This window comes from Phaethon aethereus, assembly GCF_964289735.1.
Source record: "Phaethon aethereus genome assembly, chromosome: 2".
NCBI lineage: Eukaryota > Metazoa > Chordata > Aves > Phaethontiformes > Phaethontidae > Phaethon > Phaethon aethereus.
In genome coordinates, this window is record NC_138582.1 from 84,460,042 (window position 1) to 84,581,937 (window position 121,896).

The window sequence follows — 121,896 nt, forward strand, 5'->3', positions numbered from 1 at the left end:
TTGTTCAGCATGATGTCATATGGTATGGAATATCCCTTCAGCCAGTTTGTGTCAGCTGTCCTGGCTGTGTCCTCTCCCAGCTTCTTGTGCCCCCCAGTCTTCTCACTAAAAGAGAAGCTGAAAAGTCCTTGATTTAGTGTAAGCGCTGCTCAGCAACAGCTAAAGCGTCAGTGTGTTATCAACATTATTCTCATCCTAAATCCAAAACACTGCACTGTACCAGCCACTAGGAAGAAAATTAACTCTACTCCAGCTGAAACCAGGACATTTGGCAACAGTGTGTTGGTCAAATAATTCTTTCAAGCTAAGGAATTTCTGAAGGTGTCCAGCTGGAGAGAAAGGTGTCCAAACCAATGAATTACAGGTGGTCTCAGCCTTCTTGACAGTCTTCAGCTAGATACTTCTACATTCACTGTCAAAACAGACTTTGTGAAGACTTCTTCATCTGTCCGAGGGAAAATAAATCTCAAATCCCACTTTCATTTCAATAATACCTTCAAGTTTTTAACAGGGACACTGACAGTGTCCAAAATTATGCTATCCTGAGAACTTGTAGAGTACAGCATAGTCAGCCTGCATTTCCTTTCCTGTCAAACCTCATAGCCAAATATCCATATGTATCTGCTCAGCTATCAGGAGGGGGCTCATAGTGAGAACTTCATGGAATAAAAGAATTGTCCTCCCATATCTAACAGCCCGTCTTGCTCAGTCAAAACAGTTCTCAGTCTCTTGCTTGTGCCTTCACAATTTATTATTACACAAAGAAATGGAGTCTTTGTAGTGTAACCTGTACAGCATGACCACACTAATATAGATTATAAAGTTACTAACGTCTCTTGCATTTGCATTTCATCCAGGAGAAACAGATGTAAGAAAGTGCAAGAAACTGACTGGAGATTTCAAAATAAAACTTCTATGCCCATTAGAGTTATCCTTTAAGGTGGTTTGGTTTTTCGGTTTTTTATTTAGCTGAAAGAGTTATAGGGTTTTTGCATATTTGTATGTTTTAATGTCTCCTCTGAGGAAGAACTGTCAACATTTCTTTGTTTATACAGGTATTTTGCGATCCACAATTCCAGCCATTCTACCTAGTGGTGCATCCAGAAACTGTAACTGAGATGAAAACACAAGACTGTTGGAAAGGTGCCGGAGAATGGCGCTGAATTAAGAAAGAATGAGATAAGAATGTAAAGAATGGGAGCTATGTTGGCTGTGGAGAGGGAGTGGGATATTCTTCACACCTACTAACAATGGTCCTAAATGAGTCCTGACACTCAGATGTCCCACAGTTCTGGATGTCAGCTTTGATGATGATCCCTATGCAAGCATGAGAGCCTTGTTACTACAAGCCTCTCTGCAAGTGTCTAGCTGAGACTAACACACGTTGTAGCTTGCTGCTTCCCCAAAGCCCAGCTCAGCTACCACGTGTGTAGCCTGGTCAAAGTCTGGACTACCTCTAGCTCTGTGAGAGAGACAACTCCACCAGCAACTGGTGGGCAGACATAGACCTTACCCACTGCACGGTTCCCACTCCACAGCAGGAGAAACAAGTATTAAATGAAAATGGGAAGGGAACTGCAACACTGATTTTTCTTGTCTTCTGTTTTTGGTATGTTTCACAAGTTGCATTTCATTAGGTAAAAAGCACAACTCATTACTATTTGCAGCTAGTTGATTTGTCTGCCTGGTTCTCTTCCTTTCCTTCCAGAAATTATCCAAGGCACACAAAACTATGATCGCCTTCCACCAACAATTATACAAAAAGTCCCCCCCAAATTATTAAATTGGCATTACCCTCTTCGGCAAATGTTGGAAAAGGGCAAATATTACAAGAGCTGATTTTGTGGCATGCTATGTATTCAAGCAAGCAAGCATGCAGACTAACATAATATATGAGATTTTTTTCAAGTAGAGATTAGCATTCTCATTGTCTGAGAAGTTCAGAAACACAACAGTGAGAATAAGATATCAAGAGTATCTTTTTCCCAGGCAAAGCACATACAATTATGGTGGATTATTCATTAAAACCATTGTACCTGGCACAGAAATGAACACATAGGACATTGCAGATTTCCCTTGCCCCACAGACCCTAGTGTAATGTTATTTATATGAGTACTATCTGGTTGTACAAATTAGTGTGTTGATTGCCAGAACCTTCACCATATGGAAAGGGTGACTTAAAACATTATAGATGTTGCACAGAGCACAGATGGCCACACACATAAAAATGCTCTTTGTAAGGTTTAAAACCCAGGTACTTTGGAAATGCCACCACCTTGGCTTTAACCTTCACTATATGCACTCTGCTACCACTGTGCAGCTACTAAGAGTGTAGTTAAATTTCTGTGTGTCTTACAGTGCTACAATAAGGTTTTGAAATCGGTGATAGCACAAAATAGGAACACAATACAACATTTTATTTCATAGCTTTTATCCCACATGATACTTACTTAGATCCTGTTGCCGTAAGGTGAGATGGAAAACATCACAGTTCATCCAAGCATGGATAAATATGCCTCATCTCTTCATCATCTTGGTGGCAGTCTCTTTACCAGTGAATCTCATGAGACCTGATGAACCTGCCCCTGCAACGTCTCAGCAGTATATTCTCAGTCCCATTCAAGAGCTCAGACAAAGGGCATGAATGTCCTGTCATGTTCCCAGCAGAGTCTGAAAACTCTGTTCTCTCAATGGCAGCATGTTTGATGTGCCCCAGTCTGCGAGTAAATGAACCTCATTGTAGCTCCAGGGACTTCCAAAATCATCAGACAGCTGATTGACTTACTACTGCTGATTAGATTTGTTAGCTGAGTGATCAGAGTCAAGGCAACTACAACACCTTTGTGTCCTAGGACACTTACCAAACTGGCTGATAAAATTTCAGCACTGTTAAAAATTGCCTTTGACAGTTTATGGACAATGGGCGGCATTTCAGATAATGGGAAGAGTAAATATGTTTCAAGCTTTAAAAAGAAAGGGAGATAATACGGCCAGTCAGTAAAGCTTCTGTTTCTGAAAACAGAAGTACTGGAACAAGTAACTAGACAGACTTCTTGGAGGATAACAAAGAGAGAGTAAAAAACAATGTCACTTTTTGGTGAGAATAGATTATATCAGAATAATCCACTTTCCTTCTATGATGGGTAACAGGCACTGCAGACAAAGTAAAAGCAATTGCTATTGTATTTCTCGACTTCAGAAAGTCTTTTGATGCTGTTGTTCATGACATTCCCCTTAGCAAATTAGAAAACATGATGACTCTAGAAGAGAACAGACACAATGTACATTGGAAAAGCCATTCTCAGAGACAGAGAGGCTACTAAGGGACACAGTCAACATGGAAGTTTATATTGAATGGTTTCCATGAGGGTCCAGTGATATTCAAGCAATATTCTGCAGCAAGGTACTGCAAATTAGTTCCTTGGGAAGTCTTTCCTGGTAACGGTAAGGATAAAGGTCCTAAATGACTCTCAAGACAGTGTCATTCTCATTAACAGAGCTTTTAAATGACAAACTAGAAAAAAAGTATGTTGAAAAAAACACGCATAGGAAGCTGAGTATCATAACCTCTCTTAACATCCTTTTTACTTGGTTGTTTTGGTACTGAGGGACCTGGGCAAATAGATCTCAGACCGTCTTAAAGGTTCATTTAGCTTAGTCCTCTGACTCTAACCATAAGAAACAAGGAAAACATAAACTAATGCATATTGTCTGTATATGTCTCTGTCGCAGGTTCCCAATTTCTGTTAGCTGTTTCAGGCCTGTTTAAGGGCTTCTCAGGCTGGAGGTTACATCTAGAGCTGATGATAGCTTTTAATGCATTAATGGATTGTCCAAAGCTGTCATCAACCTGCTTGTAGTTTTGACCTTACACAGTGCAGAATTATTGAAATCTACAGTACAGTCATGTGTGAAAAAGTATTTCCTTTAATTTTAAACCTGCTGCCTGATACTTTCACTGAAGTCTTTTAAACCTTGCCACACAGAGTAAGTAATAGAGGCATGACTTACCTCAGGCAGAGGTGCTGAAGTTACTGCTGCTTACCTCAGACCGGCAAGTCTTTGTGTTGTGTTTGTTCAACCTTTCAAGACATGTCAGTGCATACCTGACAGCAAATGTCATAGTATCAGCTAAAATTGTCCATAATTTTTCAAACTCATTCTTTGCATTTCTTACTCTTGTGTCTCACAAATTAAAGTCTCTCCCTATCTACAACATAGGTAGTTTACCTGTTGACTAGAGCAGCTCATCTAATGGAGTCATGAGTAGCAAGGAGGATCAATTGTTCATTGTCTTTTCCATGGTAGAAATTAGGAAATATCAGATGAAAGTAGTGGGTAACAGTTTCAGAGCAAACAAAAGGCAGCGGTTCTTCACACCAGGATTTACACTGTCTGTGGAGCTCCTTCCTGCAGGATTTTGCAGATGCTAAGGCTTTTACATTGGTTTAAATTTCATGGAAGAGAAAACCCTTGAGGATAACTAAACACACAGGAACCACATTTGGCTTTAGGAGTCCCTGACTCTCCAGTGGTTAGAGGCTGAAAGTAATACTAAGAAGTATCATATAAGCTTGTCCAGTTCTTATACCCTTTGCAAAGCATCTGCATTTGATTATTAGCAGAGAGGCTACTGGGCTAGATGGACCTTTGGTCTGACCCCTTATGGCTCTTTCTGTTCCTGCAAACTGATACAGAAGTAAAGTATCAAGTAGCATGAAAATAAATCTACTGTTGGATTTTTCTAAAGACAATGTCTAACAATGCATTACATATTATTTTCTATAATAGCCTTGCTGTTACAGTAATGAGACATTGATTCCTGCTCCTGTAAATCCTAGACACGACCACTGGTAGACACAGTGGTTGTTTCTGTGCCTGAGGGGGCAAATGCACGCCACAGTGTGCCTCACAGTCCTGGTCTAGTGTGCGTTCAGATCGAGGTGTTGGCTGCTCTGTGCTGCATCTGCCTTCCTGTGGGCACTCCTGGGTCTTTGCAAAGGAAACCAGACGTGCAGGAGGGGAAAGGTATCACCCACGGCTCATCCTGATGCGGAATCAGGCTACTCCTGAGAAGTTCACTTTATATATCCGCCCCACACTGTCAGGACCAGGCTTTGTGAGGTGATGTAACCACTGCTTGCCACATATGGCGATATAGTCTAGCTGCTTAGAAGCCTTCCATCAGCTAGAAAGTGCAAGCATTTTGCAGTGTAGATGTGTCCACAGTCTTTGCTTGCCACAAACAGGCTTGCCACACCTATGAGGCTGTTGATATTTCTCTTTGCATTTATTCTATCTCAGCTTCACTGTACATTTAGATTAAACTTAATCAGTGTGTCACTTAATTGCACAAATACTTCTATACATCCCCTAGAAATATACTGTCTTGCAACGCTAAGCTGGTGTACAAAAGAGTGACTATGCTGCTGCATAATAACGTTTCTTGCAAGTCATTTCAGCAGAGCTGTGCAATGGACTTTGGGTCAAGACTTAGTCCAGTGTTTTGCTGCTGTGCCAATCTATGTGAGGCAGCCATTCACATCAGTAATGCTCTGCCAGAGGCTGATATCAATCAATGTGCTTTCACAAACTTTGAATTATGTCTATGCATGGCAGGTGTAGGACTGGTCCTGTTTCTATTTGCCATAGCTTTTAGCTAAAGTACTAACAAACCACCATCATAATATCAAATTCTACATTCCAGAAATTCCTTCCTGCTTATAAGAATACAGTGTTATAATAATCGTAATGACATTCAATAATGCATAAATAATCTTTATTACTTTTTGAGAAGCCAAATTTTGCCACTGTTTCAGTGAGTGCCTCCTTCTCTATGAATGGTCCTCTTTGGTTTCATTTTCATGATTTTGTTTGGTAATACTGACAGAAAAAATACGACTCAACAGGCATAGGAATATCAGAACCCGGACTGTTATAATTGCTAAGAAATCTAAGCTCATCAGAAAAAAAAAATCAAGATTTGGTATCAAGATAGAATTTCTCTAAAATTAATATACACTGAAAATCTAAATGTGAGTGACACCATTAAGAAAAATTGCACCTTTCATTGTTCCCACACCCTTAGGCACTGTAATTCTGTGGAAGAGTCCCTTATAGGTAGAAGTGTTTTTCCTGCACGTGTGTAACATAGCTGCTTGGAGTGCTGTAGATCCCGGGTTGCTGGATGGACACCTAAATCTTAGGCATTACCCCACTGAGTTTCACAGCATCATGTATTTCAGCCTAGCGGCTTGAAGTCATTAAGACGACATTACATTTCTTTAATTGTGTTGGATTAGCTCTCCTTGTTAATCATCATCTGACTAAACCAGGACTACCCCTGTAAGAGTTTGCAGAATCTGCTTTACACAGCTCCTGCAGTACCTAACCCTTTGAAGACGGCTGTTGTCAAATGCTGTTCCCAGACAATATGGAATAATTCAGTGAGAAATGATGGATGAATGCCAGATGACATAACCATAAAGTATCAATGATTTTTTATTCCAGTCTTTGAACCATGTGTTAATTGCAAAAAGATGTGTAAGATTGGTGAAAATGTGGAAAATGCAGTCTGCTGGGCTATTCTGTGCACTGATAAAATCTATATAGAACTAAGACATGTGTCTTCATTTAATCTTATAATTGCCAAAGGCAGTTCATAGACTCTCTCCAATTCCCTTCACTTCTCTCCCAAAATTTGTGGGCTGCAGCCTGGCATGTTTTCTGTTCTGCCAATTAGAGAAAGACTTGCAGAACCTTCATGTTGTGACTAGCAATATCATCTTATGTTACACCAAAGGTACAACACTTATTAATGCTAGAAGAATGTTGTACTGTCAAATTACATCCTAACTGAAGTGTAGATCTTGGTATGCCAAAGTTCAAGGATGAGTTCTTCCCATTTGGCACATTTGTATCAAGAGAATTGGATATAAAAGCTACCATTCTGACCTAATGGTGTTTTACACAGGCAGCAAGGACTAAGGTAAGCTTGGTCTGTACTCTGCACTCATAACTCTTTCATCAGGGAAGTTTTCTCCCAGTTGTAGCAATACTGGAAACTGGAAAGTATGGAAATGAAAATCAAATGCTTTTACTAGACATCTAAGCCTAACCGGAGCAGAATAAGGTGCAAAGCAGTGAAAGTCTGTAGCAAAATTTCTTTTCATATTCCTGACAAAATTTAAAAAGGTCATTGCTCCCCTCTCATTTTACTCTTCTTAATCATCTCACTGAAACAGGTCTTCTCATGTGTTTGCAGAACCTTTTTTATGAAACTGTTGCGTTAAGAGGCAGAACAATTTGGCAGAAACTAAACCCCCTTGCTTTCTAGTCGATCCTCAGATATCAGAGGGACTGGGGGCGGCTGAGCTTAGGTTCTGAGTGATGCCCAAAGTCAGCGTTAGTAGTCCAGTCGCGCCCAACACCTTTGTTGGACTATCATGGGTCCGGATGCACTACTAACATCACACTACCTGCTCAGCCGGACACCTCCTGAACTAACACGGCCGCACTCAGAGGTACGGTCGCGTTCAGGGACCACACACGGCTGAGTCAATCAATAGTGCGATTTATTGAACACACGGCTGAGTCAATCAATAGTGCCATTTATTGAAGCAACAGATATACAGGTTCTTTGGATTGCCGGTGATAAATTCACTACCTATAAAGCACGTGCAAATGCTAAAACTACGAGGGACACTACTTGGCTATAAACGCGTTAAATGATGTAAAGTGACTCTATATAGAGATTTCTAAGTTTCCCGGGAAGGCACTTGGTATGACCAAGGGTTCGAATCTTACCCAACGGCGTCCCGATGGGGGGGGAAGAGAGGCTCAGCCCGTCGACTGATCCCAGAAGTTAGAGTGGTACATGACGATGGTATCTTCCCTAACATCCAGCTCTTAAAACATTATTTTATAGTGTTTTACTTCGCAGGTGGAGCTTGAGTGACTCTAGTCATACATACCTTTATCAGGATTGGTGCAGAATTCTCTCGCTTCGCGTTTAAAGGTACAGACTAGGAAAAATTCAGTGCGCACACTCATTGAGGAGGGGTCGCACCTTGGGGGGGTGGTAGCTTTTGAGAGGGGTGTGCGTTTTAGTATTATAATGATATTATAATTAGCAAAGTTCACTCCAAGTACAGCACTTCATCAAAGTTGACAGGTCCTTGGCCCAGGACATTGCAAGCGCAGTTTATCAATGTACATACTGTGCATCCCTAAACTCCTCTGTTCACAGAGCGTGGCCGCAAGGTCTCCACTCCGCTCCACCCTCCATGTAATCTCTCCCAGAGTCAGCACACCAGGCGCCCCTGATGTTGCCAACATCCAAGGCCGTTCAGGGAGTCTCCATGGCACAGACCCGTTGTACATGAGTGCTATGTTCCACCTGGTTTCAAGGCTGTTCTTAGAGGGTAAATTTCCAAAGTACCCCTCAGCAATTACTCCACAGAAACCCCTGTGTCACTGCCCCTTTGAAATCTGGTGGTGTTAAATATGGTTTCAGATCAGCATGAAGTGTCTGCCTGTGCAACACTGGGGTTTTTTTAATCAGAGGAAAATCTTGTATCTTCCTTATCATGTCTTCAAGGTCTAAGAACTGCTGTCACCTTCTCCTTCAAGTACTGCTTGTACAACTTGACCCACAAGTCCTTCCTTTCTCTGACACTTGCTGTTCCATTTATTATGCTCCCATAATCAATAGTGAAGAAATGGCAAGTGTTAAGGCAGTGAGCCCCAGGAGATCATTCAAGCATTAAGACAGTGCTGTTTGGGAAGGTGTAGAGAAGTGGTGTCTGATCTCACTGAACCACCCTCATGAGAGAACATGGTTTAGCAATAAGCCTTGTGGGCAGACTCTACCCAGTTCTTTTTATCTGCTCTTTAGAGCCGCTGGCAGTTATTGTGATCTCTCCCAGGTTCCTACTCTTTTCATTCTCACTCCAACAGCCAGGTCACTTAGTGTCTCAGACACATAGGCAGTCCTAGATCTCTTCTTCTTTCCCATTCTGCCTCCATCCATGGGCCCTCAAGTAGAAGTCACCTGCTCTAATGAGATGGTAACTAAGGGGCTGTTTTGGCATCCTAACTAGGTCAGTGTGGCCTGTGATCCTCACAGAATCACAGAATGGCTGAGGTTGGAAAGGACGTCTGGAGGTGATTTGGTCCAACACCCCCTGCTCAAGCAGGGCACCTAGCCAGGACAGTGTACAGACAGCTTTTGAGTATCTCCAAAGAGGGATATTCCATAACATCTCTGGGCAACCTAGGCCAGTGCTTGGTCACACTCACAGTGAAAAAGTGTTTCTTGATGTTCAGAAAGAACCTCCTGTATTTCAGTATGTGCCCATTGCCTCTGGTCCTGTCAGTGGGTACCACTGAAGAGAGAGCCTGGCTCCGTCCTCTTTGCGCTTTCCCTTCAGGTACTCATGTATGTTAATAAAATCCCCCTGAGTCTTCTGTTTTCCAGGCTGAACAGTCCCAGCTCTCTCAGCTTTTCCTCATAGGAGAGATGGTCCAGTTCCTTCATCATATTCATGGCCCTTCATTAGATTCTCTCCAGTAGTCTATGTACCTCTTGTACTGAGGAGCCCAGACCTGGACACAGTACTCTAGGTGTAACCTCATCAGTGCTGAGTAGAGGGGAAGGATCATCTCCCTTGACCTGCTGGCAATGCTTTGTCTAATGCAGCCCAGGGTACCATTAGCCACTTTTGTGACAAGGGCACATTGCCGGCTTGCGTTGAAGCTGGTGCCCAGCACCCCCAGGTCCTTTTCTGCAAAACTGCTTTCCAGCTGGGTGGCCCTCTGGATATATCGCTGCATGGGGTTGTTCCTCCCCGGGTGCAGGATTTTGCTGTTCTTCTTGAACTTCATGAGGTTCCTGTCAGCCCATTCCTCCAGCCTGTCCAGGTCCCCCTGGGTGGCAGCCTGACTCTCTGGTGTGTCAGCCACTCCTCCCAGTCAGTGTCATCAGCAAACTGGCTGTGGGCACACTCTGAGAGTATGCTCAGAGAAGAAGAAAAATATCAGAGCCCTTGAAACTGTGATTGCTGGCTTACATGCAGTTTTGCAGCTGCTTTGATCAGTAATTATCCTTCCCCGTATTACAGCTCAGTAGATCCTGACCACGTTCCCTCAAATGGAGAAAGAAATTGGGTCTTTTTTTACTGTACTCTTTTTTCATCCAGACTCTTTAAAATGCATAACAAGACTTTTAGTTACAAAAATACGGACAGGAACATGTCTATGTAACTCTGTAAATGTGCTCTGTGAGACTTGCAAGAGTAGCTTCTAAAATCTTAAAGGACGTTATTAGGGCCTCTGCTAAATCTCTGCAATTTCAGTGTAAGATTACAAAAATAACTGTAGTGATGGTGAAAATCAGTAAACTATGTAATTATTGCTATGTATTTTCTGTATGTCACCCAGCTTAATTCAGACAAATATTTCTGGTAAGCCCAGCTATAGGGACAGATGTCTAGTATTTTTCTTAGAAGAATGCTTTGGAGAGGGTCTGTGTGTTCCAGAAATGAAAATCAACATTATTAGTTCAAGCTCTGTAACTCCCTCTGCTACCTGGTATTAAATTGCCACAATTTACCGAGGAAATAAAGGCCTATGTGGCTTCCTTAGCTTTTCTTCCAGCTTTTCCTCATTCAAAGGGAGAAACACAGTCATCACAATCAGTTTATCCACATCCCCAGACGTGGCATCATCCTGCCAGGAAACAAATCATTTCACATGAATTATAACCGATCCCATAATTCAGATAATAAAATCTCAAGTACTTTAAGGCAACTACTCCAATAGCAATGGGAAGAAGGAAGCAGTGTGATGAATAACTCCATCTGAATGTGACTCTGATGGAGCCGGTCCCTCATAGCCATCCGGAAAGGCAGCTTTTTCGTTGTTAGCAATGGGACTGCTTCCAAAGTAAGGTGAAATACCACCGTAGGGAAACTAGTTGCTTTAAGGGGAATGAGGCTAAATTAATCTAGTTTGTAAGTTATTCATTATAAATAATTTTCTCAGCTCAAACCATGGTTTTTATTAGTGCCTCTTGTTAAATCTATTAGAATATTGAGATGATGAGTGCAGCACAGAGAGGAAGCAATATGTCTGGTTTTGTTTGTAAAATAAATGCTTTCCAAAGCTCAGTGTGTGAATCCTGGAAAAGAATGGTTTTGATTTTCCCTTGAGAAATGGACTGAAGCATTTTTGTCAATAGGCGCCCTTTTGAGATAGAAACCTAATTCATTCTGGCCCTGCCGAACGGTTTCAGAGCCATGCACCCTGGCAGCAATAACACTGTCAGCTTTACTCTCGTATTAAATTCACACCTGAGGAGCTGCAGATGATGAATTTCAGATTTCTCTAACCCTTGATGTCGTTTTCAGATTTTGAGTAAACTAAAGCAAAAGCTGCTTGCCGAAGGAAGTTGATAATGGATCTGTCGATAAGGGTCTGAGCCTTGGGGTCATATAGTAAAACATTTAAAAAGAAACCAACACATATACACACATATATATAGGCATTGTATCAATTAATCTATATGTAGCACAATGGCCTTCCTTTAGGCCAGCTTAAATCAGATATTTTAACCTTCTCTTTTTCTGTCCTTTGAGATATGTATATGTACTACGTTTTATATATATATAGTTCAGAAACCCTCAACTAAGACGTTGAAGTAAATTGCAGTTTTAATCCTAAACTTCAGAAAAACAGTATCTTTCCCCCATCTGGTATGCATTGATCTCAGCAGGGGGTGGGAGGGAGGCAATTTCTGTGCCTTGCATGTTTATACAATATCTTGAACATTTAAGCAAGAAGATGTGCCTATTCAAGATGCAAGCATGATTGACTGCTTTACACAGTGGCCTTGAGCTCTACGATTGCTTTTATGGAGAGAGCATCAGAATGAGAGCCCAATGGTCAAAGGCTTGTGATCTGAATAGGAACTGGCATGGGAAGCACAGGTCTGGTGAGGAGTCAGAAAAGCAAGGAAGGGGCAATTCTGGCAAAAAGGGCTCAAGCACAGTTCAGAAACAGAAATTTTCCAAAGAGGAATTTTCATCCTGTTTGATGCTTTTTTTCTTGTGCATATTGGCATGGCACTACTAGCCTGTGTACAGCATTCCTAGCTCAGTTGGCATAATTAGTCTCTCTTGAGCATAACTAGGTTATGAAAACAGAGGTGATGTTTTGGGTTTTCCCATTCACCAAGGAAAACAAAGAAAAGACACACTGAGAACATATGGTTACCTTAAGGTCCTGCTCAGCAACGTTTCTTTTCCCTTCTTGATACAAGCCACAAACTCTCCCAAACCTTTACAACATCTGTTCAGCTGATCCATCCACCTGAGATTTCTTTAGAACTGAACATTGCAATTATTACTGGGGAATGAACTGCCCAGCCTTGCCTCACCATAGGAACGTGGCTGGATCTCAAGCAGATTCTACCTAGAGATTTTACTTTCCTCCTTAGGCCTTTTTCTTTTCCTAGAGCTATACCCTGGTCCCGATTTACGGGACCCAGAATTTAGGCAGAGTACACCTTAAAGTCATCATGATTAATGGTCCAAAAAATGCTGATAGGTTTCAGATTGCCAATTAAGTCTAAATTAAATAACCTTACAGTACTCACTATTTAATATGGCTTGCTCAAGAGAAGATTAAAATAAATATGACAACATCATTGCAGCACGATCATGGAGAGAATTATATTATTTGTTTCAGTTTTGAGGAAATTAGACTCAGTGGGAGAAGAAAAAAAATTCCTCAGCCATAAGAACCAGCTGTAGCACTAAGACACTGACAATAAAATTTATTCCTGATTAAAAAAAAAATCACAAGTACTTGGGAGATGTTTTCTTGTAGTTTAGGGAGGGAGGGTTCTAGATCCATGAAGACTGGTCTTCGTTTGCACATCAGAAAGTCCTCTGAAAATATCCTCTTGGAACCTGAAATAAGCAGGGTGGATGCTTCACATCAGCTTCTTGGTATCAATCTTCATATCTTTCTTTTCACAGCACTCAGTCCAAGCTGTGATGTTACTTCACAAATCCAGCCACCGGAGGCACAAATCCTGTGTGTTTCTACACATTTTAGCCCTAACATCATAGAACCTGGCTCCTCACCAGGGTGTCAGAAATACCTGGAAGTACTGTTGGAAGATACAATGTTGAGTTGTATTACACATTAAAATGAAAACATTGCAATTCACTCAGTAGAAAGTAGAAAATACACAGCGAAGACTTTCCTCAAACCCCAAGCTAAGCCCAAGCACTGAAGATAGCTGAAGCATGCTCCATTGCCTAAACCTATGTCTTAAACATGGTAGCAGCCAGGTTCTCTATACACCACAGACATAAAAGTTCTGCAAGAGAGTAAATGTTTCCTGTTGTACTGCAGGCAACGGCGGGGGGAAGCTCAGAACCAGGCACACGTGCAAATGCTGCACTTGCCAATCCAACAGAACCCTTCCCTACGCCCAACAAGGAAAATGTTGCAAGGGAAAAGAAATCACAAAAGAATCAAACAGAAAAGGTCTGGGATGAGATGGCCTCAAGCAGCACCAAATGTAGGGAACCTTCAGATTAAGTTCCACACTTGAGTGCTCAGGTTTGTCACCAGTCTTTGTAGCAATTGGACATCAAAAAAATAAAAGGATTTCCTGTCATTGAAATAATTCTAATTTGTGGATGTTTGATGCACTCCTAAAAAGCTGTGAGGAATAGGTATCCTGGACTAAAATGGTGAAATGCAGCATTCCAGGATTAACCATCACTGCTGCACAGTAATAATGAGCACAAAACGGCTGCTTTGTAGTTCCTGCTGGGCATTTTACAAGACGATGGCTCATTCAGTCTCCTCAGCCTGGCTAGAAACAGAAATGGAGCAGCATCAGGACAATACTACCTCAACAGTTGCCTCTTGTTTTGTGGTTTTCTCCCTCTCCACATTTAGCAGTATGTGACTGTTTCTATTATTTCCGGATCTGAGTCCTCTCTGTGTGTAGAGATGTTGCTAATGGCTAATTGTATTCATGAAATTCTAGCAGGGAATGCATTCAGCATGAAATACACTGTATATCCTGCATTTATTCTTAATCAGGAAGCTCAGCTTCTAAGGAAATATGCTGATACATCTCCTTTATTTTTATGTCTGGCACCTTACAAAAAAAAAAAGGAAAGATTGGCCAGACTTCAGTCTTTACTAGACTGAGATTTTAACTCCTTCAGAGCCTTGTGTTAAGGAAAGATTAATCAGTTTGAATAAGAAACGCGTCCTCAGTCTGTACATATGGAGAAATCTGGTAGCTCTCTGAGGGTGGAATTTCAGAGCAATGTTACTCCTAATTTCAAATGCAAACAGGAATTTGAAAACGCAGATAGTGCCAACCTACTCAAAACTGAAAGACTGTAAGATTTCTTAATCTGCCAGTTAGACACCCTGATCATGAGAACTTCAGCTGCAACACTGAAGTTGATCCATATCTCTTGTGGTTTATGCATCCCTAGAGAGATGCACATGAACTGAGGAAATCTATTTAGCTCCCTTTTCAAGTCAAGCCTTGTGAACCTTTCAAAAAGTACTCAAAGCTCCCAGAAGTCAAAAAGCCATGGAATCTTAGCAGCTTCACTGGAGCTATGCTGTCATATACCAGCTTGGATGTAACTGCTGAGAGAAGCAGTTAACATCATTGGTTTTTTGGACCCTCTGTGGAATGCCACACAGTTACTGAGAGATTAGAAAAGTATTTTTCTTAATGAAGAGAATATCAGGGTAACTCAAATTGGGGGTCTAATACAGATTCTTCTGAGGTCATGGGAAAATCTGCTATTGATTTCTGGGAACTTCACATCAGACCCTCAGTTAGGAAAGAGTTAAAGAAAGCAAAAATGGAGGTTTTCCTTGGTGTGATGCAGTGGTAGATCTGCCACATGCTGCATGCACCCACTTTTTTTTTATTCCTCTTTTTCGATTGAAAGATTAAAATAACTTGTAATTTGCAGAGTTTATATCTTTGAGCATAATTTTTCCCACCATGATTCATGTAAGAGTCTGACAAATTTCCATCTGCAATATTTGCCTGAAGCTTGTTTTGGTTTTTTACGGGTACAAGTTGGCAAAATCATGATCATCAGGTTGTCATATTCTGACATGGGCACAAACTGGATTTGAGCAACCCGCAGAATGTGCCTTTTAATCCATTAAGTTAGTCCAGTTTGTTACTATTTATTCGCACAGAAATCTGAAAAGAAAGCTACTATTTAATGTGGCAGGCGTTTGGCAGGCAAGTTTTTATATAGCTACTCTTTGACATGAGAAGGTGGCATCTGATGGGAAAACATGTAGGTCTTCTACCTGGCAAACACTCATGAAAGGATGCCCTGCATTTCAGTGTTGGAAACCATGCGACCACGTTCCTGCTGTCCGTGTGAGTCTCGCCTGTTACGGTAGGGAACTGGAGGTGATGTGGAAGCCAGAGTTACTCTCTCTTCACAAAATAATTTCTTAAACAAGCTCAAACAACCATCAGAAGAGTGGAAACAAGCCTCTAATGACATGTCATGCCTTCAAGTTTTCATTTTTGGCCCTGACAACATGCGTGGCAATTTTTAGCTCTGAAGCTTTGGGTTTGGCTATTTTTCTGAGTGGGGGGTTCTTTATCCAGAGGCATTCATGAACAGATGGTGATATGTTTATTGTATCAGATGAGACCATACAGCAACTTAAAAAATCAGAGGACTGTTTCAATACCAATGGAGGTTGGTACGGACGATGACATCGTGTGCCATTGTTACCTAGTGAAGTACTTAAAAGCGAGGGAAAAATAGCTATGCATATACAAAAATGTACCCTGCATCCAGAGTAAAAATGAATATTTTATCCATACTGATCACGAAGAATGTTTCACAGAGTGAATTTCTTTAGGCTATTGTATGGTTTAATAGGTAACCAGTCTCCAAAGAATGTCCAAGAGGTAAAAATGTGCATTAGAATACAGGGTCAAAAGTATTATGCTGAAAAACCAGAGGAGTCATGTTTACGTTTCTCAAACAGAGAGGGAAACTCTTATTCCATGAAAGCATGTATAGTGGCAGCCAGAAGGGTTTCTAGGAAAAGATGCTAATTTTTTAAGACTGTCTTAAAAAAAAAAATAGAAAACAAAGCTTGTTTCTACTAAATTTAAATTCCAAGTAAAATGGCTTTGGGAACAGTAACTTTCTGCAGAATCATGCAGGCAGCTCAGGGAATGGGGAGGTTAGGGCTGGAGTTCAAACTGTAACTCAGATCTGTAGTGTATATGTGGATATATATGCAGCTCTACGTGTATACACAGCTGCATATATTATGCCCGTCAGTGCTGATCCAGAAATGCAAATCGATTGGAAAGCATCTGGGGACTGAGAAGGGGGGAGGTGGAACCCACAGTGTTACAGTGGTGCCACGTCAGCCACTCGCACCGCTGAGAAAATGTCGGAAGGGAACTCAAGACTCAAGCTGCCCCGAAAGACCCCACACAGCTTACCCTGAGGTCTTCCACCCTTTAGAAAAAAATAATGGGAGACGTAGGAAGTGACAGCTACTTCCTTTCTGCTTGCTTAAGGCGGCAGCAGATCTGAGCCGTTGCCTTTTGATTATCTAATAGTGCGATTTCCACTGGATAATTTGCCATGCTTCAGTAATGCAGCCACCTCAGATACACGCGGTGATGCACTGTCATGAGCTCTTAAGGCACAGATTGGGGGCGGGGGGGGAGCGTATAGACGGTGCAAGTGCTTGCACACAGCACACACCGTTATCCTCATAGCTGCTCCTCAAACAAAGCCACAGCTCTAGATAATCTATGTTTTGGCCGATAATCTTATTAGTATTTATGGGAATTGCTGTGTAAAGTTACACATGGTATTCCTTGCCAAAGGATCGATTTAATGTTCTGCCCTTAAGGTGCATCAACTGTCTGAACAGTTTCCTCCTTATAGATTTGGGCAATGTGAGACTGCATTTTCAGATATTCCTGGCTGGGATCCAGTCCAAGATTCAGAAACACATTGATTCAGAGAAGGAAATGAAGGAGATAGACTGGGAGGAACAGGGGGAAGTACAGACCTGACAGTCTGTGTCAGATAGATTGAATCAGTCGTCTGTTACCTGCATTGGAGGGATTATATCAATCAAAGATATATTTAAGAAATGGCTCTGAATGACTGAGCTCTGTTTCTAAGTAACCGGGAAGCTTACATTACTGTGATGTTTATCAACCTTTTAAAATTCTTCTTTAGAAATGTACTTATGGTTGTGTTTACTACTCACCAGATTGGCACCTGTCAAAATGAACCTAGCTCGGGCATTGAAGCAGGCTCCCTTCTCCTCCCCATCCCATCATCTTCAAGCATCAGTTTCATTCCCTAGTATTTCAGGTGGGTTAATCTACTTGGTGACTCTTCCTCAGGATCTGGAATGCCGTTTTTTACAGTTTCTCTACCTGAAGTGGAATCACATTCAGGAATGGTGTCCAGCTTGCGTGTCCCCACTGAAGCTAACTTACCATCTTCACTTTTCCCCTCTAAGTCTTCATCTCAGCTAAGGCTGGGAAAGTCCTGATATTCAGTCTGATTTCCCTCATTTGCGCAGTGCCCACAGAGCTAAAACAAGAACAATACAATTATCGACAAATTAATAAGAGGAGGAGATATGCTGATACATGCAAGATATTTGCAGGGAGGGGAGACTGTTAAGAGCTGCTAGACCATAAACCAGTTCAGCTAGGTCTGCTCAGAAACAGGTATGTTTTCACCAGACTTGCTGATTCTCTCAGATAGAGATAATTTCTGTAGATTGCATGGTTTCACTGGAATTTGTCAGGAATTCTGCTAGAAACCTGTCTTCTTTCCTGCTGTTCTTCTACCCAGCTTTGCGGTCGTCCTCCTTGTTAGTGGACATGGGGAGAATAGAAATGCCTGATTCTCAGCGTCCCAAGTTCTAGAGTGACTTTTGTGTCTGTGATTCCAGGGTTTTCTTTCCTTTCATGAAATGAGAGACATAATTTCCTGAAGAGATATTGTTGATGTTCATCTCTGCACAGGACCACCCCAGATTTCACCACAACCCAGCTCCCCATCAGATGCAGAAATTAATTCTTTCAGCTCAGTTCTCCACTGTGTCTAACGTTTAGCTCTTCAAAATGGGAAAAAAAGCAGAATTTGGTTCTTAACTGCTTAGAAAGATGTGAGTGCACAGCCAACCCACTCAAGAACTTTGTATTAGTAAGGGAGAAAAAAACACCAAACATGCCAGCTGTTGCTAAATGGTATGTGGAAAAATAAAACTTTTAAGATATGTTTGTGAGGTGCATCTGAGCTATCTGTAATATATATCACATGCTGCCTGATATGGTGCCAAGGTTTTAAAGATTCCTCTGAAAATTCAAGATGATGCTTTTTGTTTTTTCTAATCCTTCTCTTGCTTGTGTTTCATAGCAGATCAGATAAAAAGGGTTTTCTATCATCTTAATGTATGTTAGTGGTAAGGGAGTAGTATAATCTGTTGTCCAAACAACTGATGTATTTGGTATTTATACTTGTAAGGGTAAATTTAATGCCAGATACTTTCTTTCTCCACAGGTATTTGCTCCCTTACATCTGTGCTGATGTTGCCTAATTAAAAAAAGATATCTTGCAGATGAACACATGCGTATTTCTCCTCTGACTAATTGTTGTTTCCACTAGAGCTGCATATCCACCCTCTGCTGGAACCTGAATTGTTTCCACCTTCTGGAAACTGAACTATCATTAGATTTAATCTTGCGGCACTTTATCCACACTGTGGCTCCTGGCAGGAAAGAAATTGCTGTAGGATGGAAAGGGCAGGACAATGATAAATAAAAACATTTACAAGCTCAAGGTCTGTCTTCAGCCAGATGAGCTCAAAGCAGAAAGTAAGTGTTCTTCTTTCAGAAAACACATTACAACATCCTCTCCTGGGTCATGAAATGGCACGAGTGCTCTTGTTACATGTAGCTGCAGTCAACTGGAATTAGCAGAATGGGAAGAGCTACTTAAATTCTGTGTACTGATTGCACAGCACCCCAGAGCCACTGGAAAAGCTGTCATGTGGGGGGAGGGTGGGTGGGAATTTTGTGTGGGAGGTGTGGTAAAGGAGAAGGAGAACTAGGAAAGTTAATCTTTATTAAAGTGTTCCTATCCATTATTGGGGTTTACATTTCTGACCTGTTGTTGTTGACTTTCATGAATGTAAACGTGCACTTTCACATGTTGCTGGAAGAGTCTGCCCTGTCTGTCAGTCCGAAGGAACTTGCTCTCTTGGTGATGACAGGTGGAGAGTAGCCTCTCATGGAGACTGCAAATATATCTGTGCTAATTTCTCCATTAAGTAACAAGCTCAGCCCAAGACATTTGAAATCTATCTCTGAAATCGACAAAAATTTAGTACTTCACCAAATTGGCTACATTATTAATGACAGGTCCTTCCTCTAAAACATCTGAAAATGTTCTCCGGGTGAACAAACACTTTCAGGTTGCCTTCAATTAGCAGCACTGCTACATGCAGAAATGCTTTCTGGGCTGTTGTCCTAACCCCAGCCATCTGTTACAATGGCATCCAGGTAGCTCAGAAATCCTTGGGTTTGTTTCATTGATGTATATGTGCCAATATAATAATAGTAATAATAATAATAATAATAATAAATTGATTTCTTAATTTAATATTGTTATCATTATTATCATTATTATTATTATTATTTTAAAACAGGTTGACATGGGCAGGCTATCATAATCCTGCAAGGGCAACTCCTCCTATTGGAAGTCTCAAGGAAAAGACTGCCAACTGCCTGCCTTAATTCCCCATAAGGCACTTTGGTACCATGGTGATGAATGCAGAGAGAGAATCAAATATTGCTTTGCTACCATATGAGAAATCAGAATCCTTTCAAGCAAGGGGAAAAAAAAAATGTCCATATCATTAAAACTCTTGAAAAGTGCAAAAACATCTTTTCATTGCATAGTCTGACTGCGAAGCCCATTTACTGTTATTTCTTGTTTTATTTGCCAGGATAACTTCGATAAAATCTATAGTTGCATTTTAAAAAAAAAAAAAACAACCCTGAAAAGACTGCTCTGCAATGGCAGTATATCAAAACCAATGATCACAGGAAAAGCATTTAATAAAGATCAGGCAAATGGCACTTTGTATGTACTGTGTCAGCAAAAGACAGCCACCTCTGGGGTAGGTCACACGTGCTGCTGAGCAGTGCATGTCAGGAGCATTGAACACTGGAGGCAACCACCACCATGTCCCCATCTGAATAGAAAAGCCTATACAGAAGCCATTATTTGAAGAGAGTCAACTCTGTTGACCATGGGTCGTTTATAGTAGCTGGTTGTTAATTGTAGCATGGGTACAGATGCTCTCTCACTGGTCCCCTGTGCACCTTTGGTCTGGTCAGGCTTTTTAGCAATTTCTCCAGGAAGACAGACATCCTGGTGGCAGGAGCAATCTAATCTACTGTCTTTGATGAGAATTGCCTTCCAGCTTGTATTAGTGTCCTCTTGCACTGCATACAATCCACTGGGAAAGGGGACCTTCAAGGACAGGAAGAAGGTGGTGGTGGTAGTGGGTTTATTACTGGAAAAAAACAGCTGGGTTTGTGGCAGCTGAGGACAGCATGGCAACTTGCTTGCTAGGTACCAAGGCAGTGAAGCTTGATGCCCAGGGAGGGCACTTAAGGGTGCAAGCATAAGCCCACAGGTGTGTAAGTATGCTGGTACCAAATGGTAGGGAAGGGTAGGAAATAAGCTGTAGGATAAGGTCTGGCTGTTAAGAATGAGACTGAAGTCCAAGACCTCTATCCTGACTTTTTCTCAATACTTCTAGTTTCCTGGGAGAGACCCTGGGGGCAGGCAGAGGTCCTGAGTACCAGTGTGTGGATGGGTCTTGGGGTAGAAAGGAGGGATTTATGCCCGTTAAGACCAGGAGACAGACGTAACCTGTAAAGGATTGATGGGCTCTATCTTAACAGAAATAAATCCAGCTTACTGGTGCAGGAAACCAAGGCTGAGGGAGGTGATGGGCATGGAAAATTGTCTTTTTACAGCTGGCGCACTCCTCAGAAGGGATGTGGCTAATACTCATTGGGCCTCTGAAAAGGCCAGAGGGAAATAAATAGCACAATCACAATGAACAGGAAAAAACCAAACGGCCTACAATGCCAATGCTGAGTGACAGAGCAAGGGCAGTACTCGCAAGTGCATTTACCCCAAGACTAGAAAGACTAAAAATGGCACAAGGGAGCCCGAACACGTGGCATCAAATGGCAATCCTGATCAAACCAGCACCTTGGGGGTGCAGTGGGAGGAAGGTAATCACTGGTAGCTCTGCCATGCTACCCACTTCACAGGAATGATAGGGTGGGACGTACGGATGGGGGAGTGACACTGTACATGAAGGAATCTATGAACTGTAATAAAGGAAATATATCATAGGAAAGAGACTCATTGCAGAGTGCTTGTGGGTTGAAATACTGTGATGGTACTAACACCATGATCAGGCTGATGATATTATTTAGGAAATGCTATCTCAGATCAGAAAACCTGAGAATTTATGACTGGTGACTGTAGAAGTCTTAAGCTACCCCTACACAGAGTGAATAAATGCATCATCAGGATAAGACACAGAACAAATAGTTTCAGGAAGCACTTTAAGAACTTTTTCCTAAACTCCCCAAGGGGTGTGGGACCTAGTTCATGACATACTAGCTAAAGGGCTGCTCTGTAATTGTACCCATAATGCTACTAGGATGCTACTAGGTTTAACACTACAGTGGCAAAGAACAAGTCAAATAGAGTCAAGACGTAGCTATTCAATTGCAAATAAGAGAGCTATGTAGAAATGAGGGAATTGATCTAACATATAAAGACCAATTCAAATGCCTTCCAGGAGCCTGGAGACTGTTCAAAGATACTATATCAGAAACCCAAGTAAATGGTATAGCACAAGTGAAAAAGAGAACAATAAAAACCCTGGACAGAAATAGAAAATAGAATAAACTAGGAAATAGAAAATAGAAAAGACTCAATAGAAAAGTCAGGTAGGTTACCGTTGCGGAGGGAGTGGAAGTCAATACTTAAAAATGAAAATGCTCAAATGAGAACAAGAATGGCCATAAAGCAAGTCAGGTCATATATAAACAGGAAATTAAGAGGACTAAAAATGAACTTGAGGAGCACCTTGAAATGGGTGTTTATGCTGACAGCAAAGAAGTTATGTAAATACTCAAAGGCAGGAAGCACTAGGAATTGTGAAATGGTTGTATGATCAAGGTGTAACAAGGACACTCGGGAATGAAAAAGCCATGGCAGAGAAGCTCAGTTAATTCTTTCCTTTTCTTTTTGATGATGAAGATGGTGGAAACATGCCTGTTCCCAACACATTCTGTGTAGCAGATAGGTCAGAGAAGCTAGCTTGATATAAGCTAAACCAACAGAAAGCATTAGATGAAATGAGTCAGTTAATGTTAACAGGTCACCAGGACTAGTTCATGTTTACCTGGGAGTCCAGTGGGAATATGGCTGTGCAGCATATGCCATGCTTTGGCCAGCAATGCTGCAATGCTCCACTGGCACACAAGTGATCTGGCAGGGTAAGTCCCATCTACAAATACAGTCCAGAGATGGTTCTGGGAACTGCAGACCCATAAGCCTCCCTCCCACCCCTGGTAAGAGGGACTCTGTTTTAGAAAATAGGATCTCAGAGCATGGGATGAACGCAACCAGCTGGGGAAGAGCCAGCATGGCTTCTGCAATGGAAAACCTCTGCTCCAGCCTGCTGAACCTCTGTGGGGTGTCAGTAAGTATGCGGATAGAGGAGATCTAGTCAGCCTCATACACTGGATTTTCAAAATGTCTTTTACAAGGGTCTGTGTCGAAGCTGTTTAAAGATGCTGAGCTGCCTTGAAGGAAAGTTCCTTATGTGGATTTAAGGGATAGAAGGCAAAGGGTTAGCTAAATGGTGACTTCTTAGGATGGACTACTGAAAGGGTCACCTAAGAACCAGTGCTGAGATCAGTTTATTTCAATGTCTTCATCAGTTCCCTGCAAAAGGAACAGAGATCTCCAAAAGCATGGCGGTGATGAGAATCTTTCTAGTAGCAAAATGTCAGCCTGATGGCAAGGTCCTTATAAAACTGTGTGTCTGTGTGGTGGGAGTGGGGACAGATGTGCTTCAGGGTAGATAAATATATGTTATGCATCTAGGGGGAAAATAATCTAATCCACACGTACATGATGCTGAACTTGGAACTTGCAGTTTTAACTCAAAAGGGATCTTGGAGTCATCACTGACAGTTCTCTGAAACAGGCTTTTGCTGGCTGTTGTACTTTTAGCCAAGAAAACGTGGGGGATCATCATGAAGGAACAAGACTTTTGGCCCTAATAAAGACTTTGCGCAACCATCTTAAGTACTGTGTACAGTCCTGTTCACTGCATCTCAAGAAAGGGCATAGTAGGGTTGGGAAAGTTTTAGCAAAAGTCAAGGGAATAAGCACCTGCCTTTGTAAGAAGACACTAACAGAGGCTGGGGCTTCAGTTTGTAGATGGGGAAGGTTATTCACAGGTAACCTCTGAAACTTACCACAGGGAGCTGTTGGAGGCACACTGTATCAGTAGGTTCAAAGGCAAACTCAGAGACCATGAAGAGATGGTAAAAGCAATAAGCAGAAACGGTTGTTAAACACTGCTATTAAAGAAGTATGACTGCTGAGGAAAAATGAGGAGAATGGACCACTGAAAATGGCCAGGCTCGCAGACTCTTCTAAATAGTGTCTCCTATTGCCTTTGCTGGAGAGAGTATTGGCTGCATGGGCCATTGGTCTGAGTAGACCTTCCACAACATTATGGCTGCTACTGGAAACAGAGTACTAGACTAAGTGGACTTTTGATCTGGTCCAGTCAGATAACATACAACTTGGTATGTTGGGTACTCTTGGAAGAAGCTAAACTTAAGGCCCCACTAAATCAAAAGGGTACCCCCAGGATTTCACCTGCTCGCTCTGCAGTTACCAAATAGATGTGGAAGAAGAATTGCTGTGAATGAGAATTGTGCAGCTGTTGCAGAAAAGGAAATGGTCTTAAGCACAACTGCAGCAGTAGAGCATTTGTGTGAGTGCAGAGGCAGATGAGGAGCCTGTGTGAGACACTCATTTTGGAGTAGGGTAAAAACATGAGTAGGAGACCTAAGAGGAAAAAAGAATCAAGGTTATCTACAAAGATTGCATGCTGCTTATACAAACTCTTCCTCAGGCTTTTTGTGATACCCATGGAGCAGAGCTGCCAAAGTTTAAAGTCTTGAGGCTTTTAAAAGGTTTTCCATTAATTCTGTTCTCTCCTTCAATGTCTTGTGGAGTCTGGCCTTGCCTTAGAGATGATTGCCATGTCCAGTTATAAACTTGAGGACTGAGGAGGAAAGCTGGCAAAAACAATGTAGTCAACTGTTAGAGCTTTGGGGAGGTATGGCGGTAGGGAGGGAAAAAGTGGATGCTGCTCCTTAACTGCTCCTTAAAGCTGAAGATTCATGGACTGCTTCAGCTCCAAAAGAGTGCCAGTATCTTCACAGATTCATAGAATACCAGGTTGGAAGGGACCTCAAGGATCATCTGGTCCAACCTTTCTTGGCAAAAGCATGGTCTAGACAAGATGGCCCAGCACCCCGTCCAGCTGAATCTGAAAAGTGTCCAATGTGGGGGAATCCACCATTTTCCTGGGGAGATTATTCTAACGGCTGATTGTTCTCATTGTGAAAAATTTTCCACTTGTTTCCAACCGGAATCTCCCCAGGAGCAATTTGTACTGATTACCCATTGTCTTTTCCATACGACTTCTTGTAAAAAGGGAGCCTCCCTTTTCTTTGTAGCCACCCTTTACATACTGGAACATGGTGATAAGGTCTCCCCTAAGTCTTCTTTTCTCAAGGCTGAACAAACCCAGTTCTCTCAGCCTTTCCTCATATGGCAGGCTTCCCAGTCCTTTGATTATCTTTGTGGCCCTTCTCTGGACCCTCTCCAGCCTGTCCACATCTTTTTTTGCATAGTGGGAACGAAAACTGAACACAGTACTCCAGGTGTGGCCTGAGAAGCACTGAGTAACGTGGGATAATGACTTCTTTATCTCCACTGGTGATGCCCTTCTTGATGCAACCCAGCATCCCATCGGCTGTGAAGAGCATCCTGTACACTTGTATCAAGCTTGTTGTCCACTAGGACCCCCAGGTACCTTTCCATAGAGCTGCTCCCCAGCTGGGTAGATCCCAGCTTGTGCTGCATGCCTGGATTATGCCTTCCCAGGTGCAAGACCTTATACTTCTCCTTCTTGAATTTCACAAGTTTCTTGTTAGCTCACTCTTCCAACTTATCCAAGTCTTTTTGCAGGGTGGCTCTCTCTTCCAAAGTGTCCACTTCCCCACTCAGTTTGGTATCATCAGCAAACTTCATCAGGGTACACTTGATCCCACCATCCAGATCCCTTACGAAGATATTAAACAACGTTGGGCCCAATATCAATCCCTGGGAGACCCCACTTGGGAGGTTGCTGGTTTGGAAAGGAGCTATTTACCACCACCCTCTGGGTGCGGCCTGCCAGACAGCTCCCCACCCACCACACAGACCACTTGTCTAGACCGTAACGCATTGGTTTCTCTAGGAGGAGGCTGCGGGAAACCATATTGAAAGCTTTGGAGAAATCCAGGTAGACAATGTCCACCGCCCACCCCACATCAACCGAGCAGGTTACCTGGGTAACGTTGCAAGTGCAGTTCTGCGGTTTTGTATTTTAAAGAACATAAAGTTCAAGAGGACAGATTAGTCTATTAAGACAAGAGCATGGAATTCTTCCGATTAAAAAGGAAAACAATCAAAACCTGAAGTTTGGACTCACCGTTCAAGCTGCAGTACCAATGCACTTTAAAGTAGACTGTAGTAAGAAAATTAATATCTTTGGAGCAGCAGGGAGCGAGGGACAGTTAATAAAAGCTCTTGCTCCCTTCTTTGCAGAGAAGCTTAAAAATACAATCCATATGCATCCTAGATGTCCCTACTGGTGGAAGGAGATTTGCCTCCTTTTGCTGTAGGGGAGGGTTTGGCATTCCAGACAGAGGGGACTGAGATGAGACTCATGATCCTATGAAAACCTGCTTCTGTGACATTGGGGCCTCCTCTATTCTTCACGGCTTTTTTCAGTGCCATGTAAAAGGAAAGAAGTTAAACCAACTATGCATGAAAATATTTTAAAGGGTTCTTGCAACTTTTCTGCCATATTTCTCTTTTTTTCCCAATTAAAAAAAAAAAAAAGAAAATTATTTGGTGAGTGGGAGAAGGTGGTGCAGACCTGCTATTGCCAGCACACACCTAGAACCAAACTGCCACCAAGAGAGGGAACTGCACCAGGTGCATCACTGCTCTGTGCAATGTCGACTTTTATTAGTCTCTACAGTAATGTGAGAAAGATGAAAGCAATCGTTTGTAGTGTCTCTTCTGAAAGGATTGAACCTCTTTCAGCGCTGCAGTTATGTATTTGGAAGAATATAAAGTTCAAGAGGACAGATTACTCTATTAAGACAAGAGCATGGAATTCTTCCCATTAAAAAGGAGAACAAAACCTGAAGTTTGGACTCATCGTTCAAGCTGCAGTACCAATGCACTTTAAAGTTGACTGTAGTAAGAAAATTAAAATTCCTCTCCCTTGCCTTGGCACTCCTCCAATTGCATATTAAGCCTGTGGGCTTGTAAAGAACAGACTTTCCACATAAATATACATCACATGTAATTCAGTATGTGAGGCTGATTTTTCTGATTAACATATTAATTTTAGCCCCGTTGATCAATGACCATGTCTCTTGCCGTTCTGCATTATCTGTCACTCTCCCAGAGATGTTTGCTTGCCAAAAGCAGCCATCAGTAAGCAAAATGCTGCTAAAATGCTGAAGAATGTCTTGGGCTTTTGTTCTTGACTTCAGCCCAGATCTCAGAAGGAGACTTTTCAGTGGGGTTGAGGGGGCCCTAGCCTGGATGGAGCCATTTCTCCCATACTTCTTGGTTTCCCCTTCCCAAGAGAGTCCCCATACTGTCTTACACCTCTTGAAAAGTTAAGGAAAACTTTTCCTTAGAGGAAAGCAGAGGACTGCAGAGGAAAAGGTAAGGTGGTGGACAAAGCTCTACTACTGAGTATGGAGCCTGCTTATCCACCCAGGTAATGGAAGATGCTGTCAAGGATGGCAGGTACAGCACATATGAAATGGCACTGGCAAAAGGGAGTTGCGAGGCACTCAGTCCACAACAGTGCGCGTACTGTGATAAGGTATTTTGCACAATTCCCGTTCAAAAATAACTCATGCTGATCGGCTAGCTCAGTGTCACTCTTGATGTTCTGCATGTTGCTCTTCCTCCATTCAGTCATTAACGGCTTTAAGCTTGTTTAACCATGCTAATAATATGCAAAAAAAGGTTTTGATTTACAGGGCTATCTTCTCAATGCGAACATTTTAAAGTTCATTATCACTTACAGAATGTGGCTCCAAATGAGATAAAAACTTCAGCTCATGAATATTGTTAATAAAGCCCTGTATGCTGCTGAGCTTCTGCATTTAGAAGGCAAATAAAAAGGAAGCCTCAGTGAATCAGCATATGCTATACTACTGAGCTATCTAGATCTCATACAGTGACACCATTGACTCCTCTTCAATCATGCAAGATGACAGTTCTGAAAGGAGGTGAAAAGGAGAAAAGGGCATTTGTAAGCGGGCAACAAATCTAAAAGCTGTCGCAGTTCAGCTGGGAGGCTGGGGAAGGCGTGCTGGACAGAGAGGCTGTCATTCCCTTTGAGATTACACGGGGCTTATGACCACCAGGTCCAGTTTGTTATTTCTCCGTCCTGGCATGCATCTCTGCTCGCAATGCAAAGGCTAACCCTTGCCTTCTCTTGGCTGAAAGTCCTAGGGGCTTGACACTCGGCTAGCGGCCACGCGTGGCCGTGGGCAGGCTGTAGGAGCAGAAGTGGAGCGGGGCAGATGGAGACACCACGCTGAAACCCGGAGGAGAGCGGGGGGAGGCCGCGGTGCAGAGCGCGGCTGCGGAGCGTCCCACGGCGGGTGCCAGAAGCAGCGCACGAGCCGCCTGAAGCACGTTGCTCCGGCTCCCTGCGGGAAGCCTCAGCGCTTCCCACCCACGTGGTGCCGGAGCCAACGTCAGAAGCGTTCGGCTTGCGCGCAGCACCAGCTGAGGGAAACGCAACAAGCGGCTCCGAACACCTGTGAAACTCTTCGCCACTTGCCCCCGCATGCCACCCGCCCCGTTCCTCACCTGTGCGAGGGCGAGCTGGAAGTTGTTCCGGGGCGAACGGCCTAGTGAAAGCAGCGAGAACAGAGGGGAGACTCTGTCCTCAAGAGCCCTGCCGGCATCGCTGGCCAGACTGGCGTCGCGACTGCTGTCCGTGTTTTCTGGAACGCCCACCTTGATACTACTTACTGAGGTTTGGTTTTCTGTTATGGTGGCAAATAGCTTGGTCTGTCAGCCGAGCCCTCCCGAGTCCAGCGTAACATCGACACGTCAGCTGCCTCGGGCAGCGCGACCGGCCTGAAGTCCTGGCCGCGTCCCTCTGCTAGGCCAGACGCGCAATCACCGTGGGTGAACAGCGGCGAGCTGGTCTGTACCACAGCACGCAGACTTGTTTTTTCCCCACCGTGGGTCTCTCCTTGCATGTTTTGCCCCATCCCCTCTTTTTACCTGCTTACCTCAGGGCTCTTGGGGGAATTTTTCCCTTATCAAAGTGTTTGCTCACGGCTCAGTGTTGTTTTCAAGCACAGGTTCAGGAAAACCAGATCTTTTACTTTCTGCTTTCAGCATTTGGCAGCAGCCTCTACCGGATTCTCCCACCGCACATGCAACGCACATGCCTGGGTTGGAAGCAGAGGTGGGATCTCCTATGCAAGCCCCTCAGCTCCGTGGGGTGCCTCAGGTTTTCCCCAGGGCTGCAAGAAGCTGGATTTCGGTGAAAGCTGTCAAGATAGAGCAGAGAAGCTCTTACACGCTCGATAAACTGGGCTGAGCTGCTTCCAGACAGCTGGCGGTTCACCTCGTGATGGTTGACTTCTGGAGACAACTTATCCCTGCGACAGAAATGTTTTTCCTTTTTAACAGCTGTACTTCAGACCGCTGCATCACAGAAAGTAATACTCTGCCCTGCCCACTTGTTGCCATTGCAGGCTGTAGTTGACTTCAAGGCAATTTGTGTGTTTGCTTTGGGTGTGGACAGAAGCTGGCATTTTCTGTGTGGCTGGTGTGCTCTCTGTAAAGTTTTACACCTCTGGTCAAAACTGCAACAAATTTTTGGATGTAAGAAAGCAAGTTCTGTCTCCAAGTGAGGCACTGAACACAACTACAGAAAAAGCAAGCAATGGTTTGTCCCTTTTGAAGCCGTTCTGAATGAACTGGGTCCTTGCAAAGATGAGTATCCTCCGTAACTGAATGGGTAGGAGACATTGTAGGAAGCAAGCTTAGAGATTGCTGCCCGAGGGACTGTTCCAATGACTGAATCAGCAGGGTTTCTCTGTATTTTAGCCTCCAAATACATGATTTATGCAGACAACAGAAAGCAGGAAGAGGAAAGCAATCAGGTGGTAGCACTTCCCATGTTAGCCAAAGGTACTGAGCCACTGAAATCCTGTCTGTAAATAATTGAAATTATGTTATGCCAACCTCAAAGATAAGCTGGAGTCAGAGTCCTTGCAAAAAGCTAAGACTTTGCGGAGAACATCCCCAGTGTTGTGTGGCCCTCCAAGCTGTAAAAGAGACCTTGGTTCCTACAGCAAGATTTATTTTTCCTTCTGTCTGGATACATTTACCTCCTTCTTGCTGTAACCTCGATCTTAGGCTCTAGACTCCAGCTAGGACACGTCAGGTGATAGGAAGATGAACAAACATGCAAGAAAGCTGAGGCTTTTTGCAACATCATCACCTTGGCCAAGGAGGAAGGCAGTCTTTCAAAAGCTGTGGATACTTGTTCATGAACTGATACTGTTGCATTCATGAAGGAATTCCAGTTTAGTCTTCAATAGCTCCATAAAATAGTCATAGCACAGTACAGAGACGAAAAGCAAAAGCCCCATGCACATGATGACTAAGAAATAAGAGAAGCAAAGAAGTTAAAAAGGAACTAAATCAAATAAATTACATCTGCTTGAGAACCTCTCACCGATTCCATAGCTGAAAAATGCTGAAGTGGCTATGGCTCATATTTTTCTGAAGCATTTGGTTAGTTTACAGGAATAGCTCTCCTGCTTCTTCAATGGACTTTTAGAACATTAAGGAACTACACTGTAAATATTATCCTCTAAAGATCCATTGGGACTCTTTTCTTGCAGGCTGCTAACCTTTACACATTCAGTCCGCAGGGGTCTTGGACTGCACAAAATCTTCTCCCCTTATCTTTTTTTCTTTTCCTCCAAACCCTTTAACCTGTGCTTCAGATTTCATTTTTTGCTCTGATAACCTTGAGAGGTGCTGTTAGGCAACTAGTGAAATAAAACAGAGATGATAAAGCTGTGTGTATTCCTGAGAATATTCTCAAGAGATGCCCTTTGAGATAGTAGCCAAGAGGAATGAATGCCTTGGTCATGCAGACCTCGGAAGCATCCCAGATGTAACTGGTACACAATAAAACCCTAAGAAGCAAAGATTTATTAAAAGTGCAAGGTCTTTGCAAGAATGGAATGCTAATGAGGAAGGAAAGCCCGTAATGTTGCTTTTAAACAAAAACACAGAGTGGGATCTGATCAAGTATATCAAGGCAACTGTTGCCTTTTAATCTTCTTACAATATTTTTTGGCGTAAAGGTTTGAAAGACCTATTGGAAAACTGTTCATAACAGCTACTGACCATCTGGGCAGGTGGGGCACAGCTAAGCTGGATGCTCCTGACAAGTGATTTAAATGCATTTGTATGACCTTCAGTCCTAGGCATGGTGATTTCTTGCGCTTGCCACTGGTCGTCAAACAACCTAGCCACTCAAAATGGGGTTATTTCCTCACAATCAATGAGCCAGTAAAATATTATACAGAATAATAGAGGATTTATTTATTGTCTCTGCTTGAATGATTTGCTGTTAATAGCTGCAGCTGTCACAGATAGGCATATAAATGGGCTTGGAAGTGCAAGAGCCTGCATGCTGGAATGCCTTGCTTAAGCGAGCATGTGAGAATGTGAGCTGTGATCCGCTCCTGCTGACACAAACTGCAGGAAGAAAAACATGTAAAAAGTTATTTTGCTATTACATTTCCTTTGGTTGTTTGCTGGAGTTATCACCGGGCCTTTTTTACTTCTACTTGGAGTTCAATCTCCTAGCAGGGCTGGCGTCAAGGAACAAAGCACAGATTTGGGGCTACTCTACCGAGCTCTGGGAGCTACTAGCCACCCTGAGATGCCCTATAGAAACAAGGCGATACGAGCAGCAGCAAAACAAGTGGGTAGGGGTATCTAACAAATGCGAGGGTATCTAACCGTCGGTAAGAATAGGTGGATTTCCAAACTATTCAGTGCTTGGTGACCTCCTAAGTCTGGGTGACCTTGCCGTTGAGAGATGATAAATGTTTGAGGTGGGCCAGCGGCAGCTTCTGGCACTCATTTCTGGTACAGGCAACCCTGAGTAAGGTCGGTATGCACATACAGCTGTGGCTGTAATCCTGCCCAGAGCACCTCAGCTGTTCTCCATGGCTCTACTGGGATCGCTTATTGGAGCTATGCCACAGAACGGAAGAAAATGGATGATTCATTGGGGCCAAAAGACAGAGTCATTTAAAATAAAACTTCAAAGGCATCTAGCTGGTTTCTGTATTTAACTGCCTGGTAACAAAGAATTTGAACAGCCGGCCTGTTAATTTTAAGAAGCACACACCCTCCTCCAAGCATTTAAACACTCCAATCAGTTCTGGTCAGTTATCTGAAAAGCACCTGCTCTCAGGAGAGGACTCTCTGCTTCAGGTTACAGCTGAAGATAGGTGCCCAGACCCTGGGGCAAGGAGGGATGTCGCATTACATCCTGTTGGTTAGTACTTGGTAGCTCCTCGCTAGAGAATTGTGTGGCCACAGCTGAGACACCTAATCCTCTCTTTGTGCTCTGTAAACAGCTACGGGACTAAGCCATGATTGTGCTGCTCCTCCCCTCTCCTATAAAACAGTTCTTCTCTCAGGAACCCTGCTGCAGGACCAGCCATGGTGACTTCGGTGTTGGAAGAGTCATGGACAAACTTAGGCCAACGTGCTCTCTCTCATACTGCTACAGCAGGCACAGCTAGGCTAAGCAGACAAGTAAGCGAAAAAAATTAGACTGTACGTTGAACTCTGGGGCTTCTGCTGAGACCAGTTGGACAATCTCTAAAGCACTCCAGGATGGCGGACAGAGCTCTGCACCTTCCAGGTCGCTTCTCCCTTCTCTGTGGGATGGTGAACCTTGTACTGGCATGGAAGCAGATGCAGCTGGCACGTGTCCTACATTAAAGATGAAGAAAGATGACACCATTTACCAGGTACTTGGATGTGGGATCAACTTGCCATACATCATTTGAATAAAAACAACAGTCCAGGTTTATCCTTGGTCTGTGGCCAAATAAGGTAATTGGTTAGCTGCTAAAGGTAGTTGGTATTGCTTAACACTTACTGGAAGAAAACCTTGAAATTATTCTTTATCTGCTGTATTTTGAAAGCATGCACTTCATCAGTATAGTTTAGTTAAAGTACAGCGACTTGAACGGCATGATTTATTGAAATAACATGATCGCAGGGAGTTAAGTAAGCTGGGTATGACTCCACCTATGAAAGATGCCAGAAAATATCTGGATTTTAGAAACTTCAGTGAGTATTTTATCAAGATTTTCAGTGCATGTAACATAAGCAAACACAGTTGTCTACCTGTTAAGGCATTAGTGGCGGTTAGTGGAGCAGAATTGTGCAAGACCAAAGGCAGACCTTGCCCAGCAAAGCCAGACTGTTTTCATGTCTGTGAAGAGCAGAAATGTAAGGGTGGAAAGCTACCCAAGACATAAAGAAAAGCCAACATATCTATAGATGACTGTATAAACCTTGCCAAATCATTAACAGGTGTTGGCAGGGACGGGAAATGTGAAATTGTTTTTGCGTGGTGGGATTTGGTTGAGGTGGAGCGATGCAAGGCGAATTGGCCTTGAGGTTTACAATCATGCCCTCTTTTCTAGCTCAAACGAGCCACAAATAACAGGGGAAACCGAGGCAAGGACACCACACTCGGGCCTCAGCTAGCATTTGTTGCTCTGCTTTGAGCCTCGTGCCCTAGACGTGTGCAGAAACCCTTAACACAAAACCAGCTACAGGTCTCCTGTTAGTGCTCCTGTTGCTCCTGAAGCACCCGGCTGCTGCCTCCGACGCAGGGTAGTCTGGCAGGTAGTGGGGGGGGACAACAGAATTTCCTCCGGATCAGATTTCTGAAAAGATATGGTTTGGCTTGCCCTGACACACAAAGTGCCATCAGTTGGTCATCTTAACCATCCAGGCTCTGCGGATTGCTGAGGATTCAGGGTTTGATGACAGTCTGGTCACTGCTATTCTCCAGCTGCAGCACGGTAGTCAGGTGGACTAAAGCAATTAACCACAAAGATTCAAAGCTTTTAAGACATATGTTTAATTTTCAGTCAGATGTGCCCTAAGCTTATCTCCAACCTCTCCTCTATTTACAGATATAGTATAAACCCACTTGGGTCTCTGAAGTGCAGTTTTCCACCCGCAGCTTTATGCAGATAGTGTGGAAGAAGATGACCCGGAGCAGATGAAACGCATTAGCACAGGATGCCTCAGTTTTAATAGATCAAAAAATAACTCTTAAGAGTTGTAGCAAAGAACCTCACTCAGATGCCCCTCAAGTATCAGATGTTAGCTGGGCAATGGTCCAACTCCTTTACATTTCAGGCCCTCTACCTTGGGGAAACTGATTAGGGATCAATAATGCACTCTCAAAGGGAGTGCTCACCTTAAATAAATCTTTACTTGTTGATTTGCAGCGCCAGCGTAATAAGCTGTTCGGATGTTTTACATATCTGACTCTCCTGTGTGTCTGCCACTCTACATCCCATATGCTTCTCTCTCTTCCCTAGCACCTCCCTCCTGGATAATGGGTACACCTTTTAGCCCTCTAATACCACTTGGGTTGCTTTTAGGTAACTTCAGTGTACAACACAGAAGAACTACTTCCAAAAGGAGACAGCAGATGTACTCTATCAGCTCTGCCAATTCTTTCATTCTGCTGATTCTTTCTGCAGTGCCTGACGCAGCATGGGGACCACTGCAACATTCAGCTATTACTGGAAGGACAGGCAGGCAGAACCCCAACCTTGCCCCAAATGAGATACCTTTTCTATGCCTCTTCCCAGCCTTTCCTACTATGGATGCACCAGCTGGAGCAGGGGCCATCTCCTCCTCTGAGAACAGCACACCCACTGAATTACAATGACGCCAGGAAATTCCTTCCTCAGAGTGCCCACTATATCCAGAGACTGTCTCAATCCCACTTGGATGCCTCTACACTACTTCTCATTCCAATCGTAAGAGTCAGAAAATGCAAGGTCCGAGCAAGGGAGCACAAGTGCAAGGTTAGGTCATAGTTGAAAACATAGCTCCTTGATGGGAACCATCATCACTTGGAATTCCTTTAGGAAACAAAATACCGCCCTCAGCTATCCTTTCTACAATCTTTAGGATTTAGGCTAGGGAGGTGAAAGACTAAACTGTAACATGGCGAAGCACATTTAATAAAAACACTCTCAGATGCTGTGACATAGCTGGAGTTGCCTACAAGCTGTACAGACTGTAGCACTGTTGCTGAATACTGTGGACAATCTGCATACTTGTTCTAGCTACCCTTTGCTGGCAGTGCTCTCCCCTGCATAAAGATATTAATAGCAATTAATCTCACATAAGTCTAATGTTAATCTCAACTCATGTTAGTGGCAAGCTTTGCCTTTTCACCCTATCGGTATTGCGCATGAATGCACTCTTACTAGACTTTATTTATTTTGCTAGTAAACACAATCTCGGAAAAGCTTTCCTATGCCCTCTGCTGGTTTTCTCAGGCACCCATTTTCAGCTTGGAGTTAAAACTCTTCCTTTAAAACACCAGTAGGTTTCCAAACCTCTCCTCCATTTTATTCTGACGAAACTGCAGTAAGACGTATAGGACAGAATCATGGGTGCAATACTATACAAATTGCCTCCTTCAGCTTCTCTGTGACTTGCCAAATGACTATCAATTTTCATTTTTGCTTACTTGCATTTCTTTCTGAACTAGACTGTTCAGGAAATTCAGGCAATCCCCATCTTTTCATAAGCAGCAGGCTTCTTTGAGCAAGTCTGCACAGAGAACAGGAATTTCCTTTGGTTGCCCTTTCATGTTGAGGAGAGCTGCAAACTCCATGCACCTTCAGCCTGAATATTATGGACCTGAAGTCATTTGTCATTGGATCAATTATGTCCTTGTACTTCTGCCTTCACTGCCAAGACTCCTTTAACACCTACCTCTAAGACTTTAGCAATTGTACTAGGTTATGCCCAAGACTCTTCCAGGATAACTGTCCTGTCCTTAATGTAAGTTTTGGATATTCCACGAGTGTTCCCAAAAACTCCAGACTGAATACTGCTCTGATGCTCACTGCTGACTTAGACTCATATTCAAAGCCAGTTCAGCAGGCTTCAAGTTAAGATTCTGGTTAAGAAGTCTAAGCCTTCTATTTCTGCATTTTTGTGGCATTTAATCTTGCTCTATGTGTAAAGACAATTAACTTGTCCAGAAGCATAAGACCCTTTGACAGTAATCTCTAACTTCGAAGAAAAGGAGCCGTTCCCAAGGGCTAGATGCTGAGGCTTGACGAATAGAAGTAGGATATACCCTCAGTGCTAGAAATCCATACCATAATTGCAACTTGGGCCAAGTTATGAGTGTAAGAAAGGATATGATGTCTTAGGATTCATATAGCTTGAGTCACATAGCTGAGACTAGATCTCTTCTAACTTTGAGAGTAAAGCCCAGTAACCGAGAGCAAACCCTCTAAAATAAATTCAAATGTGAGCCAGATGCAGCTATGGATACACAATGGCAGTAACTCTGCCTTGCCAGGAAAAAGGAGGTACTCATTTATCAACCCAACTTTAGTTTAACATTTGGTATGTGCACAGCCTTTCTTTAAAACTCTGCTTCAGTTTTCCTTTCACTCAAATCTGTACCTTTTTTAATGTATGAGTCACTTGACTGTGTAAATGCTGTGTCAAATCTATAGCCTGCATTACCAATCAAGTTCTCTGATGTCAGTAAGAGCAGGAACAGAAAAAAACTTCCAAGGCTGCAGAACTTACTTGAAAAAAAAAAAGGCAAAACACCACGGACAAATCTGCAAAACAAGAATACACAGCATGTACCTCCATTGTGAAATGATCACTTTCCCGAGCTCCATAAATACACCACTCTTTCTGAAGTGCTGATATGCCAACAGTACTACTTCTTCTGAATTTACTTCTTAGGGAGACCTTAGTGGATTATTTTAAGAGGTCAAAATACAGTGTTAATTGATAAAGTCTCCCCTTACCATTCCCAGTGACCTTATGCACAGACCATTCACAGGAGAGGAAGAAAACTCATGCTAAAATCATGCCAATTAAAGCTCCTACTAGGGAATCCAGAATAATCCTAAAACGCTGAAGTGCAACTTGCCTGCAAGCAGCTGCCTTCACAATGAATGGACTGGCAAACAAATAGCCATTTCCCTGTGGCATACACTCACAGTGTCCAGCACACCGCAGCTCGGGGCTTCATGAGCTAGCTACACCTTTGTGTGCAAGTGCCCACCTCCTTACATGAAGGTCTGAAGAACTGATCAGGTCATGGAAGATTTTAACATATACAACACCAGCACCAACACCAGCGCTGCTGCCTCACCTCTTTAACAAGCAGGTTTTTCTCTACACCTGCCTCTAACTGTTCACCCGCCTAAGTGGGACAGCGGTGCCCCTGTTCTAGCCACTACATGTCTTGGGGCACTTTCCTTCAGCAAGATCATACGAAACACCAATACTCGATTGCAACAACAAAAGCTGTCATCAACAGTAACCTCAGAGTTTTACTCAGGAAATCTTTACCAGATAATCCAAAATTTTGACTGACATTCATTTAAATGTTATGGTAATTTTGAGAAGTTTTTAGGTAATGAAAACTCATTAAATTCAACAAACAAGTGCACTGTAAATTAGTAGTCCAGTCAAGTAGAGTCAACTTCTGAGGACAGTATTAATTCTGGAGTTATGTTTTCCATCAGTGCATTTCTTCAAACAATTATCACTCAACCTTCCCAGAATCTCTCCTCTCAAATCTTCACCTCAATAGTGCCAGATAGAAGTCACCCAGCTACCTTAGGGCTGTCACCTCAAGTGAAACCTTCAATATACTCTATCTCAGGCTCTTAGATCTAGGATCTTCTCTGGGCCTCAACCATTTTGCAGAATTGGAAACTGAAGATATTCAGACAAATGACAATGTCAACTGCCCCACAGAAATGGACTGCACAAAGGCAGGTAGCAAGACTGTGCATGCATTTTTATTCATAGCCATGGCTACTTTGCCACATATTCCATTTAAGATATTTTATTTTTTAAATTAGGCCAACCATCATTTCACTAGAAGAGACAAGCTCCCTGCTCTTCTCATAGACAGGAAGGCACACCAGCATACACATCCCCATTTGATAGGTACCAAGTCCACTTCAGTAATAGAATCCTCGACCCAGAAACCATTAAATCCCCCGTCCCAAAACCAGTTGCACGCAGCTCTCTTGGGAACTCAGAATCTGACTTGCACCCGGAAATGCATCTGCTTGGTGGCATTGTTACTCATTCCTGTCTTGAGCATCCACTTTGACTTCATCCTCTGCAGGTACTGCATATCACGCCGCTGAGCAAAGACTGCCCCTTCAGGGAGAGAGGAGGACGAGAAAGGAGGGTAAGTGGCTGTAAGCTTACGTACTACTTACATGCAAACCAGCTAATCCATCCATTTACTTCAACAGTTAGCTGTATGTTCTCCTTCCCATACTGGCACACTTCTTTTCACTTTTCTCTTGGGAAAGGCCAGTTCCCTGTATCAATACCCATGACTGTGATCAAGGGAAAAGGTTGTTTTGCATTCCAATGTGCAATTCTTTTATTTCAGAACTGGACATAGATCACACCGCTGCTCCCCAACTGGTAAAGTATTCTGTCAAAGGTTTGACAGGCAGAAACCAGCAAATCTTAGGAAGCCACCAAATATCACAAGTATCACACACGCTAACTAACTGAAGGGCTTGCACAGAAGCCGCAATGGATTTTAGACACTAATTCCTATAACTTATTCTGCTTGGATGTCAGGAATGAAAGGGAACTAAGTGGAAGACAAACTACTGCATAAAAACCCCACAAATGTGAAACAAACTTGACCTATTTAGTTGTAGAGTGATGACGTCCTAGAACCAACTCCTCTGCAAAACCTCACATTGTCACTTACCTGTCTGACTTGTCCAGCCCAAAGCTCTGTACTGCTGTAAGACCCGACCCACTGCTTTCTTATTTTTCACAACAGCCACCGTTCTTGACAGACCAAACCGTTGCTTGTAGTATCTCATTAGAGAACGATGACCCACTCTTGCACCTGTTCAGAGGAGGGGACATCTTACTATGCATAATGAAGCAGCTTCTGAAATGCAGTACTCAAGCATATTGCGAAAACTATGCTGAGAAATGCTTTGAAAAGGCCCAGAACCTTAAAAACTTCAGGACTATTAGGAACTTCATGCAATTACTGCAAGAGCTGCTGTACTGCACTCTATCAAAAAAAAAAAAAAAAAAAACCAACCCCAAACAGAAACCCAAAGAGTGCTGTTGTTCAAGAGGGCTTTAGCTCAGATAACAAACAGGCAGTTGTCAGAAAAGAAAATTTTTATTAGGGGAATGAGCAGACAGGCAATACTGTTTCAAGTAACCAGGGAAGTAACCTGCCGACATTCAGAAAATCTTCTGTAACTGCATAGTTCGCAGCACTTTTCAGAATGAAAAGGCTGAGGTGCCCTCATACAAAAATCACCAAAACAAAAAAAAAACCTGCAAGCAGGAGTGCTAAATGCTATAAAGGCAAGAGTAAGGTTGTTTAAAGAAATTAATTTTACTAAACTAGTTTACTAAATTAGTTACCAAATGTACCTCTGCAAAGAAACTACACTAGATAACCAGTTCACATATACATTAAAGCTGAAGACACTGAACTATGTGGTAGTGAGAATAATGGAAGGTGAGGACAAAAACCCAAAGACACTTAGATGCAAAATTACATTTTCCCTTGCCAAAAGAAAAAACTTACAGCGATGACCTACGCTGCAGGTAATGGCTGCAGCTATGAGAAAAGCAGAGAAAGTACGTCGTAACGCAGATCCTATGCCTACCCGAAGGAAGGATCAGCTCCATGGTGTCATCGTCATAATCCAACTCTCTCTCTGCTGGGCGCTCTCCGGGCACCTCTGCATCCTCCCCATCCTTGTGATCAGGGTAACTGCTCCTGTGGAGGAGTAGCAGTACACGGTTTATACACCGTGAGCAGCCACAGTTATGTAGACCCATTACATAAAAGAACTGCCATGCACTGCTACAGCAAGCCACAAACGTTGTCACATTTCACCTACTTTGATTTGAGTGTTCTTCTCAGTAGCACCCTGTCCTGAACAATGGCTGAAGACAAGGATCACCCTTCCTCCACCCAGTTCTCTAGCTCAGAACAGTTCTGCTGCTGTACGCTTACAGCAACAAGCCACCACTGTGTGGCCCACCAGCTCTGCACAGCTACTGAACAAGCACCCCAAGAAGCTCCACTAAATCCACCTGTCACCAATAATAGGAGGTATCTCTGACAAAAATGCACACAACTTGGGATAAGTTACAGGAAGTTCAACAAGAGGCCTCTAAAACACAGCAATCCTGTTTAACTCTGGCTACTTAAAGGAAAAAAAAAATCCACAACAAGTATTAAGCCCACGATCTGCCTAAAAGGTAATGAAAGGGAGAGTTATGCCATTTTATGGTCTTTGCTGGTGCACTGAAATCTAAAGGCAGTAACAGCAAATGTACAAAACAGAATTCAAAATATATTTTCATGTAGGACTGGTATTAGTGGTCACAGAAGAACCAATCATGTTGTTATGCTTACCTAGAAAAGTGGTGAACAAGCTACGCAAAATAAGCATCAGAACCCAAAACAGGACTAAATTTTAAGAATGAGTAACAGTTTCTGATGTAATATTCAACGGTCCTTTTGTCTGTTCCCATCTGTGCTCCAGGCAAAGAAAAGCGTTCTCACCTAAAATCATAGAAGTCTGCAAATTCCAGGGCAGCATCTCCATCTGTGAAGAGTTTGCAGTGGCTTTTATCATTCATGTGAGCCTGTACTGCTTCTGTAGAGTAGAAGGATTTTCCTTTTTCATTGCACCAGATGCAGATTTTCCCAATGCCAATCTTCTCTCCTGCAAGAACATTGACACTTCTATTGGTCTGAATAGAGCTTCCCTAGTCAATAATTAACGTTTCTGTGATGCAGGCTTCCCACCTTGCAGGCAGAGACACCAAGGAAGAGCCTTGAGCCCTTCATTTCCAGAGAAGCCCTGCTGTTCCTATGCATTGACCCTATGGCTCCATCAGGGACAAGTCTGTGCATTTAAAAATTTCACATGACAAGGTATGTATCATTATATATTCTCAATAAAAAATGTCATACTTCCAATACAGTTTTCTATCCGATCCTCCAAAATTATTTTATTCTCATCATTATTTGTAGATTTCAAGGAACACATATTTTTTTCTAGCTTTAATGTTCTCACGAGTATCTCACAAGTAAAGTGATGAAGCAAATACTTGCATGTTTTAGCAACAGAGATTTGTCCTGAATTTCATGTTAGCCGAACAACCTTCTCAGCATTAGAAAACTACGTGAGACCTACAGGGTACATGACCACATGTTTGCTCAGTGGGGTTTGCTCTCACTCTCCCTGGAAAGCCTGTGGTCCTGTTCACAATAAAAATACTGAACTAGACAGTACTCAGGTTTTACACAAAAAAACCCCCAAAATATTTTAAGTCATATCCAAGTGAAAATAAGCAATAACAGTATTTGATTATCCTGATCCAAAAAAACAGAGAATGTTTACAGGCATACCCAGGTACTTGATTAGCCCTCTGAGATCCACGAGGTACTCTACGTCTGGAATGAAGAAACTGTGAGCTTTTGTCATATGGGCCACATTTTTTGTGAGAGATCTTGAATGATGGGGACAGAACAAGCAGTCTGTGACTGGTATGGCCCCAACAGCAGGAGTGCTTTCAGCTTCTGCCTGCTCCTCCTCTTCTTCTCCCACGTTTTCCAACTCTTCTTCAGAGCTGGTGTCTTCATCAGAATCCATATCTTCCCAGTCTTTTAAAGGAAGTTTAAAAAAATATTTATTTATATGATTACTTCTCCCAAGCAAAACAAGTCCCAATTAAGTTAGAAAAAGTTATCATAGAAAATATTGCATCTCCTATTCTTACAGCCAAGTGCCACACAGTCACTTCCAGGTGCAAGGATATACCCTTGCCAGTAAAACACATTTCTTTGTAAGATACGCAGCAAAGCTCAAGTCTGCTCATAAAAAAGTTGGCAGATCATATATTTTTTCCCCTCCGTTTTCTCAACTATTAACACTTCATTGCTGTTTCGAAGCCTTAAATTTAATTCACCACAGCACAAGAACACATGCACGGCTCATTAAAAACAATACAACTCTGTCAGAGTCATGAAAATACTCATTTCCAGCAGTGACTCAGCAGCGAGAGAAAACACTCCTGTTCACACATAGATCTTTAACAACAAGGAATAACAAAGCCAGCTGTCACAGATACACTGTTACATTATATGTTAGCATATACCAAGATATACTAACAATTTTATACATTTGCAAGATAACTGCAGAGCTCGTTAATGGACAGATGAACCAGCAATCTGATTATCCTGCTAGATGTGTCTAGAAATCTTTGTTAAGGAGTTCAAATGTGGGGCAGTGAGCATTTCCCAGTACTCTCTTCCTACTGGTCCCCTTCCAACTGCCACGCGCACAGAGTGTTTGAGAACAGGGAACATGGTGCTCCCCGGTGTTGTAGGCTGCTAATTAGAGTTCTTTGCTATAGGATATAGTTTAATAATTTTAAAAGCCTGACACCAAATTAACAGGACTTGTAGGAAACATTCCTGGACAAACACTTAAAAGGAAAATTAACATTCAGAAACCTACTGAGATTTTGGCATCACAATTTATGACTAGCATGTTAATACAAAACAGGTGCAAGTTGGCTCCTTCTTTAGATGTTAAGATGCATGTTCAGAGGCATATGTTTCTTCTCCTGTAGAACAGATTCCTTGAATTGCAACTGAAATTTCACCAGCATAAAACTACTGTAACAGATGTAATAACGTGACACAATGGTTTCGTTAACGAAGCTGGCATAGTATGGTCCCACTTTGTTCATACCTGTCCCACTGCTGCAGTTTAATCACCGCATTCAACTGCTCCAATTTGGAGCTGCACTGTAAACTACACCACTAAAAGCATCCAGGTTAAAAATAACCCTCTTCTGGGAATTCTGAAGCTCTATGTTTTCAGTTGCCCACGTTCCAGGCTGACCTCCAACAAAGAGCTCTACCTACACAAGTCGTGAGGGTGAAGCAACAGGAACAGGCAGCTGGGGTGGCAACTCTTAAACCAATTTTGATATAGATGCCAGCATACTGAGAAGCTACGCCACAGTGCCAGGCTAAGGAGCAAACTTTCTCTTCTGGTCTTGATGGGCAAAGAAAAACAAAACCAACCCCACTCCCACCTCCCTTCAACAGATCAGTAAAGTGATTTGATGGGACAACAGCAAATGATCATGATTGGATTTTTGTTCATCTATTTTTCAGAAGTAGTTTTAGGGTAACCTTTTATGTTAGCCTTCTTTAAAGGAAGTTCCCCCTGGAATTTTATGTGGGAAATAGTGCTCATATTAGTAATTGTTTCTATTCACCCTTCACACGCACTAGTATCTTGTGCAGCCGGCAGTTCAGATACTAACACAGAGCCCTTGGCTGCAAGTACGGGCCAACCATAACTCCTTCGTTAAGCTGAAAATTTAATCAACTGGAAGACCTTTTGTGATGGAAAATGCTGTACTACTACAGAAACAGAAGGAAGCTTTTACACAAAACCAACAGCTACATAGCTTACCCCAAGCTATCTCTTGTCAGTATGTTTATTGCCTTACCTTCTTCCGTATCCTCCTCTTCCTCTGCTTGTTGTTTAGCCAGCCTCTTTGCTTGCTGTTCAAACCACTGTAGCCGCGGAGGTTTTTCTGATCGTTCTCTACTCTGTGATAAGCTGGTGCTTCCTGCAGAAACTGGGGAGCTACTTGCCCTACTAGGAAGTAAAGGTGTCTTCTTCGGAGACGAAGATGGCTGAGCTCTGATGGCTTGCTGGATAGCTGTGTTCATTTCATCGTTGTTTACACTCTCCGGGGCCAGCCCCTTTTCCAGGTTCTTTTCATTTAATATTTTCACCTTCTTGCTGACAGCTTGAACAGCTTTCTTCTCCAACTCCAGGTGCTTCTTGGACTTCAAGTGATTCTCATAGGCATTGAAGGTGGAGAATCTCTTGCTGCAAACTGTGCAGTAAGTGGCAGTGATTTTGTTCTGCTCCTCTGCTACTGCTCTCTGCGCTAGGACTCTCTCTTGGAAATTCTCAGCAGTGACAGGAGGCATCTCAGCAACCTTACGCTTCAGGTTGTATCTATGCCAGTCAGTTTTGTAATGGGCACGCTGAATGTCAGCATCTTTGAAAGCCACACGGCAAGTGATACAAGTGTAGGTTGCCATTACTAGAAAGTGGGGAAAAAATAATAATCATGCTAAAAAAGATAAGTAACAGCCATAAAATACCCATACACAACATCCTGACAGCACCCACATAATGCAGCACAAGATATACAATTCTTGTACAGAATTAAATTTATTAAACACTAGTATTAGCAAACAGCATGTTACATACTAGAAGAAGCAAAAGAAGAAAAAATAAAAGACTTTGATACAGTTATCAGAGATTACTCCTACCACAGGAGCATCTAAGCATCCCAGCTCTGGACCCAGCACCCACAGCGCTAGTCAGGGCTTAGTCACAGGATGAGAGGGTTCCCAGCCTTAGCAGCAGTGCTTCGAAACCTCTGCACTTTTTACTGAAGATCAGAAGCTAAAGGTTCCTTATCAAGTTCATGTTCTTCCAACTATAGGCTTTTGAAGAGAGTAGTGATTGCTCCAAAGTAAGGGTAAAAAGGGAAAACCTGCTTTCATACCTCTTTTCCATTTTTTGCAGCCTTACCAAATGGGGAAGAAAAAAAAAGTTATCACGTCTAAAAAATAAAACCCTCTCAGCTATTTTGGAGCAGTGCATGTACTGTCGACAACGCTATACCCTGCAGAACTGTTAGCCTGGAGACACAGTCAGTCGTGCCTAGATCTCGTGCTTGGAGCCACTGATACCCTGGTCTTCCTCCACTTCCCACCACCCAGCTGAGCTGCATTACTGGGGCTGTCAGAGGACAATTGGAGGGCAGTGACCTGTAACTGATGCTGTCCTTTCCAAAGCCACACATTTCCTTGCTTTTCAGTGCTTAATGAAACTTTGTTTAAAAAAAGTTCTTGAATGCTCCAAAAACAAAGAACAAAAAAGCATGTTCTAACTGTAGATCACTAAAGCCACTCCCATCTTTTAACTGATTTAGAAAAACTATAGTTTAATCTGGAAAAAAAAAAGCAATAATACATCAGGAGGAGGGGGTCTGAGAGCAGGTAGAGGTACAACACTCCCTCTCAGAAGCTACCAACAGGGACAATCAGAGATGAAAGACAAATACACAGACTTGAAACGAACTTTATGAAAAGCTTATTCCCTGGAAGAACCAGACTTCTAATTTACTCCTTGTGCCATCTGTAATCCTACAGTGACAGAAAATGCATTAACAGAAAATAAAGGCCATATGATTTTATCTAAAATACTGTAAGCATCCGTTCAGTTTAACAAATGCTTTTTGTTTCGGAGGAAAACGTAGTCTCTGCCCATTGAGGGATTCCGATTAAGGTCTGAAGCATCCCCCTCCTACCTGGAAAGCTCCCTATCACTTTCCTAGACCAAGCAGGTATTTTCCTGCCACAGACCAACTGATGCTAAATCACGTTTGCTGTTAATCACAAACTCCTTGCAGAAACCTCAGGGATAGAACAGTTTGGGCCAGCCTGTTACAGGCAGGCAGTAGATGTGCACTGGATTACACTGGGGGTGATTAAAAAAAAAAACCCAAAACAGATCAGAAAAAGAGGTATGTAACTGAAAGGATCTAAAACCATACACCTTCCCATTTGACTACTAAGTGGAGAAATAACATTTACAATTCAAGCTGCATAAAGCACAAAAAGCTCCCGCCGAAGCCGGATAGTTATGCCAGCACTTCCCATTACCGACGTGCATTTTCACCTACCATTTTAACCCACAAAACCGCAACACAGAACCTTCCCCTGTATGGGGCTCAGGAAAACAAAACTTGAGGCACTCACAAGTCTTCAGCCCAAGGCACATCCAAGTCCTTCCAGACTAATCTCGTTCTCCCCGCAGTGCCTTTATTACACCCGACTTTAGCCGCTTTTATCTGAATTTAAATTGAGCCGGTGCCCATAAGACTGACGCAAGACGGAAAGCTCTGACTGACAGGCGGGTGTTTATTACAGGACACGAGAAGCGACAGCACAATTTAAACCCAGGACACAAAACGCAGCACCGCACAAGAAGGGGCGCAGGCGGCAGCCGCACGCCAGCGACTCCGACAGGTTCACAGGGAGCCTCCGCCCTGAGGGAGACCGACCGACACCCAGAGGCCGCGCGGCCCACCCGCCGCGGCTCGGGGCGGGGCCGGGCCTGGGCCTCGGCCTCCCCGCCACTCCCAGCAGAGGTGGGCCGCCCCTCCTCAGCTACCGCCCTCCCCGGCGCCGAGCTCCGCGGGACACACACCTTGCCGCCCGCGGGGCCAGCTGCCCCGCCGTGCCAACCCCGGTGGAGGCCCGAGCAGGAAGAGGCCGCGCTGCCCCAGGCAGGAAGGGGGGCCGCCCACTTCCGGCAAGGAGGGCCCGCCCCGCCCGGCCGCCGCTCGCGCCCCCTGCCGCCGCGGCGGCCCCACAGCGCTCGTTGCCCGCCCGCCCGCCCGCCCGCCCGGCGGTGACCCCGCCCTGCCCCGGGCCTGCGCCCCCGCGCGAGAGCCGGCGGGTCCCCTCAGGAGTGTCCCCTCAGGAGCGGGGCTGGCCTCCTGCCCCCGCCCGCTGTCCGCCGCGACCCGACGGGCCGTCCCGGTTCTGCTCCTGGAACGTAACTCCCGGCTGTCAGGCCTGCGGCCGAAAGCAACGCTTACTGCTAAGGAAGGGACGGAGCAAGGGGGTGGCGAAACTCCGCTAAAGGGGTTTGGTTTTGGTGGTGTGGGGTGTTTTTTCTCCTATTTTGGGAACAAATGTACAATTAGAGATGATGAAAGATAAAAACTAACACATATTTATTAAATGGTTTTACAAACAACCAATATAATAATTCCATGTTTACAAAATAGTAATCAGGCTAGGTAAAGTGCTGCAAAATATTTTAAATAAAGACATTTTGTAATTTTCCAGTTTCTGGTTACCCAGATAGGTGTTACTTACAGACTGTTACGCCGCTCGTGTGCTGAGAACAGACATGGAGACTACAGGGAATTTGTTCAGAAGGCTTAAACGGTCTGGAAGAAGTACAAAACGAACAAAAAACAAGTAACGAGTATTTTTTCAGATCTTATTACTTTGGGTTAAAATTATTTCCCTTCCTCTGCATAATTTTTTTTTTCACAAACAAACTGAAGAATGCTAAGTAGGTGTGTAATACATACACATGGGAAGCCCTGTTTGCTGAAAATAGGGTGCTTTTACGCTGGATTTGACACATCTAAGGCTGCTGATAAAATGGTGATCACTCTGTCTCTCAGATGTACTAACGCAGGGGGGAAATTCTCCAAGTACGAAGACCTGAACTGCATGCCACAGATCCTGTCCTAACACACGTCGTTTTCTTCCAGCAGGGATGTGAAGTGCTACTGCAAGGCGAGGGGTGGGTGAGCACTTCAGCCATGCTACTGCAGAAATACGTGGCGTCCTCAATTTACTGCCAGGTAAGAGCACACCAGAAAATGCAGGCAGAACTGATCCCACGGCAAGATCATGCCCTGTGTCACCCCATGGGCACTTGCTCCCACATCCACACTCTGATCTACACCCTCTATGCTGCCTGTACTGCCTTTTGACTGGAAATGGCAAGCAAGCAGGCTTTCCACAGAACAAACGCATGTTTCAAAGCTACGTGCTACCTCATACTCGCTTGCCTTTCTTCCTGCCCATGCATTGACTTTTGGAAGATGGAAAGGTGACGGCAGTGCTCGGTCAAAACAACGCTGTGGACCATTGGCAGGTTGCATAGTGGGAATTTTTCAGTAACTGCTGTTTTGTGACAGCTGCTAGAATACAGCAAAATGAAGGCTTCTCCAGAGATTTCCAATTGAAGGCAGTGTGGAAGGGATCTCACAAAGGAGAGAAACGTTTTCTTTGTGTTCCGCTGTCAAACTGCTGGCAGTGGAACGTCTCGTGTCCGAGCAAAGTGTTTCTTACATGCGGTTGGTTGGGAGAGAAGAAGTAATTTCCTGCAGAAAACTAAACATCTTTCCACTACCTGAGAAGGAATATTAAATGTTACAGGATTACCTCCTTCCCATTACATGGTATTTAGGGGCTTGAATGTAATCAACTACCACGAGAACAGAAAATCCTAAAGACACTCAAATAAGCAATTATGCCCCTAAACTTTAATGATTTGCTTGTTCAAGTTTTGCTTTGTTTCTCTTTCTGAAAAAAAAAATAAAATAAATAGAGACTTGTACTGGAAAAAAAAATCAATCTATTTTTCTATCTTGAAACCAGAAAATGGATCATTTACAAAAAGTCTGAGAAACTCCTCCAACTGCTTTTCCTTCTTGATCTAATCTATTATTCTAGAAGAGTGCCCCTACGTTACATACTTTTATAACCACAAGTATTCTTCATAAAACAACAATAAAGTGCACACTGTTATAATGCTACCATTGACAGCCAGCTAGTCCATCCCATCAGTCTGCTTCAGAAAAGCCTGTGCAGGATGGCTCCCTCCCACCTCTCCCCGTCCGGTAGCCCGTTTTGCCTCCTGGCACCAGTGCTCCTGTACAAGGAAGCGCACAGTTGTGTAGGTGTCCTACAAAGTTCCATCAGCAACTTGGAAGGCGTACTCCTCTATAACTACACAGATTGTCCTAAACATGCAGCAAGGAAACGAGGCTTCTAACTCATCTGAGAAATTTAAATGGCATTTGACTGATTTCCCAGCAAAAGCTTCTTTTATTTTTTTCAAATGGGAAGGACAAGCTGGGGGAAGCTAAAAAGGAAACTTAACCAACGATGTGGAAGCAATATGGTCATAGTTTTTTAATCATTTCCAGAAACTCACTTTTAATGCTAAGATGTTATAATTCCAAAAGCTGCATCTTGGGGGATCTATATCCAGCATCCACTTACTTTGTAATGGATTTGATAATCAAGGCACAGGCTCACTTTTTTACTGGTAAAGGACAGCAAACACGGTCAATATGCATTACTGACACAAAAGCACAAGCAACAATAAAGCTAGTGTCAAAAAATTCTCAGCATCTTTCCTTTCACTGCACTCTTTTTGGCCATCTACCTATTTTTTCACCTCTGAAAGGAAAACAAACTAAAATGGAGTTAACTTGAAACACAGGTTTACCTACACATACATGTTAGTGGAAGATTTTTATAATCTGTTGCTGTACTTTTTGAGGGTCCTGGATGACAGTATTCACCTCTTCAAATGCCAGCAAATGGAAAATCACTTGAATAGTAGTAGCAGCTGAGATGGTCCCTCAACTTTGCTAACGGTTTACATCACATTAAAAAAACTAGCTTTACTTCCCCCTATTTCTTTGATTACTATTGCTTGGTATTACAATTCAGTTTTCTCACAGGTGAACAAAAAAGCCATAGAAAAAGTTAAATAAGTTACCTGCTTAAGATCCCATGCCACTCACTGAGCACATGTGGAGTTTAAATTGGCAAAGAATTTAAACAAGTTCTTTTTTTTTTGTTTTACATTACATGCCAAGAAGAAGATTCTGAGTGTCTTCTCTAGCAAACGCCCTCAGCGAATACTTTTAAGGATCTTAAAAGATTCAGCTTGCAACACAACTTTTGTTGCAAGTGGTGGCAGCTGTCCTGGGGAAAAAAAGAAAAAACCAAACCCGCAGAATCTTGAATTAAGGGACTGGCACCTAAAAACAGCTTTTCTTTTTTTTTTTTTTTTTTTTTAAACACTAACCTCTATTCCAAACAGTAACTACCTTCACCTGATCCCAAAAAGGTGGTTCAGTTTACGTGATATTAACTCTTAAATATAAAAATGTGTTGGCTGACTTTACATGAGCAATACTGCCAAGGACCAGACTCTGTCAAGGAACACCGCAAGTGGTCAGTCAAAGAGCATGCCACTTTACAACTCTACAAGCCTAAAACAGCAAAAAAACTTGGAAATGCATCACCATATCCAAAATAATTCAAAGGTTTTAAGGATGAAATCAAGTTCTTTGATAGTGTTGCACACACACTTAAACTAGAGTTGTGCTGGTTAATGTGTTTCATATATAGTAGATGCACTACACATAATGCTAGCTGCAGGGATTCATAATTTTCGGTATGATTGAAGGAGGGGAGATTTAGTTAATCTCATTGCAATCCTCTGATAACTTACCCTCGCTGTGTGAATCATTAATTGTATTACATGGTTGGCAGCCAAGAGCAAATAAACTGCCAATGTTGAAAATTCGGCTCAGGACCCCAAAGTAGATGGTTGGCAAAAAGATAAAAAAACCTCTCCCCCAACTCTTTCTAACAATTGACCTCCAACACTCATCTGCAACCAAACCGTGGATAGATAATTCATTTCCATGCTATTACATTGAGGTATAACTACCAGAAACATTAAACTATCAGTATTGGCTGATATTTATCCAGTTAATTCACTCTGCATAAAGGAATTTATTACAACACATCTAAAGTGATAGTTAAAGCTTACAGCTCAGAATTTTCCTTTTTTTTTTTTGCATTTGATTTTTTTTGTATGTTTTATGTTTAATTTCTTCTATGTTACTAGCTGCAATTTCCAGGTTAATGACTTCCAAGCAGATTTGAAAGGAAGCCTGAAGATTTTTTCTTTTCCTGGGATTCTGCTTCTTGGCCTTGTGAAAGTCCCAATTCTTTCTCAATCTGCTCAAGCTCAGACTGGTCAAGCAGTTCAAAATCATCAGCTTCCTCTGTGTCTGTCTCCTCGCTCAAACTGGGCACTGCATGTGAGGGAGCTTGCTGTGCAGACTGCAACTGGTCTTTGATGGCAGCAGACACCGCAGCTGCGATGACATCCCCAGCAATTCCACTCATTAAATTAAAGGTTTGGTCACTGGTCAAAGGCAAGGAGAGGCCTGCAGTGGACGGTCTCTCTTTACTCTGTCTGGAAGCATGATCCACCTTGAAATATGTTTGTTCTTTTTTTCGTTTTTGCTGGATGGGCATACCGATGCTTGAGTCATCCTCATCATTTGTTCCAGCACCATTTTCTAAAGAAGGAAATTCTGAAAGATCTCTAGCGAAAGCTTCTTCATGATCACTAGGTCGGTCAAAATCTATTACAGGATAAACAGAAGGAAACGGTGTTAGCAAACACAAAAGGCTCCCCCAAAAAAGCAGCCAAATGTAAAAATGCAATTACTATGTTTTCTTGTAAATACATTTACTAATCCATAGTTAGTAGTCTTCTGTAGGTTTCCATAGTCTTAATGCAGAAGAGCTTTGTGTTACATCTAAAATAAAAGGGTTTTGAGGTCGTAAACCTACTACCACAAAGTCACCTGGTATCAACCTAACTCAGAAAGCTATTTGAGGATAGTATGTTTTTAAAATGGTATCTAGCTGTAAAGGAAACAAGCCATGCAAATCTTTGGCACAGACAGTTCTAAATACACCAGCTACATAAAGTCCCTAAATTTATAATGTCACATTAGGTCTTTAAACATTTTTTCTTCACAATATATATAAATTACAAATATGTACCGTGTATTAATGTTTTACAAGCTTTTAAAACACTTGTAGAATTAAAAAAGAATGTTTACATGTTTAAATAAAGATTTAAAACCAATGTAAAGACTTAATTTATAACTTTTTCTTTCTTGGACAATCCCTGTATTAAATAGGAAATAGAAAATGGAAACTCTATAGATGACTAGTAGAGTTTCACCTTTTCAAGAGGATAAAAAGCAGAATGTAAACAAATAAAAGATTAGATTTTAATGACTGCATTAATGGCATAATATTTGTTACTATAAATGTGTAAAATACACTGACCACAGTACATGGCCATGTGGACCTAAATGAGCATAAAGGAATATTTTGATCTAGTATTTGAATGAGAAGGTAGAAAATAATCAGTGTGAACTTACTTTCTATGAAAACAAGCAATAGGAGCATTCCTAAGGGCTAAGGAAATGAATCCTAAAAAGGTCTGGTACATCATTTTCTCCATTTTCTTTAGGAAAAACAGGCTGGGAAAGTGAGGAGGAAGGGTTGTGCTGTATGCAGAATGGTGGCTCAAATGCACAGAGCTTTGAGAGGAGATAAGCCAGTCCTCGGACGCCTCCCATCTGGTCTTGCACTTGTGTGTATGTCCCATTTGCTGAAATGCTCCGTGAGGGGAGAAGAGTGGATGTTGTTTATTTTTCACTGAGGAAGGCCTCTAATGCAGTTTCCCACATTATACGTACAGCCAAATTGGTGAGCAAACTGGGTAAGTGAACTGTAAGGTAGGTGGAAAATTGGCTGGACTGCCAGGGTCAAAGGGTTGTGATCAGTGATAGAAGGTCCAGCTGGAGGCCAGTTACAGGTGGCATCTCTCAGATGTACTGTTCAATGTTTTTAGTAATGACTTAAGAGGACGGGATGGAGTGCACTCTCAGCAAGTTCACAGGCAGAAAGGAACTGCTCTGGGGCAGGTGTATTTGATATTGTGGAGGGCAGGGTGCCCTCAGAGGGACCTCAACAGGCTGGAGAAATGAACAGGCTGAAAAGGAACATCATGAAATTCAACAAAAGCAAATGTGAAGTCCTGCATCTGGGATGGAATAACCTGTGCAGCAGTACAGGTTGGAGGCAACGAGGCAGAAAGCAGCTTTCAAGAAAAAGACCTGTGGACAGCAAGTCAGTAGTATGCCCTTGCAGCAAGGAAGGCCAGCCATATACTGACCTTTACTAGCAAAAGTGAGGACAGAAAATCAATGGAAGGGACTTCCCCCCTCTATTCAGCACCCAAGAGTGCACATTTGGAGTACTTCGTCCAGTTTTGACCTCTCCAGTACAAGAAAGACAATGAAAGACTGGAACGAGTCTGCTGGAGGCTCAGCATGATTATCACAGGGCTGGAGAACACAACATAGGATGACATGCTGAGAGAATGGGCTTTGTTCGGCCTTAAGAGAAGGCGGCAAAGGCGGAAATCACACAGTTGTCTTTAACTACCACATGGGAAGGTATAGAGAAGATGGGGCTGAGTCCTCTTAAAGGTAAACAGTGGAAGGAATGAGAATAAATTGACACAAGCTGGAACATGGGAAATTTTGACTCACTATAAGAAGAAACTTTTTCATCATGAGGGTGATAAAATATTGAAAAAGGCTATCCAGGAGGCTGCTGAATCTCTACCACTGGAGGTGCTCAAAATTCCACTGGTCACAGCCCTGAGCACCTTGATCAAGTTGAACCTGCTTTGAATAGGAAGTTAGATGTAATGAACGACAATGGCTCGTTCCAGCTTATGACTCAGTGATTGTACAATGCTATCTATTTACAACTGGAAATATTAACCAAATAATTTAAACTATTAATTTGGCCTTTATAATGTTGTTAAGTAATATCACCCTACCTGTCATTTACAGTGAACTTTTCCTAGAAGAGAAGAAATACAACACAAGCAGAGCAACAAATCCATAGCTAAGATTACACCAAACTACTGTTGTCCTTAATCTTTATTTAGGCAAAGTGCTAAGTGAAAGCTTGGTCTGTAAAAAGTAAGAACTTACAGATATGGTCAAGATCAAGACCAACTGCTTGAGAATCTTGTCTTAGTCTTCATGTCTCATTTAGGCTCATTGCTGGCTGTGTTCATCAGTATTTTAGTAACTAAAACCTAGTAATACTTTCTTTAATTGGCTGTTTAGCAATTCAAAGTATTCACTTTTTCTTCCTCAGCTTTATTTGTATAGCCTACCCACAAAAACACTGGTACTAACTTAAAAGGTTTACTTGCTTAAAACGTTTGGTGGAAGAGCGTGCTAAATCTGGCACTTACTGAATGTGGTGATTTTACCCAACACTACATATTTATTTAGACACTTATTGAGGTACTTTATTATTTTTAAGATGAGGACAGCTCTTGCGCAAGATTATCCAAAATGATGTGAAATGCTGGAATTCATTTTAAATTCATTGTAGGGGAAAAAAGAACCGACCCCAAAAACTTATGTCCTCAAATTCTCCAATCATTTTCCGGTAACTTATATGACTGCAATTCATTGATGAAATAGATGAAGCCATGACATACCATCAGATGTGTCTGTCTGTGGAGAATACCCCTCGGATAAGTTGAAGGTCCCGTTATCGGTCCAAGATACTTCTGATACGTCTGTGTCAGACACTGACAGCTCTTTGGCAACAACTGCAGGACTAACCTAAACATAAAAAAGTCCCATACATGGTATTCTTATACTTAAAAAATCCACACTACAGGAAGCCAATGCTTAGATACTGAAAAAGAAGCCTCTTGCATGTCATAGCAATATAAACTGTCTCTTATTTCAGCTTTAATTGTAGAAATACGAAATTAATAGGAGTATACAATACTTAGAAGTGAAGCATCCCTTTTTGTAATAACTGAAAGCTGTATGATACTAAAGAAGCACAGAAAATTCCAGTTATTCATTCTGAAAGTAATATCCTACTGTAATGAAAGCAGAATGAGCCTGCAAATACAAAATGTGCATAAATACAAAGCAATGAATAAACTTAGATCAAAAAAACCCACATTATCTAGAAGACAGTAAAAAATTAGCTAAATAAAACAATTATTATCCTTTACAAATGTATCCAACAATATTCAATTATGTCAGCTACAAATTTTTATCCCATGGTATAGAAATTTATTTTTTTTCAGAATACTAAAACACCCTCAAAGTGATCATTGTCAAAGTCAGGCTCTATACACTACTGATCAAATACTGCGTAAGAATTCCTATAAAACTGAATTTTTTTATATCAACCAGTGTTCTGATTATAATGGAAAATCCTTTGCCATACAGTTATTTAAACTATTAAAGAGAGAAAGGAGATATCACAGTGCTCTCATACGTGTCTAGAAAGAGATTTATAGATAATATACTGATTTATACTATCCTTGAAAATGATCAGACAAGTGATTACAAAAGTACCTGACAAACTGTGTACGTTTTCTACGAAGGTTTCCCTTTTATATTTTAATTTTATAAAAATTAACTGCAATTTCACTGTTGCAAATAAAAACAGCTGCCTTTTTGCTACTAAATTCTAGTTTAATCATTCTACAGCCAATACAAAATAAACACATTCTTAGTTTAGTAGGCCAAAGAAACCATTACCTTGAAGGCCAGAAGTCACAAATGCAGTAAGTTAATTAGCAAAAGCCTAAAGATGGAGACTACGAATCACTTCTAAAGCTTACTGCTTAGTTCAGGAACACAGCCTCCAGGGCAGGTTAAAGTCTTCCACAGAAAACAGAGACAGTAGTCTAGATACTCTCCATTATCTATATAGATTTTCAAAGCAAAATAGGGCTGACTGAAAAAAAGTCACCTTAGGACACAGGGCTGATATGTCTAATTCACTGTCATCTTCTGTGGGTTTTGTTTTTGCTGTTTCTGAAAGAAAAAGAATATTTTTTATCCTACTCATGACAAGCAGACTTCGAGGTTCAGTGTGCATTTTCTGTCACACAGCTTGCGTAGTACAGTAAAATTTCACCTGTTGACACAGTGCATCACTTAAGTAATATGCTACTAAGGTGAGGGAAAAGGGCTGATTGAGAGGCTAGATATTTATCAAAATATATCCTGCAGCAGCTAAACCAGGAGAGATTGTTGCTCTGAAATACATTCCAACACATTTACTTAGTTTCAGAAGTCTCCGTTACTCACCATAATATAATGTTCCCTGGCAATATATAGCTATCTTTTAAACTACACTGCTGGTTCAAAGCACAGTTGTAACATATTGTTAAAAGAGGCAGTGTAGTTATCCCAGCACACTCCTTTTACATGAGAACATGCAATTTTCTGGATAATTGCATGTAATCTTCATTCACAAAACCCTTCTTCTTCCTTGCACCCGGTTCCCCCGCATTCACAACATTTATATGCAAATATGCATACAAAGCATCCTCTGGAATCTGGTTAATGTTGCTCCTTACAGATGAAGAGACACAAATTGCACCTCCTTTCTGTCTCTGAGAACAGCCTCATGAATATTTTAAACCAATATAAGCGTAAAAACGCAGTCGTATTATTCTTGGTTGCCTATTTTTGCAACTTGCTACTTCCTCCCTCGTGCCAGTACAAGGGTTTGTGAATCCATGTGAACTCAAGTGGCGAAGCAAGGTAGGGCACTTGCCTGGGTTAAATTAAACTGGAGGGTGAGAGGCAGGACAGAACGCATCTAACCTCAACCATTTTCCCAGTGCTGGCTTATGAAATTTAGGAAACAGTCGTCCGATCTCTCTCTCTGCCAGTTTCACGTAAAAGTAGAACAAGATGGAATAATACATGAAAGAAAATTTTCAACACATTAACTCTAACAACTACTGCATTATGTGTAAGACAAGGGGAAAAGGCAGATGGTTCCTCTCGTCGTGTCTAAGAACAGCACATTGTATGATGAACTTTTATAAGAAATGCATGTTTTAAAGCAGGTATGAAATCGACTGATGTAGTGCTAACTAAAAAGAGTAGGCTGGTAGGCTACCTGCAAGTCATGTGGCTACACTACAAAGGTTTAATTACCAAAACTGTAGCACACACAAAAAGCAAACTAAAAATAACATTTTTCATATAAATACTTTTCTTGAAATAGCTTTATTACTTAAAATCTAGAAGTTTCCAATCTTATAAATGTTTTCAGGTGAGATAGGTAAAACTTTGTTTTAAACTGATTTCTCCCCTTTCTAACTAAAAACTTTGATTTGTAGCTACTATCCTACTGCAATTCTTAAATGCAAATGAGTATTTGGGGAAGAAAACAAATTCTTATTGCTGATGGTAGTGGAAACAAGGTGGATTTAGATGCTGTAACAGAGTTCAGTCTCTTACTGAACATTCTGTTATGTACTAATTTTGTGTTCTTAAATGAGTCTCTCTGCTGGGTAAGTTTGCCTTATCTAAACAGAGATAAGTATTGCATACTTTACAGCAAGTAGTTTTTTCTGAAAACCCACAAGCAGTACATATAATCAAGTATGAAGAGAACCATCAGACTTGCCTTGTTTCTTTCCATCAAATATTTTTTTTTTTACCATACCCAGATGTCTGACATACCTTATCACTCCTTATAAAGCTAAGAATGGTTCAAAGCAAAAAATACCTTTACACTTGGCTTCACAGGACAAACCAAACTGTCTGCAATGTGAGTAAAATTTTCGCTGCATACAGAAATACATTACTTGGCACTATCCTTAATTACTCACCGGATCTCTCTTTTTTCTTCTGGTTGATATATTCCACTATTCCAAAATCTAATTTCATCAGAACAGTCTTAATTTTGTTGCACACTCTCTGTCCAAATTCATTGCACTTAAGGAAGGGACATAAAAAGGCACACAATACTGTGATAAAAATGAAGACAGAGAGAGAAATTGCATTGAAATATTCCTTTATAAGAAGTTACTCAATCAAGATTAAACAATGCATTTGCGTAAGCTAACTACTAAATTTACACAACACAATTAGTTTTACATAAAAAAAGCACTGGGAAATGCGCATGTCAGACAAACTGCTAACGTCAAATCCAGTTTCTAGGAGCCATTCCTACTCATCGCAGAAAATACCATTGTATTCATATCAACTGACACCTTTTTTACTTCCAGTAAGGCACAATTTATGATCGCTCTACCATCATTATCTTGATTTAGTCTGGTTTTGATGTCTCCACCTGAGAAACCTGACTATGCCACATTGTGCCAGAGTCAACAAGCTGAAAAAAATTGTAAGCTGACTTCATATGACAAAAAGCACTTGTCAGAACCCACATGTATATATATGCATGTGTGGGGGTCTATATAAAATAAATTAAAAAAAATACTCCCTCTACAGAAACCAAATAATGAACAAACCACATACATAAATCAGGACTGAAAAAGAGACTGTACTTACGCAGCACATAGGAGAGGACAACTCCAGGAATGTAACTTCCCAAGACAGTGAAAAATGTACATACACTGCAGACTAGTAGGCAAAACTGGTAAAAACATTAAAATTGGCCATTAACACTTCCCCTGTTTAAATATTTAGATAATTTTGCAAAAGAAAAATGTTGCATGCTAAATGAAATCTAGAATGCAGTGGAAAATGAAAGTTTTTTTTTTTTAATTAGGAAATACTTTAACACTTCTTGTGCAAATAGGCATCAAACAGTTAATTTTGGTTAATTAGGGTATACCCCCTCTTCTATTATAAAAATATGCTATTTTTATTCATTTACTGTGAAGGTTTAACAAGCTCATGGTTATTGCTAAAATTACTAGAACCTACTTCACCTTCACTACACAAAAAAAGGCTGAACAGTTGATATGCAGAAAAAAAACCCCAAATCACTAACTGAAATATTACAATGCATATTTTGCACACAGCATCAGTGCCTGATTTGCTTATAGTTATAACAGTAAAATAATGACATGGCTCAGAGAATGAGGTCAGGAGAAAGAAATGAAAACATGCTGTCAAAATTAGCTTTTCTAAATCAGTTTGAGATACATCTTAACATACAGTTACTGCATCATGTTATTACATGAGAAAAAAATGGGACTGCATATACTGATACTGCATTTCCTTACCTCAATATACACCTACTTCTTTGAAAAATAACTTTATTATCCTAAACACATAATTTCTTTTTGTATAATTTGTACAACTTTGAAATATATTTCATCCTGTTGCTCACATATATTTTCAGTCTAAACTCCTAATATTTAAGCATAGTATTACATACTTCCAATTTGCTAATTCTGAAGGGCCTGTTTCCATGAAAGAATTTGTGGCCAAGTTAACTAAGATCAAGGGTGGTGTGGGGGGGGAACCTCATAATCTCTTTTTAATTTTTTTTAATTCCTAATACAAGTATAAAAATGAAATCTACTATTGCCATGACATACTTCTACATTTATATTTTTCTTTTCTAAAGAAAGCTGCTTCACTTTTGGCTAGAACTACATAATAATCTTCTTCCTAGTAGGAAAGAAGAAACCTTACTCTTGCTTGCCTCTCCATGAACTGGGTTCTCCAGCTCAGCCTTCCAGTAAAAAAAACCCAAACGACTATATCTATGTAAAAAAAATTATCACAATAAAATAGGAAGGATTCTCTTCTATCATATAATACTTGTGCAGCTATTTCTGAAAACTAAAATTATTTGGGAAAAAAGTGTATGTTTAGGAACTGTTTACTTTTCCTGCTTTTTCAAGTTTTTAGTGAATTGTGATGTTTTAAATTTCGTTTCCATTGAATGACTGTCCAGCAGCTGTAAGGGGAGGGACTGTACTGTGAGCAGCTTTGCTCACTGATGACCTAGTTGTGTTCTGCACAGCAAGAATTTAGTGGAAACTCAAGACTGAATGTATCATAATGTGTATTTTATTTTTCAGGTGTTTGCTTTTTTAAATCTACGTCACCAAACTGTTAAATCTTACTTGGGAGTGCTTACCTTGCCAGGGTTTTGTTCCTTGAAGTGGGACATTTCTTGAAGAAATACAAATAAATTCATCAGTGTTTCTGAAATGCACTGATTTATTCGGGGTCTGTAGTCTTGCCTGGAATTGATGACTTTCCAGCTGAGTAAAACAAACAAAAATACCCAACAATTCTCATTACAGCTCATATAAAAGTTGAAACTGCTTGAAAACTTTTGAAGCCTTATCAACTTCCAAGCCACGTGTTATAAAGCTATAGCCTCCAATGATCAAATGGCTGGTGCTTTGCTACAGACACCCGTGCTCGTTTCCACATACTTTATATTGGGCTAATTCCATCGCTTCAATGAAATAAATTCTGTTCAGTAGTAGCAATCCTTAGTCTATACAAGCAATTACGTAAGAAATTACTGCTTATTCATTGTGGCCATATGAAAAACGAGTGTTCAAGGCACAGTTTCTTAATATTATTTTTTTCTGAAAAAATATACCACAGTACTTTTAAGTGCCACAGGATGGCCATACATATTAATACATTTAATTTCATGCAGATAATCCTCGTGCTTTTTCTTACGTACTTTTTGTTTGTACTGCAAACTATGATGATCTTTAAGAGATTGTTATCCAACTTGGAAAAAAAGAAATTGCTCTTGAAGTCTTGATCTTTACATTGATTTCCTTACTGAATTTTTATTTTCCTATCATATTGAAAGAACTGTTTCTACAGCTTAGCTTATTACTGTTTGGTACTTTTAATAAAATAAAAAGAAACTGTACTGAAGAATTTGCTGAAAAACATGAAAAAGCATATGTATCTAATTTGGGGCTGATCTGTTTAGACAGTATCTAGTTTAAATTATACATCATATACCTTTTTGGAGTAGACAAAGCATCTACAACAAAGATGTTTTATGAAACAACAAAAGAAAGGAAAAACACAGACAGGCCAGTCAATGTCAGATCAAACTGGTACAAAATACGGATGTACCACCATGCAAATATTCATGCACCGGTTTTACAAAGTTATCTTTCACATAATTCACTGCTCAGTACACACACTTTTGATCAGAGTGAATGCAAGTAAACCATAAACAACCCCACAGTCATTTTACACTGATACATAAGCCATTAAATGTCCAATGCATCACTGCATTAATAGTAAAGTTTTGTCACAGGTGGATCAATTACAGGATAAATCAAAAACTACATTATGAAAAAAATGAATGTACACGTGTTGGTGCGCAGCAATAAGGACATACACACAGACTGTCAAACTTCCAACTCGTATTTCCATATAATTACTCTGCTATTTAGCTACTAAACCACCAACAAGGCCCTGTTAACAGTTCTTCTTGTTATTCAGAATGCAAATGCCCTCTGAAATTTCCCTGGGACAACTTAAATTTTAGCAAGCAGCAGTAAGTGACTGGTGAGATTTTTGCTATTTAAACTTCACCCTGTATGAATTTGGTGTTCAAAAGTAACATTTAAACATCTGCTTTAATATTCGGAATACCAAGATGGGAAATTTGAATTTTTTTGTAATGAATGTAAGACTAACAAAAAAAATTACCAGTCATCACTTGTAAAAATACCATCAGTGATTAAAAAATTCCACGCTAATATTATCCTTGTTCAACAACAGATTGCTTAGGCATTTTTATTGGCACATATTGTGAAAGTTAAAAGCCATCATGAGCATTCGGACTTTTCTCAGTTGAAAGCTGGTTAGTAGGTTGCTTTTGGCTACCTTTTCTACTGAGGATACATGCATAACCTACCTTTGCTGTATTGTATTTTATTAGCTATGACTTCACGTTCATTCTTACTAATAAGGCACCATTATGTTTTAGAATATGAACTTCTTAATGTCTCTCATTTCCTGATCTAAGGAAAGCCATGAAGATTTTAAAGTTTTTTAACATACGTTTGTATTTTTGTGAGCCACTGGCAGTATCAGTGCACAGGTACGACAGCCCTGATGTCGTATCTCTATCACAGGCTATCGAGACTCCCGGCTCGGGTGTTACTTGGGACTTTTGTTGCCACAAGTGACAGACATAATGGTGCACGTTTAAAATCAGAGTACTACATTTTAATTTGCTTACCACCTAACATTTTTCAAAACAGATGGGGATCTCTACATAGCAATTTTAACTCTACCAAAATAGGCTTTTTCATTCTATGAAGCAAAAGTGTACAGTAATGTTTGTATATGGGCATGAGCTCACACCCCACTTGCACCAAGAACTTCACGGCAGATCTTTCTAGCAAGAGCAACTAGTTTACTTAAGACAGCCCAAGGAGATAATGGTTGAAAGGAAATAGATTTGCATTCTGGAAATTATTTACTTGAAAGTTACATGTTATAGTTCCACTGGACTACAAGAGATATATTGATTTTTCCTAAAAAGATAAGCTTCGGATTTGCTTCTCTTTTTAGGGCTGGGGCTGTATGCTGAGACTGCACTGAAAGGGAAGTGACCTCACATGGCAGCATGATGCAAGATATACCAACATAGCACTGGAGGGATGGTTACTAAAAGGGTCAAGTGGCCTAAATTAGGCAGAAGCTTTGATCAATGAATCATGATAGCAAGTAATGTAATGCATACTGTTTATTACATTATAACATCAAATAAAAAGAAAAGTTCGGGATAACATTATTACCTCAGATTTCTGGTCACAGATTTAACAACAAATCGAGGAAAATGATAAGTAACTATATACATAAATGTCTATTTCACTTTATTTTCCAACCCCCCAAAAAACCCTCTTTTTGTAAATTTTCAGTTGTATAACCCAAACACTATGTCACTTCTATTTTACAAACTGTAATAAAAGGAGAAAGCGAACTCTGAATTTCAAATCCAATGTCTCAGCAAAAAGAACATCAAACTTAAGTTCTCCTTAAAATCTTTAACTAACATTTCAGCCAAACCCCAGACAACATGTCTGACATCCAATTCAGCAAAGTCTAAAGCCACTTTTTCTTACAGTTATAAGTTCTTGCTCTCATTTCTCCTAAACACACAGGATAAGAGGATTTTGGGCTTATGCTGAATTGTACACTTTGGTCCAACTGCTGCCCACATTTAAATTTGTAAATTTTTACATACTTGTATCTAAGACAGGAATAAGTCATCTTCTCCCACACGCATGATATCCATTTTTATTCTACACGGGAACGTTACATGCCTTCTTTTCAGCTGCATGGCAGACATATCGGTTACTTGGAAGCAGCTTTCCTAACATAACGGATATTAACCACCTTCTATTTTTAGACACTTGGTCTGAGCAGCTTCATTTTTGTAAAAAAGTCAGGAATAATTTTGGTCAAAAATGTTTATTTACACACATGGAGAAAGTTCATCTTTCTCTATACCTATACTTATCTACTGTACAGCAACTTCGCCACGAGGTGGTGACACAGCATCATCGGTACTAGAGCAAGGTTTGGGATCCATTTCATACAGAACATAAATAGCATGCATTGGGGGATTCATATTCAAACTAGTGTATCCATAGTGGAGCACAGAACATGACTTAAAGGAAAACTAGAATTTCAACCACTGTGTAAAATCAATTAAAGTTCAAAACCCAAACTGTTGCCCTATTCCTGACTTTATTACATTATTTATTATAGTATAGTATTTATAGTATTGCAGTAGCGTGATTTCCTCTTACATTACAAAATATTCAGGGTGAGGGGTTCCCCCCCCCCTTTGAGAAAAAAATATAAACAATTTAAAACAGTGTACCTGAAATTCATAGGATGAGAGTCTCATGTCTTGGACTAGGTGACTTTTCTAAGTCAGAAAAATGCAACATATTTTCCAGCTGTGCATGGTATTGCACGCAGGTATTTGCCTCTGACAGAGGATGTAAATAAAACCATTAAATAACTCATGAAGAACATTGCAGGAACCCAGTGGGAAGGATTAGCAGCGTTACAGAACTATGTGTCCGCCTCCCATGCACAATAACAATTTCAATTTTCATCCTCGCTGGTAATTAGCGGCTTGAGAAAAGTAGCATGCAAGCATTCTATCTTCGGAGAACTGCAATTTTTATGGCTAGGCTATTCTCCTTAAAGAAACTTTGCTTCCAGCTTTTGTAAACCATTCTGCAGCATCAATAATATGCATTTTAAGAGTTGCCTGTTTATTCTAGCATTGAAAACTACTATTATGACGGTATCCCGAGTGACAAAATCCATTTACAGACTTTACTCCTATCCTTTATTTAATGTTTGTTGACAATCAAAGTGGAACTTCGTGGAAGCACAAAGAAAGAAAACAGATAGGCCTGATGCCTACTATCAAAACAGAGCTTTGAAATACCTACGGCAATTGTAGGTAGCTGGCTTACTAACTTTAAGTTAACTGCAAACACGGTGGGGGAGTGTGTGCGTGTGAAAGCATAAACTACAATAATAATGCAAACTATTTTCATATACGCTAACCACCAATATAAAGGCAATATAGATTAAAGAAGAGGAGATACAAAAAGGCACACTGGGATAACTAATAACAATTCAAAACAAACCTGCAAATTGTGCAGAAAAACAGCACATTTGCAGGGAAAGTTCTCTGGAGTGGCTTCTCTTGGTTGTTAATAATGCTTTCTTTTGCCAAGTTTACAAGTCATTGGAAGCATGAGCTGCAGGGCAGATAAAATATATTGCTAGATGCTTTGGTCCCATGGTCCACATGTGCTGTGTTGACAAAGAAGCAGCCAAGCAAGAAGAGTGGACGGTACGGGTGGTTTGCTTCAAAACGTTACAAACCCACTACTAAGCTTGCTCTGCAAAAGAATACTTGGCAGTTCCTGTAGGCCACAGGAAATCATGAGACACCTTTGTCAGTTCTACTACAGCCACACTTTTCTATTTTACAAGGAACACCAGGGACTATTTTGAAGTCTTATTCTGATCTTAGGCAACTAGAGGTGTAAGCAAGTCAGCTTGCTGATCTTCAGTGCCACAATCAGATGCACACGCTGCCTCTTCTTGTCCACACCTCCCAACAACCGCCAGCCCTGGCAACATCTGTCCTCCTGTCCCTTCTCCCCAGAGCCCACTTGAGCGTCAGCATTACCCAGAGGCCAGAGGGTTGGAACCATGGGGCAGCAACAGAGATCCTGGTGAAGGGGGAGCGAGAAAGAAAGGAGGTACAACGTGTATTTGTGTGTATGTGAAGACAGAGAGGTTATGTCATGCCCTTGTAGAAAGAGATGAACATTAAACTGGCATTAGATCAAAAGCTGACAGACACATAATGATGCATACTCCAGACAAATTCATTTTTCAATGATCACACTTAAAGACAAAAGGGAAAAAAACAAGATACATGAAGTGATGCAGATGATGAATATGGAGTGCATGACATCAGTCAATCAAGAACATAACAAACTACTTCAGATTAATATTAATCGGAGTTACTTACAAAACCTTAATAAATTACTTAAATATGCACCCTATACTTCCTACCAAAGCAACTTTTGGGACTCCTGTCAAGGTGCTCCTTTGGTGATATAACCAGCTAACTCTCTCTGAACACCTTCAAAGATTTTTGTGCATGATTTAGAAAGAGTGAAATTTTATGCTCCCATCACTTATACTGAGTTTGATATAAAGTACTACACTTCTATTCTAAAACTACTGTCAATAGGATTGAACATGTTCAGAGAGAAAATGAATTACTCCTACTCTTCTGACTACCAACTGCATAATTTCTAAAACTGAGCAAATGTATAAACTGTTAATTAGTAGCTGGGAAAAAAAAAAAAACCTAAAACAAACCCCAAAACCCCCACCCTCCTGCTCCAGATGCTTCAACCCATCACAGTCACAAACCCTGGCCAGAAGAGTCAGTGGCATTACATTCTCTAAAAATGACTGATGGTGTCATGCTCTCGTTTTGTATCTAGACATCTGTTCAAGCAAAGCCCCATCACATTTCTCTCAGAAAGGTCAGTAGCTCTCATGTTACTGGTTTCAAGATCTCTTCGTGATGTGCTGAATTTTTTTTAATTATGTGTACACAGTTTTATATGTATCTTCACGTCGATACGCTACTCAGAACTGCAGCAGTGACAAAGTATACCGTGATGTGGTGGATCTGAAGGATCGCACCTACATAAACAAAGACTTAGTAATTACAGAGCTTCTAAACCTTCTTGGTTTCCCAACTTAACCACACACGCTCGAAACCTGTGCAGACCCTGTAATTTTAAGGGTAACTTAGAACGTATTAGTCAAGGTGGAAGAGCTGAAAGTTGCATTCACAAAGATACGTAAAGCAAAATACAGGTAATATGGCTATTTTGTAGTCTTTTAAAAAGCAGTATCTAGCGCTGTGATGCAGAGATCATAGAGAATCTACATAGACCACAGAGAATCTACAGAGACTAGAGAATGATGCAGCTGTAAGGGATGTGGATGTCTAAGGACAAACTTCATAGGCAACCAGGAGTTTAGTGTGACACTTGACCAAATGAAATCAAGTGTGTAAACTGTCAGCAAAACCCAATCAAGCAGGTTCACCTTTTCAGAGCTTTCACAGGTCTCTCCTGTGAGGAAAGGAATCACCACAGTGCAGAAGGCGGTGATTATAATGATGCAGTTAGTCGTCTTTGAAAACAAACATTTTATACCTGAAGACCTATGCCAAAAATGTATTTTAAAGCTTGTCTTCTATTCAGGTACAGAGATAATGGATATAAAATAGTATTTAGGTAAAAAGTTTGTGAAAAACATTTTAAATGCTTTTTTACATTTAAATTTCAGGTGATCACATACTCAAAATGAAAATAACCATCTGTCTCCCCCTCCAAGATATGTAATAGCATAAAAAGCACATTTTACAGTTAAGTGTATTGAAGTACCAATGGCAAACCCTCTAAAATCTACTGTTGAACTGTGTAGTAGAAAATAATGCAATATTGATTAACCTCATTGTAATACAATATAACAAATTTGTGAATGTTATGTGTACTACGTGGAAAGACGTAATAGCAAGCATCACTGAACTCACAGCATAGCATCTTAATGACCTACGCAGCTAATTTAAAGGTGATTATGTAGAATTGTGCTTTATCCTGTGCTGCTTTTGGATCCTATGCAATTGTTAAGTCTACTAAAATAATTATATTTGTGTCATGTGGCTGTGATGAAGTCAACAAGACTTGCAATTTAAATGAATCACTGGGGCACCGTGTAAAATCCTGCTTGCTTCAAAGAGTTCCACGAAAGGATGCTGTATCACTTGCAAGAACGAGGAACACAGGAAACATCCACAACTACACTCCGTTCTCAAACTTTAGGGGGAGTCTTCATCCACAACCTTTTTGCTACAAAATCTACAAAGCTTTTCTACTGGAAATCTCTCCAGCTTGTAGATATTGATGTGCACTTTATCTCCCATCGCTAATGTCTAGGTGCTGCATCCTTTAACCGATCACATTTGACATCCCTTCAATGTTAAGGCTTGGGCACACTTGGAATCTCCAAGATTTACAAAGTTAAGACAGATTTTGTTTTTAAATTGAAGCTGGAGAATGTAGTTGCCAACCTTAAAGGGTAATGAACAACATTTCCCAATCCAAAAATCTCCTTTAATTATCATCTCTCCTGTAGTTCAACTACATCCTTTCTAAGAACTAAATATATTCTGTTCATACTGTGCAACATATGCTTCTCCAGCTTTTAAAGTGTTTTCTTTCTGACCTCCCTTATCTTCATCTGACACTTCAATTTTGTGCTTTTTATTAACAGTGAATCAGTCCAATTTGCTGTTACTGTTTTTTTGAGGGGAAGGTGTGCAATAAAAAGCTGAAAAAAGATCTTATTTCACAGCTTTCAGTAACACGCATGCCCCTTTAATTTCTTGACCAAGACTATTACAAGAAATATGTTTAAATCATGACCATTTCATGAGGCAGGATATGTTTTTCTCAATGCACTCCACAGCAGAGTGGTCAGGACATGTGACTTTAAACAAAACATATGCAACATTTCGAACCTGACTCTATACACTTCTTGCACAGTGTGTTAAACTAAAGTCATAATGGTATTTTCTTCTCTTCAACTGACATGGGAACATTTTACCACTGGTGTGCTGCTAAACAATATCAATCCCTTACAGAATTTTTTTTTTCTTACATTACTAGTCAAGAACAAACTTATCTGAAAATAAAAACAATCCTGTTGTTATAAAAATACACCCAAGTGTTCTGCAAAGTAACAGGGGAACTCATCTTGTCCTACAGGTTACTTAAAAAAAACAAAACAACAACCAAACATTACTACCAGGATTTTATTTTGGAGGAGATGCGTTCATCTCTTCTATTCAAGTATAATATCAGCCATCTTATAAAGTCTTAATAAAGAGCTATGTTGTCTTTCTTTAGCTCATCAGATACAAAATGGTTAACTCCAACTTTTTTGAAGGTGATTTCAGTACATAAGTTCCTCAACACCGCAGATTGGACTAACTGCACTTTTTTGCATTTTTTGCTGAATGTCCTGCTAAAATAAACAAAATATAGCCCAACTAGATTTGGGACATTTCATTGTCCAGCTCCTCCAGACTCTTCTAAGCAAACTGGTAAGTGACCTCTCATGGGAAACCCTTCCTTTGACTCATGCTACTCTTGTCCAGCTCTCCCGAGAAGCACACTAGCTACTCTAGTTTGAGGTCATTCAGAATGTGAAATGTGATCTGATAGTCAAGTGCTGTTAGTCCAAACTCATGACTTAGTCAATAAGCATAGATTTTTTACATGTCTCTTTGCATGAAAATTGAGTGTTTCAGCACTGCGTAAATACTATTACAGACTTGCTTTCTGTTTAGCAAAGACTATAATACTACTACTATGTGCTGTTGTCTTTTTACCAAGACATTACAAGGGCTGGGATCCTCCAGGTCAGCTTCCCATTTGTAATAGAAACTGGTGATGCAAGAGAGACATTTTTATTGTGCTCTTTTTGTTCAGAAAAGTAAGGAAGTCTTGTTTATATCAACATGAGCATAAAGTTCTGTCTGCAGAACTTTAAATAGCTCTGCCTGGCTGTTGGAAGCAATTCTTTCACGTTTTTTTTTTTCTTCTGCACAGACATCTCTTTTAACCCTTTTTCACAAACTCAATTTTCCTCTTTCAGCCTCCACATTCTTCAGCTGGGATACTCTAGTTCAAGGCCTCTCAAAGTCAAACAGCTAGGAAAGATGAGCTGAGCATTCCTTGAGTTGCAGAGCAGCTGCACAAAAAAGGAAAATTTAATTTTCAACTGCCAAAGTTGAATACTGAATTCAATCATAAAAGTAAATCAAATACTTTCCACTTTATTGACTACTACTAGCAGAAGAAACAAATATTCTTATATAATTAAAAATCAACATGCTTTGAATAATTAAATAACATGCAGATTTGACTTTAAACTGGATCCCCATTCTTCTAAGTCCAAGCACATACTGAGAAAGGTCATGCACTGTAAGACTGTATTTCAAAAACAACTAGTTCAAAATAACGTAGCTTTCTCTCCCATTGTTATTCAAGTCATAAAAGGTTCCTGGCTAACAGTTTAGTGCACCATCCTTTTCAATAGGCAGATGACAGCAAACAGAACAAGACAGACATGGTTCTGACAGGAGAAGTTACACGTTGGTCTCTCTTTGAAGCACCTACAACCAAGTGCTTCCACCACTTCAGGACCGATTATTCATAAACCTTTTATACATTCTTGACAATCATTAGATTCCTCATCAGCTGTCAATTTATTTAAAAAAAAAATACCATCTTACATCAAAACTATAGAGGACCCAATGATAAAGAATTACTGGGGGAAAATATAATCCTTATGCTAAACTGTGTTCAGTCCTTGACCTTTGACCATATCTTTCCTTGCTGTTTTTGTTCTGCTACTGCCCAGGATCATATGGCAAAACAAAAAAGAAGATATGAGTGGGTACCTACTCTTCACAACTCTTAGCTTTCTTCCTAACCTTACTAAGAAGTATTTGTGCATATGTTCCTTTGCTTATTGTACATTTAAATTCACAGTATGACTAACAGGCTATTGACCAATGCCACATCTTTAGTTATGATGTTATAATGTTCATGAAACAACTGGTAATACTATGATGCAATATTACATATTTTCTGAAGTAGGACATGAACTTGAGAGGGGAGAGGATGTAAGAAGTATTTGGTTGCATCTGAGAAGGAGCTACAAGGAGTGCAGTGAGCTCAAACCTCCCAGCAAACAATGCTCATTCTACAGCTTCTACAAAAATACCACTGCCCTCCTTTTTTAAATATATAAAGCGGTAGCGTGGATTCAGTGTACCCTCAAATTGCCCCATTATTTGTGCATTTACATTACTATATCTTCTTTTGCGATTCTAAAATGAATTGCTCCAGTGCAGTTCCCATGTTCCTTCAGTATAGTTCCCATAGCTCCTCCTTCTATTCCCTCCTGTTTAACTTGGGACCAAAACATTCTGACCTCCACCAAATCTCATTAGCACTTCTGTAGTAATGTTCTCCAGTTATATCCTGTTTGTTACCACCAAGACAAAAAGAAAAATTAATTCCAGAAGAAATTGGAACCTTTTGATTAAGCTATTTTCTCAAACCTTTTTGCTCAATAGCAAAAACACCAAAGGATGAGGGACTAGGATCAGGGTCAATTAATTTAATGGTAGTTTCAGAGATAATAGATGGGGAGAGCAGGCCTTATTAATCATGCTTTTTCACGTTACTGCTGTAGAAATATTCACCCTTCTACTTTAAAAAAAAAAAAACCAAACAACAAAACAAACAACTTTGACTCATAAAAAAAGAAGTCTCAGAGATTTAGGCCTACTATTACTTCTGTTTAACTGCCAAAGCTTGTTACACACCTTTATAGAGAAAGAATTGTGAACAAAGGAAGTTAGATATTACAAAGCTTGTTTATTTTGCATACCAGTTGTATCCTTTTACATATTTGTTAACTCTGCTGTGTTTTTTTCCCCCAAAAATCCAAATTTTGAAATATTATTTTTGTTTCAAAATTATTTTTCATCTCAGCTGGTAAGATTTTCTCCCATCTTGATTTAAAAACAAACGCACACATTTTCAAGGAAGGACATAATGCATATCCTTTATAAAATCGATTCAAAAGGAAAAAAAGGTGATTATAATCTAAAACCTTTTCTTTTTTTTAACATGTTATGCACACTGCTGTTTTCCTGTATTGAAAAATATAGAATTTAACAAATTGGACATCCAGCTAAATATTTTTAAATAAATAGCAATTAACACTTTGGTAGCTATCAGTCATGAGTCAACATTTCCTTAAAAGAAAAGAAAAAAATGTTACCTACTACTACAATTACTTTTAATCTATGTCATATATAGGGCACAACTTAGATCCCTGCAAACGGAAATGCATAGGTGACCCCACCCTAGCAGAGACCCAAGTATGCCGCTGGGGATCCATTGAGCCACACTCATCCAGTTAGGTGACCATGCCTGAATATACTCATGTACAACAGACAAACAGAAATCTTTTCTGTATTTCATCTATCTTACAACAACACATATTAAAAAAGCATCCACGTAAATGTTCACATTTAAATCTAACTAGAAGAAATCAAATCCGAAGCCATAATGAAATGCTCACTTCTGATTCTTACAATTTCTTTAATTTGCCTCTATATTCTGGCATTTTATTAACTAAATTAAAAAAAAAAAGCCTATTTCCACATACGTGACAATTTTTTTTTGCAATATCAAATATTTCATTAACACCATTTTAAAGCCAACATTTTTGTTACCATCAAGACAATAAAAATCACAACTATGGAAAAACCATGTGGACTTTAAGAAACCTAGTTATAATATCTACTTTTAAAATATCTATTTTAAAATCTGTCTATTTAGCTAAATTTAACTACTGTATTTATTTCATAGGAATGTGCTGGATCATGTTTGAGAACATAGTATTTTGTTAAATTGTTACTAAGTTTTAGATCCAACTACTTTCTTCTTGTCATGACCGCTGGTTTTATAAGCTAATGAAGATAAAAGTTAAACTTCAGAAAGACAGGCATACCTCAAAGGGACATAGTGCCCTAGCTCATAGTAATGAGTTACGGTTCTGTCAGTAACATGGCTCCGACAAAACTATTTGTGTCTCTGACATTTTGAGACTTGTAAGTTGTCGCATAGTTGGGAAAAGTGACTAAGTAGAAACCACCCAGTATTTTCTTCCCTTCAGCTTTAGTTTAAGAAATACGTAAGAGCTGTACGATTTAACCTCTGTGCAGACATTAAGATTTAATACTTGTCTCCTAAGCCTTAGGTTAGCATTAGAGGCAAAACCCTCAAGAATTAGATGATCTGTTACAACGCAGAGAAAACTGATCTTAGGCTGAGAACTCGGGAGCGCACACAGATTAATTACACAAAGCCTCGGTCCGTCCTGCGCTGCACGAGAAGGCCATCAGAATCAAGGTACAGTACCTTTCATCTTGTCCCAGATCCTCACTGTCTGGCATTTCAGATGTAAAAAGGAATTCCTTCTCTCTCTCCCTCTACCAATCTAGATAATCCAGGCAACGATCTTCTAGGCTGTTTTGTGTTTTAGAAGCGACAAGCCGGGCACCTGTCCTGTTTGCTGCCGAGAAGCGCGCTCCTTGCTGAGAGAGCAAATGTTTACAAGACATCCTAAGTGCCTGCTGGTCTTGAATGAAGTTCAGAGCGTTGGGCTTTGATTGGCCGAGGCTATTAATAAACAAGTCGTGACTCACCTCACACTATGACAGGGTGTTTAGTGGCAAGCACAGCCAAAGCAAAACATTTTTTTTTTTCTTCTGGTCATGTGAGGGAGAGTCACCACCCAGTTTGTACATTTTATTTTTCTGCTTCCACTGGAAATCTTCCTCAGCGTCTCTCATTTTTCTCAAGTGTAACTGAGCAGCAACCAAAATGACAGGAAGCTAAATGACACAAACTTCAAAGTAACGCTCTTAAAAATATAAGAGCAAAGAGCTTACTGCAACTGTAAAAATACCCTTTTTTTCTCCCCACAAAGTGTCAGTCACAAGCTTTCAGAAGAAGTAAAAGTTTTCTCTATGGACTAAATTTACAAATTAAGTAAAAACTTAGCAATTCTTTTAAAATAAGGAATAGGAAAAGGAGTTTTCAATAAAGATTAATTGCATTGTTTTGAAGTTCTGCTTGTGGCAGACAAGCTTGGAACCGGCCTCAGCTGTCACAGGGAGACCAGCAAATTGCACTGGAAGAGTCCTCAAAATGAGAGTATGCCAATAGGAGGAAGTTTTCTGCCAAAATACTTCTAATGCCTCTGAACCAACCTAAAGTGAATGGACAAATTCACTTTCCTTGCGTCGCTTTTTGCTGCATGCATGACAGGGATTCTGTCACTCCAGCTACGTCTCTATTAATTTTCAACACACCAGCAACCTTATCTGCGCTGATGAAGCTTTGTCGTGCAGCCCAAGACTCCAAGGATCACATATGTAGATTGTTCAGCACATTGCTCAGCATTGCTCCTTCATGTGGCTTCCTTCTTCCATTAAACAGCTTGACCTGTTGTTCTTATTGTTTTCAAATAAATACTACATCCAGAGATCTTCAGATAGAAATCTTTTTTTCTAGGAGGGAACTCAGCAAGATGTAGGCTTGCCTCTCCCACAGGAGAGAGTAGGATTTTTTCTGGGGATTTCACATCTAAATTCACAAACTAAATTAAAAAAAAAAAAAACAAAAAACTAAGCTGGAACAAAAGGTATGTCAGATTAAAAAACAACCACCCCATATCTTTGATTTGTTAAGCTGTATTTGATGCCTTGTGGGTAATACGTCATTTGCTGGAAAGCTGCTTAACATTCAAAACTACAAAAGGATTCTACCCTTTCTTCTTATTTCAATATAAAATGCTTCAAAATGACTAGTAGTATCAAGATAAAAATAGCAAAAATTCCCCAAACCATATAATCATAGATCTACCACTTTAAATTGCATGATTTATATTTACTATGTGAGTATCTGAATTAATAAAATGACCTCAGGAAATGGTGAGGAAACAAAATAAAACAGGAATGCTGCCTATCTGTGAATGACAACTTCCTTAACTCTTCCTCCAACATTCCAGTTAGTTCCTTTTCCCTTTCTTAATCTTGTCCAATCTTCCATATTCATACCTTCCCTCAATCTTTCACGAGACCTGTTTTTCCTGAAGCAGTTTAATCATACTAGACTTTTAAAAGAAAAGAGGGAGGAAAAAAAAACCAGGAATAAAGTCCTATGTCTAAATTATGCAAATCAATATATAAATATGTATTAATAAATACCCTGTTCTACTCAGAGACATTCCATGGTCACCTATACCTGCATATTTCAATACCATCCTCTCCTCTTTTTTTCTTTTTCTACTTCTGATTGTTATAGCTGAAATAATTAGAGATGACTTTCCTTCAAGCTTACCATGAAACAACGGAGCTCCTAAATTCAAAAACCTAATTAATAAAATGGTTTTGTGTGACAGCTTCTTCTCAGACTAAAATTCTGAAGTCCTCTAATTAGGGAAAGAATCAAAAGAAATAACTGAAATCTGCAAACACATAAAAGCATCACTGAAAATTTAAATGGAGCATCAAAAATGAAAGCAAGCAAAACTAAACCCCTTGTGCAACTTGAGATGCTTTTGTTTGTTTACGTGCATTGCAATATAGTCTTACATAGCCATACACATTTACTATGTAAAATTGCCTTTTCACAAAACATTCCTTTTTAACATATTTGACGATCACACTCAGGAGCTGAAAAGCTTTCAGTATCCTGTCTACCCCTGTATTTCAGTCTTGGAACTTGATGTACTCCAAACTCTTCAAGTACAACTTTGCACTGTTCATTTCTTTGTCGCACACTGTACACAAGTGCTCACCACTACAGCAGAAAAATGGTTCACTGTTTACTTTTACGATTCCTTAGAACTCTTCCCCAGCCCTCAGTGAGATAAGGAGGATCATATCACCTTATTTACTTATTGATAAGCAAGTCCTGGACAGATCAAATTCAAAAGTGTCTACTAAATGAGTACCTAACTGAAATGTCAAGGACCTGTTAAACTTGGAAGTAGAGCATTTGTAAAACACTTCAATACTCAAAGACTTGGTTCTACTGATATCAGTGCTCATCATTTTTGCAAATCAGACTCCAGAACAGCATGAGTCCATAATTAGCAGAACCGCAATCCCACTATTTTGCTTAGTATCACAAAGACGACTATCAAGAAAATTAATCTCAATTTTTTAATCAGTCTAAATTCTCTGCACCCAAGGGAATTAGAGCTTGTAGTGGCCCATCTGGAGGTTTCCAGCAGAACTGGCTCCAGACTATTTCACAGTCGCACGAGATGGAATGACCTCTCCAAGTACACTTGAGTGGAACAGCAGCAGGTGAGCAAAAGTACTGTACTGAATCAGGCCAAAGGGCTTCTGGCATCTCCTACTGTGTCCAAAAGCGCAGCCTAGGGAAAAATGCACTGCTGCCTTCTCCAAATAGTCTTCCAGACTCCAACTTGTGGCTCATGGGTTTCCTGAACAAGCAGTGATGTATGTATTTTTAGCTCTGAGTGGATTTCCATCCTGTGATAGTATCGATAACATCTTCTGGCAAGGACTTCTGCAGCTTAACTACATACTGTTTGAAAACAAAAAAACCAACCAAACCCCAACCAATTTTGTTTGCTTTGATCTAGCCACTTCAAACTGATTTCTAAGAAGTCTTATACTAGAACAGGTACATGACAGTTATCTCTCTTTAGCTTTTCATAGTTGTTTATCATTTTTGCAGACTATTATCATATTCTTTTTGATGGGACTGCAGAATTGAAAGGTGGAGCTGCCTAGAAAGAGTGTGCCTGGTATTAAAATTGCTAAAAATCAGTTTTAAACTTTCTCAACATGGAAAACTCAAAGTGACTACATATGACAAAACTGAGGAAGTACAATCTCTTTCCCTACCCATGTTATTTTTCAGGGAGGTTCTTACTTCCTTGCTTAGTTGCCACTAATGCTGCCACTTTCTTAATTGCAGGGGACTTTGGTCAGTCCTCTGTCCCTTCCAAGTTCCTTCTTGCCACCTCTGAGGCTTCAACTCACATGACTAAACCCTGCTCCTCTCAGCAACCCCTTTGCTTGAGCTGCATCTTCCAGGCTTGCTATGTGTCTCTCACTTCTCACATACATAATTTTCTGAAATTTTCCCTCCCCTTGGCTCTGTTGGTTCCTCCACAGAAGGAACAGCCCCTTCCATCTTACAGGGATTTCTTCCCCCTGGCCCCATTACTTCTGAAAGGAACATGAAAGCTCTTGACTTTGTAATCAAAAGGAAAAAGATACTATTGATCATGTTCTGCTCTTGGTCGACTCATTCAGGTTTGAAGGCGCTATTTTGCTCCTTTGTTTCATGCATGTAAGCTGTTGCGTATCCTCAAACATCCTTGCTGTTCTCTTCCAAACTCTTCCTACATTTACTATAACCCATTTAAGGTGGGAGAGACCAGAAATGTACACCATTATTCCCGATGAGGACATACTATTGATTTACACATTTTGACCCTTTTTTGGAGTTGTTCCTTACACTCTGTTGGCCCTCATTACCACATTTTTACACACAGATTTCCAGAGTACATGGTCTTTTTTATTTTATTTGGATAACTTTAAGAATCAATCCTCCTTACTTCTGTTCATCTCCATTACCCTGTTCTTCAATTAAACAGACCTCTGCTAGACTTTTCTCAAGATAGCTGGTAACGGCTCTCTTTACCTTCAGGTATTAAGATACTCCAAAAGATGTGCTGGCATGCAGATCAGATGCCAGCCTGACATATTGCTGGATCACGGAATCTTACCAGTTTTGCTCTTGCTGAGTACAGATTTGGACTGAACATGTATCGTAATTATCAAGTAATTGGTCTTCCCCCCAAACAGTGTAGACATCTATGCGAAATTTTCCTTTTACGGGCAGGCACTACAGGCTTCAGAGGAAGTCATCAGCAAAAGATGGAAAATAAAAAGCTCTATTCTTGCCAGAGACAAGGAAGCAGCCTTACTGAGTAGCTGAGAGGATTGAAATTGTGTCGGATGCACTGTTTTACATACTTATATACTGAAGATGCTCAAGGCCTTCAGCAGGTGGGTGAAAGGCAGCGTGCTGCCCATGTAGAGTGCAAGAGGGATGATCTGGTGTTGCGTGGCAGATGGTGTACCCCACCCAGTCTGCAAGCTTCCAAAGATTTTAATTAGTCAGCCTGTGGCACACTTTAGCTGGTCAGCCAGCTCCAGAACTTGTCACAATCACTGCCGCTTTCTACATCTCTCCTCATCTAAAAGGAGAGTAAGATGGTGCTTTCAATGTATAACCCTGTTCTAATTATTCAGCTATGAACAAGTCTCACTTCTAATAACGCGAATGAAAAAATAATGAACACCATGCTGTACGCTTACTTAAAGACATCCTAAAAAACCTCAACTGACTCATAGCGAAAAAACCACACTCCACAAAGACATCCAGTTTAGTTCGTATTTCCAGAAGGAAAGGAAGTCTAGCATTTTACTTTTTGCAGATGGTTTATACTGATGTTATTTTCAGCAAAAGCATGTGTTTAAAAATTACCATCATTGTCAAAGGCATGTTCAGGATTAAAACTAATTTGAAATGCATGTTTCTGCTACTGAAAAAAATCGTATTAATAACATACATGAAGTCCCCCAAAACAGAATTTCCCCTCCCCTTTTTTAAAATAGAAAACTGAATATACTGGCCACATTTATGTGTGTGTGCAGGCATGTGTATTTATAAGCACACACATGAAAGTATACATTTTACTGTATTTCATCAATCTGAAGTGCACACCCATTTTTCCCATATTTTCAACATCCAAATTTGCTGCATGATATCTGTCCCAATTCTTTCTGGCTCTGTAAAGCTGACTTCAAATTGAAAATGCTTATTAGATTTACTTAACTTTAAGATCTCTTCATACACTGTAAGATATACACGGGAGGCTTGTTTTAGAAGAGAGGAAGCCTTTCATAGAAGCATAAATGAAAAATCATCAAGATAGACCTGCTGAACATGCTCAATTCTTTGTTGGTGTATTATAGCAGGTACAACCTCAACCTGGTAAGCATTGTGCTAAAACAACTTAAGACACCTATTACACACAAAACACAGTTTTGTATTTATCTGTACCTAGGACTAGGAATGGCAAAAAAAAAAAATTAGAAACAGGCAAAAAAAAAAATTAGAAACAAACAAAAAAAACTTTAAACAGTTGAAGACCAACAAAAGCAAACAAAGTAAGCGCTCAGGAAAATTATTCTCTCTTCATGGAATACTGCATGTTATGCAGGACTCTTCTTCGTACCTGGATGAAATAACTAATTGTTAAAACTTTTTTTAAATCACAAGCTGCATATTCAGGAAAAAAAACCAAAACAGCATTCAGGTTTCACATAAAGAGAGTTGTGCAACATTCAAAAAGCTAAACAAGATATTGCATGCAAGAAATATTTACTTATCAGAACAAAGCACATTAATATGTATTTTTAAAAGAATCATAGAAAATTGAGTATGAAAGCAACATGAGTATCAACAGACTCCAAAATCTGATTTGTATCAGCAACAATGAATTGTTACTGTGAGGTATTAGTGTTTCATCATAAAGCACGCATAATAATGTGCCACAGTGCATAAGAGTATTTCCAAGTTTTCAAAAATGAACAGAAAGAAGAGTTAAAGGAAGTAAGAGACATTTCAGCTGCAGTTTAGGAAGAAAATGACTACATTTTAGTCACATGAAGATAGCAAATCTTCCCCTGGTACAAATATGATAGATCATGCTGGATTTTTGTGACAAACAGAGAAGAGCTGGAGACAGGGTGGTAGAACATCTTACCACTAGGGGTGAAAATCTCAACTGCTCTGGGACTTTTTGGCCATGGGATCTTGTTAAACAGCTATAAAAGAAACGTAATTTGGAGGGGGAAAAACACCACATAATATATCACCTAGCAAGGATCTGAGCAACTTCTGAAGATAATTGAATATTTTTCCAAGTTTTTCAAGAGACTCTTTACCTACTATTTCATTATTATTTTGTTTACTATACCACATTTCCTATTTACCCTAAGACCTACAAAGATACTTATGTACTAGTTTGTCTATAATCATGCTCTGTAATTCAGTGAACTCAAAGTGCAATTTTTTTCCTCGGCACACATGCTACTCAAGAGTTTGAAACCTGCCCCTCCACATGTCTCTCTTGGTTTGTAGCATTCTGAATCTGTTTCTTCTCAGCAACTGGTTTCTTCCGCCACTGAAAGAGATGAACTGTATGAAAGGCAGACCAAATAGCAAGATAGCTATACAATAAAATCAGCTTGCATTGAACAAAATTGGTCAAAATATTAAAAATAGTTGACAATGCATGAAGAATTGAAAATATTTTTCAAAAGCGGTGATACAAAGAGTTAAAGCACAAACTTGAGAAGTTTGTTGTGTTTTCTAATATAAGTATTAAATACAGCACAAAACAACTCAAGAAATGCAGAATGCCAACAAGCTACCAAGAAAAGGAACATACTTAAAAGACAATTCTGTATGTAATTCAATTAGGAACATAAGAAGTCACTCAGCTATGTAGAATCTCTAAGATTATTAGGACACTCAGAGCCATGTACTGACAATGCCTATGTCTAAAGGATTTTGCTGGTATGCTCACAGTTTTCTAAGACAACCCACCATCACTTTGATGCTTGCTGTCATCCTATGAAGAAGAGAATATAAGCCAGTTTTCCACCTAGTCATATAATTTATTCTTCTCTGCAACAGAAGAAAATCTCACCAGAGCACAGTTAATGCAACTGCAACTAGATCAAAGTCCAGGTGTCCTGGTTTCAGCCAGGATAGAGTTGGTTTTCTTCACAGAAGCTACTGTGAGGCTATGCTTTGGATTTGGGATGAGAACCAACTCTATCCTCGCTAAACCACGACACCAGGTCACCAGTCCTGAATTAGACTTTACAAGCTTAGGGATGAATAACTGCAGGACTTCAAGTACATTATAATGGAAGCACAGCACATACTTAAATATTATTAATCATTTTCATTGACATCATCCCTATTTTTATGTCCGGCTCAAAGAGCCAAAGTTCTTGATTAATATTCAGAATTGCTAGCCAAACATTTTCATACTAAATATAACTTCATCATGATTCCTTCAGGGCCACGGCCTTTTTCAATGCCTATGTAATGAAAGTGATACAGATTACTAAATTATACTGTTAATTTTTCTCATCATCTTATTATCTGTTTGTTGGTTTACTATGTGACAAGAGATAAAGTCTCCAGTGTTTAATATGCCTGACAGTAAAATGTCAATAATATTCTCTCCTTTTAAAAAGATCTTTTTTTATCAGAATTATCTTTACTCAGTCTCACTGTGGTAGGTTGTGCTACTGTGACATAAAAAAATATTGAATTGTCACTAATGTGACTCAGTTTCAAGGCCACATTTTTATCTGATAGAGCAAATCGGTAACTTGTATGCTGTCACTAGTTTCCAACTTGAACACATGCAACAGCACATGAGCAAATCTGATATATTATAATGAAAGCAATGAAATGTAAATTACCGTGATCCAGTAAATTTATATAAGCAAAGTTTAAAGTGTTTACAAACTAAAACAGACCGTGGAAAATAATGTCGGAGTGCATGCCATTTTAGAAGGCACATACTTGTATACACAGATCAACCAGCTTGTTAAAAAAGAAAGGCAAAAATACAGGAACACCTCACCATAGTTCATGTTACCATTTAATCTCACATTATAGCTCTACCAGTTGGAAGGAGAAACTAGACATATAACCTTGTTCAGTGCTAGCATCAAAGCTTAAAGAAAATACTCCTGCATAGTATCACAGGCAACAATGTACAAGGGTAAGAGGTAAGACAGGCAATAATGAGAAATAGCAACAAGAAATATATTATACAAAGCAATGGTATGCTTCACACGATGACAATTCATACACACACACAGTTGCAGACTGGATAGGATGGTTAATCCTCAGATGCATTGACGAAAACAAAACTAACTTTATCCTGGAGTGACTGAAGTGTCCAGTTTCTTACAAGTTTCTCCAAAGTAAATACTTGTCAAACCACTGTAATTCTGCTCTTTTAACATCCATCCCTCTGTGAAATAACTGCAAATTTACAGCTATGTAGGCCAATGAAACACCACACAGTCCCACAGAAGAGGCAAGGGGATAGCCAAGACTGCAAAATCACACCTACCTCCCAAAAACCCTACAGAGTTAAATGGCTCTTGGGCTAATACAAGTCAAGAAAGGTTCAGACCAGGAACGATGATCAATGAAGACCTGCAGCTTAACCCGTTTGTCATCAACGGCACAGGCAGATCTGTGATTTAGAGGAATCCCCTGGAGTGGTTGGGCGAGAGCTGCCAGAACACTCAGCCAGAAGTGCTGAGTGCTAGATAACCTTCGTCCTGCCTTGAGAAGATGATAATACACATGACATTTTGCTGAGAGGCTGACAGCGCTACTGGGAAGCCAGATAAACTGAAGTTAATCTAGACTTTTGTCTCACAGTATGAGACGCCTAAGTTTTCCTTTCCGTGTTCCTTTACTATTAACTTTTACTGAAATTCAGACGATTTCATAAGGTGGTTTAGAACACATGTATAGAACACCTTGTTTTGTGCAGCACAATCGCAGCTCCTATCACTGTTAAAACTCCCTTTTCCCCTCATTTTTTATGGACTTCTAAAGATTTCCAAAGAAAACTTTTTCTTAAGCTGTAGGAAATACATTTCAATAGTACATGTTTTCTGATAGAAGACTGTAAAACTAAGCTTTCGTTTTAGAAGTTACTTATTCATACATATATTTTATCTATATAAATCTGTAACATGCATGATATTTTGTCACAGTTTTTGCTGTTTCCTTCAGAATCTTAATCTCTGAGATATCAATGAGAAAGCATCCCTTCCCTTGAAAAACCTTCTCTGATGATATACAGAGCATAAAATCATGGAGTATCTGAAGTTGGAAAGGACCCATAAGGAACACTGTGTCCAACTCCCTGGATGTTCCTATAGATGTTCCTACAGAGGAGGGAACTAGAAGGGTAAAAAAAAAACACTCAGACTTCTACTTTAGTCCAGTGAGATGAGTTTTTCTTATTAAAAATACCCACCTTTATTTGGGAAATATTCAGAGCACTTTAGATACATCATCTTTCAACTACTTTTCAGTTTCCTGTATTTCTCTCCACCTTACTTCAGTGGCTGACAAAGAAAAGCCCAGAAAACTAACTTCCATTTGCTAAAGTTACTCTTTAATCAAAAAAAGCCTCTTTAGTATGTTTTTTTTTTGATTACTGATTGATTAAATAAATATTTTCCAATGCACATCTGGAAGGGTCTTGAGCAAAGTATTTGAAACGTTAATAAAAAATTCTGTTCATGTGTCCTTTTCAGAAACTTCTATTTATCATCAGATTAAGGAGCTTTCAGCTGAATTCCCATGTTTTGAGACTTCAATTATAATACAAAATATCTAATTCAGCTAACAAGTAAGGACAAGAAGTTGCCAAGCTACGCATCTTAGGAAAATTGTTTGCTTATGGTGAACTCACAATGGAAACAGTTTTGTTCCTGTACAACCCTGACACAAGAACTTCATACAGTAATTGTTGAGACACATTTGGAGTCTTTGCTATCAATATGCAAGACAAGTCTTACATGCTTTCATCTCAGTTTGTATTCTAAGAAAATATATACACTCATTTAGCTAGAAGTTCTTAAAAATGTTTAGAACAGTATTTTTTTTAAGATCAGACATGCAAACCTCAGCTATTACTGCTCTGATTGATTTTATTACTCTGATCTCATGCCTAAATGCATAAAAGCACATTCTTAAGGTACACATTGATCTTACAACTTCCATAGAATGTGGTAGTAGTAATAGACACTCAGTCTAAAATTGGGCAGCATCTCACATGCCCTTGCGGGATTTCTCAGACTTTAACATTTATATACAATATTAAAAACATAGACAAATGCATAAATAGATGTATTTATTCAGTTAAGTCACATAGTAAGACTGAAATAAAGTCAATGCTTGTAACACTTTTAACAAGAACAGCTATACTGGGTCAGCCAAAGGTCCATCTAACCCTGAGCCCTGTTTTCAACAGTTGCCAAAATTGAATACCTGGGGATAACTAAGCAACAGAGTAAGAACATGGGAAAATATGTAATGATACCTCCATAAAATACAATACAGCCTCCAACAATCTGGAACTCTAAGAGTTTCAAAGCCAGAGGTGGTGATTTTTTATTTAATAGCCTTCAATTAATTTTCTTCAAACTGTCCTGTAATTTATATTTTTAATCCACACATAGTTCTGATGTTCACAATGATCCTGTGTCAAGGATTTCTAAAGCTTAATTACATCTTTTTTATTTTTCCTCAGCCTGCTGCCTGCTATTTTGATGCCTCTTCATTCTAATAGTGTGAAAGAGAAGGCATGTTCCTTAGAGACCTCTATTCCCCTTAATTATTAATTCCCCTTAATTATTCCTTTTCTCTTTTGAAAAGTCCTATCTCATTTACTTTTTCTTTATATGAAAACAGTTCCATACATTTGCTCTACCTTGTTGTTCTACTCTGGACTTTTTTTCTCTTGCATCTTTTTCTGGGAGGTAGCAGATCAGAACCACACACAGTATTCAGGATGTGGACATACAACAAATTTATGAGTTTGGCATGTGGCTGTGCTTACTTTTGCCCTGTATGTCTGTCTTACTGATACTTAACAGGTGATTTAGTCTGCTGATCAATGCTGGTTTTGTGAGACCACATCTTACTCATGAGTGGTTACAGTCACCTTTGGACACTATTATTTTGTAGTTGAATTTAGGACTGGTATTGTTGCAGGACTTTACAGTTACCTACACTGAATTTCAATTTCAATTTGATTTGTATTTGAATTGAAAATACGCTATTTTACTCTGAAAGAATCCTGCAAGGATCTTCGGAAATTCTTTACAGTCAGTCCCTGTCTTCATTTCCTTGAATAATTTGGTACCTCTGGTAGGCCTGACCATCCCATTATTCACCGCCTTTTCAGGATCCCTTACGAGTCCATTTCTCAGAATGGTTCCAGCACACACTGCTGCAGGACTCATTCTTCAGCCTTCCTTTAACATGAAGGCTAGCCATCTACTCTCACCGCTGTTCCCTATGTTCCCCCTGTTTTTTTATTTATTTATGGGAGGATCTTCTCTCATATTCCAGAGTTACTTACTTACTTTTTGCTAATGCCTTTTAGAAATTCAACTGGACCATATCAATCTCTACTCAGCATGCTGTCACAGCCGCCTTTTCTGTCTGAAATTTTTAACATAGGTTTTTAAAAGTAAAATATTAACATTCTTTAAAGTGTTAAAAAAAATTTTTACTACTTTCCCATTGGATATTTTTATATTCATTGTGACATTCTCTTAAGCATTACCTCACACTATGAACTGACCTACGGTAACGTCAATGGCCACAGCTACGTCAGTGATCTATTAATTGTACTACCAATCCAAGCACTTGGTAAAAAAAAAGGCTGAACTGTTGAAAAAGTATCATTCTCCTTATAACGAATCTAAGCTAGGAAAAGGAAATGTGTATCATATGCTGCTGTGATAACCATCACATTCAGATGGATTTGAGAGAACTTTTGCAGTTTGGGGCTGCAGTAAATATTTATCTCTGAAAATTTGTATTAAACTGGTCTCCTGAATATGTCTGATCATCTGTCTTCAAGCAGTGGGGAAGCTTGCAGAGCATGAAAAACATAATGAGTAAATGCTAACCCTCTATCTTCCTCAGTATAAAAAGACATGTAGCCTTATAGAACTGAATTCCACTGTTATTTAGACTCTAAAATGGAATACTAACAACAACAACAACAAAAAAAAAAGGCATGAAATCTATTTCACTAGGTAAACATGCAATACCTCTTCTGCCAGAAAGAACAAAAAGACGACTCGGGAAAGGAATTTCATAATGTTTCTTTCAAAACATCTGAGCTGTTTTACTCAACTGTATGTCAAAACACCTAAAAGAATATAATAAGTTATTCTGCTGATAGGCTCACATGCTTCAACAAAACTGTGTGCCAGGACATTCCTTACTAAATTAGTGACTAATCAGATGCTGTGCTGGGAAACACACCCTCACGTGTTACAACAACCCAGGCGTCCACAACAACAACAACAACAAAAACCCGGACTACGACTATAGGTTCTCATGCCCCCTGTAAATAATTTCCATCATGCGTTTTGTAATCTAATGCTTGCATTTGGCAAACCAGAGGCAATTAAAGGTCAAAACCCGAGTACTATATAAATTCAACTCTGCTTACTCTGATCTTTCTCCTGACTATCACCGTTTTGAAGATTCCAAGCTTACTTCCATGGCAATAACTAGTATATATTTATAAATGCCTTTTTTCAGTAATCATTAATGTTTCTTGCTTCTTCGATCGAGATCTCAAATCAACTGAAATTGTCTTTTTCTTATTACACTCTAATTTCCAATATGCTTTATAAACGGCTTAGAATATGAAAACTTGACGGGAATTAACTCAAATAGGCCGTTAGGACACCTGCACATATTTTCACTTGGTGAAAACCAGCATTTTTACAAAACTGAAAATGTAACGTCTATATCCTTGCTACATATAGGGGGCATATTGCATATGGAGGACTGTGTAGCACTATAGAATTTACAATCTTTGTTCTTGTTGTTGAGATATAATACAAAATATTATTTAAATAATTCAGTTTCTCAAACCACATATACAAAAAAGCAAGCTTCCTAAGCAGAGAATACAGACAGTGATTCAATTACTTGTGTCTCAGGTTCTAGAAACCTTTGCATCGTCTAAAGAATGACCTGGAAGCTGGTCTCACAATGCCAAAATCAATGCTTAGGGACAACTGGCCCCAAAACCACTTCTCTACGTCATACATATATATTCTCAAGATCAAACTGATACTGATTTGTGTGGCAAGAAAAATTCTGTGACTGGCATTAACTGTGACAAACTATCACTGAAACTGGGAGACCAATGCCTCTGATAAATATACCTATGACAAGTTTGGGTATTTGATTCAGTAATGTTTTTTGTGGGGAATAAAGCCTATTTTTATCCCCAAAATAATAAAATAAAAAAGCACAATTTTTTCCTACAGGAAACAGATTATACAGACCAATATTAAAAGTGGGAAAAAGCTATTTGTACCTGCAGCACAACAACATCTTTTAAACCTTTTTTTGTGTGTTTGGCATGAGCCATACCATTTTCTTTTCATGCAATCTTTTGTGATAATAGGAAAAGAGAATATGGTTACACTGGTTACCTGTTTTTATGGTTTATTTTTCCAAATACGGTTTGACTTGTATTTAAGAAAAGCAATTCCAAAATGAAACAGTCCATTTTTTTTTTTAATCCTAAAAGCAGTCTATTTAAAGTAAGACTGGGCGCTCCCTGAATGCTATAGTTTATAAGTACCCTTTAACATAAGTTAACTTTCAATCCTGAAGTCATTCATGTCTCACAGTTGTTCAGCTGTTAAAATGGAAAGCAGTTAAGAATAGAATAAAAACGCCCATGGTGAAAATGTTACATGTGCAATAGAATAAGCATAGGGAATAGGACACATGAGCATTTTAACATTAATCTGTCCACTTACTCCCCACCCTTTAAAAATGTCAGTTTTGTGAACTTCTCTCCTGATGAGCAATTTGAGGTCTGTCATTCTCTTCAAAGCTCCACACTGATCAGAAATGCTTTCTTCCTGTACTCATGATCTGTTGGGTACTTGTTGCAACGATATTCTTCTGATTTAGGCATTAATAATAATTAGATGCAACCCCCTAATTACGTAATGAAGAACATTTTTAAATATACAAGAAAGGTAAAAAGTTATAAGCATTACAATTGCAAACAGAACAAATCTCTGAGGCAGGCAAACATGCCACATGCTTTGTGGTAATCAGAGGCTGTTCCTGGACTAGGCAGTAGTTCAAATGCATTGTATGGTATAACCCTACAGAGTTACAAAAAGTATATTTTGACTGTATTTTCAGTTTTCTCTTCTCTTTAACAGGATTGGTACCTTGCTACTCAAAAAAAAAAAAACCAACAAAAAAAGTATTGCTCAGTAACTAATTCAAAGGTACAACAATAAGCAGCTAAAGTCTACCCGCCTAGAAAAATGGCTTATACGTTTTGCTAAGTCTGCCAAAGCTCCTTGAAATCTTTTAAATAAAAGATGGCCTTACTAACTCTGAAAGTTGCCCTTAAAAAAGGATATTATTTGGAAGGAGCTGACTTTTTCCAGTTTGCGCTGCCTGCAAAGCCTTGGAATACAGTACCTCAACTTGGAAATAAGGAATTAAAGATTGCACTCCAACCAGTAATCTAGTATTAGTTCTAGTTTACTGATATGCATCTACTTCTACATAGTCACAACAACAAATTGCAAGACTTTTGACATGGATTCCCATCATAAATTAGAAAATCCCACAATACCGAATACTTCTTCAAATGTCTTTATGGATTAGGGATTCAGGGTGAGGGCTGACAGAGGCAGGGAGTGACCAGCTCTTCCCTTCAGAATGATGTGACTGCATCCAACTCTTCCCCTTTCCCTGTCCGAGCTGGCTAGGATGTCTTTTGCTACCCTTCAGGAGGCAGTTCATAACCTGAGTCTAAGTTCAACATGTGAGTTGAAGTACACCTGTCTAAGCACGAACATTACTTTTTGGCTGACATTTTCTAAGAGCATATGCAAACCTTTTGGATCCTTCAGCTGGAAGGATCCTTATCTAGGATATGAGGGGTCTTTGTCACTTTCCCCCGCGTACACTTTATTCCAAGTTTCACTTTCTTATTGAGGAAATACCTGTCAATCACAGCCTTGTATAGGTTTTCTAATAATGCTACTTAGGCTGGCAGCCAAAATAAAGAGTGTACCCTTCTACACCCTGCCTCTGAAACATGCTATCTATAATAAACACTTTGTAAATATAAACAAGTCAAAAAAAGAAACAAAGCAAGGCCTTTATAATGCAAGTGCAGTAATACTCAGAATTGACAGCAATATATAAAGTGTGCCTGCCAGTAGCTGACAATTTCCAAGCAACTCTGAAAAATAAACAAGGAAAGAATAAGAGATATCATGGTTAGCAAACAGAATTTGGTATTTCTGAGAAAGTTCATCTGCTCAAAAATGGTCACAGAACAACAGTTTCTTGGATTCAGGAGGTACCCAAATATCGTCCCTTTTCTTCTAATTCATTTGATACTCTCTGTGAAGGGTCTTGGACCCAACAACAAGCAAAGATTAATTAATTGCTTCAAGGGGGGTCCCTGAAGACAGACAGAAAAAGCGATGTGAGGTGGATAGTACCAGCACAAGTCCTCTGCACTTTTTCAGATGTAGTTTTTCTATAGACATGTTCACAGGCTTAAGAAGTCCCACAAAGATGGGATAGATGAATACTTTAAGACAAGCCTGTAGCTTTCATTGTACATCCAGTGTGGTCCACAACTCAACACAGAAGAGGGTATGTTTTGTTTTCCCTGTAATTAGACTTTAATGCTTTATCTCAGCTGCTGAAAAATACTGGTGCCAATATTACTGTCAGTAAGAAACATGAAAATATTAAAAAGTGAAGAACACCTACAAAATCCCTTGCTGAAAGCTGGGAAACTTGGCAAACAACAGGCAACTGCACTCTACAAATCAGCAAATTCAGATGCAGCACCTGACATACTTGCTCTTGTCTAAGGCAGAGGAGTAGATCTAAGCACTTGTTATGGAGATAGTGAAAAGTTGAGAAAGGGACAAGTGGCATGGGAAAGCTCCAGAGTAACACTACCCATTTTGGTGACTTTCTCTTTCTGAATCTCTGGTTCATTTCTCCACCCACCTCCTCGATGGAATTTTACATATTCACTTTATCACTTTCCTTTCAACTCCCAGGAGTTGTTTTGTTTTCTTAGTGCTAGAAACAAGCTGAACTAAAAAAAACAACAAAAACCACAAAACAAAAACACCTGCAATTCTACGTATCTTGTACTTGATGTTTAGTTAATACTGTGATCAAAAGAAACATTTTATCATTACAATAAATGTAGCAATAATAAAAAAAAGATGTGAGACAGCCTAGATGATGGTAGGCAGCAGCAGGGAGGTTGCACTTTCTCCCCAGTGATGATAATATGGGTATTATGTGACGTGTGTGACACAGAGCTATCGGAACTGGGTCAGCTCAGAATTAGCAGTTCTTAGGTTGTTCACAACATACAGATCCACCTGTCTGCACTCAAAGACACCTTTAACAGAATTGCATTTTTGACACAGAAGCAAAACTCTCATGAATAATTGAATGGTGACTGCAGCTCCATGCAAAAAAAATTAAACATGAAATACAGCTGGCTTTACTATATATCGAAAATTGCTGAAGAAAAACTGCCTTATGTTTAAAAAAAAAATGAAAACAAAGGCTGTATTTCCATCCTCCCATCATTATGGAGCTAACACTTTTCAACTGAGTATAACAGTTCATTTTTACCAAAGAGTAACAAAGGAAATTAACTACCGAATCACTTTTGCAGAGGATGCAGCATACCCCGCAGTTTGCAGAGACTGCATTTATGTCAGGTATTTATTTCACACATTTAATCATGGATGCAGTGACTTCACTTGAACAAAAAGTATTTAAAATATAGTTTATTTAAGCATAGTAAAAATACATGTCTCACTGTGCCGGTGGCTAGATGACCTATTTTCCAACATAGAGGCAACTGTCAAAATGCTAGGTATAAGGATTTTTAGAAGCCCCCACATGAAGTAGCCTGAAGTTGTTCCATGAAATTACTCCTTCTCACTTATTCAAGGAATAATATTTGTTTATCCCTGAGAAGATACACACACAAAGCTAAAAAATAAAAAGCTTTCAAAAAATATGTTTAGTGAAATCTCCTGTCTGTGAGAGATTAGCGAGACCAAAAAAATGACTGTCAAATCAAACTATGTAAGGTGCTCTTCCGTATTTTGAAATTTTAATTAAAGATTCGTATAAAAAACACTTTTGTTATCAGAAGAACAGAAGGAAAAAAAATGTCCCAGAGATAAACAAGGACAATCTCCTAAATGACTCCCTAGTATCTCAGTGCTGCAAAATCAAAATATACTGTAACATGACAATCTTTCAGAGCTCTCTAAATAGAATAAAAAGTTTAAAATAATCTTCCTAATCTAGCCAATGGGTTAGAAAAGATTATCAGAGGAAGGGCCAGGATTGTGTGACAAATGGAGAGTTATAGACTTCTCAAGAAATTATGGTTTATGAAGTTAAAAATAGAAAAAAAATAGGGCTACCCAAGCAACTTCAGATCAACTGCTCTCATTTGGATACTTGGAGAGATACTGACCGAGTTAATAACACAGCTTAGAAGCTGTTAAAACAGTCAATGAAGATTATTCAGTATCCAAACAAGTAAAAAGGAAGGCATATTTCTTTAAAAAAAAGTACATAGCCTGTCCTAAAGAAGAGATGGAAGCATGCATCTCAACTGTTGCAATGCTTTTGAAAATTTCATATACAACACTTAAAAGCAAACTGCAAAATACAGCTTCTATGCAATCCCTGTAAGATAACTTCATGTTTAACTGAAAAGCCATACTAAAGGTCAGGTATTAGAAGTGTCTTGTTATACGAGATTGATACGTCCTTAGCACTTTCATTCAGTATCCACACTAACCCTTCAGATGAGTGAGTGGCCATACCCTAGGAGGACTGGCAGACACTGCAGTGGACAGAATCAAGCGTTCAAAGAGGAGCTCAAACCGGAAAATGGGATGAAACAATCAACCAGCCAAAGTCATCACAGAAATACCATATTTGACAAGCCAAATGCATGAACATGAAATGGGAAACTACTTACTAAACAAGCAGTGTAGTGGAAAAGGAGAATGTTCCCAACAGAATATAAGCTACTTGAGTTATTTGCAATGGTCTTAGAAAAAAATAAATCTGTGCCTGGAATGCATTTACAAGACATTTACGGTATACAGCACAAGTCATCCCTTTTACTTGATACTGATAAGGCCTCAGTTTGGGCATCATGCTAGGAGCAACACACATACTCAAACACGAATTGTAAAAGTCTCTGAAAACATAACTCGCAACTCAGCAAACAATAAATTGGGTTGATGGAATATATCCTTGTTAAAAAAAGCTAAAGCAGCCCCAATAAAATTCTGCTGGTCCTTCGTTGCTGCCCTTACTTCCTCAGAAGTTACTCTTTTCTTTGCAGCCATGAGGATGTTTAACCTTTATTTTTAACTAATAGGGACAGACGGGAAATAAGGCTTACAGAAAGAGGTATGCAATGTTTGTTTGGTAGTAGTAAAGAAGCTAGACAATTCCAACAGTTTCTCCTTATCTCTTCCATGCACCCTCCATGATGAAAGGTGAATTGAGCTCCTGGAGACGAGGAAGAGAGGAAAATGGCTTGTGAAGGCTAAGGCAGAATTGCGTTATAGCTAAATTCCTAGGGAACGACAGGAACTGGGCCTGACTTCAAGAGTTTACAAACTACTTTCTATGTGAGAAGAAATAGGGTATATACAGCACACATTATTTCTGGCAAATAAAAGAAAAAAAACAAGCCAAACAAACCAACTATTTCTACCCGTGAGATATGTAACACCTACAAAGGCCGTGCCATCTCCTTTGTCTCCCCTCCCCTGAAACAGGGAAGAACCAACCAACCATAAACCAAGGATAGGTGTGTAGGAAAATGTATTAAATGGTCTTCAGACTTTAAATGTGATTCTTTTGCCAAAGTTACAGCCTTTCTATTGAAGTATTATTATTTTCTGTTCCTTGTAAGAAAGCAAACATACAAAATTTTAACAGAATGCTGATTTATCATTTATCAAATATAAATATAAACCCTGAAGAAACAATTTGGAAATAACTAGCCAGAAAGCAGGAATAAAGTCACACAACATTAAAAAAAAATAAAATACAAGTGTCAAGAAGTTTTTGTAATGTAGACAATTATTTCTGCAATCTGCAGGAGGTTTGAGCATTTATATGTAATGTGCCTTTGTGATTTGGAAAAAACCCACTATGCATATTGCTATCTATCTGAGTTGTGACAATGCATTATATAAAACAAAGGATAATTACAAATTGATATTTGAACAGTACAGTGGCTACTGAGTAAATAAAATATAGGTTTAAACCGCAAATAAAATTCAATTTCCATTTGCTAACACTACAGTTCCACAAGTATGCATCCACTTTCTGCAGGACTGCAACCACTTTTTTATATTAAGAACATATGGGAGAACCGTATTTTTAAGCAGAATTATTTGTGGTATGTTGCCTTACTTTTATTCAGTCATATATATATATTCCAGCACAAACTCATACAAATACATGAGCTGAAATTAACAGAACAGCAAACATGACAAAATATCAGGAGTGGAAGTCTTTGAATACACTAAATGCCTTCAGATTATACTGAAACAACTGAAGGAGGAAATATTTGCACTCTGAAGACAATTTTTATCTATTTATCTATTAGATTATATTCTGCCCTCTGCCTTCCTGTAGGTCCACAGGAATGTATTTTTTCAGTCTGTTACCAGGTGTCATGCAGTTGTGTACAGCCATGTGAAGAATGGATCTCATCTGGATGACCAAACCAAGACTAAGGGACTGTGCAACAGAAACCAATACCAATAGTGCCATGTTTCAGTATCGACTGGCCCACATGACTGGCCTTGACTTACGTTAGCTTTGTTCCCATCTACATCACAAGGAAATGGATTAACAAACATAAAACAGAAGCAATTGTGTTACAACCTTGATTCTAGGTTTCCTAGGTTTAGATTTCCTAATGGAAAAAGACCTCTTATTTCCTAATCCACTCACCTGCAAAGAGATCTCTTTGCAACACCCTGAAGGATGGAATATTTTTTTAAGATACCATTAAGTAGCATAACCTCAAGGTCTCAAGAGTGATCTGAGACACAGAGTCATACTGTGCCAGAGATTCATTTCAGAGCAACTGTTTGCATACACAAAGAAACAGAGGCAAATCTAGTCCCCATGCTTGTTTGTCAAGCAGTTGTTATTGCTGTGGAATGGTATTTCAGCACATTGCTATGAGAGCCAGCTTCTTATTGTAACTACGAGCATCAGTCAATAGCATCCTCAAGATAGATAGACAGACCTTCAGACCAACAGGGAATAATGACACAAGGGTTGTAAATGCTCTTACTCATCTCACCACCTTAGGCTTACTGTATATATTCAAGGGAAACAAAAAGTCACCTTTAAGGTACAAGGTACCTGACCAGCCTACAGACATTTCATTTAGGACAAGATGAATCATGCTATATATCTCACAAACTATTTTAACTCTTTCTCCATTGATCACAAAATAAGACTAGGGAGACTACATCAGAAATCTTTAGGCAAATGACCTGCAGATTGTCTTAAGCCAACCCAGCAGGCAAAGCATATCTAAATAAGAGTATGTAAAGCCTCAGACATAATAAATTAAGCATGGTAATTAGATGAAAGGGGGAATTGTCTCATTTATCTTTAGTGATAGTATGAAGAGGTTTTTTCCATTGCTGTCCATGACATAGTAGGAAGAATTTTGTACGACTGCATTATGGATCTTCAAAAGATTTTTTTCACACATTGCGTGAAGCCTGTCAAGCTCTGAATGGTGGTAGTACAGAATACGATTCTTCAGAGTGCACTGACCACTGCAATGCATACAAACATCTATGAGCTGGGCTGATGCGAGTGTGGAATTTGCGTAGGTCAAAAGATGAATTCAGGTCTTGGAAAGTTACAACCCGAATTTGAAGCTAATCTGTCATGACAGGGATTTAGCACCTGCTGGCCCAATGACAGATGTAGTTCCTACTAAGCAGTAACACTCTTTCCCCAAGAAGCAGGCAGCAACTTTGACAGCTCTGGAAGTCCACAAGCATCACCACAGTAAACTCTTATAAAAGGAATCTGAAAGGACTGGAGGAGCAGGGTGGTGCAAAACAGGAATGTCCTGGGCTTGGACAATAACCTCTGTGTGCCGTGTTTGCAACCTTCTGTCAGTGAAGGCTATTACCTTAAGAAACATCCCAGTTCACTAACTACTGAGCTTCAAGAGAGCTTCAATTTGAACTCATGGTTTTCAACATCAAGTCCTAAATTGCTTCAATAAAGACAGATAACAGTTAAAAGCTGCTACCAAGAACCACAGAATCATAGAATAGTTTGGGTTGGAAGGGACCTTCAAAGGTCATCTAGTCCAACCCCCCTGCAATGAAGTGTCCTTTTTTCTTGTAATGTACGTGTTTCTTCTTACAGAAGTCTAAGTCTTGATTGGTCTCATCAGATGGGCAGCAGTGGATAAGACATACTGTTCAGGGTGCTGCACTTTCTTCTTTTTCCCTCCTCTTGGGACCACAAGAGAGCATGCAAGTCTACCTGGGAGGAGAGCCCTGCTCTGGGAAGAAAAAAATCTTCCTTTCAAACTACAGGGCCAGGAGAACCCTTTCAGGACTTACTTTCATGGCCTAAAGAATTATCACCAAGACGTTCAATTTATAATAATGTAGTAAGTACTATACACCTACTGCAGTCTGTGCAGCTGATGCACTGTTCATGCAGCAGGTAGCTTAATGCCATCTTTGGTCAGGCAAGTCTTTTTCTAGAAGTCAGTAGCTTTCATTTGTTTAAGAACATGATAAAGCACAGGGAGGCTGAAAACTAGCTATGCAACGTTGCCAGTTTTCACAGCATTAACTCCTTTCTTTCTGGCTTATTCTCTTCAGTCACTCTCTGGTGGCCATTTTAAAGGACTGTTGCTTAGTCTCTTCTCAGGCTGCAACTGATTTTTTCGAGCCTTGCTATAAAAGGATAATTTTGAATGATATTAATATTCATATGAATATTGACCTCTGTAGTTTAACAACTCAAGAAACGAAGGTGTGCCACAATTCCTGTGCATATTCTACTATATCTACTAGCACCGACGAGAGAAGCATCAGGTTTCAAGGAAATCTTGATAGGATGGGAAGAAATAAAACAGCTTTATAAAGTAAAAGAAAGTAATTTAACAAGTGACGTTCTCCAGTGCTCCTTTAACAGTTATATTTTTTTTTTAAAGGCAAGATATCAGTAAAGAAGTTCCTCAGAAAACAGAAGCAGATTCAGAAACAAAACATGGTGCAAGAACCTGCTTCACTGAGAAAGGTTCAGGATGAGATGTCATCTTGCTTCAGTTTGAAAATTTTAAACTTGAAATTAATTCAACTAAATGACTCCACTAGAAATAAAAGCACAGCTCTTCTTACACAGACACATTTTAAATGGGAGACAACTAGCATTCTCCGTTTGAGTTACGGCAATGAAAAAGAAGAAAGGCTACTCTTGCATTAACTAGTCAGTGGTGCTCAACAAAGATCAAGAAGGACCAAAAGCAAGTGCAACAAATTAACACTATTTTTATTGAAGGACTCCGATCTCTGATGCTTGGAGTGTATGTGCAGCCAAAGGGATGCACAATGTATGCAAATGTTGAAAAAAATTGCGATTTTTAAAACAGTGATAATCAGTCATTCACCCTCCAACTACCACAAGGTTTGACTGCAAAAATAATAGTAGAAAGCATACCATCTCACTATTAAAATCATCATAAAGCTGTGTCGCCATTTATAAAACATCATAGCATGATAGCAACTGATTGATATTAATTTTCAAATACAGAATTACATAACACAAAGGTAAGGCAGGAAACCAGTCTGTTCTGATCATTTGCTACTTTCCGACTGTATCTATTTTGATAATCTAAACAGTGTGCAGCAATGCTGTCAGGCACTAGAATTGGTCATTTATGCAGTTAAACCATTAAAGTAGCTCTTGGCAGTTTCGGCACATGCTAACTAGCACTCTTCCCAAACAACCAAAGGTAGTTTCAAAATTGGCACAGACCAGGAATCCTTTCCAGCCTGCACATGGCCATTCCACGTGGATCATAAGGCAGTTAAATGCTGCAGACACAGTTGTTTTGTGCCTGTGGGCCGCAATGCCAGAGTATGGTCATGAACACATTTAATTTATCGGAACGGGCATTGCCTCTCATTCGAAGTACCACAGATCTATTTTTTTTCCTCTATATGTTATTTAAGAGCATGTGATTCTCTGCTGGGTAGTGTTTTTTTAAACAGTCAGTATAGGGATATGTTTGACACAGCTTGCTTATTTAAAATAACATGAAAACAGTTTTTCATATCCAAACTTGAGTAAAATGAAAAGCAACCATGCACGCAGCCTGAACATCTTATAGCAGTTCTTCCAGTTTCAACCCAATCAACAGGCACATTTATATGGTAGCATTCAGAGAAAAAAAAAACCCACCACAAATACCCACCCACAGTGCTAATAAACGTAAACTCTTTATGTGAAATTACAAAAGTTCTAAATGAAAGCTATGGTGCCACAGTTGAAATTTCATTTATACTAAATAACCTTTCTTAAAGCCGCCTTAACACCAGAGGACTGTGAAGTGTCTAAAGCAACATCTATTTTTAGAGAAGGTATGCAAGAGCCAGAGAACGCAAACCACTAAAGACTCATCTCTGTTCTGTGCAAACTGTCATGAAATCTAATAAAGGACATCCATGCCTGTCCTATGGTACACTGTAAAGGACATCACATCACAAATCTTCTGTGCTTTCAGAGAGTCAACTGGCTTGTAGATGAACACAGATATTCATAAAAATTCATCTGGATATCTGAGAAGACTTTCAACAAGGTCTCTCATCAAATGCTCTTACAGAGACTAAGAAGTCATGGGATATGAGACGAATTATTCTGGTAAAGATGGAGACCAACTGCAAGGAATTGTAGAATTTTAACTAATTATCAAGCGATTTGCTTGCCAAAAGGCAGATGAAACATGAAAAGATTCATATAGAAAAAAAAAAAAGATCTTAAAGTCACATGGGCTTTAAGCTGACCTTTACTACTCAGGAACATAATCTTGAGATGATTATATATCCATGAAAACGTCAATTCAGAGCTCAGTAGAGGTTAAAAAAGCCAGTCAGACATTGGTCTTTATCTTGAAAAGAAGAGAGGGCATTCTTACAATAATGTATAGTCCTATGCCAATGTATAGCCTAAGGTCTCCCTGAATGCTGAACACTATTTCTAATTCTGCCCCCCCTGACAAAAAGGATAACAGAAGTGGAAGAAAAGTGCAGAAAAGCACAACGAAGCTATCAAAGCTACAGAGAACTTTTCTTTTAGGAAACAATTAAGTACTCGCGGACTGAACAGGACAAGATAGAGGCTTATAGAGTCACAGCTTGATGGAGAGTATTAATAGCTTTAACTGGAAGCTCCTGGAGGCTGAGAAAGTACACCTTCCAAGCTTGTCCTGCTTTTATGTACTACCTGAGGCCATGTTTCTCCTGGCTGGCCAACTTCGGAGAGCTAGATACTGGGCTAGATGGACCTATGGACTGACCTTGTGTTCTTACCACTGCAAATTATTTTACAGAGGGACATACAATGCTTGTATTATATTACCCAGTAGCATCAGCTACAGTAAGCTCATCAAATTCTCTTTTCCACTCTCTGTATTGGGCTACCCACAGAACAGCGAGTCAAATCCAAGATTATGGACACCTGAAAACCTGAACCTAAGATATCTGAAGTATTGTTTACAAACTTTTCATGAAGATCAACTATTATGGTTTTGGGATGTGATGAACTGGGGACTGAGATTAAAAAATTGTCTCAGATTGCAGAATTATTTTTCATGGAAATAAATGGCAGTCAAAAACCTCTTCTTCTTTCCATTCCACAAGCAAGTTGTTTTTCTTTGCCCTCCTCCTCTCTAAGGTAAACAGACAGGTAAATTCAGATGTCAAAAACCAGAAAGATAGTAAGTTTTATGTAAATTTCTCTCACAGGGAACAGGATGAAAGAATGAAACAAAAGTCACACTAAAATTTTTGAAGCACTGCTGGTCTACACAGTTAAGACTACACAGGTAACACTGAGTAGCACTAGCCATGGTAAAAAAAAACATTTTACACTGCTCAGTTCATGAACTAACCTGTCATCAGTTCCACTGATGACACTTCAGGTTTGTAAGAAAGCCTGAAGATAGTTTATACCTCTAAAAGTTTAGAAATTACTGCATATCTGAACTGTTTCCTGTAACTGCCATGATACTGGCATCCATCTCTAGGCAGAAATCAAAAACCTGCCTCTTCTCTTTTCAACTTTGCATTACTGTTTCTTCGGTATCACGGTGTAACGCAATAGTGTGCTAATGAATATTTGTAATGCAACAGTTTCTTTCAAATGACATCAGATATGCAGTAATTCCTAGTGGTCTGTTTAGAATAATAATGTCTTAAATATACAAACTTTTATTCTGAAAATGGATTTTCTGTAAACCATTTAAAGACATTGTTTATATTGCAAACAAATTAAATGAATTATATACTCTACACTAAGGTCATGACAAACATTTGCCTGCGGACTGAGACAGCCCAATTGCAAGTCAACAGACTTCACAGTTATTAACTTCTATTCCTATGGGTATCAACTAATATTTATTTGAAATTATAATGATCAATTACTTGTGTCGTCTACTACAGAGATAAAGGGAAACCTCAGCAAGCTTACCTACTTCTAGACAGCACTGTCTAGAAGTTACATGTAAGTTATATGTAAGTATAATGATGTTATAAAAGAAAGTTACCTCCTTAACCACCACAGTTATTTTACCCTAATAACCAATTTCAAAGAAAACATCAAATCCCAGAAAACATAAAACATGAAAATCCCACTGTAAGAAAAAGCATTTCGGTATGTTACTTATACTTTACTATAACTAAGAACAGAAAAAATACCCTTTCTACAAAGTTGTTAAAACTGATGAGCAAGCAGTAATAATCTTAGAAAAGAGGCTAAGATCAAAATAATTCAGTTCTATTTTAATCAGAGGGAAAAAAGACTATTTTTAAGTTCCAAACTAACTATAAAAAAGAAGATATAAAATAACCAAAACATTAAAAATAATATACCTACTTGCCAGTGATGGTCCTCCAAAGCTGCGCACCTGCAATTGTGGGAATATAAGATGAAACACAATACACTAAAACAGAAACAATATTATTATTTTTTTCTTTATGCATAAGAATGTTCAAATTTGGGACAAAATTACTAAGGAAGTGTCTGTAACAGTCAAAACAAGAAAGGTATATATTAACTTAAGAGTAACAGTTCTTGAACTGTTTCCTGTAAACTTAACATACCAGTTAAAAATATAAATGGACAAAATCTGTATCATATATTGCTACATTTTCAGATGGAAGTAGAAGATAACCAGCATAACTTACACTTTTACATCTACAAACTGACAACCACTTTCTACATTCCTTAGGAATCTCTATTAGTCTTGCCACCTAGTGGCTGGCTGGAAGTGTTAAATAGCAACACAGAAGTGTTATACTGGGAAGAATTTTCTTCTGCTTTTTGGAGTGGCACTTCATTGATTTCCAGTCACTACCACAAGATTTCTACACTATTACTTCAAGAACCGAATTGTTCTTGAACTCTGTGTACTATGCCATCAAAAGCAATAGTAAAATAAAAAAGGTTAACTATAGTAAAATAATAATTCTATAAGCTGGGAAACACAGCCTCATCTCTGTGATGAATGGTTAAACATTCACATAGAAATGGGAGTGAAACACAAATGAAGATGGGATAGTATTCTTACTCTCTTAGCTTGGTCAATACAAAAATATTAGTAATTACACCTAAGAGAGAAACTTAAGTAAATCACCACCTTGCACCTAGTGAGGTATAAACGTTGGTGGTGATTTATAAAACACAGAGCTTAAAAATCAAGATCTACTAAGCTTTATAAGTTGGCCTCTGAACTTGTAACGCTCAGGCAGAAAACAGAATGGTAACGAAGACTCTGGAGAGGGCAACGACAATAAACCATGCTTCAAAAAAGGTTGTGAATAACTGCCATAATCTTAGCAGGGAACAATAGGCTTTGGCAGCCAGAAATGATGTGGTAGTACATCAAAGGGGAATACCATGCTACTCTGACACCTATTTCCTGCTTTTATACTATGTTCAGATGATTTTTTCCAAACACTTTGCACACGGATTCAACATCAAACAGAAGGCAAAATAAGACACTTGGAAAAAAAAAAATAAAAGTTTTCCTGACAATTAGAATTACAGACTGATGTCGAGCATTTTGCCAAAGAATTTTCAAGACAGTAATGAAATACGGGACAGGAATAAAAAAAAACAACAAACACCAGTCTAGCCAACAAACTCAAAATCCCTTTCAAACTTGGTTGTATTCATCACATTAAGACTTTATACAAACTGGAAACTACACCATACATAAAGTAGAAAAAAAATTCCTGTTCACTTCTGATTTCAACTGTGCTAAGATAGGTAATTTCTCAAACTATTTACAAAGTTGACCAATTTATATTGGGTCTCCCAAACTTTCCAACAATGATGTGATTGCAGTATTGTCAGAAGTAAGAATCACACAGAATCACTAAGGTTGGAAAGGACCTTCAAGATCATCAAGTCCAGTCGTTAACCCAACGCCACCATGCCCCCTAAACCATGTCCTGAAGTGCCACATCCACATGTTTTTTGAAGAATGTTTAAGAAAACTTCGTACTTTAGAAAATAATGCATTTTCAGACCTAGCAGTTAAGAGCCAAGACTGATTGTTCATTGATACCAATTATACTCATGCTAAAACAAATCTCATAATGCCCTTTCTATAAAATACAGCAAAACTTCATTGAGAATGGCAATAGATCACCCTAGATGTATTATTTCTCTCTAAATTAGCTAATACTTTTACAATAATCATAATATTAAAGTGGATTTGATAATGAACTAATATGCTCTGAATTGCACATGTTTAAGCAAGGAGATCTATCAGTATACTGCCTTACCTTTTATCCTCGAGAATACCAAATCCTTTATTATCTGAAGAACTAGCACTCCAAGTATTATGAGAGAAGTCAGATGATACACTCTCCAAGGGGTCAGTGCAACAAACCTAGAATGTCAAGCAGAAATAAACATTGACTTTTTTTTAAACGTATTGGAAGTATACATAAACTTACAGCTGCTATTAGTACTGAAAATAAAGATAAAATATAGACTGATATTATGTTAATTGAATTTAATTTCTCCCCACAACAGGAAGCAAACACTGAGAGCTCCAAGCATGACATAGTCTCATTTAAAGATACAATCATTAAATATAGTAGATTTTTTTTCCCACGCTTATATTTAAGCACAGAAGTATAGAAAACAAAATATTTTCATTATTGCATCAAAAACATTGCTTTTTAAATTAATTATGGGTTTATTAACATAAATTGTCTTGGCACAACAACTGTCTTTTCTATTCACATACAAAAAAGATTTAACATTTTCTTGTGTTTCCTATACAGCCTATGTTCACACAAGATTTTTATACAAATCATTCTTTCAAATGTAAAGATGAGGTCTAACTGTATCATTCATAGTATAATACTCAAACTTATCTTCATAACGTACTTTTGTAAATTTTGTTTTTCATTACAATTTTTGGAACATGCCTAGTCAAGTTAAACAGACCTAGACTCAGACTGTATGATTTTATAATCTCATGCATTGCTGTCTTTGCTCTCCAGGTGTCTTTGGAGATTAGCTCTTCTATCTGTTTTACTGACAAATATCTTAACTCACAAAAAAGGATCTGAAGTATGAAAGAATTAAAATTTAATGAAATAAAAAAAGTATTTTAACAGCTTGTTTCAAGCCCTTCAAATCAGAGATGTGAACTCAGACAATGAGCACATTAGTATCTTTTTCAAGGTAAAAGCAAAACCAATTAACTTTAAAAAAAGTTGAGGCTAGCCAAAACCACTAAGAAGCCACTGTGCAAGGCAGTGGATCACATGAGAACACCAACAGAAACAAAATCATACAAAGCTGGGAGGTTTCCAAGAAAACTCTCAGATTTGAAAACACGGCAACTGGCCACCCAACTTAGTAGCTGCTGTGGTGTTTTTCTGCATGAAAGAGGGGGAAGGGAGGTGAAAAGGAGTAGCAAGCATGGCCACTGGAGGAAGTCAAGAGACACCCTTTGAGCACACTTGGATTTTGAAAAAGAAGAAAATTTACTTCTAGGTGTTCTAACAAGCTCAGAACACATCCCAGTTTTGGAAAACTGCTCTAGTATTCCTTGCAATCCTCTAAAAACAGGATTGCAACACAGAAATGTCCGTGCCACTGATTTTCACATTTAACACAAACTCATAATGCACAATCACCCTGAGCAGACCAGGATATAATTTCCAATATGAACAGATAAGCTCACTCTGAAAGTTTTTCTCAATATGAAGGCTTTCTACATCTGTGCAGAGTTTGAATTACAAGACTACCAAAAAAAACCCCAACCAAAAAAACAAGTATGAAATCAGTACTTCTGTGTAATTTCAGCCAGCTCAAGAAAAGTAAGAGATGTTTAGATAAAAATGATTACAGGGTAAGTTTTTTTCAAAGCTGCCCAGGTATAGCTCATTAAATCAAAACTCCTAACAGCTTTTTATCATGTTGTTCCACTATTTTTTTGGTGGTTTTCTTTTCTTCACCATTAAAAATCCTTGATTCTGTTTAACAATCAATTCTAACTGCACTGAAGACTTTGCTTAACCTCCTTATTTAACTTATTGATAATGAAGGAAAGGAGAAGATGCGACACTAGAGAAAAATCTAATGAAGAATTTTTCACACAACTTCTACGCATCAAAAGATTACGCAGACCTATAAATTATGTGGGCTAAATAACATGCCTATTCTATAGGTTTTTCACGGTGCTTGTGCATTAATATTTTAGAGACTCAAACGGTATGCCCCAACTTAGCAACTGCCATTGTCCTCTCCTCAATGGTTTAAAGAAGTAAATCAATACTGACATTTATGTAGTATTCATTGTGTGAATGCGTGTGCATACATAAACACACACACTTTACTAGTTGTTAAAGATCAGATGTTTACTAAGAAGGTTTAGCCTGTCTTTCAAAGAATATACACAACATGTTTGACCTACCTCATGCTCACAACTAAACCATACTCCTAGCTGCACTGCAATCACAGCTGTCACCTGCTGTTAAAAACAACTGCAGTAATGCGGATGAGGATTAGCAAACACGGATTAACAAGGTAGCATCCTCTCCGAGAGATGCTTCCAAGTCATATCATTCTACCTTCTCAGTACTGCAGTCTTTCTGCTCCATAGTTTTCAGGGAAAAAAAACCCTGTAATCTAGTTGGAGCAGCTAATGTAGTAGGCACTGTTTATTTACACTATGCTGTCTGCAAGAAAGACCGTCTCTTACGAATTCATTCACAGCCAGCATGTGTCTGCTTTCAGGTGCTCCAGCAATACAGATTAGCAAAACTGTTTGCAAGCCATGTCAGGCAGATCTATGTCCTTGAAGCTCTTATTGGTTAAAAGCTGATAAGGTTTTTCCGCATGTGTCTACCATCAACTTATAAAAAAATGCTGGGATCTGAAAACCACTTACTATGCTAACAGTGTCAGGATTCAAAATTCTTACAGGAATTATCAACAGGATGCATAGCAACCAGACTAGCAAAAAGTTTCTGTGGTACTTTTGCTTATTATTAGGAGTTAGAGCTCTTTTCCTTAAAAACAAAAAAGGGGAAAAAAACAGTTTACTTAAGTATTTCTAACATACATGCATATCTGACAAAACTAAAAGGCTCCAGAAGGACATCGCCATACAGTGCACAAAAATATTTATTTAGTGGAAGAATCAATAGCTATGCTTATTCAACAAAATTTTATGCTCACTCTTTAAGCAATAAACAAAACAGACTGAATTCCAAATTGTTTAATTTCTTCTATAAGTGGTGTGGAAATAACAATCATTACTGGATACATAAACTAGATCTGTCCCCCCATGAAATTCTGCAGTATTTTGAGAGATACAAGAGGTTTTTTTCAGAAAGCAAAGGTTTAAACAACGTATGGAGTTATGCACCTTACATAATGACTTCAGTAGTTAACAGGGCAGCCTGCATGACAAGAGAATCTCTCCTGTAGACAGTGCAGGACTGGACAAAAATGGTCATGAGGTACCATAGGGCTCAGACTCCAGAACTGGCTGAAACAGGTATCCCTGGCACATGGGAGGCCTTCTCTCAGACACAGCTCCAAAGGTAGGGCACAGCCGTCTTGTTTCCAGGCATGCAAGAAATGCCTCAAGCCTCTCCCCTGGGCTGATGGTAACGGTGGCCTCGCCTGTGAAAGATGTGCTCTGGTTGATGTATAGAGCAGTCAAGTGAAACAGCTACTGGACACAGTAAGCTAGTGGCAGAGCACTATGGAGTATGACCTCCAAAATTTGATTGGGTAAGCAGCTGAGCAACTTGATCTGACATCACCTACTCTGAGGAGGAGTTCAGACTAGCTGACCTCCTGTTGTCCTTCCAACCTACATTCGTCTATGTAGGAAGAATGAAGGCTTGATGGAACTAAGCCTGCTACTGAACTCCACTATGGGAGATTAAGAAACCAACATTATAAAAAGAAACAGGAGATTATCAACTATTGACTGTTAGGATAATTTAGCAGTGGTTGCCCACAGAGGTTATGGAATTTCCTTCCTTGAAGGCTGTCAAGACAAAACCCTGAGCAACCTGTTCTGAATTAAGTACTGATCTTTTTTGAGCTGGAGGTTGCACTAGAGATCTCCCAAGGCCCTTACTGACCTGAATTATATTTTCATTCTATGATTATTTTAGTCTATTAAAAGTGGCTGAGAAATCCTTTTGTGTAAGATGCTGATCTCAGAACTTCAAGGCATAACAGTTTTTATTTCTTGGCCTGGTTGTACTGCAGCTGGACTGAAGTGATTCTAAACAGCAAAATTAAGAGTCAAAACCTGACTACTTCCACAATTAGAAGTCAAAATTCTTCAACTGTGTAATGGTAAACTCCTTCTATGGCAATTTTAAATAATACGTGTATATAGCACTACATATGAGTGTGAGTTACTGAAAAAAAGAGACTACACCATTCTGAAACTCCACTGCAAGCTACACTACCTACTCTTCAGCATTTCAGTCACCTACATTTTTTTCTACCTACAGTCAATTACAGAGTACAAAATCATTTTCTTAAATCCCATAATGCAACTTCTCTTAGCAAGTCATGCTTTCTTATTTTTAGCATCACACAAATAAGTATGCATTGCCATTAATCTCTGTTGCCTATTCAGAAGTTGCTAAATTCAAATGTAACCTTTTCAGTATTTTGGCAACTTCCATATTTTGCTAAAATGTTAAGTTCCAGAATCGTGCTCTGACTAAAAATAAAAAAAAAAAGAATAACCTCTCGACAAGCTTCTCATAGCCATGAAGGTCAGATGGAAAGAAAAGATGGGACAACAAATGCAACTGAAATCCCAGTGGCAAAAGCAAGACTGTACATAGTAGAGAGCAACACAATAAAACTAATTATTAGGCATAATCTGGTTAGAGAGCTCCTTTACTTACTCCTGGAGGTGATAATATCCAACACTGCATCACCTAAAGATAGAAAAGTACCCTAAGGTACCTCATCCTTCTTGCCTTTTCTCCAACTCTTTACCGTATGGGATGCTCATGTGTCAATATTGACAAGACATGTTAACTAACAACAACAATTATCTGTTGGATCTGTTATACCAAGAAGTAGCCACCTCCCACTGCAGAGCTCCTGGTACAATTAACTGCACAAACCTGATCATACAGAGTCATTCAAGTGGCACAAAACAGCTGAGAAATTTCAGAGGCAAACATTGTCGCACAATATTGCGGTCTGTAAACATAATGAACTCTTACAGGGCATGGCAAAAGCTATTTTTAATTGTACTTCTGAGATACAGGGAAGGCTCGGACCTATTAAATTGCTTTAGAAGTTAATACATGAATTTGATGATACAAGACTCACTTCAGTTGTGAAGGTATTTTTTTTTTTTTTACAACACAATCTAGAATTATAAGTAACTTGCACTTTTGCAAACACAAGCCATAAGAAAATATTTCATCAAGAATTAAAGAATTTAGATTACCAGCAGCCAGAGCTATGTATTTCTGGAAAGCCTTAGTAGGTATACTTTTAACAACCATCAATTCTTAGATGAATTCCAGAAATAACCACACAAATACATGAAAGCTGTAAATAACACAAACATGAATATGGAGCTTTGCTTCACCATCAGCTACTACGACACATTTATTAGCTGCATGAGTGATTTGCAGACTTTAGTTCAGTGCTCAAAAAACATGTATTTACATCTTAAAACCAGAGCCCAAACTCTTCAGCCTATTTTCGTGGTGTTTTAAATAGCAAAGGTTGGTATACACTTGATTCCTCATTAAGCGCTAAGGTAAAAATCCATTAAACACCTTCCAGCCACAGTAGCCATAGAACCAGTCTTGTTCTGCAAGACAGAGCTATGATGCACCACCGAATAAAAGTGAGAACTGCCCACAGCTCCAAATGACATACCTGTATGCAAGCGTGGGTTATGACATAAACCAGCTAGAGAATGGCTCTCACCTGTACAGATCAAATATTTCTAGGGCATTTTGAGAATGCCTAATGGCCGACAAGGGATATTCTTCTTTATCTGCTAATTTTAAAGATATGTCTACTCCTGCTCTTACAGGGAACTGCCCAACACTGTTTCAGACAGACATCTACAGTGACCGCATGTAGGTAAGGAAAAAATGTGGTCACAACTGCTTCCTGGTGGCAACTGTTTCCTGCTTGGAGCTGAATGTAGACCATTCTTCCGTGCTTACTGCTGGAGTGATCAGCACCAGTCTGGTTGCAACAAATTCTGATGCCTATCTCAAGCAAGAGATCTAGGGAAGGGAAAGAGGGTTAGTTTTCTTCTAAATACAGCATGAAATGCACTTCCTGAAGAACACTGTTGAAATACAGGCAAAGGCAGTATCAGAAAGCTTGTGCTCTTACTGATGACTGGCTCAATCATTCTGCTTGCCCTCTTGTGAATCAAGCAGCAATAACTTATATGAAATTCAAGTATATTTTATTTAAAGGTAATTTAACACTTTGACTCTCCTAATTGAAAAAACATCCCAAAGCAGCTTTGCAAAACCTGCTTTTTACATCTACTAAAACATGTGAATTTAGAACTTCTATGTGAATTGCTCTTAGATGTGATTTTCCTATTAAGCTTCTGTAAATATCAAAATGCAGTATCTATAAATATTAAAATACAAATGTTCAAGCATTCAACACATTTTAAACCCAAAACTCAATAATCCAGTATTTTTCCTGTTTTTCCTTCAGTATACCTTGGTGTTAGCCAAAGTATTTAGCTACTTGTTCAAGAATTACAGTTCAAAAATCCCTTCCCCATCCTTGCACAAGAAGTATAAATACGCACTTAAGGCACAACAAGTTATGCACGCTTTTTTGGTAGAATCTATTTATAGAATAGAATTTGGTAGAATCTTATTATATGGTATTTAACTGTCAATCTGCATGTCTGAAAGACACACAAAAACTGCAATACAGCAGATTCCCTGTTGCAGAGGGGAAAACACATTACATGTAACAAAGTACATTTGCATATGTGCTGTCAAAAATTTTAGAATTAACAAAGACTTTATAAATTCTAACAAACCTCTTCACCCCTACAAAAAGCATAATTTGTTGAACAAAATTTCAAAAACCATTTACTCTACATCTCATGTTAATCCAGATTTAACATATGCACACCACCACTTTGGGTGCCTGGCAGTTTGAACTCAAATAGCTGTATATCCATTTAGCTGAAAACATGTGAAATACTGTAACAGAATGCTTCTTAAAATATGTACATTCAAAAATGTTTAAAATTACTTTTAATTTACTGTAGAAAACTGTAAGCTTCTGTACAGACATAAATTAGGAAGAAACACCTTTTTCACTTAAAGTTTTTTCTAAGAAAGAATGACATACAAGAACTTAGATATCTAAGATTTTTAATAAAATTATTTCAACCAGAATAGAATGACGAACTGTAAAGCAGTTGATTCATGACTTATGTGCCAACCAGCAATGAGTTTTCCACTGGATAGTGCCTAGAAGACTGAAAATTCTATCATTAAGTACATAAAAATAATAATAATAAAAAAACAAAACAGAAGAGGCATGATTATTGTTCTAAAACATGCAGTATTTTCTTTAATTCTTTCTAAGACAAAGACAATTCAGTCATCAACCTTTTATTCAAGGGTCTTATTTGTCAGGTTTTATTCAAAAGATTAGGATTGTATTTATTCAGCCAGAGAGCACCAATCAAATCAAACCTGGACAGCTGTTTTTCAGAAAACCTTCTAGAACTTATTAGGAATAAAGATTTTGGAAGAATAAATAGATCTCTTGTCATAAGAAATAGACTCCCACAAACTTAAGCTACTATTACTTTGACAGCCACCTGTATAAGTGGTAGTTCTCTGAGGTCTGTGCACAGGTTGCAGGGCAAAAGGCAAAGACTGCTGGACAATTCTAACTAAAGTTAGTAGCACAAAGGATAGAAATTCGAATTGCATATTCTCTCCACCCCAGCTACAAGAAACAACATTTTAAACTTATAAATAAGGATAAATAAAAATGAAAATAGTACAATTCTCTAAGCAAAAATATTAGAAAAATCTTTAAAATGCTTTGTGTTTAATCACAAAAGAGAAATTTGCTTGCAAGCTGGTAAATTTGGAAGTATACTGGTGGCCTGGGAAATAGGATCAAGTCAGTAATAAAATGTCGCACTGCAAAATCATCTTACACTGTTTGCAAGGAAACCTCTTGGGGAATGCAATAGTTAGAATCATGTTTCAATATTTGTGTATCAGATTTACTGTAACCTATTGCATTCAGATCAGCACATAAAATGAAAAATTGAGAAGGAAGAAGTTTAAATGACCTAAACAACATACCTTCTGAGTCTACCATGACGCTACTGTTACAGCAGTGACAGGGGATGGTATTTCAATGGAAGTTGAAATTATTTGAATTAAACACATAACGTCAAAAAACCTGGCTTCCTTTATTTTTGCAGAAACATGCCCAGATGACCTTAATTAACCTGTACTCTGGCAAAGTACAGAGGAAATCTTAATCCCATTTTCTCATACACTAGCAGCAGTTTGATGTTAAACAATCCACTTCTACCATGCTGCCCTAAATCTCCTTTTCTTTAATGCGCTCATTAGTCCTGTAACATCTACCATGGAGCATAGCATATCCCCCTAAAACTTCATTGTTCTGAAAATTCTACTTACTATTTGAAAGGTCTCATTATTTTGAGTTAATACATGAAGAAACTATAGTTTCTTTCTTAAGACAACTCCTTTAGACACCGAATTTGTAAGTTTTAGCAAGACAGAATAAACTCAAGCCATGCTGCAATTCATCTATTCTCCTTTGTTCGGGATTTCCATCTTCCACAAAATCCTCATCCTGGATTTGGTCCTAAGTTGTTCAGTAATTCTTGCCTTCCCTCAGTTTCTCAATTATCCCATTTGATTTCTTTCCTGGTTGATCCTGTTTTCATCTTACTGGTTGAAAAAACACTGTAAACTGTCCAGGTTTTTATGTAATGCTGGCTGGCTCTTAAACAATGTCAATTTTCATTCCTGTAAACCAATCTCTCAGACAAAACTATGCGAACTGTCAATAAAAAGCTGTTGAGATAATGGCTTTGAATTTTTTTGCTAAGTAAATCAAAATTAATTTAACTTTATGTTCCGCTTTTCCACCTCCAAAGCCTTCAAAAGTTTTAATAATCCGTATTGGAAAAAGTGAACATAAGCTTAAAACTGCCTGAGTGAAAATAAGTAGACCCTAAAATTATATCACAACTTGTGTTGCCATCAGAATTTTAGCTTTACTTGAGAAAGCGTATTTTGGAATATCACCTTCTAAGAAAAAAAAAAACCAAACAACAAACATTTTTTTTAAGCTTGCAGAACAAATAGCAAATTACTGTACTGTAGCTGGGTATAATAAAATAATCATAATAGCAATAAATTACAAAAACTTGGTAAAAAGCAGCAAATTAAGTAAGTTTAAGACTATCAGACTACAAGAAACAAACTCACACCCATGTAAGAAACCCATTCATGTGGATGCACATTGAATTTCAAAACTGCCTATGCCAGACTTTTTTCCTTCTCTTTTCTGATAATGAATGTATTGTAATTACAAAAGAAATACATCAATACATAGCCTATGCTACTTACCTTTATTTAAGTGATAAGAAATAAAAACTCTTATTCAGGTTTGAGGCAGGATTACAATCGATATTAAACTATTCACTTGTGTGTTATCCTAACACTTTGGATTATGGGAAAGTAATCCCAAAATGACTAAAAAGGTAGCTCTAAGATTACCCATATAACAAAGATAGCTGAAGACTGAAGTTTCCCAAATTCAAAACCACCTTCAGCATGTGGTTGCTGTAAGAGGAAAAACATTTTGTCACAGAAACATAGATGTGTTCTCCTAACTTGGGAGATACTACAAGTTTAAGATAGTGATCTGAAGGCCAACATACTACAAACTGTCACAAAATGTCAGTACCTCTTCTTATTCCAACTTCCTTAATTTTCACGCATTTTTCTTTATGTTTTGATTTCACAGATATCTTTTATTCCAACTCTCACTTAATTCGGTAATCTCCCTCCTGTCCACCGCCACCGATGAATTTCCCACATACATTCTAAATTAAAGCAATTATTTTGAACCATTTTCCTCCTAAGGATTTAAATTTTGGAAGCATTAATTTTTTCTGTATTAGTTTTGCTTGGTAAGCTGTGAGGTTTGAATGTGGTTTTGGGAAAGCTTAAGTCTGAGAGGAGAAAAAAAAGGGATTCTGAAACAGCTGAATTACTGTGTAAACTGAATTAAAGCAATAAGGAATCAAATAATTATATATTGCAATTTGCAATTTCAATAACTGGACTCATCAAAAATCCAGTTGTTTAAATAAAATTAAAAGCTGAACTTACATAGCCAATACAATCTATACAGAGTCTCTGAACTTCTTACTAATGACATCTGGTGGCATGCTGGTAAGGATGGATGGTAAAAGATGGAGGAGCAGTTTGGATGGATAAAAGCCACATGATCCCTGCACAAGGACTAAGTGAGTCATCCTTAAAGAAGGGAAAAAAACCCCAAACTGCTGGGGGAAAACAACCACCAACCTCACAACCCGCAGACAGTACTGCTACACCGACCAAAAAACACTAGTGATCACCACACCAGCCTTCTAGGAATAGCATCACTAGCATAAGATGACCACCTAATACAGACAAGAGCAAAAAGAAAGTAACATTTTATAAGCAGTGCACTTCCTAAAGTTCAAGTATGCCAAGTTCACTAAGATGTCCTATTTGACTGAGCAGTTCCCCAAGGACTCCATTTCCAGTGGCACCCATGTCAATGTTAATAGTAGGCAGAAATTTGCAGTCCCCTTTCTCAAGAACTCGAAATGGAACATAATGACGTATTTACAACATATTTAGCCATACCAAGATACAGAGCTTATAAACAGCTATACAAATGTGCCTACTGCATGTCTACTAAGTCAGTTTATTTCTTGTAACAAAGACCTGTATTGGGTTTGCACAGCAAGGTTTTGGTAGCAGGGGGGCTGCAGGGGTGCCTTCTGTAAGAAGCTGCCAGAAGCTTCCTCTGTGTCTAATAAAAGCCAGTGCCAGTCGGCTCCAAGATGGACCCATCACCGACCCAGGCCGAGCCCATCACCAACAGTGGCAGCACCTTGGGGATAACATAGTTAATGAGTGGGAAAAAAATTGCAACAGCAACTGCAGCCGGAGAGAGGAATGAGAACGTGTGGGAGCAGCAGCCCTGCAGCCCCCCCAGCCAGGGCAGCAGGAGGGGCAGGAGGGGCTCCAGGCGCCGGAGCAGAGGTTCCCCGGCAGCCCCTGGGGAAGAGCCTGGTGAGGCTGGCTGTGCCCCAGCAGCCATGGAGCTCCACGGGGGAGCAGATCCCCACCCACACCCGGGGAGGGCCCCACGCCGCAGCAGGGGGATGCCCGAAGGAGGCCGTGACCCCGTGGGCAGCCCGCGCTGGGGGCTGGGGCCGGCTCCTGGCAGGGCCTGTGGCCCCATCGGGAGAGGAGCCCCGGCTGGAGCAGGGGTGCGGGCAGGACTTGTGACCCCGCGGGGGACCCAGGCTGGAGCAGCCTGTTCCTGAAGGACGGCACCCGTGGGGGGACCCAGGCTGGAGCAGCTCGTGAAGAACTGCAGCCCCTGGGAAGGCCTCACGCTGGAGAAGTTCATGGAGGACTGTCTCCCGTGGGAGGGACCCCAGGCTGGAGCAGGGCAGAGTGTGAGGAGCCTCCCCCTGAGGAGGAAGGAGCAGCAGAGACAGCATGTGATGAACTGACCACAACCCCCATTCCCCGTCCCCCTGAAATCGGGGGAATAGAGAAATCGGGAATAAAGTTGAGCCCAGGAAGAAGGGAAGGGTGTGGGGAAGGTGTTTAAAGATTTAGTTTTTATTTCTCATTATCCTACTCTGATTTGACTGGTAATAAATTAAATTGATTTCCCCAAGTGGAGTCTGTGTTGCCCATGACAGTAACTGCTGACTGATCTCTCCCTGTCCTTATCTCAACCCACAAGCTTTTCATTGCATTTTCTCTCCCCTGTCCAGCTGAGGAGGGGAGTGACAGAGCAACTTTGGTGGGCACCCCTGCCATCCACCACAAGAATAAAAATCCAGATGCAAGCATACACTGTGTATGCACATTGCTCTAAATGTGCAGAAACCTTGCTTTATAGGCAAGCTATCCATCAAGATGTAGTAGTGACACCATTTACACTTTGTGTGCAAACACCTGAAAGAAATGCTTAGCCCAGTACTATTATCTTACGTCAAAAGAAGGAACTAATGAAAAGTACTTTGACATCTCTCCATGGTAAGCATTATCATTGCCAAGCAAAGATTTCAAGTAAGAAACACTTCAATAAATCTTAAAGTAGATTGGATACTTAAAACCAAACCAAAACAAATACTTTGATAACACATCTTAAAGCAAATTGAATAATTTTTAAAAAACACACCAAACCTCTAAACTCTGAATGTGGTTTTGTTACTAACATTTAAAGAGCAATTATATTTTATATCCGGAATAAGCTTCCCACCACAGTCTTTACCTGATACAATGTACATGACCAGTTCAGAAACAAGAAATATTGTCTCCTCTCTTGATTAATTAATTCTCCCATACAAAAAATAAAAATTCATTAGGTCTGAGACCAAACAAAAGAAACACACAAAAAACTCAGAGCCTGGGTGGTGACAAGAGACACTATTTTAAATGGTAAATTTGGCCAGCATACCTGCCTAAGTCAAGGAATGATACTTGTCTTTTACACAGGTTGTCAGTTAATTTGTTCACCTAGTACGGTAACATCATATAACATGGTTAACAACAGACGTGCAGTAACATACAAATCTGTGTATTGGAAAGCATATAAAAATCCTCAAAGAAAAAAAATGGATTTGGGCTAGCAAAGAGAACAGTAAACAGGGTAATGCAATAAATCTGTGCCACAAGGAGACAGAAACAGAGAAAAGCTCTATTACATCTTAGCCTTTCTACTGCCTTTCTTCCCAAGAAACCCTATGGAAATCAGTCATTTGGGCAACTGGTAAAGATGCAACTGGTGCATCTAAGGATGAGCTTGCAGACATTATGTATTATGTTTGAAACATGTATCTGCAAGTATAAAACATATATTTGAAACAAATATCTGCAAACTACAAAAGACATGTAACAGCACAGAATTACTAAAAATGAACTTGTCCTCCTGGCCTCATAGAGATATTAAAGATGACAGATTGGGAAAGCAAAAATGAAAAGCTGCCACTATCCCCCCTACCCCATACAGACACACACACAAAGTAATAATTAGGCTAGAATACTAGCTGAAAATCTAGGATTGAATGTTAATAAGATTAAACCTAAGACTGAAAGTTATCAGTCTGCAGCCTAACACTTAGAACACCTGGACTAAACTTCTGGCACCAGGGCAGAGTTTCTCTGCGCTTGGGCAAATCACTCACTTTTTCAGTACTATGCGTATAAAATAGGGAAAAAAAATAATTGTATTTTCCTTATGTGGTATTTTGACTTTTTAAACTACCTACAGTGGAAAATTAGACTCCATATCACATTTCAGATGATTAGGTGCTAAGTATTATATATTTAAACCTTGTTCATTTTAAACATTTTCAGCTGTGGTCATTTGTGGTGGGGGACTTAAAGCTATTAATGGTGAATAAAAGTAGAAGTTATAAGTGACAAATGCTTTTTCAATAACCAGATTTCTTTTTACTTTAACTGCCAGCCTTGTTTCATTCATTTCTGAGAAAATTTTATGAAATGTTAGTTCACTAAATATGCCAATATATATTGGGTCAGCTTTTGCAAGGTAAGCTTCAGTGCAGCCTTTATGTTAGAAATGTAATGAAACTAAAAAGTGGTACAGTACTGCCTAGTCTAAGAAGCTCCTGAAGTCAAGATCAAGAACTAGTTGCTTTAAGCCTTGTTAAAGAGTCCATGGTGATTTGTTAGGAATATTCAAGAAATAAAGGAAAACAGAATGAAATTAGATTAGCACGTTTCTTGTACCTACAATTGTTTCAGTAGTAAACATTGAAAATGTGTTTATATACAGTACCATAGTTAAAAGATTTTTAATGGGAAAAAGATTACAATCAAAGGTATTAAAACAAGGAAGGATTTTGCAATAGGACATCAGAGAAATAGTTGACCCTCAGCAGCTTCTACTGCAACAGTTTACACATGAAGTGTTTTGAATGGCATACATACAAGAACTAAACTAACTGTGAGGGAAAACACCGTTCCACTGAAATTAAAGGGATGGGAGGAAGGAACTATCACTACTCTTCCAATATTTGGAAAACTGTAAAATTAAACTCCACCTCCCCTTCCTCCCTCTTCCACCAACACTATTGCCGACATAGTAAGAGAAGTCTCCCACCCAGCAATACAGACTTCTCAACTTTGAGAAATACTACGACTAGAGGCCCTACACACTGGGAGTGCAACTACCTCTGCATGGGGATAAGGATACTTGCAGGCACACGACAAAGAAAGATGAGGCACATGAAGCAGTAACAGGGCAATGTTTGTCCAGCCTAGGCTTGGGACAGCACAAAGCCCGGTGAGGAGAGGCTTCACAGGCAGCAGGGGTGAACTCTCGCTCCCACTCCTGAATCAGCAGAGACTTGCTGAGGCACCACAAACCAGGCTGACCAGTTGGACTCACAAACAAAAACAGGAGAAGCAGCAAATATACTGTGCTGCAAACACCCACAATGGAAGACCAGAGCAGGGAAATGTGAAACTTAAGATTTAAACGATTGCTTCATTTTCAAAATGTCAGATTTCATAGGTTTGCTAAAAAGATCTTTCCTGATGTTCTTCAGTCTCAAACCACAGAATTTTACTGGCTGTCATACCTGCTCCTACATATTTCCTAGTTTGTCTCCACTTCTCAAACCTCCGTGGCACTAGGATAGCAAGCTTCCTGCTGAGGTACAACACGACCACAGAAATAAAAGCAATCCTTGCCCTGACTTTTGCCATTCTGTCTCATCTTGACAGTAAGAGAGTGAACTATAAAGTTTGATAAAATAACTTCAAATACAGGTCACATAAGCTGCCAGTAAAACTACCAAAGGAGATGTTCTATAGATTTTTCTATATTACATAACGCATGTACTATATACCTTGCTTATGATCGAAGGTGGACATAAGAATAGCGAACAGGTTGCCCAGCATCTACTATTCCTCGAGAAACAAAAATGTACTGTCAGACGCTGTCCGTGAAATTTTTCAGAGCCATGTCACAAAGAAACACAAAGTATTGCGACCCTTCCAAACCACTGAAAGAACAGATGATCTCTGAAGTATGCAGCAAATGAGAGCAAAACAATGTAAACTTCCTCAATGAAGGATTTACCATAGATATCGAAGAGCAAGATGGATAATCAGTCAGCCTAAACTAGACATCACACACACTGCTCCTGGGATTAAAGAGGATAAAATTATATTTGCACAGAGAGATTTTCTCGCACAACGCAAAGCTTCAAAAAGTTCTCTTCCCATGACTTTGATCTCATGTTTAAACACCACACTGCTAAGAGTTATAGACAACTCAGTGGAGTTTGCAATTAATCCACCTCTTTGCTTGTTTGCCTCTCATTCGCTTATGAGGAGAGGAGGCAGTTCTAGCCACAGGAGAGGAAACGCCATTCAGCCTTAAGAGTCTCAACAGTATTAAAAGACAGAGCCCTTACACATAGCTTGCTCTACATGAGCAAGCAGGCATACAGCAACATTTTAGGAGTTCAGAAAACAAAAAACGTAGGCGTTGCCAAAACCTAAGATCAGGGGAAAGTCCTGAAGAAGTTTCACATAGAAAGGCAAGTTTTCTCCCCCAGTCTTGAACAGAAGCATTGTTACAACCACAACAACGAGCACATCCCTGTGTTAATTTCTAGGTTTTATTCAACAAAACTGTATCTGACTAGAAAAACCGTAGTCAAGAAAAGAGAACTGGTGCACTGCTGTAACATCCCCACTGTACCCACTCCACAAAGCCGCCAGTAACTAGGCCACCAGCCTGGAAAAGCACGCATACCCAAAACGAACTAATGGACCAGGGCTGCAGCGCAGCGCTAACGACGGGCTCGAGGCCTCACTGCACGAGGTCTCAAAACCCTGCCCGGCAAGGTAGGCCTCTCACAGCCTCAACCACCTGAACCGCAAGAAGCGCGACTTCCCGGCGGGGCGGGACGCGGCGCCGCGGCTCGGGTCCTCCTGGACCCCAAGGCGGCTCCTCGCTGCCGCCTGCGGCAGGGGCGTGAGGGAGGGCAGAAGGCAGCCGCAGAGGGCGAAAAGACGCGGTGCAACAGCGGCACGCAACTGAAGGGCCACCCCCCGCCCCAGCACGGCTGCCGGGGGAGAGATGGCGCAGGTGAAAAGGGAGGGCGGGCCTTCCCCACGGAAGAGCGTGGGAGTGGGACAGCGCCCCGCCGAGAGCGGCCGGGGACGGGGAAAGCCGGGCTAACGCTCCTCCCGGGGACGAGCGAAGCACGGGGTGGGGGGAGCAGGCGCCCGCCGCCGGGCGGGGCAGCGGCCGGCCGGGCAGGGGCTTGCCTCTCCGGGGGGGCGGTCCCGGTCCCGACCCCGGCCAGGCTCGCTCACCAGAAGAGCAGGTTGGCGCAGACGAAGCCGCCCAGGCTTTGGAGGGGCCGCTCCCAGCTCAGCGCCGCCGCGATGCAACAGCCCACCGCCAGCCCCGTCTCCCCCAGCAGCGCCGACGCCCCGGCCCCGCTTGACAGCTCCGCCGGCTCTGCATCCCCGGCCGCCGCCGCGCCCCGCTCCTCGAGGGCCTCCGGCCGCTCCCGCCCGCCGCCACGCTCCCCGCCCGCCTCCACCTCGCCGGGCTGCGTAGGCGCCGCGCTCGCCATGGCTCAGTGGCGGCCGCCGGGCTGCCGCTCGGGCGGGCGGAGCTGGGCCGGGCCGGGCCGGGCCGGGCCGGGCTGGCGGGAGGCGGGGCAGGGGCGCGGCCCGGGGCGGGGCCCGGAGCGCAGCCGTTACCCCACACACACCCACCGGCGCTAGTGACGTCACGGCGAGCCGCGCACCAGACACCGGGGATGGGGGGGACCGCCCTCCAGGCAGGTGTCACAGGGGGTTGCGCGTGCGCGTGGCAGGTGCTTGGGGGCGGGGCCTCGTGAGCGGGGGAGGGGCGAGAGGCGGCTGTGAGTGGTGACAGTTGGTGGCGTTGACGGTTGGGCGTGCACGCGCGGGGACGATGACGTCCTGGGCCGTGTGCCCGTTGCCCGGCCGTTAGGGCCCGGCCGCGCCGCCCGCCTCCTCCCCCCGCTGCTGCCCCTTCTTCCTGAGCCCTGAAATGGCAGGCGGCGGCAGCAGCTGCTCCCAGCTGCTGGCGGCCGCTGGTGCGTGGGGCGCTCGTAGGCGATCGCCCAGGTTGGAGAAGTGACCAGGTAGAAGTGTGAGCTAGGCTCCCTGCTGGGGAGAGCTGAGGAACCGGATCCCTTACTGATTTTGGAAATGGCGCGGGCTGGAACCTACCAGAAGATGTAACTCCTTCGCCTCCTCTTCGTGTATATCCCACAGCCAGCCAACACTCTCCAAAATCCACAAAAAAAAAAAAAAAAAAAGAAGGGGAAGTAAGTCGTCGTCACAATGCTGGGAGCTTCTCCTGAGACCGTGATGGAGACTACAGGAGTTTGGTGGCTTCCATCTTAATCTTGAATATCCAAGAAACTTCCTTGAAAATCTACACCATGTTGTCTTGTCATCTGCACTACTAAGTATCTGGCCAGCCTCAGGCTGAAGATGGAAGCTTGACACAACCTTTAAGGTGATGACGAGCATCATAGCTAATGTGATTACTGGGGAGCTGAACTCTGGAGAGCATGCCTGGTGAGAAACATCACTTGAGCATCTGTTGCTGAACAGGAACATCCAAAATTAGAATCAAAGAACATGTCTCACAGTGTAAACTGCATAAAATGAAATAATTTTTATTGTAAGAGCAAAGTAACAAAAATAGAAGAAGAATTTTTGATTGGGACTTAACATCTGTTTCTAGCTTAATTGGGTCCCTCCTGTTAGCTTGATTGTTTTATGGGAAAAGGAGTCATACTCACTTCAAGGTCAACATGCCTTTTTTTCTCTGAGGTAGAAGACAACAAAATAAAATTACCAAATTAATTAAGTTAACTGTGCGTTGCAAATCTGCTGTGTATTTTGGCCAGAGGACCTTGGGAAGGAGTTACGTTACTACTCTGAATCCACGTACTCTATGTAGTATGTGAATTGGACCTGAGAGGAAACATGCAGAACATTATTCTACATAAGCAATTAAAATTTTTGTAAGGGCCATTTTAGTTTTATGTTAATTTGTTGTACTACTGTGCTCGCATCTCCGACAACCTGGGACCAGGCAGACCTGCCTGAATAATTAGCCCAGCTAAAAAGTGATTAATTAGGTGTTGTCTGTGAAGTTCTGAGAGAGCAAAGAGAAAGAGACGGGCTCCCCTAGTAACCTGAAACATGGATGCAAAGGAAAGGCTTTGGGAAGTGGTTGCAGCAAGGCTGGAGAAACACTTAGTTGTTTTGCTTCATTTTTATGCTGATGGATACAACTTTACCCTAAACAGACTTGGTCAAAACTTGCTGGAAAACAGGCAGCTGTCTCTTATGTCTGCCGGCAGCCGCTTACCGTTACTGAGCACTCCTTCTGGTGTCGCTTGAGCTGCGCCCCCTCTCTAGGGTGTATGCTGTGGTTGCCTGCAGGTGAGGATTCCCTGTTTTCGGGAGTGGGAGTAGAGGGGATCTTAGCAGTCCCTGGTAGTAAAAATAGGGTCTTCTCACAAGGAAAAAGAGGTAGGGAGAGGAGCACAAATAGGGGAGTTTCTCCTTTATTTATCCTTTTATTTTTTCAGGCCATTGTAGGGTGCTGCGTTATCTGTGCCAAGCTGCTGCTCTAGTGAACACTGTCCATAACTTGCCAAAACCATCCCCAGCTTAGCCAGTGGTAGCCCGCTTTCCTTTGCTAGCATTCAGTTATTTCAGTAATGTGGGCTGTCCTATCCATCTAAGCCTAGCTAACTCCAAACCGTTACTAATAAGCCTGCAAAGAAGTCAGGTGTTCCTTACGCACTTTTAAAGTGACCATGGGATAGTTAGCCCCAGAAAGCACACTGGGGTTAAAACATTTACATTTGGGTTTAACAAACAGTAGGTATTGATTTGGACTGAGCTTGTGGAACGTGGATAATGGCAGTATAACCCTCTGGCCCTAAGGCCATAAACCTTAAAACCATGGCAGGTGTCAGGCGATCCTCCCTTACCAATATTCCACTATTTTTTTTTTAAACATTTGAGTAGGATTGTATGTCATCCCTCCTCCCCCCCCCCCCCTTTTATACTCTCTACTGTAATCCCTTCAGTCACAGCCACAGGAGTTCAAGAATCCCCCCTGTCCTTAGAAGAGTGGGGATAGAATCTGGTAGGGGAGGATGAAGTGGTGTTTCAGTGGGCAGTGTAGACTATAGATGCAGGAATTCTTTCAGTTTTTAATTAAACTTGCATCCATTCTAGATTACTGGCTTCTGCTTTCCCAACCTATACCATGAAGGATATGAACAGAAATTAGTGAGAAGTTCTTCCAGAATAGGTTTTGTAATTTAGCTAGTGGAAAAAATGCTTCCAGTATTGATGGACGCCAGCTCTTCTTTTTGGCTGTTGATAGTAATTGAGCTGGGTTTATACAAATGATCTTACTTAAAGTACTGTAGTATAAATATCAGTGTGAGAGAAGAGATGGATCATTCATTCCCAGCCATTGAAAGTTTAAATGTTTATATTTAAAGTTTTTTTTTTTTTCAGAAAAAAATAGTAGTAAATATGTTGTCTGGCTTTGATCTTTCTGTGTTTTGATGTTTTGCCTGCCAGGGTTTAAAAGGTTCATGTGCAGTCTGTGAGTTTGAGCTAGGGAAAACTAGGACTAGCACCCAGTGCACAGTTGCATGTGTGAGCTGTAATGCACAGAATTGCAGGGACTGCAGTTCTGATGTCAGGGACTACATTGTAAATGATGGATGAAAACTGAGGAGAAAGCTATCTAAATGGTTGTATCAAAGGCGCTTACAATTATCAAAGCATTCTAATGCTTCTGAAATATGTTTGAAAATTCTGATGTCAGCATAGACTAACATTGATGAATTCAGGATTCCTTCTCAAAATGGTTAACGGTGATTGCAAATGTATTCAGTGGAAAATGCATGACTCTGTAATTATAGACAAAATGACCAAATTTTTTAAAAATTTGGAGATTGGCTCCTGAATATGCTCTTGTGCAGCACAGTGAATTGTTCTGGATGCTGGGCAATTAGGAGCTGCCTTTGAAAGTGATGTACTGAAAATGATCTTTTTGTGGGATAAATTGTAGACAGAGCAATTTTTCTTCTTAACCAAACCGGCTAATCTTTTACCGGTAACTGTATCAAAAAAGATTGTGAAGTCTTAGGGCTACTATAAAATCCCACACTCAGCCAATCAGATATGTTAAAAACTCTTATGACTATCTCTTTTTAATTGCCTGGGTAATGGCTCTTCATTTTAAAAGGTTTCGGTATATCGTCAAATCTCACATCTGGTGAAAGCTTTTATGTGTAACTGAGGAGTAATTCTGGTCTGGTAGCTGGGTCAAGAAGTTATTTCCAGTCTAAAGTGCTGAACATGATGACCAGGTGATTCCAACTGTTTGTCATGTACAATTACATTAACGATTTTAAAACCAATGAAAAGTTGAATTAGGTTGGTGGAAAAAAAGAAAGATGAGTGTCTGTAATTAAAAAAGGAACACTTATTAAAGAGTTAAAGTATATTAAGCATGCAATCTAACCCAAATGGAGTATCAAGGTTCTTGTTTGCCTCTAGAGATCTCTTTTTGTTATTCAGATTAAAATGTAGATTCTGATCTTCTTTCTTTATACTTCACATTCATTGTGAACAATATTTTCTTATTACCTAATAAAATTTCTTATTCTGCAAGTTTTGCCCATTTCTTCTAATTTGTTTGATCTGCACCTTGTAGGGGAGGTCTCTGGCCCCATCTGCTCTATAATCACACATTAGGTACTTGGGAAGTAGATCCCCATTAACCTTCCATCTTCCAGAGTGAGCGAACTTGGCGCGTTCAGCCTCTTCTTGTACATCACGTGCTGTATGCCACTGACCTTCCAGGGGCCCTCTGGACTCCGTCTGTATGTCAGCGTGTGTCTTGTACAGGGTTGCCCAAAACTGGACAAAGTATTCCATGTGTGATCTCACACATGGTAGAAGGAGGGGAGGAATCACTGCCTTTGTCCCACCAATGCCCATAGTTAGCGCATGATTATGGGCTCTGTATCCAGTCATCCCCACGGCACTTCCTAACTTGTCTCTGCTTTGAGGCTGAAGAGTTGCGTCTTAGTCATTCTTCATATGGTAGCTATTCTGTGACTTTGGTCATCCTTGTTCCCCTTCTCTGAACCTTTTCTATTTCTAAGATAACCTTCTTGTGCAGTTCTAGT

The 121,896-nt window shown here is 40.0% G+C and overlaps 2 protein-coding genes across 3 annotated transcripts; both read right to left on the minus strand.

Annotated features, from left to right (window-relative positions):
• Positions 1-37,927: 37,927 nt before the first annotated feature.
• ZNF622 (zinc finger protein 622) lies at positions 37,928-45,024 on the minus strand (the record flags this gene model as incomplete). Its single annotated transcript, XM_082014876.1, has 6 exons — positions 43,441-45,024; positions 41,321-41,575; positions 40,469-40,631; positions 39,561-39,673; positions 38,630-38,773; positions 37,928-38,055 (listed from the first exon to the last, which is right to left on the minus strand). Exons 1-6 carry the CDS (start codon positions 44,045-44,047, stop codon positions 37,928-37,930), a joined length of 1,410 nt encoding a protein of 469 aa, XP_081871002.1. The 5' UTR covers positions 44,048-45,024.
• A 4,947-nt stretch (positions 45,025-49,971) lies between these two features.
• On the minus strand, positions 49,972-118,271 carry RETREG1 (reticulophagy regulator 1; the record flags this gene model as incomplete). 2 transcript variants are annotated; one of them, XM_082015379.1, is made up of 9 exons in its annotated part: positions 49,972-51,009; positions 53,976-54,102; positions 55,259-55,323; positions 57,141-57,278; positions 57,826-57,910; positions 59,372-59,498; positions 98,676-98,706; positions 100,592-100,698; positions 116,990-118,271. In XM_082015379.1, 9 exons carry the CDS (start codon positions 117,253-117,255, stop codon positions 50,498-50,500), a joined length of 1,458 nt encoding a protein of 485 aa, XP_081871505.1. In that variant the 3' UTR covers positions 49,972-50,497. The 2 variants fall into 2 exon arrangements, with proteins under 2 accessions (XP_081871505.1, XP_081871506.1); XM_082015380.1 differs by lacking the exons at positions 98,676-98,706; positions 100,592-100,698; positions 116,990-118,271 and adding an exon at positions 71,868-71,902.
• Between the last annotated feature and the right edge of the window lie 3,625 nt (positions 118,272-121,896).